Raw genomic sequence first — 144179 nt, 5'->3', positions numbered from 1 at the left:
AGCATAGTGGATAAGTGAATTGACGCTGGATGTATGACTTAAGTCTAAATTATACTTACTAGAAGCTTGTCATGTGTAAATTGTTCAACCTCTCTGTTTCTGCTTCCTTATCTCTAAAATAGGCTTGAAATATCTATTTCATAGGGCTATTGGACAAGTTAACCGAGATAATTCACAAGGAAGCCTGGCATTTGGTTCATATTCCATGAATTTTAGTAGTTATTAACATTAGTATTGTTACTAATGATAGTAACAGGAGTACTTATAGAAGCATGAGCTAGGAAACCAGACAGATCAAATAATAAATAAACAAACCAGACAGAAATCTGCCGTATGTGCCTCCAGCTAGCTGTTATTCCTGTTCACTTTATTTCTGCCCACCAGGTCTTCAAAGGGGAAAAATAGCTTCTGAACACTTTGGCAAGCCATTGGGAGAGAATATTGTGTGGGAATTTAAAAAACCATCTCTGGTTATCTTCTGTCGACCTGGAGATTGGATGTTTCTGTCTAAAGCTGGCTATGTGCCCAGCCATGCACATAATGGAAAGACTATGGGAGATACTTGTACAGATTCTCTGCCTCATGTTCCCAGACAGCCTCTTTGTTGCCATCCCTTGTGGAGCTCAGCTTTGTCTGTTGCCTCAAAGATCCTAAAATGTTAAAGCTTAAAAATCATCTCTCTCACCTTCCTGAATGCGGAGATGAGGACACGCAGACTCAGGCAAGGACATGACTTGACCAAATTCCACACCTACTTATTGCAACAGTCGGATTCTTTAATAATCGCAAAATAATTTTTTTTTTTAGTGGGGATTGGAAAATATTCCTCTCCAGCAACTTCCCTCCTCACTTTGAAGGAAAGAGGACAGTGGCTCCCCTTTATGCTCTGGTGTCCAATTACATCCCAGCAAAGATGCACAATGAGTCAACCAAAGTGAAAATTGTTTCTAGGGCAAACACTCCACCAAATTATTTTCACTTATATTCTCTCAAGTGTAATATTCACAAAATATCTTAACATTAATTATACTGGTTCTGATACATTTCAGAATCTGTGAATATCCAGTACCATAGTGTTTTAATTATTGTAGCTTTGTAATATAACTTAAAATCAGAAAGTATGATGCCTCCAGCTTTGTTCTTTTTTCTCAAGAGTGCTTTGGCTACTCTGGGTCTTTTGTGGTTCCATATGAATTTTAAGATCTTTTTTTCTATTTCCGTAAAAAAAAATAAAAAGCCACTGGAATTTTGATGGGAATAACATTGAATTTGTAGATCACTTTGGGTAGTATGAACACTTTGGGTAGTATGAAAATTAAGTCTTCCAGTCCATGAACATGGGATATCTTTCTACTTCTTTTTCTTATTTAATTTCTACCACCAATGTATTGACATAAAGACAGATATATAGACAAATAGAACCAAATAGAAAGCCCAGAAAAAAAACCCATACATATACAATTAACTCATCTTCAATAAAGGTGCCAAGAATACACAATGTGGAAAGGATAGTCTTTTCAATTAACAGTGTTGGGAGAATTGAATATCCATATGCATAAGAACAAAATTGGTCCCTTATCATAAACTATTCACAAAAAATCAACTCAAAACAGATTAGAGACTTAAAAGCAAGTCATGAAACTGTAAAACTCTTAAGAAAAAACGTAAGAGGAAAGTTTCATGACATTGTTCTTGGCAATGATTCCATGGATATGACACCAAACTCACAGGCAACAAAAACAAAAATAGACAAGTGGAATTATATCAAAATAAAAAGCTTTTACACAGCAAAAGCAACAATCCATAGAGGGAAAGAGCAACCTATGGAATGGGAGAAAAAAATATATAAAGGACTTATATAACTAAATAACAAAAAGAAACAAAAACAAAATACATAACCTAATTAAATAATGGACAAAGGACTTTTGAATAGACATTTCTCCAAAGAAGACATAGAAATGGCCAGCAGTACATGAAAATGTGTTCAACATCATTAATCATCATGGAAATGAAAATCATAAGATATCACCTTATCTCTGTTAGGATGGCTATTACCAAAAAGACAAGAAATAACAAATATTGGTGAGAGTATAGAGAAACAGGAACTCTTGTAAAATAGTATTGGTGGGAATGTTAAATGTTGTAGTCACTATGGAAAACGGTATGGAGGTTTCTTAAAAAATTAAAAATAGAACTCTTGCCCTGGCTGGTGTTTCTGAGTGGTTAGAGCTTCAGCCAAAGGGTGGAAGATTTGAATCCCAGTCAAGGGCATGTACCTGAGTTGCAAGCTTGATCCCTGACCCTGGTCGGGGTGCGTATGGGAGGCAACCAATCCATGTGTCTCTCTCACATTGATGTTTCTCTGTTTCTCTCCCTCTCTCCTTCTCTTTCCCCCTTCCTCCACTCTCTCTAAAATACAATGGAAAAAATATCCTCAGGTGAGGGTTAAGAAAAAAAAAATAGAACATATGGTCCAGCAATCCCATTTCTAAATATCTATCTAAAAGAATTGAAATTGGGATCACAAAGAGATATTTGCATTTATATGTTCATTGCAGCATTATTCTAGTAGGCAATATATGGAAACAACACAAACATTCATTGACAGATGAATGGATTAAAAAAAAATGTGGCATATACACACAATGGAATATTATTCAGTCTTAGAAAAGTAAATCCTATCATTTGGAACAACATGCGTGGATGTGGAGAAAGAAAAAGAAAACCCTACCTTTTGGGGAAACATGGTGAAATAAGTCTGTCAATGAAGGACAAACACTGCATGATTATACTTAAGTGAGGTCTCTAAAACAGGCAAACTTACAGAAGCAGAAAATAAAATGGTAGTTGCCAGGAGATTGAGGGTATGGTATGGGGGAGTTGTTGTTTGATGGGTATAAATGGTATAAATTAGTGTTATACAAAATAAATAAGTTCTAGTGACCTGCAGGATAACACAGGCCTATAGTTAACAATATGGTATCATGAACTTAAACATGTGTTAAGAGGATAGATCTCATGTTAAGTGTTCTTACCATACACACACACACACACACACATGAACAAAAGACACAAGGAAACATCTGGAGTTGACAGGTAGGCTTATTAACTTGATTGTGATGATGGTATCATAGGTGTACTAGTATCCACATGTCCAAACTAAGCATTTCTGAAGAAGCATATATTTGTTGATGCTTTGAATCACTTGGTTAAGCTGTTTTTCACAATGACTTTGTGAATTGGCTTGCTTGGATCTTCATTTACATAAAAGTAATGAAAGGGGCCACCCATTCACTGAAAGTTGCACAGCAGTCATCAGCAGAGAAAAGATTAAAATTAAAGGCTGCTCACGTTAATCACCAAGCTATATTGCTTTTCTTATTATTGTACTGTCAGGTCTTCCTTCATATGTAGAGCTCACCACAGTGGCGTTCAATCATTTCCCAGTCAGTCTAAGGCCTCTATGTGACTTAGAGAGGTACCACAAAAGAAATGGAACCTAAATGATTGGGTAAACCACTCACTACCCAGAGTTAAAATAACAAAATGCCCAAACTAACCAGATTTCCCACAACATTTTATTTTGAAAAATAAGGATGGATGCCAAGAATATTAGGGACATGAATGGGGGAATCCAAAGAGAGCAGAGGAAACTGAAGTCCCATTCTGCAAACAATTACTGTACACTCCTTATGAGTACGGAGGGGGTAGGGACAGGAAGAGAAGTCTATGAAGCTACTATCATTAGCAATTAGGAAAGCATAAACAGTAAAATGAATATAAGAAAACATGAACAATTCTGTGTTTTCAGAGCATAAAGTGCTTAGCAGGGAATGGCTGGAAGTAAAGCCTGAGAAGTAGGCAAAGGCCACTGTCATGGACAGCCGTATATAGTAAGCCATTAAAAATGCAGGATCTTATCCAATGTAAGTGATAAAATTCCAAAGGTGCAAAAAGACAAGCGTGATGAGAATCTAAATAAAAGACAGCTCATAACATCCTATAGAATCATTCAAGTAATAATGGAAGAAATATTGAGAGAGAGCAAGAGCTAGGGAAATAATTCTTAAATAATTAAGAATATCTATAAAACAGAAGTGTTGTAAGAAGGAAATTCCTGCTGTTAGATAAATGAGATTAAATGAGAGCATTTATCTTCATAGTAGAAAAATGTGTGCTTAAGTGCTAATATGATTTACCTCACCAAGAGCCATTTGAAGATTCTTCATAACAAATGCTTTGATAGGATAATATTTAATTATAATACCAAAACTGGCAAGACCCATTTTTATTCACACTTTGTGCTCATTGGAGTTAATTCCCATCTTTTAATAAATTATCATTAGTAAATTAGAATAGCATATAGGTGAACATATAGATTAGAAAGATTTTTTTGCTCTTCTATTTGGCCCCTTACCACAAGCAGATAGTATCCTAACTAATAAAAGAGAAACATGCAAATTGACCGTACCTCTGCTATGCCCACAAGCCACGCCCACCAGCCAATCAGGAGCGAATTAACCCAAGATGGCGGTTAATTTGCATATCCAGGCACAGAGCGAAGACTGAAGACAGCGTAGAAGGAAGCCAAGCACTGCAGAAGGGATCGAAGCTGCAGAGAAGCAAGCAAGCTGGGTGGTGGAGAAGGGAGGGAAGCAGGCGGGGCAGTGGAGAAGGGAGGGAAGCAGGCGGGGTGGCGGAGACTGCTGCAGGAAGCCCTATTGCAGGAATCTTCCTGCAACGGACCTCTAGTTTTATAAATAAAGAAAAGAACAAATCCTGTAATATAAATCCCTGAGATAGTTATTCATAAGTGTAACTGATACTGAATTTTTAGACTGGAACCCGGATTCTTTGTCTGCCAGAATTGAAGAATGAATCCACGGACAGAAAGTGGTAGAGCATAGATGGAGATTTATTGAAGAACAAGTACAGACTCCCACATGGGGGTGGGGGGGGCAAAAGAGTCCCACAGAACTGACTCACAGGTAGGGAGGGGGAAGAGTCCCACTGGGTTCCCTTTCCCTATGGCTCATACAGGCTGTAGATCCCTTGATATTCCCTCTGATTGGTCACTATTCCCTTGGACTGGTTACTATAGTAACTCCTAGGCTCAAAGGTCGAACCTCACATGGGACATGTAAGATCCTCCCCTCTCCTTCCTTATTGTTTTCCTATTCCCTTTGGGCTTTCTTCTCTTTATTTTGTAAATATAGACCTTTCTTGGCTGCTTCCAGTTGCCTTGTCTTATGGAAATATACCTGTTGCTGCCTCCTTGACTTATGGAGATGTAACTGCACCTGGCTTCCTTGTGTTATGGAAATGTACCTCTCCCAGTCTGTGGCCCTGTGTTTTTTCCATGGACCCCAATTCTAAAAAATCCCTAAGCCTACCTATGTTCCCCCAAAATTCCTGCTTCATAACTAAGAAAAAAAAAAAAAACTTTGAAAATAAATACTCATGAAATCCCAAGTATGTAAACTGGATCTTACTCATATCTTGTATAATTAGTCCATTGTTTGCCTAAATTTATCAGGCCAAATTAACAACACAAATTCTGTTTGTTTTTCATAAAATTCATGATGAGGCACATGGAGAGGCAGGAAGAATACACTTTAAAGTGAATTAGATCCTTTGGCAGCTACTGTCCTCTCTTCCAACATTCCCAATTGAAATGCAAAATATAAAAACACTTTGAGGTCAACTTGTTTGAAATGTGTTCTTAGTGGGAGCTATGAAGGAATTCCTACCACTGCAGAAAACAGCCTTCCTGGGGCAGGCAATTATATTTTTAGATATATTTACTTTATATTGTTTATGTTTTAAAAATAGAAAAAAAATAAAGGAGGGTATGTTTATTAACCACACATATTCTTTCTATTTTAAAAGCTCATCTTTCTTTCCCAGCCTAAGATCCTAATTTTAAGAGTCCTACAATGAGAAACACTGATATATATACAAGACCCTTTATCCCATGAAAGGTGAAATAAATTGGAGTCACTTGTGTGAAAGGTTTTAAAATGAAGCCAGAAGGCTACTAAGGTAATGGACCTTATACAGGTCCTCACTGCTGAACCTTGAACTTTTAAACTGGGCTAAACTACAAACATTCAAGGACTCTGCAACTTGCTGCAGTAACAGATATTTGCTTAGTGATAGCCTTAGCAACCACTCATGTGTAACCAAGACTAACTTTCTGCTGCCAACACCAATTAAAACTCTTTATAAACAACTTATGCAAACATTCCTTTTATTTTTATTTTTACAAAGTCTGATTTTGCTTCCTAGTGGGGTACCAATTGGGTTGCTGCTCAATTCTGCGTATTCCAAATTGCAATTCTTTGATCCTAAATAAACACTTTTGCTTAATTGTTGCCTCCTGACAATGTTAGGTTGACAATCCCAACTTCCCAATATATTCAAGGCAACTGAGTGCAGAAAAGGAAGCAAGAGCCAAAGTCTCCACCAGCTAAAGATGCTTCCTCTCTCACATAGCAGAGGGAACTGTGTCCTCTGCTTTTCCTTTCTTCTCTAGACTGGAGAACTGGGCAGATGCTTTCCTAAAACTAAATTGAGTCACCTGACTTTCTGTTTCCTGGACATACACTCACAAATACTGCCATCTTTGTTACCCAGCAGAAAGAGTTTGTCTACCCAACAGAAAGTTTGTCTACCAGCTTAGCAGAGGCAAACACTAAACACCCAGAATTGTAGTGGAGAAAGACTGGCTATTTTAGTATGAATGGAGACACCGAGGAGAACAGTAAGCTCATGTAGGGTTGGGGGAGGTTCTTAATGGGTGTAGGGGGAACAGGTTTGTGGAAGCACTGGTGGGCAAGTTTTAATTGGAGCTTGGCTATTTATATTAAGGGGCATCATCAACACTGGATCTTCTTAGAAAATCGACCCTTTGCTTCTGAAAGGGTTCCAGGGTTCAAGTTCCATTATGTCTTGGTCCTTTGGTTGTGTGGGGAGTGGGGGTGGGGAGTGGAAGGAGACTTTGGTTCTGGGTGCAGCTGGAGGTCAAAGTTCTCTTCTCTGTACATGCTTCAGCTGCATGACTTGCAGTTTGGTCTTTGTCTCTAAAAAGCTCGTTAAACAGCAGGATAGCCATTATGAGTTGGTTCTATGGGTACATTTTGCCCAAGTTTCTGAATTTAAGTCTACTTGTCCACTTTGAAAATGAGTTCATGTCAGTTAAATAAATGGGACAAGATGGAGTTTTCTTTTATTCCCTACTAGAGGCCCAATGCACAAAATTCATGCACGGGTAGGATCCCTAGGCCTGGCCAGCCATCGGGGCCAATCAGATTCCCCGCCTCCTTTCCTCCTCCTTCCCTTGTTCCCTCAGTGCCCTGCCGCCGCCCCCTGGGGGTCAGCACACATCATAGCAAGTGACTGAACTCCAGGTCAAACTCCCAAGGGGACACTTTGCATATTAGCCTTTAATATATATATAGATTGTACTCTTAGTCTATTTCTATGAGTGCATCTTTGGCATGAGGGAGTAAGGTGGCATGACAGCCAGGCAGACGTACTGTCAGGTTATCTTCAAAGAGCCTGTTGAAAGAAGCATAGTTGACTGATTGCCCAGAGCTGCTCCCTGTGAAGCCCGAACCATGCAGCTGCCTGGCTGCCTGCAGGCAGAGGCTGAGTGTTACAGGGAAACTAGCTCTGTCCCATTCCTGCTGGATGTAGGACTGCTCCTGACAGCAACTTTGACCCCAGCCATGGATGATTTGATTGCCTGCCAGTTGGTTGACTAAGTTTTTATTGGTAATCCACCCCATTCCCATTCCATTCCCTTACCAGTTCAGTTAAGTGTTTGAAAGATGGCGGCATAGTTAAACACCTAAACTGCAGCCTCGCACAACAATTTTAAAAATACAACTAAAAGACAAAACGGACACCATCCAGTACCACAGGAAAGCTGGCTGACTGGAAATCCTACAACTAGAAGGAAAGAGAAAACCACAAGGAAAATCAGAGGAGCTATAAAAGCCTGAGGTATGGAGACACGGGCATGCGTGCGGAGAGGATGGAGCCAGAGAGGACAGGGCGGCTGAGTGCCTGGCTGGCGTTCTCTACTGGGAAGGAGATAAAAGCTCCAGACTGTGCTGAACCCCAGCTCCGACTGCACTGAACCCCAGTTCTAGGCGAGACCCTGGGGACCCAGGCTCATACTGGGGGAATCTGGGCTGTAAGGCGGAAACTCAGGGGAGCGGCGAAAGACAGAGCTCTGGAGGCGCGCACGTGAATGCGCGCAGAGGACAGACTGTTGACTGTGCCGCTGAATTCCCCTAGCGGGAAGGAGACAAAAGCTCCGGACTGCGCTGAACCCCAGTTCCGACTGCCCTGAACCCCAGTTCCAGGCGAGAATCTGGGAATCCAGATTCATTGGAGGAGAGACTAGACTGTTTGGCAGCAGGTGAAACTCCAGGGCTCCTTTCTCTCAGAGGTGCTTGCAGCTAGTACTGAGGGACACTGAGGGACACTGAGACCCAGGAACCTCATAGGGTGGGGCTGACGGGAATCCAAGGCTATAGGCTCCACCCTGAAACTCCATCCCATCCAAGCTGAGCACAGAGGCTTTTACAATTTTGCAAGTCTAGTCGAATAAGGCTGTCTCCAGGCGTAGACACAGCTGATCCTCACAGCCAATTGGCCTGGAGGTCAACTCCTCCCACTGATACCAACAATAAAGACCTAACTACAACAAGACTGTGCACACAGTCCACAAAGGGGTGCACCAAGAGTGTCCACCTCAGGTAACTGGGGAGGCCATGCCACTGGCCCATATAGGACAACTAGCACACAAAGCTACCCTACCAACTCAGGGAAGCAGCAAAAATGAGGAGACAAAGAAACAGATCAAAAACCAAAGAAATGGAGGAAAACAAACAACTGGAGATAGAGTTCAAAACCATGGTTATAAGGTTTTTCAAGAATTTCCTAGAAAAGGCCGATAAATTTAGTGAGACCCTCAAGGATATGCGAGAGACCCTCAAGGATATGGAAAAGGACCAACTAGAAATTAAACATACACTGACTGAAATAAAAAATACTATACAGACACCCAACAGCAAACTAGAGGAACACAAGAATCAAGTCAAAGATTTGAAATACAAAGAAGCAAAAATCACTCAACTGGAAAAGCTAAAAGAAAAAAGAATCCAAAAATTTGAAGGTAGTGTAAGAAGCCTCTGGGACAACTTCAAGGGTACCAACATCAGAATTATGGGGGTGCCAGAAGAAGAGAGAGAGCAAGATACTGAAAACCTATTTGAAGAAATAATGACTGAAAACTGCCCCCACCTGGTGAAAGAAATAGACTTAGTCCAGGAAGCGCACAGAACCCCAAACAAAAGGAATCCAAAGAGAACCACACCAAGACACATCATAATTAAAATGCCAAGAGCAAAAGAAAAAGAGATAATATTAAAAGCAGCAAGAGAAAAACAGTTAATTACCTACAAGGGAGCACCCATACGATTGTCAGCTGATTTCTCAACAGAAACTATGCAGGCCAGATGGGAGTGGCAAGAAATAGTCAAAGTGATGAATAGCAAGAACCTACAACCAAGGGTATGCTACCCAGCCAAGCTGACCTTCAGAATTGAAGGTCAGCTAAAGAGCTTCACAGATAAGAAAAAGCTAAAGGAGTTCATCAACGCCAAACCAGTATTATATGAAATGCTGAAAGGTATTCTCTAAGAAGAGGAAGAAGAAGAAAAAGATGGGAAGCGTGTTCTCTATGCTACAAAAAGACAGTGCATTACGATGTATCCTCAAGAACTGGGATAATGAACAACATAAACTGAGGAACAAAAACAGATCCAGAGACAGAGAAACATCAATCAGAATGTCCAACCTCAGAGGGAAGGCAGAGGAGGGTGGGGGTAAGGAGGAGAGATCAACCAAAGGACTTATATGCATGCATATAAGCCTAATCAATGGACACAGACAACAGGGGGGGTAAGGGCATGAATGGGGGGGGGTCGTTGGGAGGTAATGGGGGAATAAGGACACATATGTAATACCTTAATCAATAAAGAAATTTTTTAAAAATAAATAAATAAATAAATTACAAAAAAAAAAGTGTTTGAAAACTCTTAGTAGAATGCATTACTTCATTATCTCTGTCTCCACTTGAGAGCTGTGTTAAGGATTAAGGAAAGAAATCTCTGGAAGGCAGACAGTGAGGAAAAGTGGGAAAAACCAAAGAGACTATATTTAGAGGGGCCAATGGCACTTTTTATATCACACTGCTAATTCCAACACCTCATTAATTTTATCTCCAGATTAATTTCCAAGAGTAGAAAGTGGGAAAGCGTTTGAATTTACAATTTCAGTTGGCCAATGTAGAAACCTCCTCTAAGAATTATTTTCACATTACCTTAGTTCTTAGTCCTTTAGAAATTCTAAATTCTATTCCGTAAAGAACATCTCTGAGAGCTTGACTCCTCCCTCTAAGAAAATTATCGCATTTTCTTCTGTGGAAACACTATATGCCTAATGTTCTCCAACAGTGTTGTGTGTTTTTTTCATACAGCAAAACTCACAGTGTGCTTTTCCACTCAACTGTGAACAGAACAATAGCAGAAACATGAATAAAGCCCATTTCTGAAATGATATCTGAACAGATTGGTTGGTTCCTAGCAAGAGGCCTTATACAGCAAAAAATAAAATAAAAAATAAATGCTGGCTTTTAGTTTCCTACATGTTCTTTCTATATCTTGTACTCTAAACCCTGTTGAGTCTAAAATTACTAGACTTGAACATTTGTCCTTGAGAGGACATTGTAAAAGGAAACCTATCTGAGCGTATGCTAAGAAGCAAAGATAAAGAGATAGAAACAATTGTTCAACTCATTCTGTTTTATAATTGCCATTTCTTCTACTCATTTTCTCTTCCCTTCTTCATTTTCCCAACCCTTGAAAAGTATTACTTGGTATTTTCTCTGTCACTATTTCTAAATTAGCTTTTAAAATTGCTTTTGCCATGAATTAGGGCTGAACATATTAACATAGAAAAATTCTCATAGTAATGTGAAGGGAACAGACATGAGAACATTATAGTATGAGTTCAATTTTTGTTTACAGATATAATAAATTATAATAAGTATACATTTATTTTAATCATTTAAATATATTAATTTTAATCATTGTAATCTATTAAATATGTTAATATAGAGAGAGAATAGATTAAAATGCTAGAAAAATACCTACCAAAATTTAAATCAGGGGGTATGTGGATACATGTGAAGCAGAATTTTTGGTCTGGAACATGTGGTGTTCCCCTGGGAAGGATGTCCCGGATTCTTTGTCCGCTGGAGTCAAAGAATGAATCCAAGGACAGAAGGTGGTATAGCAAAAATGGAGATTTATTAAAGAACAAGTACAGACTTCCATTGGGGGAGGGGGAAGAGTCCCACAGAGTTCCTTTCCCCTTTGGCTTATAAAGGCTACAGATCCTGGTGCCCTGATATCCCCTCTGATTGGTCACTATTCCCTTGGACTGGTTACTATAGTAACTCCTGGGCTCAAAGGTTGAACCTCACATGGGACATGTGAGGTTCTACCCCCTCCTTCCTCATTGTTTTCCTATTCCCTTTGGGCTTTCTTCTTCTCCTTCTGGATGAAGGGCTTCCTTCCCTTTATTTTGTAAATATAGACCTTTTGCTGTTCCCAGCTCCCCCATTCTATGGAAATGTACCTTCTGCTGCTCTGCAGCCCTGTGCTTCCTCCATGGTCCCCTTAATTTCTAAAATTTCCTAAACCTGTCCTATTTTACCCCTAAAATTCTTATTTCACATGGAAATTGGAAAATGCAACATTTTCTTGATAGATATGAATTTTATTGGTTTTTAAAAAATAAATGTCTATTACTTTTACAAAGAAATAAAAGTTACTACTTTCAAATTGCTCTGTTGTACAATATCCAGTTATTCCCAAAGCTGTCCAATCTTTATTTTATTACTATACACTGCAGGATTTTGACAAGTACCAAGTTTGTGGTGAGTGCTCCTCCTTTAATTACCTTAAAATGTAATTACCTAAAAAAAAAAAAAATGCTACCTAAACAGCAGACCTAAATGCATGCACCTTCCCTGTAAGGTGCAAGAAACAGGAGCCAGAAACCAAGATATATTAAAAGAGAGGTTTATTCCGTAGTAACGAGTGAGATTCACTACGGAGGAGGTAGAAATCAGGATTAGAGTAGGAGGAAGAGGAGAAGGGACCCAACTGGGCTGCCTCCGCAGATGGAGAAATGGAGGAATGGAAAGGAAAGAAAAGGGACAGAAAGAGAGATGGAGAGCAGCGACACGTGGAAGTGTGGAGAGTCCTTTAAGGGAAGAAACAGGAAGGGGTTGGGCCCAGGGCGGAACTGGAGGGGTGGGCCCCAGGGCACTCAGCAGGCCCTGATTGGTGGTTCAATGTCTTGGGGATGTTTTGGCAGCAGATGCCTGTAACATCATAACTCCGCCCACCAGTTGGGGGGAGGGAGGATCTCACATTCCAGGTTTTTTGTGATATTATATTAAAAAATTGAGAGTCCAGGCAAGGTCAGGGGCTGGAGGTCCATCTTCCATAGCTACTTCCAGCTGAGAGGGGGCGTCATTAGGGGCATCTACCCAGAGTCTCAAGGATTCTGATGCTAGGTTCTCTCCCACCTTCTGGTTGGTGAAATCCTGCATTCTGTTCTGCAAAAGACTAGTAACACAGCACATGAGAAAGGGGGTAAAGAGCAAAATTAAAGGAATAGACACCAGTTGGCCTAATGATGGGAGGCTGGACGAGGAGTGCAGCAGCATAATTTGCTCAAGGGACTGGTTGGTGAAGTCTCGAGAGCGATCCTGTTGAGTCACTTGGGAGGTAAAGGCTGGTGCTAAGGCTGCCACAGCGTCAATTGTCTGGTTTTGCTGCTTTTCTGGGCCTGGAGCTGAAATACAACCTGGAGGGTAAGGTTTTTGAGGAGGAAATGAGGGGGGTAGCCCGGATTCTGGTCAGGACCATGGGCAGAAGGTCCGGCCAGGAGCTGCGAATTTCTAGAGAGAGTTTAGTTAGATGGTCTTTAAGGGAGCCATTGCTCCTCTGGATCTTACCCAATGAATGTAGGTGGTGGGTATGTGCAGTTTCCAGGAGATGCCAAGAGATTATGTGTGTTATCAAGGTCTCAGCCACAACCTCAGCAGTTTCCTTGCAGGTAGGGAAGGCCTCTGCCCACCCTGTCAGGGTGTCTAGCATGGTAAGCAGATATTTGGTCTTGTGGGGAGGCATATGGGTAAAGTCTACCAGCCAGTCCTACCCTGGGAGGTGTCCCCTCATTTGATGGGTAGGAATGTTGGGGCACATTTCTCCCTGGGGTGAGACACCTGCACACGTGGAGCAGGAGGAGCAGGCACTCGTGACTGCCTCTCGCAATGTGGGCGAGGTGAAGAGGGGTTGGAGGAACCTCCAAAGTGCCAGCGGTCCAATGTAGAATGACCAGTAGACATGTTGGACAATGGCCCCTACCTGAGCCTTGGGAAGGATGATCTTGTTATTTATGAAGGCCACTTCCAGGGTCCGCTCGAGTGTTACTACTGCATAGGAGGCTTTCCGACATCCCCGGGGGTCTAGGCATGAGCTTCCATCCACAAACAGAGTTAAGTCAGGATTAGAGAGAGAAAGATCTGAGAGTCCTGCCAGAGGTTGAGTGAGGGCTTCTGACTACCTCGGGGCAGGAGTGCTTTGCTGCAGGTTGGGTGGAGGCAGCGGGAAGGAGAGTGGCTGGGTTCAGGGCTGGGGACTGAGTTAGGGAGATGTCAGGATTCTCGAGGAACAGGAGATGGAGTTCCTGCATGCGAGAGGGGGCAAAGAGAAATAAGGATCGGTGGGACAGAAGATCCTATAGTCTATGGGTGGAGAAGACCTGTAAGGGTTGATGTAGGCAAATCTTCTGGGCCTCCTTGATAAGAACAGAAGCTGCAGCCAGAGCCCAGAGGCAGGGCTGCCATCCCTAAACTGTGGGATCAAGCTGTCTGGACAGGTAGGCTACAGGGGTGAAGGCTGGCCCTAGGGGCTGGGTGAGGACCCCCATAGTTATTCCCTGTCTTTCATCAGTAAATAGTTGGAAAGGCTTAGAGATGTCTGGGGAAGAGAGAGAGGGGGGGAGAGAGAGAGAGAGAAAGAGAGACCAGAAGGGTATCCTGGAGTTAGAAAAAGCTTGGCAAACGAGGGAGGGTGAGGAGACCTGGCATAAGGGCTTAGCTAGGAGAGCAAAATTTGGGACCCAATGGTGGAAGAATCCTACCAGCTGAGGCCAGCTGTATGCCTCTGAGACGTGTCCAGGGAGGGGCTGCAGAGAAGGAGATCATCTACATACTGGAGAAGAGTGCTGGGTTCTAACGAGCATTGTTGGAGATCTCTGGGTAAGGCCTGTCCAAACAGTTGAGGACTGTCTCTAAACCCCTGGGGCAGGACCATCCAGGTGAGTGGGTCCTTTTAAAATTATTGTCAACAGTTAACTTTACAGTTAACTTTAGAACTTCTTTCTTTCTTCTTTTCTTCCATTATTGTATGCTATTAAAAATATTTAGAAAAGGCAGGGGGAGGAGGGAACAGGCCTCTAACTGCTTGAGTTCAAAACTGAGTTTCTGATAAGCCTGTGCCAACAAGAAAGTTGTTCTCTAGGGAGGGTGGAGACAGGGAGAGGGCAGGGTGAGAAGGCGCTGAGGCCAGAGCATTTTTGCCATCAATACCCATGACCGAGATCGTGGAAGGGACAATGGCCCGGAAAAGGAGGGCAGGACAGAGAAGGTAGCCCCCATATCGATCAGGAAGGTCTGCTTACCCACTACCTAGAGCATTACCCTGGGCTCGTCGAGGGTGATGGGGGTCATCGAGTCCCAGCATCTTCAGTCTTCAGCCAGTTCCAGCATGGCCAGCGGCGGGTCATGACCTGGAAGGACGGTCCCTCTACGCTGAGAGGCAGAGGGCCTGTCACTTTTCCAGGGGCAGTTTTGACCACACGTTGAGCAGGGCTTGGTTGGAGCCCGGGGTTGAGGGCACTGTGGCCTTCATTTCCACACTTGAAGCATTCTCCAGGTGGTGTTCATCCTCTCATTGCACCCCGACCATGCACAGTCCCTTGGACCATGCATGGCTGCCATTGGCCTCAAGGCTGCTACCAAGGCTTGAGTTTGCAGACTCATCTCCTGTCGAAGGCGGGCTTACTCTGCCTGCTCCTCACGGGCATTAAAACCTTAAATGCCGTGTACAGATCTCGGACCTGGGTCTGAGAAGGCGTCAGGGGAGGGGGCTGGCGGAGCAGGAGGCGGGCCATGGGCTGGAGGAGGAGGAGGGGGATGGCGGTGGCGTGTGGCCACACCAGGCCAGGCCTGTGGAGGTGGGACTTACCATGTGGCCAGAGAGGGGTGGGGCTTGCCACGCCAAGATGGCAGCAGCCCGATGGGAACCGGAGAACATGTGGTCAGAGAGGGGCAGGACTTGCCATGCCAAGATGGCGGTGGCCCCACATGGCCAGCATGGCAGCAGGCTGCTCACAATACACAAGGGAAGAGCAACCCAAAACAGAAATCTCACTTAGCTGTTTGGAGTGGCTGGCGGGATGGCAGGCGGGTGGCTCTCACGCTGTGTGGCGGCCTGAGGCGGCAAGCCAGGAAAGCAGCCACAGCGGGGAAGAAAGGGAGCAGAAAGTGGGTGGCAGGAGCGAGAGGGGTGGAAATGAGAGAGCGGCTGGGTCCAAAGAGAGAGAACAGAAGGAGCAGAGGGAGGGGCAGGAGCCTGGCCATATGGAACCCCAGGCCACTTCCAGGCTTTCCCGCAGAAATTACTGAGATCAATGAGGATGTTTAAGTCCCGTTTTTAGGTCATCAGGACCCACTGAGGCCATGCCACGTTACAGAAGTAGCCAGATTGGTGAGGAGACACCCTATAGGTGTCTTAGGATCAGATTTTGATTTTGATTGCCCATTCCAATTCCTGGGGTCGGGTAGTGAAAGGTCAAAGACCAGAGTCCCAATCCTTGATCCAATGCTACAACGGGTGACCCGAGGGACAGTAGGGGACGTCTCCCCCACTCCCTGGGGTCCGGAGTGAGGCCAAAAGGCCGGGGAACCGAGGTGGGGCAGGAACGTCTTCGCTGCCACCCCAGGTTCAGAACCTCCCTGTAGAGGTCCGGAGGGCTATGCCCGGAAGGCAATCTCTGACGCGGGCTGCGGTTTAAGGACAGAGAGGCCGGAAAAAAACCTCCAGGAATCAGCAAGGGTTGGCACTCACTGCAGATGTTGCTGAGCTGGGGAGGAGCCTGAGTTTCCCAAGCCACAAAGAAAGAAGAATGGGGGGTACCCCAGACCGTGAAAGGTCAAACAGGGCACTCACACCCACCCAGGTTTCAAGGCACCAGATGTAAGGTTTGAGGCACAGGAAACAGGAGCCGGAAACCAAGATATATTAAAAGAGAGGTTTATTCCACAGTAACGAGCAAGATTCACTACGGAGGAGGTAGAAATCAGGATTAGAGTAGGAGGAAGAGGAGAAGGGACCCAACTGGGCTGCCTCCGCAGATGGAGAAATGGAGGAACAGAAAAGGACAGAAAGGGACAGAAAGAGAGATGGAGAGCAGCGACACGTGGAAGTGTGGAGAGTCCTTTAAGGGAAGAAACAGGAAGGGGTTGGGCCCAGGGCGGAACTGGAGGGGTGGGCCCCAGGGCACTCGGCAGGCACTGATTGGTGGTTCAATGTCTTAGGGATGTTTTGGCAGCAGATGCCTGTAATATCATAACTCTGCCCACCAGTTGGGGGGAGGGAGGATCTCACATTCCCCTCAGAATTCTTCCTGTCCGTACTTCCATGGCAGCTTTCTCCATGGACTCTCCTCCCGGGTTCCAGCTGCTCCCATCAGGGCACAGCTGCTGCTGTGAGCATTGCACCTGCCTGCCCCTGGCAGGGTTATGAAGTTGGCTAGTAAGTCCTTCCCCTGGGAAAGCTAGTGGGCCATTTAAAAATTAATAATAAAAGAAATCAGATTCATAGATTCAGAGAACAGACTGACAGCTGTCAGAGGGGAGGGAGTTTGGGAGACTGGGTGAAAAGATTAAGCAAAAAGACAAAAGAAAAGAATAAAAGGAATCACTGCACAAATGGGAGACAAAAAATAGTTTCAATAATAGTAATAACTAAAATCATAAAACCTGGTACTTGGAGAGTACTTTATACTTCTCACTGTGCTATTTTGCCCATTCTCTCTTTCTATTTGCACAATAATTCCATGAGCTAAGAGAAGCAAGTACAGAGAGTTCCTGCTTTCTGCCACTCTGCATTTCACTGTTCTGCTCACACAACTTCTAACTTTGCTAAAATCCTTACATTTCATTTTGTTCCTGATTAATTTGCTTAATCATCAATTCACCTGCAATCCACCAAAAAGCTCAGTGCTTTTATATCTAGGGAACATAGCTGAAATAAGCATTTTTTTTTTTTCTCTCCTGGAGAAAAAAACAGCACCACAGTATAGAAAGAGCAGTTGGAGTCAGAAAGACTTCTGATTTAATCTTATTTCTGCTACTTACTGGCTCATGCAGCCTTGGACAAATTACTGAGCCCTCTAAGCCTCAATTTCCCATCTGTAAAGTAGGGATTATAATTCCTACATAACAGGGCTGTTGTAAGGATTGTGTGAAAACCTGGGGTAAAGCAGCTGGTTTAAGGAAACCACACAAAGCATTTGGAATCTGACAAAAATCCTTTCCCTGGCCCCATCTGCTGGCAATAAAGCGTAAAAGCCATGTTTAAAATTAAGCAGACTATAGAGCTTTCAATATGGAGCTGTCCCATGGCCTCACATCATTTACAGAAATTCGTAATGTTGAGCACCAGGAATTGACTGTATCAATTCTCTGTGTTAAGGTGAGAGAAAGCAAGGGACCTAACTCAGAGTCATGCAGCTAACTCCTAACAGAACTTCAGACTTGAAAGCCACAAAACCAAGACAGAAGATGTGCAGACGGAATGGGTAGTGTAGATGGAAGTAATAGAGGCCAAGAGTCCGTGGTTGTCAACTGGGTGTGAGTTGTTAAGGGGTGTGGCTGTGGGAAGAGAGAGATTCTATGATCCTATTAAAAGGATATAACCCAAATGTCAGCTGAAGTCACCTTGTTCTTTCAGGTTTGCACAAAGTTGGTTTAAGCTCTCAATATGAAGGTAATCCAACCAGTCCCTATGACACCCTCAACACCCCAATCAGGGCAGGGCCAGCCGGCCAATTTATGGCTGGCATAAATTTGGGGTCTGGGGTCCTTGGAGTTGCTCGGTCTCAGTCTTGGACAGCTGCATGGGCAAAGCTCTCCTTTGGCGGAAGTGGACCCGTGATCAGGGCTCTGGAGTCGGGGATGGGGTTGGGAGGCTTTCCTGGTGGCCACAGCAGTCCCTGCGGGCCGCGCCCAGGAACAGCAGCAGGAATAGGGACCATGGGGTGCAGGGGGCAGCGGCACACAGGAGCCAGGAGGTGCAAAGCCCGAAATGGGCTCTTACCCCACCCGCTGGGCCCAGCAGCACCAGCAGGTGGGCCATGATGTGCAGTGAGGTGCTGGGCCGCAGACGGGAGGGGAAGTGAGCCAGGAGGGCAAGGCCCCTCGCCAGACAAAGCCCTGAGCGGCGTGGGCGGGGCTGGAGCTGGAAACCCTGGTGGGATGGGCAGGGCTGCAGCCCTGGACCTTTTTGGCATTGGCCTTGGAATTCAGAGGTCAGCCCCACTTCAAGAGAGAGGACGTGGCGGAAAGTGGCAAGGCCACAGGAGGGATGGGAAATGTTGTGGCCATCTTCAGGAAACACAGCTGCCACGGTCTTCAGTAACTATGAACAGATAATCTTTGGTCTCGGTTCTACAGAAGAGGAAGCTGAGACTCAAAGAAGGGAGCCTTCCGCAACACCTCACCCGCTTCTCAGACCTGACCCTGTGCAGCATTGTTTTCGTTGAAAGTAGAGGATCCAAAATGTTTTTAGATCTTTGCTATTTTAGGCAGGAAAGAATTTAGCACAGGGAATTGGTGCTTGGGAAATCATCGGAAAGCTGGAGGAGTGGATATTAGGCTGGGCCCCCAGGAAAGACTCCCTGCCTAGTGGGAGGAGCTGCCCCCTCAGCCACAACTGACTTCTAGGACACTCTGGCACAGCTGTGACCCGGGGATCAGGAAACTGCTGCCCTTGCAAGTGCCCTCCAGCTCCCACAAAACAGGTCACTGGGCACTACCCCTGCCACAACTGCTTGTGCACAGCCTGGATTCCGCTGCAGGAAACCTCCACATCTCTGCAAACATGATCACCAGCAGCAAACAGCCCAAACTGCGGGACGATGCCTCTGCCCCACTTCTGCCTTCAAAATATTGTGCAAGTGCATCCAATCCGCAGAAACTAATTCCTACCCAGAAACCTAGTTGCAAAGGAGTTTGGGCAATTTCAGACTTTCATCTTGGAAAGAGATATTGCCAATTTTCCTCATATGTCTGAGAAAATGGGGCCCAGCTGGTCAGGCTCAGTGGTTGAGCATCGATCAATCTATGAACCAGGAGGTCACGATATGATTCCTGGTCAAATTTTGGACTTGATCCTCAGTAGGGGCATGCAAGAGGCAGCTGATCAATGATTCTCATCATTGATGTTTCTATCTATCTCTCCTTCTCCCTTTCTCTGAAATCAATAAATACCTTTTTAAAATGAGATCATGCTGTATATATGTGTTATAATGAATTTTTCACTTCATAGATCACTAATGTCTTTCCTGTTAAAACCATACTTAGAGAACTTTGTTTATTTATCATTAATTTTAATTGATCTCAGAGGGAAGAAGGGAGAGAGAGAAACATTGTTCCTTTGTTTCCTACACTCACTGGACTGGGAATTAAATCTGCAACATGGGCATGTGCCCTGAATGGCAATCAATCCACCACTTTCTGGTGTCTGGGACGATGCTATGCTGGTACCCTGACCCCAAATTCCAGCCTCCAGAATTGTGAAAAAAATACATTTCTATTGTTAAAGCCACACAAATTTATGATATTTTGTTATGGCTGTCTGATCTGACTAATCCTATCTAATAAAAGAGTGATATGCAAATTGACTATCACTCCAACACACAAGATGGCCACCCCCATGTGGTCAAAGATGGCTACCCCCATGTGGACATAAGACGGACACCACAAGATGGCCAGCAGGGAAGGGCAGTTGTGGGTGACCAGGCCAGCAGGGGAAGACAGTTAGGGGCGACCAGGCCAGCGGGGGAGGGCAGTTAGGGGTGACTGGGCTGGCAGGGGAGGGCAGTTTGGAGTGACCATGCCAGCAGGGGAGGGCATTTGGGGGCTACCAGGCCTGCAGGGGAGGGCAGTTAGGGGCAATCAGGCTGGCAGGGGAGCAGTTAGGCATCGATCATGCTGGCAGGGGAGTGGTTAGGGGTGATCAGGCTGGCAGGTAGAAGCAGTTAGAGGCAATCAGGCTGGCAAGCAGGCAAGCGGTTGAGAGCCAACAGTCCTGGATTGTGAGTGGGATGTCCGACTGCCTGTTTAGGACCAATCCCACCAGGGGACACACACCCCGGTGCACAAATTTCGTGCACCGGGCCTCTAGTCTATACTAATAAAAGGGTAATATGCTAATTAGACCAGGCCGAACCGACATCTTTTGGTCATCTTTCCAGACAAAGCCACGGTGGCAGGGGCTGAGACAGAGGCAGTTAGGGGCTATCAGGCAGGCAGGCAGAGTGGTTAGGGGCAATCAGGCAGGCAGGCAGGTGCGCAGTTAGGAGCCAGTGGTCCCAGATTGAGAGAGGGATGTCCGCTGAGGGGTCCTGGATTGGAGAGGGTGCAAGCCGGGCTGAGGGACTGTCCCCCCCCCCCCATGCACAAATTTTGTGCACTGGGCCTTTAGTCTATAATAATAAAAGTGTAATATGCAAATCAACAAAATGGCCGAATAGCAGAACGACTGTCGGGACGACCACGCTATGACACGCACTAGCACCAGGCCAGCCAAGTCGGGTGCAATGTGATTGGGGGGGGCCGTGCCACCGCCCCACAATCACCCCACAGAGAGAGGCCCAGGCTTCAAGATGGCAGGGTGATCAATCAAGGGGGACGGGGGGGGAGGGGAGTGGCAGCAGATGCAGGCAGCGCCAGGCCAAGGTGGGTGCAGGTGAGGGGCGGGGCCGGATGCTGGCAGCCATGGGAAGCCTGGGTGCCAGCAGCCAGAGGGAAGTCCGGGTCCCGGGTGCCAGGGGAAGGAAGGCCTACCCTTGCATGTATTTCATGCATCAGGCTTCTAGTTTATTTATAAGTTCCATTAAAATCACATGGATTACATGTGGTTTTAACAGAACTTATCAGGTCACATCCAATTTGGGTCTTCCCCTTCTGTAACATAGCTAAACTACCAGGTGTTCCTCTCTCCATGTCCCAAAGTCTCTGTAATAAAAGGGCACAGTATAGATATCTATGTCCCCCCTGAAATAAATAGTGACAACTCTCCCTATAGTTCCTCTCCAAACTCACACATAAGTTTAAAAGACAGAAGCAGCTACAGTTAATTTTTTTACTTTAAGTAGTATACTTTTCATCCCACTTCTCAAGGAAACAATCAAGACTGGTTACTTATGACTATCAAAGAAGAAAGAGACGTCAAAAATAAAATATCACAAAACTCAGGAAATTGGAAGGGGTTGGAAGGCATGATAAACTGTTCAGTTTTGAATACTTTGGGCGTGAAATCCCTTGTGTTGAACACACAGGCATTTCCAGCAGTGAGCCGGGCAGTCAGGCTCCGAGCAGAAGGAAGAAGTGGTCAGAACTGGAGGAAAGGAAGGAAGGAAGGAAGGAAGGAAGGAAGGAAGGAAGGAAGGAAGGAAGGAAGGAAGGAAGGAAGGAAGGAAGGAAAAGAAGGAGGGAAGATGGAGCCTTAGGTTATGCCTAGTGTTAGCACTTGGCAAGCAAAAGAGAAAAAACGATGACACAGAAGAAGCCTCAGTATTGTAGAGATTAGAAGAGAATCAAAACAGCCTGCCGTCACAAAAGGTTCAGCAACAGAAAACTGCCCGTGAGAGTGGCCTGCAATCTCAGAGACCCCAGGTGGGTCAAAGATAATTGCCGCCACAGGTCTGCGAAAGGCATGAGTTCCTCACTGCTTTAGTTTTGCAGTGTGTGGGCATAAAATCCAGGTTGCAAGCTGGTAGCAGCGGCAGCACTGGGTAGCATTTATTGAGCACTTCAGCATATGTCTAGGGTTGCCTGGATGCTCACTTAAATTTGAATTTCAGGTAAATTATAAGTAATTTTTAGTGTATGCTCCATTTCAAATAAATCATGAATATTATTTGGTATAAGTATGTTCAGTTTCAGAGAAAGAATCTGAAATTCAAATTTAACTGGGCATCCTGTATTTTTATTCATTCAATCTAGCAACCCTTCAAATATGAGGCACTATGCTAAGCATTTTACACACATAACTCATGTAATCCTAATAACATCCAGCTTTTTCAGGGAGTTTTGTTGCATTTTGTTTCTCTTTTTCTCAAGAAAGCCTTATAGGCTCTGTACTGACAATGAGGAATAACTCTAATTTTACATATTTGCATTGGCTAATAAAGCTATTTATTAAGGCACACTGGTGCTGGGACTACAATGGGAAACAAAGCAGACACTATTCCTTCCCTTATGGAGCTAATGATGTAGTATTTCTTAGGCCCTCCTTAAAGGGAGCCAGTCTAATCACTGAATCTGTGTGTGTGTGTGTGTGTGTGTGTGTGTGTGTGTGTGTGTGTGTGTGTTGATGAAATGGTTGCTCATTCTCTGAAGAGCTTCAGAGGCCACTCACTCCAATCTAGAGTAAAATGCTGTGTCTAGTACCATAGCATATACACGGTCAGCATTGACAAGGGTGGCAGGAACATTCAAATCATCTTTTATTTCATGAGTAACTACTTAGGATAAAAGTTTAAATAGAGGTTTTATAAAACAGGTGTTTTTAGTATATATATCTTAATAATATAAGGCAGATATGATGGGTTTGGGAACTGCTGAACACATTAGAACATCTAACTCAACATCTCTTTTTTTAATTTATCTTTATTGATTTCAGAGAGGAAGGAAGAGGGAAAGAGAGATAGAGACATCAATGATGAGAGAGAATCATTGATTGGCTGCCTCCTGCACACCCCCTACTGGGGATGGAGCCCACAACCCAGGTATGTGCCCTTGATCTAAATCGAACCCAGGACCCTTCAGTACGCAGGCCGATGCTCTATCCACTGAGCCAAACCAGCTAATGCTAACTCAATATCTTAATAAGCTACATTCTTAACAGAGATCTCACAACTTATGAACCATTTAAGCAGTGGACTTGTATATACATTTTTATAAAAATTTTATTAAGGAATCAACTCTTGATTATAAAAGTGCTTAGGGACATAGTAAAAAGGGCTTGGAACTAAGTATATATAACACAACCCAAGATATTTTTTCTACAACATCATTTAATAATATTTTACTTTGGATAACTCATTCTTTCTCTTTGAGCCTAAGTTTTTTATTTGTAAGAATCCCTGCAGCCCTAATTGGTTTGGCTCAGTGGATAGAGCATCGACCTGTGGAGTGAAGGGTCCCAGGTTCGATTCCGGTCAGGGGCATGTACCTGGTTGCGGGCACAACCCCAGTGTGGGGGTGTGCAGGAGGCAGCTGATTGATGTTTCTCTCTCATCGATGTTTCTAATTCTTTCTCCCTCTCCCTTCCTCTCTGTAAAAAATCAATAAAATATATATATTTTAAAAAGAATCCCTGCATATTGCAAATGGTCATTGTGTGAGCTAATGTACATGAAAGTCCTCCATAAATTTTAAATTCTATGAAAATGTAAGGAAACCTCATAATTATTAATTATCTGCAAGAATATAAGGAAATGTGGCTCAGGCAATACAAATTGGAATTTATATGCTTTTGGAATTCAATTGATACAAACTAATTTTGCATTTAACAGTGTGATATTTTAAAGGCATTATCATACAGTGCAAAGCATTCTTTTCTCAATTTAGTTACTGATTATCTGTGTTAGAAGTTCCCTCATCTGAAAAATGAGTCTTATACTCAAAGGCCCTTCCAGTGTCTGCCTCATCTTTATGGTACCTACATGCACAGTGACCGTGAAGGAAGCTGCTACTTGAGCATGCTGGATGATGATGTAAAGTTAACCCAAACTTAAATTTTTGTTCCGAGGATTCACAAGATGAGTAATTCACACATGAATCTTGAAATTGAAACTCTGGTATATCAACACAAGGCAACTGTTTGATTCCTCATGTCTCAGATATAACCTTCTCTAGTAGAATTCTGCCTGATAATGTGTTTGTACTACAAAAATTTATGAAGCCAAGTCAGTACTGGGTGTTGGTATGTTCCAGAGAACCGGAAAAAATCAAGCAATGCTCGGAGAGTTTGGAGTCACACTTTATTCACTGGGTGGGCTTAGAGAAAATGAATTCAAATTCTAAGCAAGGCTACAAGCAGAACTTCCCTTTTTATTAAAGAGCCAGCCCTGCCGAAACCGGTTTGGCTCAGTGGATAGAGCGTCGGCCTGCAGACTGAAGGGTCCCAGGTTCGATTCCGGTCAAGGGCATGTACCTTGGTTGCGGGCACATCCCCAGTGGGGGGTGTGCAAGAGGCAGCTGATCGATGTTTCTCTATCATCAATGTTTCTAAACTCTCTATCCCTCTCTCTTCCTCTCTGTAATAAAATCAATAAAATATATTTTTAAAAAAATAAAGAGCCAGCCCTATGTGAGCTTAGTGGTTATCTCGCTGTTGGCCTTGAAAACAACACAGTTCTATCCAATTAAAAAATACACCTGGCATGGCATTGGGAGTATGGGTGTATCTAGTCTCTGGCCTACAAGGTCAGACAGCTAAGTTTATCTTCCTCATTATTCAAGCAGGCAAAAGCAGGCTAGAAAGCAAAGTTAATTTTTTAGAATAAGAGGCCATCTAAAAAATAGCAGAGAATTCCAAACAGTGGTTTCACAAAATAGGGGTTAGCCTTCTCAGGCAGACAAAAGTCCTTGAGATTCAGGAATTTGTAGCCAAGAAGAGAGACAGCCAGAAATCTCCCAGTTCTAGTACATTAGTAGGAATGTTACCATGAGGGTGAAGCAAGCATAGAGAGATGCTTCCACTTCAGAGAAGAGCCGGAAACCAAGCTTTAGTAGCTCAAGGAAGGGGTCCCAGAAAAGGTGACATTTAAGATGACCGGTAGAGGATAGGGAGTGAGTATATGGGTTAACCACATGTGAGTGGGATGGAATAATATTTGGAAATAAATATTTGGAGGAAGGTGCTCAAAGCAGAGGACATAAAAGAAATAAAAGAAATGCATTTGATAAAATACAGTAGAATTTAGGAAACAATGAGGGAGAGACAAATGGTAAGATTTTAGATTGAAGAGCTAAAGAGAAAAGAGAAAGAAACTTTACAAGGTAATCTAGGGGACTTAGACTTATTCTAAGGGAAAAGTTCACCTTTTTACATTTTAACCAGAATCAATATTACAATCACTAATGTGGAGAATAGTGAATGAGTTAGACTCTAAATGTTAGAAGAAATTACTATTGGATTGCGTAGGACTAGAAGTACAGAGGAACTATAAGAAATGAGTCCAGTGAAATAAGCAGGTTTCAAACAGCCTCAAAGTGTCAATTTCTTATAGGAACAACAATTTATCCCTCGCTTACCTGACAGGTGATTGGCTACAGGTCAGCTGCAGCTCTGTCTCACAAGTTTTCTCACTCCAGGACCCAACCTGAGGAAGGAGACCCTATCTGAGACATGCTGCTCTTGGGGCAGAGAAAAAGAACAAGGTAGGTGCAGGAAATGAGCTTTGGCACAAGTCACATTGACTCATCCATCATTGGCCAAAGCAAGTCATATGGCCAGGCCCGAGGTCTTGAAAGAAGACAACAGGTATTTTCTTTGTCTAAACAATTCAGTCTAGCACAATCCACTCCTCTGGTTGCAAATAGTTGGTTATCTCTTTCATTCACACAAAATAAACGAAGCTCTAAATGTTTTATCCAACTACACACCAGGCTGGAAATTCAGGATCTTCTTATAGTCTCTACATCAGATTTAAGCCCTCCTGAATCAGACACCTATGAACAATAGCAAAAAAAAAAAAAAGTTATATTCCTAACATACAATGGGACAGATGGGATAGGGACAGGATAATGATGATAAACATTCCCATTTACAAAGAGAATAGATGGGAGGCACAGCTGTTGTTGGTTAATAGTAATGCAGCAACCTCATTAGGCAAATGTTTCGATAGACTTCTGTCTTCGGTTTAGGAATATTCCTTGTTTGGGGCCGGGATCTGCTATTTGGGATTAGCTCCACAATTCATGATTCCTCATAGCCCTTGGTTCCAATACCCTCCTTGGCCCTAAACCAGGCCATGGAGAACATGCCGTCCTTTGGGGCTGGGCAGATTTCTCAGTCTATGCACTGCCAGCCAAAGCTTTATGGAGTCACAATCACTTTCTTGTTGTTGTTGTTAGTCCTCACCCAAGGATATTAGTTTCACTGCTTTTTTAGAGAGAGTAGAAGGGAGGGAGGAGGGAGAGAGGTGTTGGGAGAGAAAGAGAGAGAGAAAGAAACATCAATGAGAGAGACACATTGATTGGTTGCCTCCTACACGTGCCCCGATAGGTCCGAGTATGTGCCCTTAACCTAGAATTGAACCTACAGGCCAACCACTGAGCACACTGGCCAGGACAAATCACAACTACTTTTAATCCAGGCTGGCAACTCTTTTTTTTCTTCTTTTTTAAATTCTTTATTATTGAAACTATTACATATGTCCCCTTTTCCCCCGTTGTCCTCTCCCAGCCTACCTCCAACCCCCAGCCCCGGCCTTCACCCCTCCCTCATTGTCTGTGTCCATTGGTTATGCCTACATACACACAAGTTCCTTGGCTGATCTCTACCCCCGCTCACCCTACCCTGCCTTCCCTCTGAGGTTTGAGGGTCTGTTCGATGCTTCTATGTCTCTGGATCTGTTTTTGTTCATCACTTTACGTTGTTCATTATATTCCACAAATGAGCAAGATCATGTGATATTTATCTTCCTCTGACTGGCTTATTTTGCTTAGCTATGGGCTTAATCACAAGGAACAACAACAGCCTGTAATTATTGGAATTGAGAGTCTAGGTCAGTGGTCCGCAAACTCATTAGTCAACAGAGCGGCAAAGGGCGGCTCGCGAGCCGTATGTGGCTCGTGAGCCGCAGTTTGCCGACCACTAGCTTAGCATAATGCCCTCCAGGTACATCCATGCTGTTGCAAATGTTAAGAGTTCTTTCTTTTTTGCAGCAGTGTAGTATTCCATTGTGTAGATGTACCACAGATTTTTAATCCACTCATCTGCTGATGGGCACTTAGGCTGTTTCCAAATCTTAGCTATGGTAAATTGTGCTGCTATGAATATAGGGGTGCATATATCCTTTCTGATTGGTGTTTCTGATTTCTTGGGATATATTCCTAGGAGTGGGATCACTGGGTCAAATAGGAATTCCATTTTTAATTTTTTCCACAGAAGCTGCACCATTCTGCATTCCTACCAGCAGTGTATGAGGGTTCCCTTTTCTCCACATCCTCGCAGGTGGCAACTCTAGACAGCAAGTCTCTAAAAAACTTATTTACTGAAATATAATCAGCTACATTGACAACATGTACTTTTTAGCATTTTCAGATTCCGCAAGACCAATCCCTCAATCTTTTGTTCCTGAACTGATTTTATAAAACATAAAGAATCTACTCCCCTCCCCACCCCAGTTAATCCACATAAAGGTTTTAACATATGGTTTTGTCAGGCTGAATTCTAGTCAGCTTTTATTGCTTAAAGCATTTCTCAGTTTTTCCTCATTTTTTAACCAGTTGGAGTAAAACAGTTGCACCTTTCAACCATTCAAGTCCTAAGCTTTCTGGATTCCTTCTGTTTCCTCCCATCCCTATTTGCAAATTTGCTGGTTTGTTTCTAAGCCCCTTCCTTTCTAATGAAACCTTGGCCAAATGAAGCTAATAAGAACCAACTCACATAAGTAACATTGTTTCCTACCGTCTTCACTTAAAATGGCAAGTGCACAGGCACTGTATCTGCTTCTGTTATCACAAGCAACAGTTTTATATAGAAACTAGAGGCCCAGTGCACAAAATTCGTGCACGGGGGGGGTGTGTGTGTGTGTGTCCCTCAGCCCAGCCTGCACCCTCTCCAATCTAGGACATCCCTCTCACAATCCAGGGTTGCTGGCTCCCAACCACTCGCCTGCCTTCCTGCCAGCCTGATTGCCCCTAACCACTTCTGCCTACCAGCCTGATCACCCCCTAACCACTCCCCTGCCAGCCTGATCAACGCCTAACTGCTCTCCTGCCGGCCCGATTGCCCCTAACTGCCCTCCCCTGCTGGCCTGGTCACCCCTTAACTGCCCTCCCCTGCTGGCCTGGTTGCCCCTAACTGTCCTACCCTGCAGGCCTGGTTGCCCCCAACTGCCCTCCCCTGCTGGCCCAGTCACCCCTAACTTCCCTCCCTTGCCAGCCTGATTGCCCCTAACTGTCCTCCCCTGCAGGCCTGGTCACCCTTAACTGCCCTCCCCTGCAGGCCTGGTCACCCTTAATTGCCCTCCCCTGCAGGCCTGGTTGCCCCCAACTGCCCTCCCCTGCTGGTCTGATTGCCCCCAACTGCCCTCCCCTGCTGGCCCAGTCACCCCTAACTTCCCACCCTTGCCAGCCTGATTGCCCCCTAACTGTCCTCCCCTGAAGGCCTGGTCACTCCCAAATGCCCTTCCCTGCAGGCCTGGTTGCCCCCAACTGTCCTCCCCTGCAGGCCTGGTCACCCCCAATTGCCCTCCCCTGGAGGCCTGGTCCCCCCCAACTGCCCTCCCCTGTTGGTCTGATTGCCCACAACTGACCTCCCCTGCTGGCCATCTTTTGGTGGCCATCTTTTACCACATGGAGGCAGCCATCTTGTATGTTGGAGTGATGGTCAATTTGCATATCACCTCTTTATTTTATAGGATTTTCCAAGGAACCATATGGGATGTGGTCTTCCAAGCCATCAATTGGTTTCCTTGCTGCTCACCGCCTGATCTCAAATCAATTCACATATTTTAATTGTTATAGCTGCACCCCACTTTGAGGCATGAATTTGGTGTTTGCATTTCCCTGGCTTGAAGTTGAGCATCTTTTTCTTTGTGTACTTACCATCCATATATCCTCTGTGGAGAAGTGTCTTTTCAAGTCTTTTGCCCATTTTCTTTAACTATATGTTTATTTTCTCAAGTTTTAAGTATTCTTTTTATATTCTAGGTATAAGTTCCATGTCATATATGTAATTCATAAATATTTTTCCTATTTTGTAGCTTGTTTTATCTTTTTAACAGTGTCTTTCCCAGAACAAGTTTTCAATCTTGATGAAATTGACTTTAACAATTTTTTTTCTCTTGTGGATCATGCTTTGGCCACATGTCTAAGAATTCTTTGCCCAATCCAAGTTCACAATGATGCTCTCCTACATTTGTTTCTAAAACCACTAAAGTTTTACATTTTATGTTTAGATCTGTGACCTGTTTTAACTTAATTTTTGTATAATAACTGAGGTTTGGTCAAAGATCCTCTTTTTTTAAATATATTTTTATTGATTTCAGAGAGGAAGGGAGAGGGAGAGAGAGATAGAAACATCAATGATGAGAGAGAATCATTGATTGGCTGCCTCCTGCAAGCTCCCTACAGGGGATCAAGCCCACAACCCGGGTATGTGCCCTTGACTGGAATCAAACCCAGAACCCTTCAGTCCGCAGGCCGACGCTCTATCCACGGAGCCAAACCGGGTAGAGCAAAGGTCCTTTTTTTTATAATCTGGAATAATACTTCAGTCTCTCCTTGTTTTTCATGGCACTGTATTTTTTGAAGAGTACAATCCTGTTGTTTTCAGATTGTTATTTAATTTGATTTGTCCAGTCATTTCCTCAATACTAAATTCAGATTATGCACTTTTGTCAGGAAAACTATGAAGTGATCTCCCAGTACATACATCAGAAGGCATCTGATAAACTGACTCATCACTTTGCAATATATATTTGGATTCCTTTCATATCTTGAAATTATTAATGGCCTCAGATTCAGATCATATCAGACCTTTTTTCCTGATAAAATCTCTTATTTTTAGCCTTTTTCTGAAATCTGCTTATCTCTATTTATACAATACAGAAAATATATTTTTGAATGTTTTCTAGACAAATACATATTAAATAGATGAAATAGATATTTATATACTTCTATGTAGAACATTATCCTGAAAATATTATTTTACATAGCATGATAAATAGCATTGGGTTAACATTTATTTAATTAAATAGTGATCTTTTTCCCTTTATATTTTTCCTGGATAAAACAAAAAATATGGCTTTTAATTTTTATTTGATCCAAATTTCTTTCCCTGTCTGTGGTTCTTAGCCCTTGATAGATAAGAGGTTCTCAATAGTAGGTCTATGTGCTGCCTCATTTACCATGGCAGTTTTCATTACAAATTATAAATGAGCATATAAAGTCTCTTAAAAGCATCATTGAATAGTGGTATCAGATAAATTGCTAAGAGATTAGCCACTATGCTTTTTACACTGGAAAGCAGAAAATTGTTTAGCATTGCTCTTAGCACAGCATTTGCCTTAACTAAGCATTGGCTCTTTTAGTCACCCTCTCCTCTCTCTACGGGCGAGAAGGTATCATAATGCCCCAACAGCAAAACCCCAAATGTCTGATTTTGATACTTGTGTTCTTGTCTTCCAACACTAATCCTGCCTGTGGCCAAGTTAATACAAAAATGGCCCGACATGGTTTGTTTTACCAATCCTAATATTGATTCCAAAGGCAAGCTCTAATCTACAGTGATGTGCTGGACACTTCATGACACACTGAGCACTGGATGCATGAGGTAGCTAGCTACCCCAGCTCTGCACATGAAGCATCTGTAACTAGAAAGGATCTCCATGTAAATCATTTGACATGAATGAACATCCGCATGGCACTTCAGGATAGGCTTTTTAATTAACAAGGTCTAATAATTTTAAAGACTTAGTGAGAAATTACACTAAAACCAATGAGAGTACTAAGATGATTCGTCACAATGTATTGTTTATTTTCTCAGATGTGATTTCTAATTATAGCATAGGCAGGATCATGATTGAGGTTCTACCTTTATCAATATACTGTTTTCATTACAAAATGAATCTATCTACTGCCTAATGTTATGCATTCTAACTGGTGGGAAGGAAAAAGTAGAGAACTGACATATATTAAAAATTATTAATACAAGAGCTTTCCTATATATTAACTCATCTAATATATATGTATATCTACTCTAATAATAGACAAATATGCAAATTGACCATACCTCCGACACACCCACAAGCCACGCCCACAAGCCACGCCCACCATCCAATCAGAGCGAGCATGCAAATTAACCCAAACCAAGATGGCTACAGCCACAGAGAGCAAGGTTTCCTAGGTAACAGAGGAAGCCAAGCTTTCTGCCAGCCGTTGCAGGCCTAAGCCTCCACTCAAGCTACAAAGTTTCAATTATAGAAGGTAAACAAATTCAAACAAATGGCAGCAGAATGGAGCTTGAGAGAGCAGGCCAGGGTTGCCGCCGGCAACAGGGGAAGCAAAGCTTTCCACACACCCTGGCCAGGCCCACCTGCTTAAGGCAACAAAGTTTCAATTATAACCCCAACACAAATGACTTCGGGCCTCGGAGGGAGCCCCAGGCTTGGCTCTGCTCCAGGCTACAAAGTTTCAATTGTAGAAGGAAAATAAATTCCAGATACCAGGGCCTCCGCTTGCATTGCCAGGGGGCGTGGCCGGCCTGCAAACCCCCACAGGCCCCTCGCTCAGGCCAACCCACGCCCCAAATGAACCCCACCCTGATCTGGGACGCCCTTCAGGGCAAACCAGCTGGCCCCCACCCCTGTACCAGGCCTCTATCCTATCTAATAAAAGAGTACTATGCAGATTGATCATCACTGCAACACACAATATAACTTCCCCCATGTGGTCAAAGATCCTGCCCCCATGTGGGCACAAGATGGCCACCACAAGATGGCCAGCAGGAGAGGGCAGTTGGGAGGCACCTGGCCTGCAAGGGAGGGCAGTTGAGAGGGACCAAGCCTGCAAGGGAGGGCAGTTGGAGGTGATCAACCCTGCAGGAGAGGGCAGTTAGGGGTGACCAGGCCGGCAGAGGAAGGAAGTTGGGGGCAAACAGGCTGGCAGCAGAGTGGTTAGGGGTGATCAGGCTGGCAGGCAGAAGCGGTTAGGAGCAATCAGGAAGGCAGGCAGGCAAGCAGTTGGGAGCCAGCAGTCCTGGATTGTGAGAGGGATGTCCGACTGTCCGACTTCCCTAAACGGGCAGTTGGACATCCCTTGAGGGGTCCCAGATTGGAGAGGGTACAGGCTGGGCTGAGGGACAACTCCCCTCCGTGCACGAATTTCGTGCACCGGGCCTCTAGTAGCACTATATTCTTGTGTGTGTTATTGTATCCATATTTTTAAACTGAAACTTATCCAAAGATAACAGAGATAACAAGAGAAAGAATTTGGGTTAGACCCAGATTAACAGACTTTAAATCTAGTAACCTTTCCACTGTATCACATTATCTCTCTTTTATAACAATTGTAGCTATATAATGTTACCAATTTAGTGCCCAAAACTAGTATTTTCACTTCTATTTGAGGTTATTTTATCTGTTTCCCATGAAAGATACTGTCTTTATTTAATAAGTCATATAATGCATTTCAGTATCCAGCTAATTTATAAATGGAAAACATTTGTTAATAGCTATCCATCTTCTTGTTATACCCGTGTCAGTCTTCATTGTCTGCACAACTTCTGGGTGTTGCCTATACAAATGGGGGAAAGGTGGTTTTCCTGAGTCTGATAACAACCATCAGTGTCTTGTGATCCCCTAAAATCTATGCGCTAATTTCTTTCCTCTCATCCACTATTGAGCCAGTTCATTAGCTAACCAGATAGGCAACTAAGTTTTGTCAATTCAAAAAATTTCTAAACACAATGAAAAAATATAGACATATACCTAATGATTAATATTAATGCCATTTATTCTTGGAACTCAAGAGCAGAAATGAGTAGCAATTCTTAGCTGAGACTAGCCAACGTCTTTCGAGGCAGGGTTGGGGTTGGGGGGGGGAATGTTTCCTCAACTATCTCTTGTCTATTTTGTTCACAGTGACATTAGTTGAATGAATTGAATGTGTGGTCTGAGGGTCCTCGTTTCTTCTTTCCTTTCCACCTGGAAAGCTTGTATTCCAAAAACAAACTGCCAGAAGTCCCTGAACACTTAATTGCTGAGAGTAATGACTTATCAGAATCAATATTTTAGAATCTGTCCCTATGATTTGTCTTCCTACCTATTGTCATCTGAGTAATAACCAAGTAAATGAAATTTTCATTATTTATTCTGTCCTTCAGGGGAACTTATGTGATGTCAGTAAAATCAGATCTGAGCCTGCAAGGCAATACAGAAATAACTGGGCAATAAGCATGCACTTCCAAATGAATTCACTTCCCCAAAGCCAAGCAGAAATGTATCAGGTGGGGAAATCTAATCTCACCAGAGGACTAAGGTCGCCGAATGTTGTGGGCTCTATGAAAGGCCTAACATTTTATTGTAAATTGACTCATTGCCCCCATCAAGTTAAAACTCAACAGCTCATACACGAGTGCAATTTAGCTTAGGTTCCTATTAAGTAGACTCAGAACATTTTAAAATGAAAACAATCATTCCGAAAGAAATTAGAAATGTGCTCTGGAAATAAAAGTGGTAAAATAAAAACACTGAATCTAATATTTCCAAGTCTCAGAGTCAATCCAAAAGGAAAGCTGCCAAAGGCTCAAGGAAAAATAAACATTTACCACAGCTCCCCAAACAATGGGGACTAATTAAAAATATTCCATATTTCTGCTAAATGAACACATGTTATTATTGGAGGGCAGATAGCTAAGCCCTCTTCACCCAGATCCACATCAATAAGAGGAAACAATTCCTTTACTCTTTAAAAATGTGTTAAGATTTTTTGTTAGCCAAGCTACACAAAAAAATCTTAAGAACAGGGATTATCAGAAAGGAAAATGAGATCTTAGACCCTGTGTCCACAACAAGAAAGATACAGGAGACCTGTGCATCCTGCCTCTCACCTGACCTCAGCCGCTTTTATTTTCATTGTTTAAGGAATTTTTATTAAAACAAGATTTTTGTCATCCAAGTTATGGTTCCTTGCTCAGTTATCAATTCTGTTATTTAAAACAGAAGTGACATTATGAACTATTCTATAGTAAAGAATTACAAAATTAAAGAAAGAAATGCTTTCAATTTTTGTACTTTGCTGAAAATTCTTTTTCCTGGCATCTATAAAACATTAATTTGCTTTTATATTTTACTATTTGTTGTGGGTTTTAAAAAAAAATCAATAAGTAATCTAGGACTAGCATTATGTTTGCTAGACCTGGCATTTGCTCGGTACATAAGGTTCAAAGTTTCCTGTCCTTTTAAAATTTATTTTCTATTTTGCAATGTTTTTTCCAATTATATTTAAGTTTTCTGATGTTTAGATACTTTCCTTCGGTGAAGCAGGCGTTTCTTTCCATGGTTCCTGATCAGTTTCAAACAGTTGGAGCCCCAGGGCCACTGGTAACTGCTTTCTGGGCGGCCTCTTTAGCTTGGTGGGCTTGCAGTACAACCGCAGGTTCACAGCATAGATGCGCTTGGGAGTTCCCAATCCTCAACAGCATCTTAACACACAGCCACACATCATCATGCAGCAGCCTGTGGTCAAGGACAAGGTCAGGAGCCTTGACTGCATCCATGTTGGCATCTGCCCCTCCTCAAGAGAAAAAGCAAATGTTGGGAGGAGGGCTGTTTCCTCTCACTCAAGCTGTGCACTCTACTCTTGCTGATAAAAGTCCCTGGCATGCCACTGGAGATCAATAACTCAGAACTTCTTCATATGCTTAAGTCTCCAGAGTCTTGCCCTTCTACACTTGACCTCACTCTTTACCGCCTTCTCTTTAGTTTATTGGTATGTGTTAGTTAAGAGACGAGCGCTAGACCAGATACTACAACAATATAAAAGGAGACAAGACGTGGTCCTAATCTGCTTTTATGAATTTCCTAGTTTGCAGATGGAGGAAGAGAGAGAAGAAAAGGAAACTGACATTTATCTCTAGCAAGAAGCATTATTATAGAGTAGTCAAGAATATGGGATCCAGATACTAGACAGTCAACCAAAATAGTGACTACTTTTTATTTGAGTGAATAGGAAAGACATTAAAGGTGTTGAAGTAAAGAATTAGCATAATTTTTCTTACATTTTGAAAGGATTCCTTTTGTAGCTATATTGAGAATAGATTGTATGGGATTAAAGGCGACAATGAAAGCAGAAATAAAACCTTTTATATCAGCAGAAGAAACTTAATATGTTTAATAGAAAACAAAAGAGAAGAAAAAGAAAATAAGATATAGCAAATGTAAAATATGAAATTAGGTAGCGGAAATAAGTCCTAGTATATAGTAATAACAATAAATGTAAATGGGAATAATTTACCTATTCACAGACAGAGGTCTCAAATTGGCAAAAAGAAGTCAGTAATACATTGTGTTCAAGAAGTTCTCTTGAAACAAAGCAACTTAGAAACAATTTAAAGGTTGAATGTGAAGAGATTTTTAAATCATTAGGCAAATGAAACAGAAGAAAGCAATACCACTTGCTGACAAAATATAAGGAAGGCAAAAAGTAGCATAAGGGAAAATTAGATATTGGTAAAAGGATCAATAGAAGCAGATGATATACCCCTATTAACATCATTGCACCTAAGAATAATATTTGAAAATATTTCAAGCAGCAACAGACAAAAATACAGAAAGAAAAATGTAAACGATAGTACCAATTTCAGATTTTAACACGGTCATCTCACAAATAGGTAGATGAAAGACAAAAAATAAATAAACACCAAGAATTTGAACAATATTATGACTATACTGGTGCTAACATACATATAGACATGCACACACACACACACCAAAATAAGGCACTGTAGAACTTTTACAAAAAATGAACCATATGTTAAGAAAAAAGGAATCACCAATAAAAGCCAAAGTGTTAATCATATATTGACTATGTATGTTGGCCATAATGCAATGAAATTAGAAAATAAAAAACAAATAGAGCTTAAAATTATATATCTGAAAAAAACTAGATATAATATTTATTTTAAAAAGGAAATCACATGAGAAATTTACTAATTTGATGTTAGTGATTAAAAAACAAAATATATTAAAATTGGGAAGATATAGCTAAAAAGAGTAAGAATTTTTTTTAATTCTCAAAGAGCCAATTTTCACTTTTTTGAAGGTGATATCACCCCTGTTGAGAATGCATGCCCTAGATATCTCTACCAATTTACAGGAACTGAAGGGCACAGAGGGACATATTAAACAACACCACGGGGATGCAATCAGCAACAGCCAGAGAGTGCCTTTTTTTTTTTTTAATGGAAGGATAAACAAGAACATTTAAAAATTTTTTAACAAGCCCAGGTGGTGTTGCTCAGTGGTTGAGCATAGACTACAAACCAGGAGGGTGGGTTCAATTCCCCATCAGGGCACATGCCTGCGTTTCGGGCTTAATCCCCAGTAGTGGTCATGCAGGAGACAATGATTCTTTTTCATCATTGATGTTTCTGTCTCTCTCCTTCTCCCTTCCTCTCTGAAATCAATAAAAATAAATTTAAAAAAAAATTTTAAACTAAAAAAATATTTAACTATAAGGAGGGAAAATTAATAAGGTGGAGAAAATAGGGATAAAAGTTGAAATTACCTTAATGTATCTTGTTTTATAGAATTGACTTTACAACTATTAATCTTCATAATTAAAAGCAAATTTAAATTAAAAACACTAATCTCCAAAATTTAAAAGCAAAACAAACAAGTTAACACAGGAACTACTGGAAATAGTTCCCAGTAAATAAACTACAGAATTACTCCTCAATTTCTTCTGTGAATTATAGCAAGAATATAATTGAGGGGAAATATATAGATCAAAAGCAACTTAAAAGTTACCTCAGAAATTGCAATGTAGGAAACATTTTTAAACACTGATTCAAATAATTAAACTGTAAAGAAATCTTGAGACAGTTGGGAAATTTTTAATATTAAGACATCATTCATTTTGATGCCACAGAAATAAAAAGGATCATGAGAGAGGACCATGACCAATTATATATCAGCAAATTAGATAGCCTAGGTTAAATGAATAAATTTTTAGGGACAAATAACCTACCAAGACTGAATTATATTGAAACAGAAAATCTAAAAAAAACCTGTAATTAGAAAGGACATTGAATCAGTCATCAAATATCTCCCACCAGAGAAAAGCCCGAGAACAGATGGCTACATTGATGAATTCTACAAAATATTGAAAGAAGAATTACCAAAAATCCTTCTCAAACTCTTTTCAAAAAATTGAAGAGCAGAGAATACTTCCAAATTCATTGTATGAGGTCAACACTATCCTGTTACCAAAGCCAGAAAAAGACTACAAGGAAAGAAAACTATAGGTCAATATGTTTGATGAATATAGATGCAAAAATCTTCAACAAAACAGTAGCAAACCAAATTCAGCAGCATTTTTTAAAAAATCATACACCTGACCAAGTAGTGATTTTTCTCCTGGCTGCAAGGAATATGGAATTCAACCAATGTGATATGCCATATTAACCGAATGAAAACTAAAAATCACATGATCATCCTAATAGATGCAGAAAAAGCATTCAACAAGTTGCAACATCCTTTCATGGTAAAAACTCTCAACAAACTAGAAATTAAAGGAAATTATATCATTATAAAAGACATATATAAAAGCCTACAGCAAACTTCATAATGGTAAAACACATAAAGCTTTTCTTCCTAGATCAGGAACAACTACTCATTATAGTACTACAAGTCCTACTCACAGCAATTAGGCAAGAAAATAAATAAATAAATAAATAAATAAATAAATAAATAAATAAATAAATAAGTGCATCCAAATAGGAAAAAAAGAAGCAAAGCTATCTTTGCTTACAGATGACATGATCTTATGTGGAGAAAGATTCCATCAAAAAACTGTTAGAACTAGTAAATGGTTCAGTAAAGTTGCAGAATACAAAATCTACACACACAAAAACTAATCCGTTACATTTCTATATACTAACAATGAACTACCCAAAAGGAAATTAAGAAAATAATATCATGTGTAACAGCATCAAAAAGAATAAAATACTTAGGAATAAACTTAACTAACAAAGTAAACAACTTGTACACTGAAAATTAAAACGACAAATAAATGGAAAGCTATCCAGTCTCCCTAAATTGAAATACACAATGTTAAAATGTCCATACTGCCCAAAGCAATCGGAGATGCAATATATTACCTATCAAAATTTTAATGGCATTTTTTACAGAAATAGAAAAAGCAATCCTAAAATTTATATGGAATCACAAAGGACCCTGAATAGTCAAAAGAATATTGAGAAGAACAAGCAGAAGACTTTATGTTTGCTGATTTCAAACTATATTACAAAGCATAGTAATTAAAACAATATTGTACTGTTACTAATATGGGCATATAGAACAATTAAACACAATAGAAAACCTGGGAATAAATCCATAAATATTCAACAAGGGTACCAAGAATACAAAATGAGGAAAGGGTAGTATCTTCAACAAATGGTGCTGGGAAAAGTGGATATCCACATGCAATAAAAATATAAATAGATCCTTATCTAACATTATGCACAAAATCAACTCAAAATTCTTTAAAAACTTCAATGCAACACCTGACACTGTAAAACTCCTAAAAGAAAACTTCATGACATTGGCCTTGACAATGATTTCATGGACATGATGCCAAAAGCATAGACAACAAAAGCAAAATAAACAAGTGAGATTACATCAAACTAAAAAGTTTCTCACAGCAAAGGCAAAAATCATCAGAGGAAAATGACAACCTATAAAATGGGAGAAAATATTGGCAAACTATATACAAGGATGTGATAAAGGGTTAATTTCCAAAATAAATAGGAAACTCCTAAAACTCTATAGCAAGAAACAAATAACCCAATTAAAAATGGGCAAAGGCCCTAACCCATTTGGCTCAGTGGACAGAGTGTTGGCCTGCGGACTGAAGGGTCCCAGGTTCAATTTCAGTCAAGGGCATGTTCTACATCTGTGAAACATGCTCTTGGTATTTTAATAGGGATTACATTGAATCTGTAGATTGCCTTGGGTAGTATGGACATTTTCATGATGTTGATTCTACAAATCCATGAACATGGTATATTCTTCCACTTGTTTATATCTTCTGTCTTTTTTCAACATCCTGTAGTTTTCTGAGTACAGGTCTTTTGCCTCCTTGGTTAAGTTTATTCCTAAGTATCTTAACTTTTTTGTTGCAATGGTTAATCGGTTTGTTTAGTTTCTCTTTCTGAGAATTCTTTTTTATTGGTGTATAAAAAAACATATCAATTTTTGGGTATTGATTTTGAACCCTGCTACATTGTCAAATTAATTTATTAAATATAGTAGTTTTTTGGTGGAGTTGTTAGGGTTTTCTATGTACAATATCATGTAATCTGTGAATAATGAGAGTTTTACTTTCTCCTTTCCATTTGGGATGCCTTTTATTTCTTCTTCTTCTTGTCTGATCACTGTGGCTAAGGCTTCCAGTACTATGTTGAGTAAGACTGGTGAAAGCTTACATCCTTGTCTTGTTCCTCTTCTTAGGGGAAATGCTTTTAGTTTTTGCCCATTGAGTATAATATTGGCTATAGGTTTGTCATACATGGCCTTTATCATGTTGAGATATGCTTCCTCTATTCCCACTTTGCTGAGAGTTTTTATCAAAACTGAGTGTTGGATTTGGTTGAATGCTTTTTCTGCATCTATTGATCTGATCATGTGATTTTTGTCTTTCAATCTGTTTACGTGATGCATCATGTTTATTGATTTGAAAATATTGTACTAGCATGCATCCCTGGAAGAAATCCCACTTGGCCATGGTGTTTGATCTTTTTAATATATTGCTGGACCCGATTTGCTAATATTTTATTGAGGATTTTAGCATCTGTGTTCATCAGGGATATTGGCCTGTAATTCTGTTTCTTTGTGGTGTCTTCATATTGTTTTGGAATTAGGATAATGCTGGCCTCATAAAGAGAGCTTGGAAGTGTTCCTTCCTCTTGGATTTTTTGGAATAGTTTGAGGAGCATAGGTGTTAGTTCTTCTTTGAATAATTGGTAATACTCCCCTGTGAAGCTGTCCAGACCTGGGCTTTCTTTTTTTTTTTTGCTGGGCATTTTTTTTTTATTACTGCTTCTATTTCATCAGTTGTTATTGGCCTATTAAGGTTTTCTATTTGTTTGTTTGTGTGTTGTTGTTTTTTTTTTCCCTGTTTCTTCTTGATTCAGTTTTGGGATGTTGTATTTTTTCTAGGAATTTGTCTATTTTATCCACATTGTCCAGCTTGTTGGCATATAGTTGTTCATATTATTTGCTTAAATTCCCTTGTATTTCTGTGATGTCAGTGGTTACTTCTCTGCTTTAGTTTCTGATTTTACCATATTTTCCGGCATATAAGACGACTGGGTGTATAGAAGATTTTCCTGGGTTAAAAAGTCATCTTATACGCCGGAAAATACGGTAGTTATTTGGGTCCTTTCTCTTTGTTTCTTGATGAGTCTGGCTAATGGTTCAAAAATCTTGTTTATCCTTTCAAAGAACCAGCTCTTGGTTTCATTGATTTTTTTGTATTGTGTTTTTAGTCTCTATGCTATTTATTTCTGCTCTAATCTTTATTATTTCCTTCCTTCTACTTACTCTGGGCTTTTCTTGTTGTTCTCTTTCTAGTTCTTTAAGTTGTAGGGTTAAATCGTTTATTGTTAATTTTTCTTGTTTTTTGAGGTAGAGCTGTAGTGCTATGAATTTCCCTCTCAGGACTGATTTTGCTGCATCCCCAAGATTTGGTGTTGTTGTGTGTTCATTTTCATTTGTTTCCAGGAAGGTTTTGATTTCTTTCTTGATCTCATTGGTAACCCAGTCATTGTTTAATAGCATGCTATTTAGCCTCCATGAGTTTAAATGTTTTATTGTAGTTGATTTCTAATTTCATTCCACTGTGATCTGAGAAGATACTTGATGTAATTTCAATATTCTTGAACTTGTAGAGACTTGTTTTGTGTCCTAACATGTGGTCTATCTTTGTGAATGATCCATGTGCACTTGAGAAGAATGTATATTCTGCTGCTTTGGTATGAAATGTTCTATAAATGTCAATTAAATCTATCTGATCCAGTGTGTCCTGTAGAGTTACTGCTTCCTTGCTAAGTTTTTGTCTGGAAGATCTATCCAGTGAAGTCTGCAGGTGTTAAAGTCCCCTACTATGATTGCATTGTTGTGGATCTCTCCCTTAAAGTCCTCTAGTAGTTTTTTTCCATATATTTAGGTGCTCCTATATTGGATGTATATATGTTTCCCTCTTGTTGGATCAATCCCTTTAGGATTATGTAATGACCTTTGTTGTTTCTTGTGATGTCCTTCATTTTGAAGTCTATTTTGTCAGATATGAGTATTGCTACTACAGCTTTTTTTTTTTTTCCTTTTCCATTTGAATGGATAATTTTTTCCCCATACCTTCACTCTAATCCTGTGTGTTTCTTTTGTTTTGAGGTGGGTCTCTTGTAGACAGCATATAGTTGGGCCATGTTTTTGTATTCATTCAGCTACACTCCACCTTTTGATTGGAGTCTTTAATCCATTGCATTTAAGGTTATTATTGATAGTTACTTTTTAATTGCCATTTTAATTCTGTACGCCTAGGTTTCACTCTCTATTTCTTCTTCTCATTACAGCAGTCTTTTTAGCATTTTTTGTAAATCTGGATTGGTGGTGATGTATTCCTTTAGCCTTTTATTATCCAGGAAGCTCTTTTGAATGATAGCCATCTATTTTGAATGATAGCCTTGCTAGATATAGTAATGTTAGTTTCAGATCTTTACTTTCTATTATCTTGAGTATTTCATGTCATTCCATTCTGGCTTGTAGAGTTACTGATGAGGAATCAGGTGTCAGCCTTATGGGAGCTCCTTTGTAGGTAACAGTTTGCTGCCTTTAAGATCCTCTCTTTGTCTTTAATTTTTTAATTATGAAGTGTCTGGTTGTGGCCTGTTTAGGCCTTCTTGCTTGGGGTTCTCTGTGCTTCCTGAACTTATGTGACATTTTCCTTTACCAGGTTAGGGAAGTTTTCTGCCATTATTTCTTCAAACATGTTCTCTATCCCTTTCTGCCTCTTCTGGCCCACCTGCTATTTGAATATTGTTATGTTTCCCATTGTCTCACAGCTCTCTTAAGCTGTTCTCCTGTTTTATAATTGTTTTATTCTTTTTGATTCTCTGATTTTTTGCAACCCTGTCTTTTAATTCACTGATTTGATCCTCACTTTCCCCTAGTCTGCTGTGTATTCCTTCCAATGTGTTCTTTATTTGTGCTATGTCATTCTTTATTTCTGTTTTCATAGTTACTATATATTTTTTTCATGATGTTGAGCATCTTTGCCATCATTTTGCTGAGCTTTATATCTGATAAATTTATCTCCATTTCATTTATCTCTTCTTCTGGAGAATTCTCTTGTTCTTTCATTTGGGGGTTGTTTCTTTGTCTCATCATTTTGGCTGCCAGTTTGGGTTTGTGACTATGTATTAGGCAGATCTGCTATGCCTCTCAATCTCTAGTGCAGGACAGTGTCAAATGCTATTTCTGACCAATTAGATCAGGCAAAGACTCAAAGCCTCCAGAGACTGGCTCTGCCTATAGACTGATAGGATTATGCCTTGAATTGCCCTCAGGCAATTGTCCTCGGGTGTGAGGAAAGGTTTTTTTCTATAGGGTGGGGCGATTGCTTCTGCCTAGAGGCTAATTGTTATTCTCAGTCTCTTAATGGGCCTCAGGAACACCTCAAAGTGGGGGTAGGTATTATCCAATAGGGTGGGTCAACTGTTTTCCCTCCAGGCAAAGCCGCCTAGTTAGCAAATGTTTAGGTGAGAAAGATGACCTCTGCAGCATGAGGGAATGACTCAACACAACAAATCGGAGTGTCTGCCTTCTGAGTTCTAACACTACAGCCCCTGATCCTGGCTTCTGCTCACACATCTCCAGTCCACTCTGCCCTCCCTCTGCTGGAGCATAAGGTGTGTGGCTCCACAGGGAATTTTGTGCATTAGCCCTTTAAGAGGGTGCCTGAATTTCCAGCTGTCTCTCCCCGGCAGATAGTAACCCTGATGCTTTTCACAGCCAGATGTTATGTGGGTACCCTTCTCAGTTCTGGTGCTCCCTTGAGGGGCCCAGCTTGGGGATTAGACCCCTGAGTTCTCAGTGGCAACCCTCCACAGCTGAGATAACTCTCCGGAACTTAAGTTGCTGTCTGTGGGCTCTCAGCCAGCCCTTTTGCGCCTCCGCCCCTCCTACCAGTCTCTATTGGTCTCCACTTTCCATCCTCGGTTATCAGGGTTCTCTTCAGTGAGTCTTCCATTGATTATTCAGGAAGTTTTTCTGTTTTAGTTGTAATTCCAGTTTGGTCCTGGGAGCATCCACTTACTCTGCCACCATTTTTAATCTCAATAGAAAAGTTAATCTTTTGTATGTGGTTACTATATCAGACACTATGCAATTGGCTCTATAAATCCCATTAAAGCCTTACAGAAATACTATAGATACTTAGAAGTACACTTACAGAGAATAACTTATTTGCCTAATATTATATAGCTAAAACATGGCAAAGGATAGATACAGAACCAGGGTTGTCCAATAAGAAAGCCAAACAGTGTTTTCATACCCCATACTGATTCCTGTACAAGAACCAAGACAACTTTATTGGTTTCCATCAAGACCTGTGGCTACTCTGTAGTGAAATCATTTGCCCTAAGTATAGTTGGTGCCTATGATATCCTCAATCTTTGTGCCTATATTTTGTATTGGGAAAATTACAAATAGCCCCAAGATACAAACAATTCTCATCCAAAGAAGAATTTAAAAGGCAATAGAGAATCTGATCCTAGTGGGCCTGAGTGTGGTAAAGTAGATACAAAGACGCACATGGTGTGGTCAAGAGCATGCTGAGATGCAGCACACTGATTTCAGATAGAGGAAGAGGAAGATAAACATACTGCTTGTAAACAGCCATAAAATCAATGCAACTTCCAGAACATCAACTGTATGCTGATCACTGGTTAACAATTATTATGAACTTAAACCTCTGCCTAGAGCAGAAGAGCCAGGGAAATGATTTTCCTGACTGATGTTAAATGGGAGCAGATGGCAGCCACAGTGGAAACATCAGAATAAAAAAAAAAAGAAATCTATAGAAAAGTGCAATGGCCCTGACCGGTTTGGCTCAGTGGATAGATCGTCAGCCTGCGGACTGAAGGATCCCAGGTTTGATTCCAGTCAAGGGCATGTACCTTGGTTGCGGGCATATCCCCAGTAGGGGGTGTGCAGGAGGCAGCTGATCGATGTTTCTAACTCTCTATCCCTCTCCCTTCCTCTCTGTAAAAAATCAATAAAATATATTTAAAGGGAAAGAAAAGTGCAAGGAACTCTTGTTGTTTTTAATTTTCCCAGCTCAGCTTGTTAAAACTGGCAGAAGTGGTCTTGGGTGCCAGAGAAAAGAAACGTTGGGAACAGGGACACCTGGAAAATTGGTCCTGGGAAACTGAACTTTGATTTTCCCTCTGAGTAAGCACTCAGGGACATGCTGGGGCTGTTGATTGTTGCATCTTGCTGGCAAGCAAGGAAGTAGCTTGGAATCTATAGGTAATCAAAAAAGGCATGACTCTAAAAATAGAAAGCTGAGAGAAAGGCAGAAGGTACTCCTCAAGGGACCAGACAAGATTCCTCTCCAAAATGATGGTATCATTGGCAAAGCTTTGGTGGGGGACCTGAAGACCAGTGACAGTGGTTCTTCTGGTTCTACTCACTGCTGTCTCTCCTGCTTTAAGTAGTGTCTGCATGTTCTTAGTTATATCCTTTGTCTACATTAAAGGAACTTGGTTTATTTACCAGTATTTATCAACAGATTTTATGAATCATAATCACAATCCCATTATGACACATAGGAAGGGAAGGCTGAAAGATCTCAAGTCACACAACTTTATTAGGTTTTAGCAAACAGTTTTCACTAATATTTTGTTTCTAGTACTCCAGATCTATCTATAATGCTACCAATTTATTTTTTTAACATTTTAAATTTTATTTTATTGTTTAAAGTATTACAAATAGTAGTACATATGTCTCCTTTTTTTCCCCCAATATAATACTACAATTTAAAATATTAAATGTATACAAAAAAGAAGGAATTTTAGATAACTTATTGACCACCATCTGTTAATCCAGATATTATTTCTAACTCTTAAAGCAAAGCATTCTATAAAGAACAAAATCTTTACCATGCATGTTATTGAAAGATTACATTTTCAGTTCTAGGTATGGCCATGAGACTATGTTCTAACTAATGGTATATACACCAAAATGTTGTATAAACTTCTGGAAATTCCTTTTAAAACAGCAATTTTCAACCTCTTCCATCTCATGGCACACATAAATTAATTATTAAAATTCTGCAGCACACCAAAAAATATATATTTTTGCCAATCTGACAATTAATAGATATAATTTTGATTCATTCACACTGGACTGTTATTTGTTGTGTTGGCTGTTGTCACTTTTTTAAAAATATGTTTTTATTGATCACAGAGAGGAAGGAGAGGGAGAGAGAGATAGAAACATCAATGATGAGAGAGAATCATTGATTGGCTGCCTCCTGCACTGGGGATTGAGCCCACGGCTGTTGTCACTTTTTAATGTGACAATCTAAAGGAAAAGAGGTCAGCTCCCCTGACTAAATAGTCAGGTTCTGCATGTTTTGAAAATTCTTGAGGCACAGCAGTTGAAAATTGCTGCCTTAAAAGGTTGGAGTCATGCTGTTCTTTGCTTCCTCCGTTCTATTGATGAATGTGGGGGCTGAAACTTCAGCAGCCATTTGGGTTAATGGAGACAAGGATCATACTTAGAATAGAGGATCCCAGAGTTGGTCCCTATCCACATCACAAGGATTCAATATTTCAATCCTGAATTTTAATCTTCCCTCAAATAGATATTGTCCTTAATCAAACTACTTTTCACAGTAATTAGTCTGATCATCCACTATAACCAGTAAGAAGAGCTCAGTGGTCTGTCACTCATTCTAATCCAAGATATAATAAGGGTCAGGGACTAAATGTAGACCTCAGAGACACACGGTGGGAACAAAACTAGCATCACATGGGGTCAGAGAGGGGTGAGGAAGACAGGGACCATGGTGCTCCAAACTTCCGAAGAAATTAACTGTTTATTGGTAAGTATGTCACCATTCTTATACTTACGTAACAGGAAAAAAATAGATCAAAACAAAACAAAAAGAGGACACTCTAGTTTAATTCAGTGATGATGACACTGTAGTTTACATGTGTAGTGGTTTGAAGCACAGGCTCTGGAGTCAGATCCTGGCTCCAACATTTACAACCTGTATTACTTGTCCAAATTACTGGACAGATCTCTGCCTTATTCTTCATTAGAAGAATTGGTTCATTAATTATATCTTCCTTGAGGGTTTTGTAAAGATTAAATGAGTTAATACATGCAAGCCCCTTGAAACAGTGCCAACACAAGGCAGGCACCCAATAAATGTTCATCATCAACATCCTCATCATCATCCTCATCCTCATCATCTTCATCTTGGTGGTAACGCATGTCATCTACGCACACAAATTTTTTGTTATGTTGCCTTTGCATCACTTGGTATACACATTTTTTTTACTATCATTTAGTTATTCAACATCAGTGTCTTAGTTAACTGTCTTTCCTTCTTGATAATTCATACTAATTTTAAATAATATACAAATGAAACTATCCCTTAACCCTGAAAATCCCTCAGTAACTATACTTCTGAAGCAGCCTCTTTCCATCAGCTGCTGCCCCTCTCTCCTTCTACCGCCTGTCTTCACACTTGGTTCAGAATTAATGGGACAGATTAGGCAGAAATCATCAAAATCCATGGGTCCCTGAAAGAGGCGTGTCCTATTGCACACTGATCACAAACGCACTGCGAGAACTCGGGCCGGCACACACCCTCTCTCCAGATATGTTCATTAAGCCCAGGTCTGTGTCACCATCATGGGGATGGGGTTGGGGGGAAGTGATACCATTATAATAATCTGGCTATTACTTAACAGAAAAGGAATAAAGGGGAGACTAGGCAATACAGGCATGTCATTTGTACAGCTTTGCCAGAAAGCTATGATTTAACACTGTTCCCCACAGACGGATGGAGGAAGGACTCAACAAAGGTAGTTTAGATGCAAGCCCAATAAGATCTGAATGATGTGGGAAGGTGCTCACTTGGGACTAAATTAGTGAATAGGCATAGCCACTGCACGGGTGCAAAACCTGAATATTTAAACTTCTGAACAAAAGAGCACAATCTCTTGGTTGTTACTCTCTTGGCTCTTGGCTGTGTTCCTGTGACTCCTGTTGCAGGGGGCACGCTCCCCCTGGCCTTCGCCCATGTGGCTCACGGCCATGAGGACTCCACACAATGGACTAATGGACTTCAATTAACCTGATGCTCTGCCAAACCCGGCTGCAACATGGAACGGAGGCGCTGGACACTGGCCCTCCTTTTGGCTTTGCTGAATCCACAGCTGCCGCTCTTTCAGGACTAGTTTAAGGAACATGGGACGTTGCAACCTGAGGAATGTAATTCCACACCAATAAAAACCATTCATTCTCCCGTGCGAATCTTAGAAAATTCATTTTCTGACGATATCGCAAGAATCACCCCATGCCCACGGGTGCCAGGGAAATCTGGCCCACCAAGTTATCGGTAACAGGAGAAAGGAAGGTTAGGGTCATCATCTATACACTTGCTTCCATCTAAAGTTATTGCTGTGCAAAAAGGACCAAGCAGGACCAGAGAGGTACCCATAGGTAAGGCCTGAATACTTACATGATTAAGAAGCAAGAGAAGTACATTATGCTCACAAGTTGTCCAGAAATCTCCATTTCAGCCTGGAAATCCACTTAGTGGTATAGGAAGAGAACTCTCACCCTCGTCCAGTAGTAATCCAGAGCTCACACATCCTCACTTCTAGACCACCTTCCAGGTGTGAGGGAGCTGGACGCTGGCCCTCCTTTTGGCTTTGCTGAATCCACAGTGCAAGTGGCCAGAAACTGCTTCCAGGGTCTGCTCAGCTCTCTTCATAGATCTGGGACAACTGTTTATGCACCATGGACAGAGCTTGGATATGTGAGCCACAGTGTCCACCTGTCTGAATGCAATGCCCCTTGTGGTACATGACAGAGCCAGTGTATGGAAAGAATGGAGCAGGCTGGAGGCCTTGGCCAGGATCTAGGGCAGTGGTTCTCAACCTTTCTAATGCTGTGACCCTTTAATACAGTTCCTCATGTTGTGATGACCCCCAACCATAAAATTATTTTCAATTCATAACAGTAGCAAAATTACAGCTATGAAGTAGCAACGAAAATAATTTTATGGTTGGGGGTCACCACAACATGAGGAATTGCATTAAAGGGTCGCGGCATTAGAAAGGTTGAGAACCACTGATCTAGGGGCTTGATGCCCCATGCTGCCACATTCCATCATAGAACTCTGAGGAACCCAAGAATTCTCAATCCAAACTTGGCCTTCCAGCCATTGTGAAGATAGGAACAGGGTAGAAGGATAAACTTACTTTTTTAACACTTTGTTAGTTTGGCTGATGGTGTAATGTTTTAAACATTCACACATATGGGCCCCTTGTGTACTCGTGTGACATCATGCATATGGTGGCACAAGCATTTCCCTGGGGCATCACCTACCTCTGTTCCTTAAGAACCAAGCGGTGGCCTAAAAGCAACTGGGCCCTGGACCAGGGCAGGTGTACCCCAACAAACAGCACTGAGACCAGCAGGGATGGGCACTTTTAAATGCCTAAATGATTCCAATACCTTTGCAGCCTAGCACCAGCACAGTGACTGACAACTATTTGTTAAATGAAGGATGAAGGAATGAATGCATTTGAACTTTCCCAGCGGCTCAGACAATTTGAGAAACTTGACTATAGTCCTTATTTTGGTAGCAGCATTACTGCTAATATGTGCAGGTGCCTTGAGCATGAGGAGCAATGAAGCTGATGAACAATAGCAATAGCTATGAAATTTGCATAAAATGCATATAGAAAGGACTATTTTCTGCTTTTTAACAACACATTGAGGTACTCACATGTGTAAACTAGGGATGCTACACTTGAAAATAAGTACCACTTATGTTCAGTTCCTTGATTACATATTCAAATAAATGTACACAGTTTTACTTGAATGTGTAATCCTATGTAAATGGGAACATTCAAACAAACTCATTTGGTCCATTTATTTAGATCTCTGATGGCTCATTCTGGTAAAATTCATGCACTTTCCTTATTTTTTTTTTTTCTAAACCATTAACTAGAAGAAACATAATTTAAAACATTTTGTTAAGATAGCATTAAGAGTGGTGGGTTGTTTTTTCTTTCTTTTTGGTGTTGTTACATTGAACCACGTTGCACAGAAATATATATATATATACATAAATCTCCACAAAAAATGAATTACATTATGTACGACCTCAATACTATTGTACTGAGTAAAATGTCCTCGTGTATAGCAATGAATTTTTTATTTATAAAAAAATACAGGGTAAAGCAAAAGTAGGTTTACAGATGTCCAGATGGAAAATAATACAGCATTTAGTAAATAATAATACAAGAATGGACTGTGTTTTGCGTACTTTTACCATTGCCTCACCCCCCTGTATATTCTATTCGAACTAAAGGGAAAAGAGATGGTTCCTTGCCTCCCCTCCTGCTTTGACTATCATGCAGGACCGGATTGGGGTAGATGGAAAGTAGGCGTTCATTGCAATGTAAAAGTCTAGCAGGTCATGGGGGTGGGAACCAGGAAATTAGAAAAAAGGCCTTTTCGTTGAGTGTATGGGCTTTTCTAATACTTACAATGGTGCTCCAGAGCCACTGATACGGGGACTGACATGGAGCTTAAGTTTCCAGAAGGTTAAGCTGAGAGCAGTGTGAAGGGAGCCACTGGGAGGGAGGGCATCTGGCCTGCAATAGTCCCAACGAGAGTAACAAGGGCATGGATGGGGCCATGGCAAAAGCAAAGCGAGGTGGGTAGTGGTCAGCAGGTACTGACTATGGAAGAAGCATTGGCAATCAAATGGTGTTATTGCTGACCTCTCTCCTGAACCAAAGACCCTCACTTCAACACTCCCATGGACTTATCAATGCCCATGTGCGTCTTTTGAAATCCTCCTGGTCCATTCTGAACTCACCATCTTTCCTACTTGGTTCTTCCACACAGTTTATAGCCATGTTAAAAATCTCTCCCTCACAATAAACATTGATAAACATAAACCCCTTCTCTGGTGAAACTTGGGGTCTCTTTGTTTATTTGGTCTTTCTGTTTTGGGTCAAGGACAAAATAACAAAATGAATTTTGATGGGAAGAGTAAAGAAATTATAAACATCTCCCTGCCTGCCTTGAGGGCGTCTCTCTTTCTTTTGGGTCCTTTTCGGGTGGTAAAACGATTCCTTGGGAGGAACATTTACTCCTGGGGTTTGAGAGGAGCCAGGATGGGCCCAGGGGACCAAGTTCAAGACCCACTCAGCTCATCAGAGTAAAAGAGAAAACAGGAATTCAAAAGCCAAGCCCTCCTCAAACACTAGGTGTGCATTTTGTTGGGGCTGCACTTTGTCTTCTCTCTAAGTTAAAAAAAAAAACCCAACAGTCTGGCAAAGTCTAGGCCATTCTTAACATCTGGCACAGCTGGAAGGAGACAACCCAACAGCTGCTAATCTCATGTACTAGTATTCATGCCTCTACCTACTGAAATCCAGCTTCCATTTCCATTACTTTATCGAAACTATTCTACAAACACGGCCTTCTCATCTGCAGTTCCTTGGACTCTCTCCCCTCTGCCGCTGGCTCTCTGCAGGGGCTCTGAGCGGACTCTGGCTTCTTTGCCCTCTGGGTGGTGTCTGGCTTGCTCCATTCTCTCTGGCTGCCCCTGTTCAACCCACACCACACTCTCTCTCCTCCTCAGTCCTGCCTTTACCCCTCTTCTCTTCTGGATATTTTCTCCAGTGAAAATAAGAATTCATCATATGACCTCAATATTTACATCCACCCAGAAGACTAAGTCTCTACTTCTAATTCTGAAGTCCCACCTAAGCTCCAGCCTTATATTTTCAAACTTCTGTTAGGAAATCACCTGATATTTTTCTGGCTTCTCCAAATGAATGCACCCAAAACGAAACTCACCAGTCTCCCTCCCAAACGTGCTCATTCTCCTAAATTTTCCTACAAAACAATGTTCCCAGACACTCAAACTGAATGGCTAATTGTTATTCATTCATTCACTTTCTTCATTGAGAAGAAAAACAAATACTAACTGAACATCTGCTATATGCCAGGCACTGGGGACTGTGACAACTGCTGGATACACATTCTTGCCACAGTCACCTTTAATTCCTTTTTTCTTTATTATCCAACTAGAGGCCCAGTGCACGACATTCGTGCACTGGAGTGGGGGTCTCCTCAGCCGGACCTGTGCCCTCTCCCATAGATCTGGGACAACTGTTTATGCACCATGGACAGAGCTTGGATATGTGAGCCACAGTGTCCACCTGTCTGAATGCAATGCTCTTTGTGGTACATGACAGAGCCAAGGGCATGCCAAGAATGGAGCAGGTTGAAAACTGCTAGCAGGGTCAAATACTAACAGGGTCCCCAGTCCGGGACCCCTCAAGGGATGTCCGCCTGCCGTGGAGGTAGGAGAGGCTCCCACCACCACTGCTGCACTTGCCAGCCACAGCCCAGCTTCTGGCTGAGCAGCGCTCTCCCTGTGGGAGCGCACTGATCACCAGGGGCAGCTCCTGCACTGAGCATCTGCCCCTTGGTGGTCAGTGCACGTCATAGCGACCGGTTGTTCTGCCGATCTGTTGATTTGTATATTAGGGTTTTATTATATAGGATTAATTGCTAAGTTCTAACAACTTTATATCTTTCAGATCCATCTTATCCTAGGATGCCAGTTTCCACTATTCAAACTCAGACCTTCATAATTTCTTTGATGGATCATTGTTATGGACTCTGAATGGGCTGTTTTTCTCCCTCCTTTCGAACTCATTTTACAATCCTTCATCAGGTTAACTTTCTCTCTCTCTTTTTTTTTTTTAAATATATTTTATTGATTTTTTACAGAGAGGAAGGGAGAGGGAGAGAGAGTTAGAAACATCGATGAGAGAGAAACATCAATCAGCTGCCTCCTGCACACCCCCTACTGGGGATATGCCTGCAACCACCGTACATGCCCTTGACCGGAATCGAACCTGGGACCCTTCAGTCCACAGGCCGACGCTCTATCCACTGAGCCAAACCAGTTACGGCTAACTTTCTCTCTTGAAGTACAGTTGTCACTGGTCACAAGGCAACATAGTGAGGTAGAAAGTTAACTAGCTTTCACCATCTTAACTAGCTGTGTGAAACCTTGGCAAATAACTTACTATTCCTTCTCTTGTAAAATGATACCTTCCTCACCCGGGATGATGTCAGGATTAATGAAATGATAACATTGTTCCAACCACTTAATGCATATTCCTTCAATAAATCCTTGCAACAACATCATGAAGTAAGTATTATTCTTATCTTCCTTTTGTAAGTAAAAAAAACCCGAAGCACAAAGAGAAAGTAACTTGCCCAAAGTCATAATACTAGGCAGTAGCAAAGCCGGGATTGACACCTAGGCCGTATTGCCTGAGCATAGTAGGCACACAAAAATTTTAGCACCTGCCCTAACCGGTTTGGCTCAGTGGATAGAGTGTTGGCTTGTGGACTCAAGGGTCTCAGGTTCGATTCCGGTCAATGGCATGTACCTTGGTTGCAGGCACATCCCCAGTAGGAGGTGTGCAGGGGGCAGATGATTGATGTTTCTCTCTCATTGATGTTTCTAACTCACTCTCCCTCTCCCTTCCTCTCTGTAAAAATTCAATAAAATATATATTTTTAAAAATTTTAGCACCTGTCATCTTCCCAAATATATGCGCTAATTTTTCCCTCCTTGCCTAAACTAGGTAGAATTTGGTTTCTGACCCGTGCAATGAAAGAGTCTTGATTAACAACTCTGCACACTTTGAGTTCACCTTCGATGAATATTAGGAGGCACAAGAGAGTCTCTGCACACCAACAAATCAACCTTTTTATGGAAAAAAAAAAGTCACTTTAAAGCTTAGGAAGCTTAAGAAAAGCATATTTCTCAAGTACATGCTCTAAACAAACACTCCGATGTTAACTCAAAAACATAACCTTTCTAATGATCAGCTTTACAGCCTGCAGTGTGCAGTTTTGAGTTTGAGGTTCCTCTCCAGCCTGCTATTGCTAATATGTCATCTGAAATGTCAACTGTCATTAAGCGAATAAACTTAAACTTTACAGGAATTTAATCTATACTTGCTCACCCACTCACCAGCCAGAGAGATGCTGATCATGCCCATGGCATCTTGTATCATCAAATATATACTTTATTCAGCAAGAGCTTTGTCTATTAGTCTTCTAAAAACAGAATTGTACTTTTACTTCTCAATTTTCCTTCCCCCGCCATAGAAGGGACTGAAGGCTCAGCCCCAGGAGCCCTCTCAGCACGGGTCTTCACACAGGACCTTGGGAGCCATCATTTGGACTGCTCAGGCATATCTTTATCTTTCCATCCTCAGGCTTTGCACTGCGCAGACAGAATTTCCTTTTGAAGCATACATTTTGTTAAGTAGTTTCAGCTCTACTTGGCGTTGTATGCAGAGAATCCAGCATAGGGGAAATGCCTTTTGAATTGTTTTGCATAGAGTTTCTGCATATATAAAGATAATAAGTGCTAGCTAGCTTCGCAAAAAATATTGTATAAAAATAAACCACCAAAATGAGCATAATACAAGTCAGATGAAACAAAAACACACTCGGCTGTATCTAATTTTACAGGGTACTGGGTTTTCAATGCTCAAGACAAAATAAATAAAAATAAATAAAAAGACCTGAAGTTTGAACACTGAATCAATGTCTTTCCATAGCCACTGCTGCTATGAGTAGAGAATGCATAAAGCTGAGCTGGGTGCACTGTCTGAATTAGAATTAGTCTTTGGGCTGGCAGATGGCTTTTTATTTTCACGAGTTTTATCTGGATTTTTCTCATCTCTGAAGTCGCTTCGTTAGGATGTGTGAGCTCTGTAAATACCTCTACAGATTTTACTGCACCACAGAGGTGGCCTGTGGAACAGACACCCCCGCTTTGGACAAACAGATGAACAGGTAACTTAGTCACTTCCACGTAACCTGACAATAACAGAGTTGCGCTATCAATGAATAAGCTCATTTTTTTTGGGGGGGGGGGGCAGCAGCTGTTCATTAGTTTACCTATCTGTGGATGACAAAACTACATCATAAGGATGAAGTATCTCATTTAACAGTTCTCTTAAACCTCCCTTTTTGATTCATAGGAGATTCAGGCAAAGCTTAAGGGAAGACTTTTAAGGAATAATACTAATCTTTATTAACCATCAAAGGAAGTGACTGCTTAAAATCCTTCCACTGGCTTTCAATAATCTAAAGCATAAAATTCAATCCCTTAGCCTAATAAATTATTGATGACCCACCATCCTCCTTACCACTCACCTCTCATGGCAGCCAACTTATGAATTTTAAAAGCTAATTATTCTTCCAACTAATCCACCCACACCCAACAGAGAGAGCAATGTTCCCAGCTGTTTCCTTTCTGTGCCTTTGCTGCTGCTTCATTCACAATGCCTTCTCCCTCCTGTTAGCCCAGCAAATAACAAACACTTTCAGGAATTAGGACAGCTGGACAACGTAGAAAAAAACAAATACATTCCTAGAACAGCTACCAGTCATGAAAAAGTAAAAATTCTAACAGACCAATAACAAATAAGGAGATTGAAGCAATAATTAAAACAAAACAAAATAAAAAACTAACCACAGAGAAAAGTCCAGGACCAAATGGCTTCACTGATGAATTCTACCAAACATTTAAAGAAGAATTAATACCAATTCTTCTCAAACTCTTAAAAAAAAAACTAAAGAGGAAAGAACACTCTCAAACTCATTTTACAAAGCCAGCACACCCAGGCTAAACAAGGCAACCATCAGGAAAAAAAATTAGAGGTCAATACCCCTGATGAACATAGATGCAGAAATTCTAAATAAAATACTAGCAAACTTAATTCAACTACACTTTTTTTTAAATATATTTTATTGATTTTTTACAGAGAGGAAGAGAGAGGGACAGAGAGTTAGAAACATCGATGAGAGAGAAACATCCATCAGCTGCCTCTTGCACACCCCCCACTGGGGATGTGCCCGCAACCAAGGTACATGCCCTTGACCGGAATCGAACCTGGGACCCTTGAGTCCGCAGGCCGACGCTCTATCCACTGAGCCAAACCGGTTTCAGCTCAACTACACATTTAAAGGATCATAAATTATGATAAAATAAGAATTTATCCTTGGGTTGAAAGAAAGATTCAATATACACAAATCAATAAATGTGATACATCACATTTATAACAGAATGAAGGAAAAAAACACACGATCATCTCAATAGATGCAAAAAAATAACAAAAGTCAGCATCCTTTCGTGATTAAAAAACCCTTAAAAACTGAGTATAGAAGGAATGTACTTCAACATAATAAACACCACATGTGACAAGCACACAACTAACATCATACTCAATGGTAAAAATGGAAAGCTTTTGCTGTATGATCAGGAACAAGACTAGCATGCCCATTCTCACCACATCTATTCACCATAGTACTGGAAGTTCCACCAGAGCAATCAGGCAAGAAAAAAATAAATGGCATCCAAATCAGAAAGGAAGAAGTAAAATTGTTTGCAGATGACATGATCTTACATACAGAAAACCCAAAAGACCCCCACCAAAATAACTATTAGAACTAATCAGTGAATTCAGTAAGTTTCAGGATACAAAATCAGCATACAAAAAAGAAGTCGTGTTTCTATACACTAATAATGAGCTAACTACCTGAAAAAGAAAGAATCCCATTCACAATAGCATCAAACACAATAAAATACTTAGGAGTAAATTTTGATCGTTTGTAAGCTGACCCCTGAATTCAGAGGGCCAGGAGAGATCAAGAAGCAGATCATTTCAGATTGGTAGGTGGCAGGTTTAATAAGCAAGGGAACTTACTTACAAAGCTTATCTTCAGTGGCTGCAAGATAAGTAGACCTCTGCAGACATCTACCAGAATCTTAAGTTTATGTAGCAGCCTTAACTGGGTTCAGTCACCTATTCGGTCTAGATGGTCTAAACAACACATTGGTCTCTCAAGGCTGCTCTTTCTTTCTTTCTTCCTTCCTTTCTTTCTTTCTCTTTTTCTTTCTTTCTTTCTTTCTTTCTTTTTCTTTCTTTCTTTCTTTCTTTCTTCTTTCTTTCTTTCTTTCTTTCTTTCTTTCTTTCTTTCTTTCTTTCTTTCTTCTTTCTTTCTTTCTTTCTTTCTCTCTCTCTCTCTCTCTCTCTCTCTCTCTCTCTCTCTCTCTCTCTCTTTCTTTCTTTCTTTCTTTCTTTCTTTCTTTCTTTCTTTCTTTCTTCCTTCCTTCCTTCCTTCCTTCCTTCCTTCCTTCCTTCCTTCCTTCCTTCCTTCTTTCTCTCTTTCTTTTTTTTAAAATATATTTTTATTTATTTCAGAAAGGAAGGGAGAGGGAGAGAGATAGAGATAGAAACATCAATGATGAGAGAGGCCCTAACCGGTTTGGCTCAATGGATAGAGTGTCGGCCTGTGAACCAAAGGTCTGAGTTCGATTCCAGTCAAGGGCATGTTGCAGGCACCTCCCCAGCCCGGACCCTTGGTTGCAGGCACCTCCCCAGCCTGCACCCTGGTCAGGGCACATGCAGGAGGCAACCAATCGATGTGGTTCTCTCACATGGATGTTTCTCTCTGTCTTTCCCTCTCTCTCCCACTCTCTCTAAAACAACAACAACAAAAAATGATCAGAGAGAATCAGTGATTGGCTGCCACCTGCATGCCCCACATTGGAGATCGAGCCCACAGCCTGGGCATATGCCCTGACCAGGAATCAAACAGTGACTTCCTAGTTCATAGGTCGACACCACACTGGCGAGCAAGGTTGCATTCATAAAATGTTTTTGGCTGTGGGAATGGTGGACAGAATGTATGTACCAAGGGCAGGGAGTAGGTGAGGGTCCTTTGATTGCTGGCTTTAGCTCAGGGGTCAACCAGCAGTCACATGCTCTCTATAACTTCCTTCAGCATTCCACCCCTATGAGCAGGTCTTACACTCTTACATGACCCCTCTTCCTCAGTGTGGCCCGAGTGTGACCAAGGGGTTTCACTAGCAGAGAGGTGGCTGTTTGGCAGCTATCTGGCTACACTGGAGGCAGATATACAGCAATACAGGCACATGTAATTCCTCCTAGGAATATACCCCCAAAAGTCAGGAACACCAATGAGAAAGAACATATGCATCCCTATGTTCATAGCAGCACAATTCACAATAGCTAAGATTTGGAAACAGCCTAAGTGCCCATCAATAGATGAGTGGATTAAAAACTGTGGTACATCTACACAATGGAATACTATGCTGCTATAAAAAAGAAGGAACTCCTACCTTTGCAACAGCATGGATGGACCTGGAGAGCATTAGGCTAAGTAAAATAAGCCAGTCAGATAAAGATAAATATCACATAATCTCACTCATTTGTGGATTATAATGAACATAAACTGATGAACAAAAATGGAGCCAGAGGAAAAAAATATTTTAGCATGTAATAGAAGTAATGCTGTTATTTGCAGATTTTTAATATTTCCTACAACTTTTGTGATATTATACTATGTTAGTATAGTTTTGGTAGTATTATTATATTTAAAATCTTTTTTTCTTGAAATATTAGTGTTTATTGCATGTAAATGGCTAATTATTTGTATCTACAATCTGGAAATAGATTATTTTGCATATTGTAAATAAAATAAAGAGTAAAAAAATAAATAAGAAAAGTAGGACTACATTAAACTAAAAAGTTTTTTTATAGCAAAGGAAACCATCAACCTACAGAATGGGAGAAATATTTGCAAATCATATATCTGGTAAGGGGTTAATATCCAAAATATATAAAGAACTCATACAACTCAGTAGCAACTAAAAAAACCAAACTTACCCAATTTAAAATTGGGCAAAGGATGTGGTTAGACATTTTTCCAAAGAAGACATACACATGGCCTACAGGTCCATGAAACAGTGCTCAACATCACTAATAATCAAGGAAATGCAAATAAAAAAATTATAATGAGATACTGCCTCACATCTGTTAGGATGCCTATTATAAAAAATGACAAGAGATAATAAGTGTGGTAAGAATGTGGAGAAAAGGAAACCCTTGATAGAAATGTGAATTAGTAAAGCTGTTATGGAAAACAGTATGAAGGTTCCACAAAATATTAAAAGTAGAATTCTCATATAATCTAGCAATTCCACGGTGGGTATATATCCAAAGGAAACAAAATCATTATCTCAAAGCTATATCTATCCATAGCCCCAGTTCACTTCTGCATTATTCCCAATAGCCAAAATATGGAAACAACCTGAATGTTCATTGACCGATAAAAGATTAAAAAGATGTGAGTGCACTCTCCCTCCCAGAGCATGCCCCTGCCTTTCCCTCTGCCTCTTCTTCCCACAGGCATGCATCTCCTAAACTTGAATGGCCCCCACCAGACTTGCAACCAGGGGAGCAATGGGAAGTGGCAGCTCGTCCTGGGCTAACCCCCTGAATCTCCAAGGTCCCCTTTTCTCTTCCCATTCAACTAAAGCTCACTTCTTTCCTATAACATTTTTAAAGAAGTAAAGCAGCCTAACCTAGGCTCTCCTGTTGCTTTTTCTATGCTAATCCCTTCCTTGTTTCACTGTCCCCTGCTTTAATAAATGTACCCTTAAAGTTTTTTTAAAAAGTGATATACACTATGAAATATTATTCAGACATAAAAAGAAGGAAATCCTGCCAATTATGACAATATTGATGAAACTTGAGGACATTATGCTACGTGAAATAAGTCTAACAGAGAAAGATAGCTGCAGCAATCTTGAGAAAGATGAACAAAGTAGGAGGGATCACAATACTGGATATCAAACTATACTACAAAGTCATTGTAACCAAAACAGCCTGGTACTGGCACAAGAACAGGCATATAGACCATTGGGTCAGAACAGAGATCCCAGAAACTGACCCAAACCAATTCGGTCAATTCATATTTGACAAAGGAGTCAAGGGCATACAATGGAGTAAAGATAGTCTCTTTAACAAATGGTGCTGGGAAAACTGGACAGATACATGCAAAAAGATGAAACCAGACCACCAATAAACCATACACAAGAATAATCTCAAGGTGGATCAAAGACTTAGATGTAAGGCATGAAACCATAAAAATCTTCGAGGAGATCATAGGCAGTAAAATCTCAGACATCTCACGTAGCAATATGTTTATGGATCGGGCAAAGGAAACTAAGGAGAAAATAAACAAATTGGACTACATCAAAATAAAAAGCTTCTGCACAGCAAAAGAAACCACCATCAAAATGAAAATGTCCTTATTCCCCCCATTATAACCTAATGGGGGGAATAAGGACATATATGTAATACCTTAAAAAAATAAAAAATTTAAAAAATGAAAAGGGAACCCACTGAATGAGAGAACATATTTGCCAATGATACATCTGATAAAGGATTAATATCCAAAATATATAAAATACTCATACAACTCAACAAAAAGAAAATGAACAATCCAATTAAAAAATGGGCAGACGGCTTGAATAGACATTTTTCCAAAGAGGACACACAAATGGCCAAGAGACACATGAAAAAAATGCTCAAAGTCACTAATCATCAGAGAGATGCAAATTTAAACCACAATGAGATATCACCTCACACCTGTCAGAATGGCTGTCATCTAAAAATCAATAAACAACAAGTGCTGGCGAAGATGTGGGGAAAAGGGAACCCTAGTTCACTGCTGGTGGGAGTGCAGCCACTATGGAAAACAATATGGAGTTTCCTCAAAAATTAAAAATGTAACTTCTATTTGATCCAGAGATCCAACTTCTGGGAATATATCCTAAGAACCCCCCAAAAAACAATTAGAAAGAATATGTGAACCCCTATGTTCATAGCAGCGTTATTTACAATAGCTAAGATTTGGAAACAGCCCAAGTGCCCATCAGTAGATGAGTGGATAAAAAAGCTGTGGGACATTTACACTATGGAATACTATGCAACTCTAAATTCTTTGGGACAGCATGGGTGGACCTGGAAAATATTATGCTAAGTGAAACAAGCCAAACTGAGAAAGACAAATATCACATGATCTCACTTATTTGTGGAATCTAATGAACAAAATGAATTGATCAACAAAATAAGACTCGAAGCAGAGAGGCATGAAACAGACTGACATACCTTGATGTGGGGCTGAGGGGACAAAAATAAATAAACCAAAGAACTCATATACTTATATGCATAGCCCATGGACATGGGCTATAGGGTAGTGAAGAGTGGGGAGGGAGGGTTAGGTAGGGGCTGGGAGGAGCGGGGGAAGAAGGAGGAAATGCTAGATATCTATAAAACTATCAACAAAATATAGTATATTTAAAAATGTATAACAAGTAGCAATAACATTATAATCTAAAAGAGAAAGTATTCTTTGTCCATTCATATATTCATTCCTCATTCAATTATCAAGCATGTACTGAGAGTCATGTTGTGTCAGGCACAGAAGTTTAAGGATATGCAGATGAACAAGAAATGGTTCATACTCGAGAGAGGAGAAAAAGCCCGATTTGAGTGGGTTCTAGATGTAAAGAATGAGAGAAACTGTAGATAATGAATGCATCATTAGTAGAAAACAGAAACAGAAACATGGGATAGTATCCAAGGGTGAGGGATGGGATCAAGAGAGGATCTTTTTTTAAAAAATGGAAACAGAAAAAACATGTTTCTATGTTTGGAGGTATTGTGCAATTAAGATGGGGAAATTGACATGCCAAAGAGGTGAGAGTAACATCCTTAGTAAGGGAGAAGAAATTGAATTTAATGTACAGATGGAAGGGATGGTCTTAGACAGGAGCATGGACAATTCCTCTCTGGTAGCAGAGTGAAGGGAAACAGATACAGTGGGGAGGGCGGATGTGGTGGATGGAGGTAGGCTAGGGAAGGTCTCTTCCAAGTGACTGCTTTTTCAGTGGAATGGAGAACAAAGTAATCAGCTGAGTAAAGATGAGGATGCTGTATTAGAGGTTGGAGGAGAGGGGAAGGTATGGAGTATCTTCAGGGTGAGCAGACCAAAAAATGTAGCACGACTGCAGGGCCACACTACAACCCATTTAATATTAGTGGTCATGAATTTAAATGAGGCAGGCAGCTGGAAAAGGCAGAGATAATGAGGAGCCGGTGTAGCTACAGAATAGTGTAGTGCCATACAGCAGAGGAATGAAGATCTGGAGGGGTTTGTGAGTGATGTGTTGTAAGCCATATTAAGGATTTTATATTTGAATCTACAAGATAAAAAGAACTAATCCTGCTTTTCAAGCGAGGCAATGATATAATTTAGTTTGGCTTGCCAGGGAGACAATTCTGGTAGGTATGAACCTGATGGGCTGACCGTGTATTAGTGAATATATGAACTTGGTGGTACTTAAAACTTCTTCTTATAACCAGAAAATATAGTTCACTCTATAAAATGAAACTAGTAAGTAGAAGATATCCTAATAGAATGTCGTGGAAAATTCTGAGCCCATCATGAGCCCCCATTTAGTTTTTCTTCTAAGTGGCTTTCTTAATTTCCCTAGATACCTTACATATGGGCCATGTTTTCTAAAGCAAGTCTCCTCTTGCCTCGCATCGAGGTTAATAGAAAGAAATATTCTCCTATGACTCAGCTTGTTAAAAAGAAAGAAAATAGGAAAGGAAATCTACTTGAAATAAATCAACTATTTCTAAGGATGGAAAATCCCCAGGATTACTTTGGACATAATGTATTACATTTGTTTCTGACTCTAGATTAGTTAAGGTTTTAAATCATCAAACACTGCACATTTTCACACACACACACACACACACACACACACACAATAGTATTAAACACAAGTAACTGGGATATAACATAAATGAACTAAAAACCTAAAAGATTCATTTTCCTGTAAAATGTGAAATAACTGCTTTGGGAACACTTTTCTGTTTGTTTTTAATCTTTTTTTTAATGTTTTTTAAAAATATATTTTTATTGATTTTTTACAGAGAGGAAGGGAGAGGGATAGAGAGTTAGAAACATCGATGAGAGAGAAACATCGATCAGCTGCCTCCTGCACACCTCCTACTGAGGATGTGCCCACAACCAAGGTACGTGCCCCCTACCAGAATCGAACCCGGGACCCTTCAGTCTGCAGGCCAACGCTCTATCCACTGAGCCAAACCGGTTTTGGCTGTTTTTAATCTTTATTGTTGAAAGTGGGAACACTTTTCTATTTGATAACTTCACAAACACATTTATCCTATCTTACAATCTGTCAACTACTTTGATTAATACTGGTTTTAATGACAATTCTAAATACAAATGTGATTAAGGTCCAGGGAGAGGTAAACATTTCTTAAAATGAGTTAATCATGCCAAAGTTGAAAGGATGTCAGTTTTGCAAACAGGCAATTCCAACAGACAATCCTACCTATTAAAAGGGAAGTATGCAAATAACCATCACTCCGATACGCCCACGATTGGGCCGGCGGGAGGCTGAGGGCGGGACTCGGGGTGGCCAATTGGGGTGGCGGGAGGAACGGGGGGCGGGGACTCATTCCCACCGGCCCCAACAGCCAGCGCTGCGGGAGGACCAATGGGGCTGGCGGAAGGCGCTGGTGGCGGAACTCGGGGTGGCCGATTGCGTGGCTGCCAGCACCAGTTTTCCGCCAGCACCAGTTTTCCTCTGGCCACCTGTCGATCGGAGCGCCTCCCGCCAGCGCGATCGGCCATCCCAAGTTCCTTGGCACTGGAGGAACTAGGGGTGGCCGATCGCGCTGGCGGGAGACGCGCCGATTGCGCTGGCGGGAGACGCTCTGATCGGCGGAAAACTGGTGCCGGCAGCCAGGTGAAGGAAGGTCTATTGCATGAAACTTCGTGCAACGGGCTTCTAGTGTATTTGATAATTGAACTATAATTTCTGTGAAAGAAGATTCGTAAGGCTGTATCCTTCAACCCAAATCACATATTTTGGAACCCAGAAACGCTCTTCTACTTGATGACTATTATCCAAAAATTGTACTTTTTAAAAAATTAATTCTAGAGAGAGAGAGAGAGAGAGAGAGGAGAGAGAGAGAGAGAGAGAGAGAGAGAGAGAGAAGAAACATCATTCAGTTGCCTCCCCAAACGAGGATCGAACCTACAACCTGAGTATGTGCCCTGCCTGGGAATCAAACCCATCACCTCTCGGTGTATGGGACAAAGCTCCAACCAACTGAGCCATACCTGCCAGGGTTGTTCAAATTACCTTTATCAAGACTCCAGGATGTGGCTTTTCTAGTCTACATAAGCTCTAAAATGGATTTAATTAATTTGTTTCAAGGTTATTTAGCTTAATCCTGAATATCCAAATATAAGAGATAGACCTCAAATTAATTATTTGATTATTAAAGAAAATACGCATTTAGTAATGATACAAACCAAATTCTACTAAACAGTATGCTTATCTCTTCAAGTTACTAAAACATTAATGCTTTCATTAAACTTAATGGTCAGCTGCACTCATTTATATATCGGGAATTCCTAGGAAAACAACAGGAATTTATGCTTGAAAACTTAGGCTATTTCTTTGTTTTAGTTTCCATTAATATTAATAATTTAAATGTCTATGGACGTATTGTAGACCTATTTTCAATCCCCAAGATATTATCAGATTTCAAGTGTATTGATAATTATCTAAGTCTTTAGTTCATTTACAATGTATATTTGCTTTGAACAAAATTAAATTTATTTGAGTAAAATGATCTCGTCTTTCATTTTTAGGAGCTACACCTACACAGAAAGAGAAAACTAATATACAGCTTCCTCAAACACAGCTTAAGACTCATCTCCGCACCCCAGATGCCAATTTAAAAATGATCATTAAAGGCCCACTTGATCAACATCAATACATTCAGAGCAGTGGTTTGGGAATGCCAAATGAAAACTAGAGTTCAACAGCTATTAGTCACACTGTGATTTATATTATTTCTGTCTACAGATCAAAAGAAAATATATTGACAGCTATTTTCCTGTCAATCAAATTATTACTCAATTCATACTCAATGAAATTAAATTTTTCAATGCAAACATGAAATACAGTTTATAGCAATGCTCATTCTAAAGTATAAAATCTATGGAGAAAAATTATAATTTTTATTTTAAACAAACACCTACATCCAGAGAATGATTTTCTCCAAACGATAAATAATTGTTTCAAAGCCTGCCATGGTTTTTCACATAGAGCTCTGGCTTGTCTTCAAGAACATATGTTAAAGCTCTTATAACAAAAGCAATGACCTTTCCCTCTGTACCTTAGAATAAAATAACAGCATTGCCTTGACATTAAACATTCATTGTATAATTCTGACACTTTAATAAGGAAATAAAATCTCTTAATACCCTTAGTTGCTAAATTTTACAAAGGGAAGAATAATTTTAGATGATCATCAAAGACAACAGAATTGCAGCATTAAAATAACATAAATATGAGATTCAAATTCAACCTGTGGGTGTAATTATTCAGATTCTGTACTTAGTCCCCTTTTCTGAACTGTTAAGACCTACTTCAAAGTTAAGTCTCACTCACAATACGTAAGGCAGAAGTATAGCTTTTGCCCATTCATCTTGATGGCAGTGTGGTATAGAAAAGAGGTGCCCTAGCCAGTTTGGCTCAGTGGATAGAGCGTCGGCCTGCGGACGGAAGGTTCCCAGGTTTGATTCTGGCCAAGGGCACATGCTCGAGTTGCAGGCTTGATCCCCAGTAGGGGGCATGCAGGAGGCAGCTGATCAATGATTCTCTCTCATCATTGATGTTTTTATCTCTCTCTCCCTCTTCCTTCCTCTCTGAAATCAATAAAGAAATATATATTTAAAATAAAAATTTAAAAAAGAGGTGTTTGCCCTGACCAGTTTGGCTCAGTGGATAGAGCGTCGGCCTTCGGACTGAAGGGTCCCAGGTTCGATTCCAGTCAAGGGCATGTACCTTGGTTGCGGGCATATCCCCAGTGGGGGGTGTGCAGGAAGCAGCTGATGGATGTTTCTCTCTCATCGATGTTTCTAACTCTCTATCCTCCCCCTTCCTCTCTGTAAAATATCAATAAAATATATTTTTTTAAAAAGAGGTGTTTGAGTGAATTGAATTAAAATCACAATGACACCATCTACTAGTACTGTGATCTCAGAAACATTACCTAATCTCTTTTGAGCCTCAGTTTGTATACTCTTAAAATGAGAGTAATCATACAGACCTTGAAGGGAGGTTATGGTGTTCAAGTTAAGAATATAATTGAAGTTTTTTTTGTTTGTTTTTTTAGTTAATCCTCATCCGAGGATATTTTTTCATTGATTTTTAGAGAGAGAGGAAGGGAGAGACAGAGACAGAGAGAAACATCAATGTGAGAGAGAATCATTGATCAGCTGCCTCCTGCATGCCCCCTACTGGGGATCAAGCCTGCAACTCGAGCATGTGCCCTTGGCCAGAATCAAACCTGGGAACCTTCCGTCCGCAGGCCGACTCTCTATCCACTGAGCCAAACTGGCTAGGGCACCTCTTTTCTATACCACACTGCCAGACTGAAGGCTCTGGCTGGAACGCACACTGAAGGCTCTGGCTGGAGCGAAGACAGAAAGCGGCGGCCAGAGTGAAGGCCTGGGTCCCGGGTGCCTGAGGAAAACCGGTGCCAGCAGCTAGGGGAAGGAAGGCCTATTGCACGAATCTTTGTGCAACGGGCCTCTAGTATAGATATATAGTTACAAACTGGGATAAGGACAAAGAAGGAAAGACATCAACATCAAGTGAGCAAATAATGAGCGGGGAGAGGGGACAGAAATAACCCATCTGAGGAAGTGATTAAAAGGTAATAGAGGGGCAGACTGGATAAAAGAAGGTGAAGGGAATAGCCAAAAAGCATATATGCATAGCTAATGGACACAGACAACAAGTGTGGTGAGGGCCAGAGGGAGGGGAGGGCGGGGTCTGGGTGGAGGTGGGCAAAGGGGGAAGGAGGATGTGGAACATTTGTAATAGTGTCAATAATATAACAAATTAATTAAATAAATAAAATATATTAAATATGCATAAAATATGCAATATAGAAACATGTTATGGAATGAACTGTATATCCCCAAATTCATATGTTGAAGTCCCTAAACTCCTCATGTGACGGTATTTAGATACTGGGTCTTTAAAGATGTAATTAGGGTTAAATGAGGTCATTAGGATGGGCCCTAATCCATTATAACTGGTATCCTTTTATGGATAGACTAGGACACCAACACACACAGAGGAAGGACCATGTGAAGACACAGTGAGAAGGTGGTCGTCTACAAACCAGGAGAAAGGCCTCAGAAGGAACCAACCCTGCTGATACCCTGACCTTGACTTCCAGCTTCCAGGACTGGAATTTCTGCTGTTTAAGTCCCCCAGACTGAGGTACTTTATTAAGGCAGTCCTAATAAACTAATAGAAAATCCCAACATTCATTCAACAAATAGTTTCTGACCTTTTAGATGATTTAGAAACTGTTATAGTTCCCTGAGGAACCCCAGCAATAAACAAAACTAATTTAAATTCTTGTCCCCCATGGAGCTTACAGTTTTGCAAGGACTGGAGCAGGGCACAGATAGTAAACAAGAAAGGAAAATAAATAAGCGCCATGAAGAAAAATAAAGTAGGGAAGGGACATTAGAAGTGCTGAGGTGGGAGAAGGGGAACTTTTCAATTCTAGTCAGAGTAGCTAGGAAAGGCCCCACAGAGGAGGTGACAGATTAAAGAGCTGAGGGAAATGAGGGAGGAAGTCTCTTGGATATGTGGGAGAAGAACACTCCAGACAGCGGCAAAGCAAATGCAAAGACCTGAAGCAGGAATGTGCCTGACATTTAAGAAATGGGAGGAGGCTAGTGTGCCTGCAGCAGAGTAAGCATCCTCCTTCCTATATAATAAAAGGCTAATATGCAAATTGACCGAATGGCAGAACGACCGGTCACTATGACATGCACTGACCACCAGGGGGCAGGCACTCGATGCAGGAGCTGTCCCCTGGTGGTCAGTTCACTCCCACAGGGGGAGCTCCGCTCAGCCAGAAGCCCTGAGCCAGGCTCACGGCTGGCGAGCGGAACAGTGATGGTAGGAGCCTCTCCCACCTCTGCTGTAGTGCTAAGTCATCAGTCACACATCCCCCAAGGGCTCCCGGACTGCGAGAGGGCACAGGCCGGACTGAGGGACCCTCTGAGTGCACGAATTTCATGCACTGGGCCTCTAGTGGGGAGAATAATTGGAGATGACATCAGAGAGGTAGCAGAGGCCAGTGGATGTGAAGTAGACATGTTTAGTAGGCAGATGGAATTATGAGTTTGAAGACAGGTAAGAGGTCTGGATAGGTCTGGGCAGAATACAAAGATTTGGGAGGCACAGGCATGTCAGTAGATTTGAAGCCTGAGGTTGTATGGGTAGAAAAGAGCTGTGGTACAAGGACCAAGATTCTGGCTGCTCTACATTTTAGGAAGAGGAGGAGGAACCCACATTGACCCTGGTAAACAATGACAGGAGGGGTGGGAAGAGGAAACAAGTAACATACCACGTTCTTGAAGACTGGTGGGGGGGAAAGTATTTAAAGAAAGTAATTTAACTGTGTCTATAAAATGGTGTCAATTAGAATGTGAAAGTCACTCACAAATTAGGTAAGAACCGTTTCTATGGACAAGTGGGAGTGAAAACCTACTCAGAATTAGATTTAAGTGAGAATGAGAGAAGAGTTTGCAGTCACTGAGTATATACAATACCATAAGGTAAAAAGAGAAATAGGGTGGTAGCAGGTGGAGGTTAATTATTAACTTTAACAGGGAGAAACAACTGTAAGCTGGTATGATGATGTGAATGATCCAGTTCAGAAGAAACAAGTGGTGACACAGGAGAGAGAGGGAAGAGCTGCCAGAGCCACATTGCTGGTTAACGAGAGGCGATGGGAAGTGGTCCACAGGTGCCTCAGTTAGGAGCATGGCGCATCCACAGTAACAGAAGAGACACCAGAGTTGTGGGCACAGAGGCAGGAAGGTGGGCTGATGAGATATTGCTGAGAGTTTATGGAAGTTCTCTTTTGATAGCTTCAAATTCTGTTCAGTGAAATAAGCAATGCCATCCGCTGAGAGCAATCCAGTGCAATGTCAGGGGTTTGAGAGAGGGAGGAGAGGTATGAAACAGAAATTTAGAAGAAGAGTAGACTGAATGAATTATAGTAGGATGACTCACGGGGTGGCCGGCTTGTGGTCAATTATCATGAATTTAAACCGAGATCATGGAACCTAGTTTTCTCCAGCCTGGTTCAGTTATGTGAGTGCAGGTACAGAATAAACAGAGAGTGGGTTTAACCAGGTTTGTGGCTTACCCAAATGTTTAACAAAGAAAGGGGAAGGAAATTAAGAAACTATGCAAGGAATGTTTGATCATAGAATTTAAAATGATCAAGAAAGCAATTAAGGACATGAAGGGAATAAGAGATAGTAAAACTGTAACAGGATCAATGCATTGAAGAATCAGGGAGATTAAGATTACTAGAGTCCAGTTAGCAGAGGATTCTAGTTAAAGAGAGAAGGTGGTTGGAAAGCAGGATGTCTGAAAATGAGGTGATAGAGAGGTGAGTTACTAAGGTCCAGGAATTGCTCATGGAAGAAAGTAGCTGAGGTAAGATGAAGAATGTTGGACAAGAGGTCAAGGATCTGACACGCTAGAATATTGGGCTGATCATCGACATGTACATTAGCGTCACCAAGAGTTTACTAGTAATGTAATGGAAAGCGCGCCAAGGAAGTGCCTCAAGTCCACAGACAACGGCAGTAAGAGGAGACACATGTATGTGGAACAGATGATGACATAAGGGACAGGAGAAAGGAGGGGCTAGTTCATTAAGGAACAGGAAGAGAAGCTGTGCCACCTCCAGGTCCAGTGGTCTTAGAACAGTGGGAATGCCAACAGCCACATTTGAGAGGTCTGGAGGGGAAATGGTGCCCTCAGAGGAGAGCCACGTCTCAGAGCAGGAGAGTGGAGGGACTGTTAGAGGAAAGGTTGAGGATAAAGAGGAGTTAGCTAATGGCTGATCTTGCATTCCTGAGGGCACTAGAAAAGGGTTTCAGTAGATGGTGAGGGGTGACAGATGGAAACATATGGGGACAGCCGCCAACCTTCTCAGGGATGAACCTAGAATCATGAGCTCCCAGTGACTGACATGGGCAAACACTGGCGGGAGATTATGAATTTGAGATGGGGGTTATGTCAGTCTGGGTTCAGTCAGGAAAACAGAAACCCCTCACTATTTCAAGAATAAAGGAGGTTTCTAATTCAGCTCTTTGACATAATTGTAAATTCACACACAGCTATAAAATACTAGAGATATTCTACCCTTTGCATGCAAAACTGTGGAACAGTATCGACAATCAGGATTTTGATCAATCAAGATACATGACATTAGCATCTCCACAAAGATCTCTGTCCCACAGCCAGACCCGCCTTCTTTTTGCCCCCATCTCCCTCCTTAATTCCTAGCAATCACGAATCTGCTCTCCATTCCTCTAATTTTATCATCTTAAGGATGCTATATAAATAGAAGCATACAGTACGTAACCTTTTAGGATTGACCTTTTCTCACTCAGCATAATTCTCTAGAGACCCACCCAGGTTGTAGATCCAGTTGCTGAGTTAGTGCCCCAGGGTATGGATGTACCAGTTTGTTTAACCACTGACCTGTTGGACATAATGTAGTAGCCTAATTAATGGCACCCCAAGATATCAAGTCCTAATCCCTGGAATCTGTGAACTTAATTTTATGGGAAAAGAGAGCAAAGATATGATTTAGGTAAAGATCTGAGTGGGCCCTAAATGTACTCACAAACATCTCAGAGGGAGATTAGACACAAGCCAAAAGGAGTCAAGGTGTCCACGAAGACAAAGATTGGAGTGATGTGAACAAAAGCCAGGGGATGAAGGCAGCCACCAGAAGAGGCAAAGAACAGAGTGCTAGATCCTAGAGCCTCCCGAGGGAGTACAGCCCTGCCCACACCATCTCAGCCCAGTGACATGAATTTGCTTCTGGCCTTCAGACCTGTGAGAGAACACATTTCTGTTTTTGTAAGCCACTGAGCTTGGTTTCCACACAACAGACCCACATTCCCGTCTCCCTAGGACTTTGCCCTTTATAGCATGCCAGGAAAGTTCTGACATTTCAAACCAGTTGACTGTAGGCAGCCATTGAGTCATTGTTATCTCCACACCCAGGTTCCCAAGCCAACACATGGAATCGTGTTTCCTGTGAGTACACCCATATCAATGTGTCTGGCCTCTCTTATATCATCGTTTTTGGTTTAATACCCTTAGAATTCATTCCTACAGATATTCCCCAAACTCCTACCAATGCAAAGTGATAATATCCTGCAACCCTTCTGCGTCAATGCCTTCCCTTTGATCTGATCTTGTACTTCTGTTTGGGATACACTGGCATCTAATTTATTATCATCATCATTTTATTTTTTAAATCCTCATCTGAGGATATGTTTTCATTGATTTTTAGAGATTAAGGAAGAGGAACATCGATGTGAGAAACCCCAACCTGGGATCAAACCCCTAACATAGGTATGTGCCCTGAGCAGGAATCAAATCCACAACTTTTTGGTGTACAGAAAGATGTTCCAACCAACTGAGCCACCTGGCCAGGGCTAACTTATTCTTTTCTAGTAAGTAAAGATGGATGGAAAATATGGATCTGAGAACTGATATTCCCTTATGAGAGAACTGTCTTAAGTGCAGTCATTGATACTTTGTTTCTTGAGAGTGTAAGGTAAGATGGGTTCCCTCAGAGAGGAGGAGTGCTTCTGTCAGCTACAAAAGATAAGATCCTCCCCTGTAAGTTTTGTGAAGTTTCACCCTTGTTTTCAATTTACTTTTTTTTCTGTGTATACCCTGGCAGTCCAAAACAACCGCTTCAAAGAAATTGCTTCTTCTACCTCTGTGATTTACCAAATAAATTTTCTCTTACAAAACAAACAAACACCTCAAAACAATGTTATCCCCACCAAGGCCATAGTGACTAACTGCTAAATGTTTGAGAAGTTTGAGTTTAAATGAGCTCATTATTGACACCATTGCCACTTTTAAGTGACAAAGATTCCCATTTTGGTGTTTCAATCCTAATAGGAAAATATAGGACATAACACTACCCACTGACGATGGATGCATACACATTATATCCATACAACTACAAGAGATAGGTTACTCCTTGAAAGAGGAGAGGTTACTGGGGGTGGGAGGTCTTTTAACTGCATCTGAGGGGGGTAATTTTTCAAACAAGTATGGCAAAATAGCATTATGTGTTAAAGCTAGGTGTTGGTTACAAGTGTGGCAGTACTCTATGAAGTCAGCAAAAGCCATAAATAAAGGCTCCCAGACCTTGTCATCCCTGCTCCAGGATGCTCCTTGTTAAATTTGCCAGCCAACCACTGAATTGAGTATGTTAGCGCCCTGGATTGAGGCTGTATGGTTTGAGAATCGAGTCCCCTATTCAATGACGTATGATATATAGGAAGTTGCTTAATATCTCAAGACCTTATTTTCCCCACCTGCCAAATAGGGAAAATAGAACCTGCTCTATAAGCTTATGAGGACTGAATAGCTTCATGCATGTGAAGCACTTACGAAGGAAGACAGCTGTTCGGGGGGGGAGGTGCAGGGGGCTGGGCAGCGGCACAGGCGCCCGAGAGCCTACAGGCAGGAGGCCCAGTGGCCACCGCCCCGCGACCCCCCTCCCACCCCTCCGGGCCGCCTGCTCCCATGTCACCAGGGAACGAGGCAGAGGTGCCAAGTCCCAGACTCCTCAGACGGACTGGCCAGCGGTGTCCACGATGGGTGGGGTCTTCCCTGCGCCTGGGACGGGACTCCGATGGCAGCCTCCACGGCCCCGCGGCTCCTGATAAGACAGGCCGGCCTCCCCTGCTCCCGCTGCAAAGTCCCCCACGACTTATCTCGGCGTGGTCAGGGCACATGCCTGGGCTGAGGGCTTGATCCCTACACGTGGGCATGCAGGAGGCAGATGATCAGATTCTCTCTCATCATTGATGTTTCTCTCTCTCTCTCTCCCCCTCTTCTTTCCTTTCTGAAATCAATAAAAATATTTAAAATAAAAAAGGGGAGAATCAAGAATGATCCTAATTTTTAGAAAATTTATGCAAATCTATTTAACTCCTGAATTTCAAAAGCAAAAAAGGTATGTATGTGCACATGCACACATACACAGACCCATTCTGTTTATATGTTTTTATTGATTTTTTTCTTTTTTAGAAAGAGGGAGAGGGATAGAGATAGAAACACCAGTGAGAAAGAAACATCATTGACCAGCTGCCTCCTCCATGCCCCCTTCTAGAGATTGAGACCACAACCTGGGCATGTGCCCTGACGGGGAATCAAACCTCCATCTCTTGGTTCCTGGGTCGATGCTCAACAACTGAGCCACATGGGCCAGGCCACAGATCTATTTTTAAAATCAGTTCATCAGAGTTCCTATGCAGGAAACTATAATAGACACCAATACTTATTCTCTGGGTAATGTACAATACAAGGAATAGTTTTGGACACATCAAAACGATGCTGTATTATGGTCTCAAAATGTATCTCCCATGTCCTCTTTGTGCTCAGGAAGTTACTCAAGGATATGATACACTGCTGGAAGCTATCCATTGTCAACACTACCATGAAAGTGCAACAGGGAACTTGGAAGGCTGATGGTCCTTGAGCTTTAGCAAGGGCTAAAGCTATGCACCGATTGTTCTGTCAAGATAATGGTAGCTCAAGCAATTTCCTGACCTAATAGTCTCAAAGTAAATTTTTACTAATATTTACTGACCTTTAAGATAGTCTGTCTGCTACCGGATTGCCTGCCTAACTAAGGGCAAGATGTGTATTCTAAAATTGAATAAAAGCTAACAGGGCCAGGGAAGATTTTCGCCTGGCCCCCCCGCCTTCTAAATTCCTATTTCTTGTTTAGTGTATTTGTTTGTGCACGGCCCCTTTTCCAGATCCTGAACCCTAGCCACAAATGGATGTGGCACTCACATCACACACAGATGAAGGAGTAAATCTCAGACAGACATGAGATACAGGAAGTGAGAAGTCAGGGAATCCCACATAGGGGAGAGGCAAGCAATCCTGGGATGATGGTGAAAAGAAATTATAAGATGACAGCTGTGTACCAGCCACAGGAGGCAAGAAGTCGACGGAACAAAACAGGAACAATTTCTTCAAGAAGATAGATGAAAATGAAGAACTGATACGTCTGAACATATGAAAAAGATATTCATACATCTAGTAGATGTTTGGGGTTAATTAGCAGTAAGTACATGGAAACATATGCAAACAAAGTCAATTATTAACTCAAGGAAATAAATATGCAGTATAAGGGGGCTGGTGAAAAAGGTGAAGGGATTAAGCAAAAAACAAACAGAAAAAAACAACTAGACACAGACAACAGTATTGTGATTACCAGAGGGAAAGGGGTGTAGGGAGAGGTAGAAGGGGTAAACGAGGAGGGTAAATGGTGATGGAAGGAGGGAGACTTCACTTTGGGTGGTGAACACACAAAACAGTATACAGATGATGTATTATAGAACTGTACACCTGAAACCTATGTAATTTTATTAACCAATGTCACCCCAATGAAAATTTAAAAATAAATAAAATGGATTTACCTACATTTCAAAGGGACAGAGAAAAAAGTAAAATTAAAAAATGCAGTATAGGGGGTGAAAATAATACATTCAGCTGTTCAGAGCATTAGATAATCTTAATAACAAACATTCTTAATTCAGTTGTTAATGTAAACAATGAATTACAATAATTATGCTGGGGAAAAGGAGCAAGGAAGGAAATATGTGATGGTTGGGAAGAAGAATAGCAACACTTTGTATTAGGAATTACAGAACTGCCAAAAATTGAAAAACCAAGCAAAAGCAATATATGAATGTTATTTGGAGATATGGTTATAAATAACAACAAAAATCAGCTAAAAGAGTTGAAAGAGCTTGCTCTGGAGACAGGAAATGGAAAGAGGTCAAGGTAGTGGTGTTTTTCATTTAGGAAAAAAAAATTATAGATCTATTTGACTCTTTAAAGTATGTGTAATGTGCCACTTTGATTCAGAAAGACTAGAAAAACAAAAACAAAATCTAGCACAATATCTGGCTCATAAAAATTTAATGTTAATCATTTTATTATTATAATGACAAGACAGATGACAGTTTTTCTTATTACCATTACATTCATGCTAAGGATAACGATGCCTTTTCTCCTATTATAAATGCCATCTGATCCATTTAAAACACCTTATTTACTATTCTTGGACTATTTGGGCATGCTTAATAAAATATTATAAAACATTCCAAATTTTTTTTACTAAGCAAAGCATCTAATTTCACACAACTTTCAATTATAGTAATGGAAACAATGAACTTATTTCACTTTTTGATATTAAGCAATAACAAGACTAACTCCCCAAGACATGCACTACAACCATATCATAGATCTGTCATCAATATGATGGTCTTGGCATTTTATATATTATGTTCCCACTTGAAATTCAGTCCTATTTACTAAAATGAAAACAGGCAAAGACAATGAACAGGCAGTTCATTAAAGAAGGAATACAAACAGCCAATTACAACACTGACATACCAATCTTATTTGTAATGGAAGAAATAGCAATTTAAAAAATAAGGTACCATTTTCCACTTATATTGGCAAAGATTAAATTAAAAAAAAAAATCTAGAGTTTACCAGGGAGTATGCAGGTGGAGGGTGAAAGGGTGGGTCACACATTTAAAACTAACTTGAAGTGCAAGTTGCACCACCGTTTGAGAGCAATTTGGCAATTTTTATCAAAGCTCTACAAAAGTGTAATCCCTTTGAGCCAAATCATTCCAATTCCAGAAACTTTCTCAAGGACATAAGCACATATCTCAAATTGTGTTTACAAGGATATTCACTGCACCACTGCTTACAGTAAATCAAATGTCTAACAGAGGAAAAAATGAGTCAATTGTGGTATACCCCTACCACAGGCAGTAATTTTCCCTGGATGCCATTCTCCCCACCTCGCTTCAGCATCTTCTTTACCCAGTCTGCTTCCCAGAGTCCACATTGGCTTTCTCAGTGATCTGACCTGAGTCCAGGGAAACTGAGGGGAAATCTTCTGGGGACTCATGGGAAATGTCCTCCTCACTGACAAAACTGAGAGGTGAGAAGAGTAACAGCCTTCCAATTTTATGCAATTTTATGACATGAAATGGAAGTTATAGCACAGCAGCTCTCATAAGCATGAGCCAAGTCTAAGGCAAAACAAACTGAGGCTGAGGCAAAAGAAGTCTCTCTAATGACCCCTCTTAACTGTGTATTGTATGAGATAATAAATGTATGAGAACATTTATTATCTCAATTATATTTAGACACTGTTACCTCTGGTCAAAGCATCCTAACTGATATTAGCCATTCAATAGAATACTTTAGAGCCAGGAAAAGTTTTGCCACAGAAGTATTTATGAACAGTAGATGTGCAGTTAAAAAAAAAAAAAAAAAGTATGTTCCCATTTTTTATTAAAAACAAATACATTAATATGGACTCATTTGCCAATAAAATGATTTAGAAATAGTTACCTCTGATATAGTTATGTCTGAAAGACAGGAATTTAAATGTTTCCTTACTGTATTTTCTGTTTTTCTACAATAAACATGTACAGGCATGCTTCAGATATTGCAGATTCAGTCCCAGATTACCATAATAATCGCTTTGCTGGTGGAGGGTCTTGCTAACCATTTGTAAAAACCCAACACCTGTGAAGCACAATAAAGCAAAGTGCAGTGAACCAAGGGGTGCCTGTGTCACCTAAAGTTCTGCCTCCCTTTTCTATTTCTTCTGTCAATCCATGAGATTCTGGGGAGGGAGGAAAGGTAAACATGTATTCTACTAAGCCATTTTGAACTGGGAGTAAGCTTTATAATAGGAAAAGTTGTTTTTCTTTTTCAAAGTGTTTTGTGAAATAAAATTTAATAGTATAATAGTATCAGGCCTTTATTTTTTAGTGAATACAGAATATTACAAACAGCTTTCACTTCCCTTTGTTATTTATCATATCATGACGTTGTACCATTTCGTATCAGAATTTCTTCTGTGAAGCAAAAACAGTCCCAAAATGAAGGATCTTCAGGCGTCATAGGAACAGCAGATGAGATTAAGTCATTATAGGTAAGAACAGTAAACTGCCTCTGGGATGGTTTAGAATCATCTTGCGATGAAGCCTAAAAGGGAAAAATTGATTATCTGACAGTTATACTGCATGTTAACCTTATGATCAACTTTATAATTAGGAAAATAACAAATAAGACCAAATTACATTTCAGTAATATTAAAGTACAACATAGTAGGATTTCTAATTGTTTTTTACCCTTTATATGTTGCCAATATATCAAATTCAGAAAAGTATGAAATAACCCGATTCTCACACTTATTGTACATAGCAATAACCTGTGTTATTTGTTTACAATGTCGACTTACTGAGTCACACATCCAAAAATTCTAATTCAGGAGATGAGTTAAAAGGGATCCCAAAATATATAACAAGAAGGTGGGTTATTCTGGTAGAGGGTTGGGGCCACCAGGCAAACTTTGGAGAAATACTCTAGACCCATAACCACAGAGATGCAAAACTTCTTTAGGAAATGATTCATCAACACTAAAACTATATCTTATTCTGTAAGATATGGCCCTTTTTCTTATTCTGTGAAATACGCCCCTTGTTTCCAACTGAACCCCAGAGACCTCTTTTAACATTCTAATAAAGATAATACTTGGATTTTACAAGGTGTTTTAATTAACAAGGTCAGTACCTATTTGCTGATATGGTTGTTATCTCAATTTTATAGATGGAGAAGTGAGGCTTGGGAAGATCAACAACTTTGCACAAGCTCACCACACAGGTTTAACTGGTCAGCCTGGGCCTGGAACCCAGGTCTTCTGAATAGTATTCTCGTCCTTTCCCACTATGTCAATGTTGCTGCCTAAATAGACTCTCTCCAGTGAAATAAAAAGTACCACGTGTGCAAATGTTACAAAAAATATAAAGCTCTATGGAAATATATGCTATTCAGAAAGAGTGCAGAGCTGAGGTAAAATAGGGTAGGTAATAAGGACAGGTAAACTTGGTGAGAACATTTTCAGATAACAGGGGTCAATTTTAATATGCCACCCCCTTTTAAGGAAGACAACCTATGAGGAATTTTAATCCTTTGTTAATCTATCTAAGGCATGGTCTGTGGACTGAACTACTTTTCTGGAGATAATGATGTGTGTGTGTGTGTGTGTGTGTGTGTGTGTACTGGTCATGCCACATTCTCTCACATGGATTCCTTAAAAATGATATGCATGTAGTTTCAATTATTATAATATTATCAATAGTCCTTACATAAATACTACTGCAGAATCACAACTATATATAGGTTAAGTGTCTTTGGCCCTAAGTGTTTTTGTGTGTATGGTGTTTTTTTTAAACTTTCTCTACTTATCAATTAATAGAAGTTTACAGATTGTAATAGGAAGAATTGAGACCATGTTATGCCACAATATGATACAAGAATTCTCACATGTTTTATAGTATAACTTGGGAATAATTGAGGATAGTACTACAAAAAGGGGAAAGGGTTCAATTTGCCAAATAATTCCATTACCCACCACCTGTCAACTGGGTACCCTTATCTTCAAGATATTCACCGGGAAATAAACTACTGTTATGATGACTAAGGTTGTGAAAAGGATGAGAACACTATTCAGAATACCGGGGTTCTAGGCCCAGGCTGACCATTTAACCACCTTCTTAAAATGTTGTGTAAAATCTCAGACGGTCTTAAGAATTTGATAAAAAAAAAACACTTCCAAATCTACAATCTAAAAGTAAACAACAACAAAAATCCCTCTAAAGATGATGTAAACCAAATGATTATTTCTACTAATAAAGAAAAAACTCAAAATTGATTCATGCTTTTAAAATAGAAATCAGAGAAATCTTAAAAATCTTACATCCTGATGTCTAGATCCATCGGGTTTCCTAAGAGCTACTGCAACAAAATGGTGTTCATCTATTTTGCTTTCCTAAAAAAAAAAAGAAAAGGTAAGTAAAAAATACAGATTACTAAATACATAAACTTAGATATACTTTTGTTTATATCTTTAAAATCTCAACCTCTCTTTCTCTCTCTACACACACACACATTTTCCCTCACTTCCCCCAAATATTTAAGAAGTCAAATACATTTTGACCCTTTAGTCTGAAATATTTCAATATGTATTTCCTAATAGGAATATTCTCTCACATAACTGTAGTAGTTAATACCTTTGGTTAATATAACATAGAAGTAGTACTTGAATCTACCATCTGTATTCCAAATTTTTGAACTAATCCAATAATGTCTTTTATAGCATTCCCCCACTCAAGTACAGGAGGTAGTCTAGGGTTAATTTTGCATTCAGTTGCTGTCTTGCTAAACTCTCTTTTGACAATATTTTAAATAGTTTACTGATAGAACACTGTTCACTTGGCGTTTGCTATTTCTTAATGATTTAAATAATACATTCTAAACCAGAGTACTACATAGATGAAGTGTCCTATCTAGGTACAGCTAGAGCCCTCTGATCTAATTGGTGATGCTAATTTTGTATGTGCTTAAAATTAACATTAAAAAAAATCAGATTGCAACACTTGAGCCCGTATAAACATGTAGTTAACTACATACAATAGCCTATGAAAAATCATAGTGGAATTTCATAGACAAAGAATATGCAACTTTTGTCCAGCTGGTGTGGCTCAATGGTTGAGCATCAACCTATGAACCAGGAGGTGACAGGTTTGATTATCGGTAGAGGACATGCCCAGGCTGCAAGCTCCATCCCCTGTAGGGGGCATGCAGGAGGCAGCCAATCAATTCTCTCTCACATTAATGTTTCTCTCCCCCTCTCCCTTCCTCTGTCTCTAAAAATCAATAAAATTTAAAAAAATAAAAGTAAATAAAAATATTAAACAAAATTTTCACTAAAAAACCACTTTACTAAAGCAAACTACAATTAGAAACTGAATTACTTAGGGACTTTATATCCCCTTACCCTATTTTTCTTATCTTCATATTTTAAGATATCCAAATTAATAAAACCTAAAATAAGAATTTAGGAAAATACATTTAAAGAGGAAAAAAATATAACAGTTAAGTATTAGAAAAGATTTAATATTTTAAAGTTATTTTCCCTTTAGCTGAAAACAAGCTCACAATATTTATTATAAACCAAACTATACTTTTTAACACATGGTTGTCCTCCTACTCTTTATACTTATTAATAATTTGAACATTATAACATACAGAGGTATTTTGGCTACAAAATTACTTTTGGAAAACCACTTAGATCAGCAGTTCTACAGTGTCTGCATCTTAGGTGCATATCAGAGTTAATCCTGGGCAATAACCAGTTCTCATTCAGTCTGTCCACTAAGTCCACTGAAATGCTAAGCCTATTCTCCCCTTAAGGCTCCCATCTTCCATTTCAGATGCGCTCTTTTTTTGAATGTTACTAAAGTCACTAAGTAGATATTTTTAAGAATCTCTTTCTTCACGTAATTTTCACTGATAGTGTTCTTTTGAATCTTCAAGGAAATAAATGCCCCTTTTCTCTCAGCATGTAGCGTTTTACATATATCCTATGAGGCACTGTCCTTTAGTTCTGCTTGGATGAGGCTAGTATCCTTTGCCTTCTGCATCATTTACTTGGGTGTCAGCAGATACCTTCCAAATGTACACCTGAAGTTAAGGTTGCTACATATATGCAGCTTTGACCCCTGCAGGGGTCATTCTTTTAAGGCTGCCTGCAGAAATAGGACCTTTCCCCCCTCAGCTTAGCTAAATCAGTTCTCACACTACGAAGAGAACGTATAAGTCTACCGCAGTTCAGATATTCACTGCTTTATGCATTAATGAAAACCATAGTCTCTGACATGTACTGCTTTTACCAGGGATCTGTCCTGTGTCCAACCCAGGCGACAGTACTTCCTCAAATGGCCTGTGTATTTAAATTTAGTCACCAAATACATCTGGGAAAAACCTGGGCGTGGGGTTAATGGTGTTTGGTCATAACTCTGGTGTTTCAGGAAGTAGTATCTACATAGTAGGGGAAGAGGAAAGCAGACTGCGGCCAAGCTGATCAGTGCAGATCTTTCATTTAGAGTTACATGTAAAAAGTGGGAAGGGCTTCACACCTTGTTCTCCATTTACTAAAGGAGCTAGACAACATAGTGCAGGAATAGAAGGCAACTTGTTCTCTGTCACATTTCCCTTTAAACAAGTTCTGACAATTCACTTCTCTTTCCTTGGATGAAATTTTGAACAGGTCTCATTTTTAGTCACCCCCATGTATTAAACTTTCTCTCAATCAAGACGCTATGCCGTTTGATCCAAATTCAGTTTATTCTCACCTCATAAAGACCTTCCTCCTCCCAATAACCCAGCGTAAATCTAATTCAGGTTTGGGAGCCTCCAACGGGGAAGGGGATTGATTTGGATTTCATCTCTCTTCTAACTGCAGACCCCCAGCCCCAATTCACTACGCTGTCTCTAGTTCTTCCAGCTTGGGTGAATTTAGCGTGTGAGCGCACATGCAAAGGGGTGAAGGGGAGGAAAGGGCCGTGAACATCACTCATGCCAGGGCTGTCGTAGTCCTTCCTCAGCTGCATGCCCCAAAGGCTGGCTCTTTACCTTGTGGGTGCTCTGGAGATGCCGTGGCAGGCACCTCCCACCTTCGTTCCTCAACTCCACGTATGCCTTCCTTGCTCTATACTCATCCCCTTTCTTCAACCCCAGTTCTGGGTGTCCACACCACCAAACTCATTCTGTTCAATTCACTCCCTCTTCCTGGGCCTGCTTATAGTGTAATCAACAACCCACGCCTAAATATATGCATCTGATACACATGGCTTCCTTACTGTGGTAACTGGTACACTGAACTGACAAAACACTCAGGGACATTTGGTGAAGAACTCCATTACTCTTCCATGGCTGCCTTCCAAAGTGCCCTGATGCATCTCCATTCCCAGCTCCTGGACAAGCTCTTTAGTCACTTTCAGCTTAAAAAAAAACACACCCATTTCACTCCTAGAACAAATGCACAATCTTCCCCCTTGGCCTCACCTTGCTCTTGCATTCTTCCTTTCCCTCTGGTTTCCTTAAGGTGGGGGACACAAAGGAAGGGGACTGCAGGAAAGGGGCAGAGTAACGGCCAATGCTGTTTAAGGCCGTGCTTAGAGCCCCGAGTCATATGAACTGTGGAATGCTAGCTTATCTCACCGGGTGGGCACCTGTGGTACTTTCAGTTCTTTAGCGCTCTCTGTACCACTGCCTAAGCTAGCAGTGTATTCAAGACAATTCCTGCCCTCAGCAACTAGCAGACTGCCCACTGCCTCTTCCTTTTGGAGTTCCTTTTGAGTGCGGTCCTTTCTAGACACTTCAGGCCCAGTGGCCACCACTTTCCACAGCATCTATTTGGTCCTAAGGAACTCAGACATCTTTACCACCCAAAAAGGTAAAGCTCATCTGGCCCAGTCACTGACTCTTCCCTCCTCACCTTGCTACTAGGCCTACTCTCTCTCTCCCCATGAGTGAAACGGCTAAGGTTTAACCTTGTAAGTACTAAAGGTTTTTACATAATTTTGGTTACAATTTTTAAAACTGTACTCTTAAAATATCCTAAATATACTGTTTAATTGATAAAATCCCTACCTTACCCGATATGTTAGCAATTTTAACCCAGCTCTCTCTCTCAAAATACTTTCTACCCGCCTTGGATCCCCTAACACTACTCTCTTGTTTTATTTCTAACTGTTTTCGTCATTCTTTTCGTCTCCTCCACTCCACCTTTAATTATTCGTTTTCTCAGGATGCTGTCCTAGGGCCTTCCTCTCTTCAAATTTAGGTAACCTCACAGCGGCAACTTAACCCCCCTGGCTTCAACTACCATGCACATGTCAACGACCATGATTTTTACCCCTATCCCAGCCCTTCATTCTATTCACCGACACCTTCACTTGGTTGTCTCTACGGCATCTCAAATTTTATCAACTTGCTCCCTAGTATTCATTTTTTCAATAGAGGGTCCCATAGAAGTCACAGAATTGATCATAACATCTTTGACATCTCACTTCCTTAACCTCCACGTAGACAGAACTTGGGCTTAAAATACAAATCTGACCTTATCACTCTCTGTTAGTAAATACTTGTTAAATTCTTTTTGAGAAAACTGGTGAACACTTCTCATTTTATCTACTCATCACTAATTCTTTATTCTGGGCACCCACCTACTCTGAACACAATTCAGATGATTACTGCAGCAATGACTGCATTAGTATTCACCCATTTGCTGGGCTCTGAACACCTGATCCAAGCTGGACCAATTATAGCAGACCACTTCCTTGGCTACAGTGACTAGTCAGAAGATAAGCATCAGATCCAAGCTAGGTCTGGGAGTCCTTCCTCCAGGACTCTTAGGACTTGGAACAGAAAGAGAGCTCACTAATCTCTGTGGGGTTTTAACCTATAAACTGTTATAGGTAAGAGTGGTAGGCAGTCATTCCTGCTACACAAACCAGAAGCTAAGAAAGCCGATGTACAAAATGAGAAACAATGGTGGGAGAAAACTGAAGCCTGGATATATAGAAAGGCAAAAGTAAAATAGAAAAGAGTTCTGAGTTTTCGAGCCCTTAATTCTAGTGAATCCCATGGGCCAGTTACATGAAGCACTCTAGTGGCCTATATAGTATCTTTCTGGATGAAATGAGTTTATGTTGCGTTTCTCTCCTAGCAACTAAGAATCAATTACAGAAAGAAAACATCTTTAACCTGATCCATACTGCCCTGTATGATGTTACCAATCTAACATGGAAGCCCCTCAGCATGGCTTCTTTGGCTGTGTATACACAGAGCTCTTTCCATTCAGGGCCTCTCTCCCTTCTCATTTTTCTTAACTCACTCTGACTAATCTTTCCAGTATCAGCTTGAATATTGCAGATTCTCAGTTTCCCTGACTTCCTCTTCAGAGCACCAGGATTCAATTCCAGCTGTGTTTCATTCCAATGACTAGCCTCCCCAAATTAACCTCACACAAATGCACAAAATAGCAAGTCCTTACAGTTATAGCAATCTGGTCAATTTCTTACCTCAAATGCCCATTCCTTTTCTTCTTTTCCATCCAGAAACAAACGTGTTTCTTTATAAACCTGCCCTAAATCCAGGTTTAATGGGGACATATCGAATTCAAGCCGTTGCAATTCAAATCCGAGTCCAACACCTATGGCTTTTATGTAGCTTTCTTTCAGAGCCTAAGATACAGAAAAACATTTTCTCTTAGAGCTTTTAGTAGATAAAATTTTTCATAAACTCTACAGGCCCCAAAAAGCTGGATCTTTTACTGGATGCAATAAAGTAGGCCTGGAGACAAACCAGCTGTATAATCTTAAGGCAAATCATTTAAGTTCACTGTACCTCCACTTTCTCACGTGTAACATGCAACAATAACAGTACTTTCCTCATAGGTCTTTCATAATAATTAAATTAGCTAACTTATAAAACACTTAATGTCTTTCAGCATATACTAAATTTTATATACGTGTTTGTTAAATAAAGCCTCATCTGTATGAGTTCCTTTAGGACAGAAAACAATTCTAAAAAGTGATAAACAAAATGCCTTGTTTTAACTCCAAAAGTAAACCTTCTAATTGAGCATTAAATATTTTCTTAAATGTCATTATAATGCAATAATGCATACATAAGAATAAGTTCCCAAGTAATAACCCAAAATTTTCTGCTCCTACTTTTTGCAAAGATAATGAAATAATTTCAGTCGTTTACTCTGAAAATTAGAAAGAGATTATACCCAATTCCTATAAAACATATCCAGCTGAGTCCATTCATTCTTAAAGCTTCTGATTGTTTCCCATTCTTTATTCGTAAACTTTCTCTTCATAATGTGGAAGAACTCTGAAATTGAACCACGACCTGTCAATTGAGGAAATAGTGAATTAAAAATAGCGATTCTATTACCAAAACTGTTAAAGATAGCACATAAAACTATAGCCCAACCTTACTTTTGAATAATCACAATAATCTTAAGCAAAATTAAGTTGGGAATTAAAAGAATTAACACACAGTGACAAGCTGGGTTTAGCCCCCCCAAAAAGATAGGCTAATAGCAATAATGAAAGTCTGTGAATTACTCAATATTTAAGGAGAGAAACCAGGTGGTTATATCAATACATGCCCCTAAAATTTTGAAAAAAATTTAGCAGCCAAACATGTTATATGTTTTAGTCAGGAGAAAATTCCTATATATAATAGAATATCATAAAATCCATAAGAACTCTTAAAATAGAGCAAGTCTACCCTGGGGTTTAAATTTTATTTTGCTATATAACAGGAAAAAGGAGGAATGATTTCTTTATTATAATTTATTGGAAATGGGTTGAATGCTGAAAGTTGTTCTTTTATAACTTATTACCATGACTGGAAAATGTACTTATTTCATCCAAAGTAACTGTTTTAACGTTTTGTAATATTACTTCTCCAAATAAAACAGATTTTAATTTCAATTCTTTTGGGGATACTATGAATCAGGCTCATTTAAAAAATATTTGTATTATATCCCTAACTCACCTACTTCCACAGACAACAAAATATTAGATAGCATTCTAAAAATACATGACAAAAAGGACAGAACTCAAAGAATCTGATTCCTAGAGTAAAGGGCTATGACACAAATTAAAATATACAGTATGGCTTTCATATTGTATTTTTCAAAATATTATAATTATGTGTCTGACTCTTTTTACTATTATTAGGCAGGAACTTTCTATTATCATCCATTTATTCTACAGGTATGTAAAATATGTGAAAATATTACACAAATATGTACAGAACTAATGGTTAAAACAAGTCAGTCACGGTTCTTGCCCTCACACACTTACAGTTTAAGAGGCCTATCAGAAAACTGGGCCCAAGACGAGGTAGGTAAACACAAATGTTTACTATATGAATAAATGAATGTTAACCATTATTTGGTAAGTTATTTCCTAAATGTGCCCCATTATTTTCCAGAAAACCTCTTGAATGTAGTCCCTCTGGTGATTCTGTCAAAGTAGCTTATCTACTCTGCCTCCCATTTCTAAAATATCCAACTCCAAAATCTGACATTCTTAACTGATAGACTACAAGTCTTAAAAAATGACATCTGCCAACACAGCATGTCTGGAAAAAAGATGTCAAATCCCCTTACTTAATGCTTTACTGGCATGTAATAACTATCTCCCCCATGACACTTCAACAATTAGCACTCTTATGATTATTCACACTCAAGTGCCCAAGTGCTAGACGCTGGGACTATCATGATGAGGAAAACAGATGTGATCCTTACTTCATAGGGAGCTTAAAATTTCTCCTAGAGCAGCAATTCTCAACCATTTTCATCTCATGGCACACATAAACTATTTACTAAAGTTCTGCAGCACACCCCAAAATATGTATTTTTGCTGATTTGACATATAAAAACTACAGGTATAATTTTGATTCATTCACACTGCAAGGCTATTGTTGTATTGGCTGTTGTCATCTTTAAATTTAACAGTCTAAGGGGAAAAAGGTTAGTACCCCTGACTAAATAGTTAGGTATTGCATGCTTTAAGAATTCTTGTAGAACACTGGTTGAAAATCACTGTCCTACAGTAAAGAAGTACCTTTCCCATAGTTATTTTCTACTAAGAGCAGTTCTCCTCAAAATTAAGATTCCCCCATCATCCCCACTTCAAGACAGCCAAAAGTCTCCTCTTGTTTAGCCAGGAGATATTTCCAACAACCCTACAATAATAAACGGTCCTTTAATTCAAGACAAAGATCCTCTTTTATTTTCAAGTTCATTAAACTCACTTAATTCATCTATGTATTCCTAGCCCTCTCATTTTCTCAAGAATAACATTACAATTCATTTTATGAATTCAACTGATGTCTAATGTTTGTTAATTTAAAATATTATTTCCTAAAAGTAGCCCAGCAAAGCTATAAGTCATTTCATGTAATAGCATTGTTGATCTTAGGAGCCCCAGGGCTATGAATCCCTGTGATAGTCATGCTTATTTCTTAAGGCCCTTAATAAGAACTATCTTGTTAAAATGCAAGCATCACTACTACATACTGGCTTGATAAATTACACACTAAAGAAAGTAAAGCGAGCAAGCTTGCCAAAGTGATGAAAGTACATCTGAAGATTTTAACTAAAGGGAGCACAATAGCTACATAAATCATGAACTGTTTCCTCCTGAATAGATTCTGGCACAAACAGGGTAAATAATAACAATGGGAAGCTAGCTACCTTGGATTTGGAAGACAGCATTATATAACTGGAGCGGAACTGTAGTTTAACAATACTATATAAAAGCCTAAAATTTTAAAAGATATACTTGTTGTCATATATAGAGTAATTTTTATTGGTTTCTTCAAGTTACAATTTCATAATCTTCAAGCCCTCTGATTTTTAACTAAATATGATGGGGCAATCAAGAAAAAAATATTTAAATATGCATGCCAATAAAGCTAACACAAAAAGCAACCTAGCACAATCACTGGAAAGCAATAATATAGCTGATTATGTACAACTAAAAGTATCTGATATAAGTGCATTTTCATATACTTTTGAGAGCATCTTATTTATTCCACAAAATAAGAGATTTGACGGCAAAAGAAAAAGATGATTTTGTAAAAATTCAGCCAAAGCACAACAGTGCCACCCTGTGGCATTGTGGTAGAAATACAAAGTGGATGAGTACTAAAGGACTTTATTTAGAAAATTTGAACAAAACAAAAAATCAGCCCAGCCTGTATGGCTCAGTGGTTGAGCATCGACCATGAACCACCTAATCACAGTTCGATACCCGGTCAGGGTCAGGGCACATGCCCAGGTTGCGGGCTTGAGCTTGCTCGGGGGGCATGCAGGAGGCAGCTGATCAATGGTTCTCTCTTATCATTGATGTTTCTATCTCTCCGTCTCCCTTCCTCTCTGAAATAAATTTTATATATATATAAATGAAGAAAACAGCTAGAGAAACTGGACAAAATATTTAATAAAAATATCAGTAGGAAATACCACAATAGTAATTTGTCCTTCAAACTATCTGAAGACAGCACAATTATTGGAAATACCAACTGGCAAACCTGCCTAATAATACCATCACATATTCATGTTTATTACAATCTTCATTTTTATCATTCTACTACTGCACATGTAGAAACAAATATACACATAAGATAAAATTACTTAAAATTTATATAGATTAACCAAGTTTTAAAAAAAAACAGAATCCCCATCTTCTAGTTTAATCTTGAAGGAAAGCAGTATTAGATATTAACTAAATGTTCACAATAATAAACTAATCAAGGTCATAAGCAACTCGGAAGCTTATTAAACACATAGTATTAATCTACAACAAGATAATTTATAGTCAATTCCCTAGGCTACTATTGCAAACCTACGGAAAAAAGAATCCTACTAATACCAGAACCTCAAGACCAACCAACATCAATCTCTCCTCACAATAAAATCAGCATCTCTGTTAAAAGTTTGCCCCCCTATTTTAGGAAGAATTGAGCAATGTCCACATGTGTGCTTCACAGTAATGAAATTTAGCTTTAGATAATAAATTATATCAGAAATTCTAGTAGTTTCATTTTCTAAGTACTGAATTACATGTAATCTTGCTTCCATGGGAGGTGACAGTCTTCTAAAATTTGAATTAATATCTATAATAATAAAAGAGTTATATGCTAATTAGACCGGATGTCCTTCATGACAAAGCTGGGGTTGGAGGGAAGCCAGCCCGGGTCCCAGGTGCTGGAGGGAAGCTGGTGCCGGCAGCCCAGGTCCCGGGTGCCAGAGGGAAGCCGGTGCCAGCAGCTGGGGGAAGGAAGGCCTACTCTTGCACGAATTTTCGTGCATTGGGCCTCTAGTGTATAATGCTTGACTTACCAGCTCACTTGTCTGGGAATTTATCCAGATACAAACTCAGAATAAAACAAAAATGTCTAAGCTGCTAATATAGGTTTCATAAACTACCAGAAAGCCTGTAGCATGCTATTGACAAAGGAGCTCTTAAGCCCTCCATACAAGTGGCTCAGCATAGAACACTAGATCAAAATACGATGACACAGGCTTGAAACTCTCCACCACTTAGGCAGGCTCAAACTGCAGTTGCTTAGTGTTTTTATCCCAACGTGCATTTATCAACACCTACATGTATCAGTACACACAGGCAAGAAAAGGGCCTGCAGTTTGGGCTACTTGGCTGCAAAGGTGTTATCCTTCAAGTAAAGGGAAGGACTCCAGAAGCAGGGTCGAAGGGCAAAGGGTGGGGCCACCCTGAGGAGCCAAAGGACAGAGCAGGGAGCCACCAAGTATTAAACTTAGGCCTTGACACCTGATGCAATTTGCTCCCCTGGATTTTGAGCTTGGTTGAGACCCATGCATGACCCCTTTTTCCTTCCAACTTCTCCCTTTTAAAATGGAAATGTCTACCATGTGCCTGCCCCACCAATGTTTTAGAAGCAGATGATTTCTTCGCCCATTTTACAGATTCACTGATGAGAGAGGAATTTTGTCCCACATTGCATCATACAGAGTCTCACCCAGGCCTAATTTAGATGATTCAGATAACGAGATTTAGAACTTTTTGAGTTGATATTTAGATAAGACGTAGGTTTTAAAGTTAATGTTGGAATAGTTTAAGACTTAAGGATGCTGGGATGGGATGAATTTACTTTCTTAAAGCTATAAATTAGTGACAAAAAGTTGGGCATATCTATCTATCTATATAAGAGCCTAAGCAACCGTCCAACTGGTAGCTATGACGCGCACTGACCACCAGGGGGAAGACACTCAACACACAGGCATGGAAACATGGAACAGACTGATGAATCTCAGAGGGAAGGGGGAGGGTGGGAAAAGATTAACCAAAGATCTTATATGCATACTAGAGGCCCAGTGCACGGATTCATGCACTGGTGGGGTCCCTCGGCCTGGCCTGCGGGGATCAGGTGAAACCAACTCAGTGCATAGATTTGTGCACCGGTGGGGTCCCTCAGTTTGGCCTGCGGGGATCAGGCCAAAACCAGCTCTTCGACATCCCGAGGGGTCCTGGATTGTGAGAGGGTGCAGGCCAGGCCAAGGGACCCCACTGGTGCATGAACCCATGCACCGGGCCTCTAGTTAAGAAATAAAGATGTAAAGTGCCCAGAACTATGAAGTACTTAATAAATCGTAGATCTAAAGTTGTTGGGATAGTTATATATATTTCCTCTTTTGTGAATTGTTTTCTCGGGTTCTTTGTCCATTCATCAAGTAAGTCTTAAGTGATTTTCCTATCAATACTCAAGCATTTTTTTAAGATATAGTTTATTGATTTCAGAGAGGAAGGAAGAAGAAAAGAGAGATAGAAACATCCATGATGAGAGAGAATCATGGATCGGCTGCCTCCTGCAAGTCCCCACTGGGGATCAAGCCCACAACCCGGGCATGTGCCCTTGACCAGAATTGAACCTGGGACCCTTCAGTTCGCAGGCTGACGCTCTATTCACTGAGCCAAACCGACTAGGGCCTCACAAGCATTTAATATATTAACAACATTAACCTTTGTCAGATTTTGCCACAAATATATTCCCTGGTTTGTGAGAAAAAAGATATAATATGAAATTAATCACATCAGCTGACTTTGTAGTTTCTTGGCTATCTAAGCTTAAAAGACATCCTTTAAGAAGTCAGACCAAATATACAATTCTATTGTGTTCTATTTATTATTAAAACCTAACTCTAACCATATTGTTGTACAGTGTGAAACAAAGATCTAAAGGACTTTATAATTATTTAAATGTTGGTTATAATCATTTTCTTTGCTGACTCTGTAAATTACACCTAATATGTTGTCCAAGCATTAATATGTCTAACCTGGGAAATTATCTATAATAATAAAAGCATAATATGCTAATTAGACTGGACAGCCAAATGACCTTACAGACGTCGTTCCAGATATCCTTCTGGACGAAGCCGCAGCAGCGGGGGCCTAGGCAGAAGCAGTTAGGGGTGATGAGGCAGGCAGACAAAGGCAGTTAGGGGCGATGAGGCAGGCAGGCAGAGTGGTTAGGGGCAATCAGGCAGGCAGGCAAGCGGTTTGGGGCGATCAGGCAGGCAGGCAGGTGAGCAGTTAGGGGCAATAAGGCAGGTAGGCTAGCAGTTAGGGACATCAGGCAGGCAGGCAGGAGAGCAGTTAGGAGCCAGCGGTCCTGGATTGCGAGAGGGCGCAAGCTGGGCTGAGGGATTCCCTCCCCCCCCCCCCCAGTGCACGAGTTTGGTGCACTGGGCCTCTAGTTTATATATAGAATCCTTAGGTGCATCTCAGAAATTCTGGTTCAGTAAGCTAGGTAGTTTCAAAAAATTTGAATTTTTAATAAACATCCACACTGATTTTAATATTCTTACCATCATTCTAGAAACAACATTATATACATACTAGAGGCCCACGCATGAAATTCGTGCACTCGGGGGGGGTGGGGGTTCCTCTCAGCCCGGCCTGCGTCCTCTTGCAGTCTGGGACCCCCTCGGGGGATGTCCGCCTGCCGAGGGGATCCAGGCCTAAGCTGGCAGTCAGACATCCCTCTCACAGTCCGGGGCTCTCACAGTCCAGGACCCATGGCTCCTTACCGCCCACCTGCAGCAGAGGTGGGAGAGGCTCGAGCCACTGTCGCTGCGCTCGCCAGCCATGAGCCCAGCTTCTGGCTGAGTGGCGTTCCCCCTATAGGAGCACACTGGCCACCAGGGGGCAGCTTCTGTGTTGAACATCTGTCCCCTGGTGGTCAGTGCACATCATAGCAACCAGTTGTTCCACGGTTCTGGTTGATTTGCATATTAGGGTTTTATTATATAGGACTAGAGGCCCAGTGCACAAAATTCGTGCATGGGGGGGGGGTGGCCCTCAGCCCGAGCTGCACCCTCTTCAATCCAGAAGCCCTCGGGGGATGTCCAACTGCCAGTTTAGGCCCGATCCCGTGGCAGTTGGACATCCCTCTCACAATCCAGGACCTCTGGCTCCTAATCGCTCACCTGCCTGCCTGCCTGATCCCTCTAACTGCCCTCCCCTGCCGACCTGGTCGCCCCTATTAACTTTTTATTTTTCTTTTCAATATATTTTATTGATTTTTTTACAGAGAGGAAAAGAGAAGGATAGAGAGTTAGACACATCATTGAGAGAGAAACACCAATCAGCTGCCTCCTGCACACCTCCTACTGGGGATGTGCCTGCAAACAAGGTACATGCCCTTGACAGGAATCGAACCTGGGACCTTTCAGTCCGCAGGCCGACGCTCTATCCACTGAGCCAAACCTGTCAGGGCTTAACTTTTTTTTTTTTAAATCTTATTCCCTTAACACACAATTGTATTTGATTTCCTTACTGGCTTCACCCTCTCACACAATTTTTCTCTCTCCTTTATGTAATACTTTTTCCTGAATCATCATTTATTAACCTTTTGCACTCGGATGTAGAGTGTGACTCGACATGGTTAGCATCGGTAGCAGCTCGAAAAAAAAGCGAGTGCAAAGGGTTAACTTTTCTTTTCTCCTTATTTCCTCCTCCTGTTCCATCATCCTTCTTCCCATCTTTCTCCTACCCTCCTTCCCTCCTCACATTCCTTCTTTCCTTTATCTTTACTCCTGCCCTCCCTCCCCCCTTCCTTCCTTCCCACCTTAAGTTTTTTCTTCACTTCCTCCCTCGGACCTGCTTTGCTCCCTCCCCCATTTCTTCCTTTTTCCCATTCTCCTTTTAAGCTCTACCAGCTCCCCTTTAAAACTTTTCTTCCCTCCCTCTTTCTCTCTCATCCTACCCTTCCCATACATTCTTCTCTACTTACTTACACTGTTTTAATATCTATCTATCTACCTGCCTAATTATTCACTACCATTTATCTTTTTTCTTTTCTGACTCCTACTTTTAAAATCTGTCCCCAGTATACAACTATACTTGATTTTCATTATAGCTCCTACAGTTCACATGCATACATCCTCTTTCCTTCTTTAACTCTGCTCTCTACTGACTCCTTTATAAAGTTCTTCCCTCCCTCCCTTCTAAGCTTCTGTTCGGGGGGGGGGGGGGGGGGCGGAGGGCATTAACCCCCAGCCCAGGGCTCAGCCCGGCCAGGTGTTCGCCGCCCCTCCTTCCCCGGCCTCCCCGCTGCAGTCCTGCACCCATTCCTGGCCCAGGGCGCCCGGCCCAGCAAGGGTGGCCGAGGCCCGCACAGCCTGGGAGCTGCTGCCACCGCTGCTGCAAAGCAGGAGCACCTCGGCCCAGAAGGCCTCGGACCGTCCACCACTCAGTCCTGGACCCATGGGTGCCTCCCTGCCCACAGCCTGCGACGGGGGCCACCGCCCTCCTCCTACCAGGTGCAACTACTTCCCCCCACCCCGCGGTCGCCACCCCCTCCTGTGTGCAGTCCCGCGTTTCCTTTCCTTTTCCATTCCTGCATCTATTTCTTGTTCCCTTTCTGTATTTCTGTTTCTCCTCTAGGCCTGTCTGCATGCAGGCCTGCCTTCCTCTCCCTCTCCTTTCTTATTCCCTCCTATCATATCCTATCCTACCCCAGGCCTTGCAGCTGCCTGAGCAGAGGGTGGGGATCCAGCCTGCTGATCTGGTTGTGACGTGACGCTGTAACAGATAATTAGCATATTTCTCTATTATTAGTATAGAGAACAGTAACAGCTACCACAACAATCTTAGAGCTAACTTTATCAAGTACTTAAGAATACCATTCACTTTACATGTTTTTTCCTATCTACCCAACTCTGATGCTGGAAGAACTGTTTAGCCATCAGGATCTAAAATATACTATGTACATATACACACAAATTCTACAGGAATACAGTTAAATATAAAAAATAAATTTTAGACTAAAATCTAGGAGACTCTATAACCTACGATTGGGAGTAAATCTTTTACCATTTTTTTTTCCAAATAAGACAGAATTCAGAATTTATCAAGGAAAAGACAAGTATATTTAATCAAGTAAAATTCATATGGCAAAAAATAAAACCCAATTCAAAAGATAATATATAAATACTGGGCTCTAATTCTTCTCTCTCCAAGTTGTCTATTCTTTTGCTAACACCACACTCATGTTTATAATGCCTCTTTTAAAAATGGTAAGGCAAGTCTTCTTAGATATCAGTTCCTCTATAAAAACTTTAAATTTAACCTAGCTCCAGAGATTGTAAATCCTTAAACATTATCAATAAAGCCTGGTATTGAGAGGCCTAGTGCCGTGCCGAAATACACAGGTTTTGTAGTATGGGTTCAAATCCACGATCTTCTCCTGTTTAAGTTACCTTGAGCAAGTGTCTTAATCTATTCTATAAAATAACAACATTGCTGGCCCTTGAACAATGGGGGTTTCAACTGCAAAAGTCCACTTACATGTGGATTTTTTCCAATAAACATAGTCAATCCACCATATCCCAGAGTTTCACACCTGTGGATTCAACCAACCACAGACCAAATATATATATTTTTTTGGTTAATCCTCACCCAAAAATATTTTCCATTGATCTTTTAGAGAGTGGAGGGGAGGGGGAGAGACACAAAGAGAAACACAGATGTAAGAGAGACATATTGACTGGCTGCCCCCCCAATGTGCCCAACTGGGACTGGGGATCAAGCCTGCAACCAAGATATGTGCCCTTGACTGGAATCAAACCAGGCACCCTACAGTCCGAGGGTCATTGCTCTATCCACCGTCAAACCAGCCAGGACTTGCAGACAGCCTTTTTTATTTTTATTTTACCGCCACCCCAGGCTTTCAGCACCCCATTGGTTATGCATATATGCATACAAGGTCTTTGGTTGATTACCTCCCACCCACCCACCCTCCCCCATCTTCACTCTGAGATTCCGCACTCTGTTCCATGCTTCCAGTCTCTGGATCCACTCTGTTCATCAGTTTATTTTGTTACTTCGATTCCACATGAGTAAGATCACGTGATACTTGTCTTTCTCTGACTGACTTACTTCACTTAGCATGATACTCTCCAGGTCCCTCCATGTTGTGTCAAAGGATAAGATTCTTTTTTAATGCTGTGTAGTATTCCATGGTACCACAGTTTTTTAATCCACTCATCTACTTGGGTCTATTTCCAGATCTTAGCTATTGTAAACTGTGCTGCTATGAACATACGGGTACATACATTCTTTCTAATTGGTACTTCAGGTTTCTTAGGATATATTCCTAGAAGTGGGATCACTGGGTCAAATGGAGATCCATATTTAATTTCTTGAGGAAACTCCATACTGTTTTCCATAATGGTTGCACCAGTCTGCATTCCCACCAGCAGTGCACTAGGGTTCCCTTTTCTCCGCATCCTCACCAGCACTTGTTGTTTGATTTTTTGATGACAGCCATTCTGACAGGTGTGAGATGTGATATCTCACTGTGTTTTAAATTTACATTTCTCTGATGATTAGTGACTTTGAGAATATATAAGGAACTCATACAACTTAACAAAAGGAAGACAGACAGTATTTTTGATGCAAGGTTGGAAATCCACAGATGCAGAGAGCTGACTGTATGCATTTTTCTATGCCATTTTATGTAAGGGACTTGAGCACCTGCAGATTCTGGTATCCGCAAGGGTTCCTAGTACCAGTGCCCTGCAGACACCGAGGGATGACTGTAGTTAAGTCTTTGGGGAGTCCAAAGTTAGACATAGATTTTCAATTGCATGGGAGTTCAGTGCTCCTGAGCCCGGAGTTTGTTCAAGGGTCAACTGAACTTACATCCTAGGCTTAAGTGGATGAAACAAGATGATGCATACAAGACATTTAACACAATGTCACACACATACGAGTTACTCAATAAATACCAGTTATACGTTATGACGCCACTCAAATACTCTGTACACTGGGATAGATTCATTCAATAACAGAAGGAGAAATACTCATGCCAGTGAAGACCTGGTTTTTCAGTAAGTGCAACTTATTTAAGCTACTTATAGGCTCTAAATATCCAAGCTTAAAAAAAAAGTGCTTTAATTAAGCATATCCTGCAAAAAACAAATCTAGAAGAATGTAGATGAACCTAGATAGAAATGACAGTGGAATAGACTGCAGCAGGAACAAAGCTGAAAACTGAATCTAAGCAGGATGGAAATGCAGCAGAAAAAAGCTAGGGAGATAAATGGAGAGTGAGGAAGACTCAAAGGAGGAACTATTTTTAATCATAAGTCACTGATGAGAACAGTTCACATTCTAACTAGCATCAGATATGAATACCAATTTTCATTATGGTTGTGTAACTATTACTATTTTTTTTCATTTCTCAACAAATTTAGTATTTTCAGCAAAAGTGAGAACTCATATCACTTGTATAGTCAATACATAATGAGCACCTGCTCTGTGCTGGACACTTTTAAGTACTAGGTATACTGTGGCAAAAAGGAAACAAGCATGGTTCCTGAACTTATCTAATGAGGGACAACAGATAATAATCAAATAACTAAGTCATAGTTACAGATGAAAGGGCATGAAGGAGAAGAAGACCAAGTAGTCAGGAAAAGCCCTGCTGAGGAGGCACTGGCTACTTCTCATCCTTCCAAGGTACCCAAGGAAAGCGTAGGTGGAAGAACAACAGAGGGACCAGGTTTTTTGCCACCTTAAACAAGACAAAGTATGCTACATTCAAGGTAATAAAAGAGTAAAGACAGAAAATAATGAGCAGAGAGAGCAGTAAGAAATGCAAATGGTGGTAAATGAGAATAAGATGATAGGGTCATGTTAAAGGGATTGGATTTTATTAAGAGCCAACTTACATCCCACTGGCTCAGCGGTTGAGTGTCAACCTATGAACCAAGAGGTCATGGTTAGATTCCTGGTCAGGGCACGTGCCTGAGATGGGGGCTTGATCCCCAGTAGGGGGTAAGCAGGAGGCAGCTGATCAATGACTGTCTCATTGTTATTGATGTCTCTCTCTCTCTCTCCCTTCCTCTCTGAAAGCAATAAAAATATATATTTTTAAAAAAGAACCAACCTAAGAATTTTAAGAAAACTGCTGTAGGTTTGTTTAAAGACCACGCCAACACTGTATTAACGGGGTGAGTACAAAAGCAAATGGGAAATCAATTAAGAAGCCATTAAAATAGTATAGGAGATGCTACATTAGAAGGAGACAAGAAACAGGTCCTACCAGTCCTAGCCATCATATATACCACAACTTGCTTTATACTTAATTTATGTAACAGTTGTTCTAGAAAACAGTCCTATGATAGTCATTTCAAAGCTATTAAATTAGTATTAAATCTCAAAACATTGAGTAATTTTGTGCTAATTAATATCCAGAAAAGTTTATAATAAAAATGTAAAGCAGAAAATGTAAAAACTTTGGGGGAAAAGTATCATAGTTGTGGGGAAGCATGAGACTTGGTTGGAAACTGTAAGGAGGACATTCCGAAAAAAGGGAAGGGTGTGGAAGGTCCCCACCCTGTTTATCGATTTCTGACAGGGGAGTGTCGAAGGCGGTGCCCCTAATTATTCCTTGACCTTTCCAAACAAGTCTGTGCACGTGCAGACCCCCGGGTGTCTACTGGAATCCTTATGCTTAATTTCTGGGTGTCCATTCTTAAAGGACACTACAAACACATGTGTCCTCCCAATATTACTTATCCTACTGATTATATCTAAAAGATAAACTTTATCTCAAACTGCTGCTGCAATAAAAGCCTAACGAGGCAGGCAATTGAGGCTGTCTGGTTCCTTTAGCCAAGCAGTCCCTTAGCCCTCTTTCATAGCAAACATTGTGTTGGAATAATCCATTCATCCGTCGCTCAGGGTCTGCTGGTCAGCCCCAGCAACACTCTTTTCCCAAATTTAAATCATAGTTTTTATACTATATCTATCTTGCCTTATTTTGTAAATATGGGAACAAAACTGAACAATTCACAAAGGAAGCTTTTTATTAAGGTATTACATATGTGACCATTTTCCCCCATTGCCCCCTCCACCCCACCAATCATGCCCTCACACTCACCCCATTGTCTGCGTCCATTGGTTATGCTTATAAACCAGTGATGGGCAACCTCTTGAGCTTGGTGTGTCAAACTTCGCCAAAAAACTGAGCATAACTCGGGTAGTGTGTCACTTCGAGGAAAAAACATTATTTCACAAATGTTTCATCCTCAGGAGCAGCAAATGTTTCATCCTGTGTCATCAGAAATGGCTACGCGTGTCAGTGCTGACACGCGTGTCATAGGTTCGCCATCACTGTTACAAACTATGCTTTCTTTTACACTTATGATACATAAATTAGGATGACTTACAAAACACTTCCCCCCCAAGGGTTAGGAAAGTACTGCACTGATAATTTATTTTACCAAGGTCCCCAATATCTTATAATTACTTTTCTCTAGACATTCATTAAACAAATATTTACTGAGTACTAACTATGCACCAGCTACTTTTTTATCAGGGTCCTTTCTCCATTAAGCAAATAAAGTAGTGCAATAATCTCAATTGTAGGCATCTGGCTAGAAGGAAGAAACCCATTACTAAATCCATTACTATATTTTCTCCTGCCCTGCCATAGAAGCAATGGGAGAACTGGGAGGAGGTGGAGGGAAATGATATGCATCTAGTAGAAATGGCTAATGTGACAAGGAAAGACTCCACAAGTTCCTACATGTTTCCCTGCAGACAAAGGAGTAATGAAAATGAGTCTTTCAAATACAAATGATGCCCACAAAGATTGACTCCATCTCCAGAGTTGACAATCAAATAAAATATCCAGTACAAACTACAATGCACTTGAGGCTGTCCTAAATTTTACCCTCCATCATTTAGTAACTTTTGGGAATGTCCCTTAGCACAATTTCTTTACTTATTCTGATAAGCAGTGTGATTCAAATGATTCTCCAGTGAAATAAACCACTCTCTACTACCCACCCTCAATGAGAAATAATGTCCATCACTGTTATCACTAGTAGAAATTACTGACATGATAACAATACTAGTGCCGACTGGAAAGTATTGTGTGGCTTATGATTTTTTTAATATATCATAGCTTTTTGGCAATGAACCAAAGAATAGGAAAAGGCATGGCTACTATGCTTAGTCAAATAAAATAACAAAAGTTGGGGGTAAAAAAAGTCTTAATAAAATTATCAGGAAACTAGATCTTCAATTAATGCTCAATTATCATCCTATCATTTATTAAAAGTTTCAATTAGTAATTACCTACTTATTTAGTGTTGATCAAAGCAAACAGTATCCATCAAGGCAACTGGTAATAAAATATGTCTTACAGTAAAGCATAATTTCCAGGCAGGTATCAACCTGATGAGCCAACCTTTCAATATAATAAGCTGACTGCACTCTGAGGAGCAATGGCCTCTCTGGTAATTTCTGACTTCAGGAAAAGTTCATATAGGGACAACAGAAAATTATGAAAGCTTAAGGGTCCATTCCAAATCCTCTACAGTGATGGTTCTTTCAGAATAAGCCTTTTATGACACTGCTGAAAAACAGATCCTCTCCTGAGAAAAATTCACTCAAAATATAGCAAATAATTTCAGTAGGTTAAAATAAATGACTTGATGCTTATCCAGGGTCTCAGGTCAAGAATCCCTGTCATTACTAGCAGAGCCTCTTGCTGAGCAAAGTTAACAATAGAGTTGTAATAGGAAGGTTTTCTGAGCAAGTCAAGAGAACAAGTAGCTGGTGGGAAAATCCAAGGTAAAGACAATTACAGCAAAAGTGAGAGGTGAGGTTCACAGCCATACTCTGAATGAAACCTTACTATAGCAGCCCATTTGACAAATATTTATTGGGCATTATTATAACCTAGGAGGGTGCTAAGAGATGTGATAGTGAACAAACTCAGATGTAGCTTAACTTAGTTCCTGCTCTAATGTGGCTTATAAGAACCAGGGGAATGGCAATCAATCATCCTGATAAATAATTATAAACAGATATATTACCAGAATGCAGGAAATACATTTTACAAGAGAGCCTACAAGGAGAAAACCTAGCTTAGATTAAAAGTTCACAAAGGCTTCCCTAAAGTAAGACTGAGGTGAAAGATAACCACTCAATAAATTATCTACACAGAAATTGGGGTGGGGGATAAAAGTAATACAAATCTTCCAGACCCAGGAAAACATAAGATCCTGAGGTAGTGTGGAGATGAAGAAGTTGCACTATGAAATAAGGAAGATGTTGTCTCTATTAATAGCTTTCTGCTTTGCTACTTATCTTTTGATAAAAACAACAGTATATCCATTTTAGGGTGGTTGGGACAATTAAATAGGAGAATATATGCAGAGCACTTAGTAAAATGCCTTGGCACACAGTAAGTGCTCACTAAATGTTAATGATGATAAAAATTATAGTTAAGAGAACCCGTGTTCTATAAAATTCCCTGGGCATATTCAACCCACAATAAATGTTAGCAGTTCCTACATCCACCAATTACAAATTTCTAAGGCAAAATATAAGCAACTTAAATATTTCAATAATTGCTTGCTCTTCATTTTTACTTATATAAATGTGCTACTAAGAGTTGTAGATATAACATCTTTTCCTAAGAACTGCAATAAACTTTATCATTGAGATTACCTTTTAAATAAACCAATTTATTGATTAATTTTGAGACATGCTTAAGTGAAACAAACTTCTTATAATTAGTATTATGTTTTTTAATAGAACACCTCTGAAAATTAACTCAAGCCCAGTTCGATTTAACATCATTTAAATAAGATAATAAGAGCTATTGAAAAACTTTTCTTACACATGTAAGTCTTCTAAAATAGTTTCAAATTTAGTCTTTCTTAAAAAGCTGAGGTATAATTAAAAAATCTTTACATTTCACTTTGCCTCTGACAAAACATTACATGGAGAATCTATTCTTTAAGATGTATTTTTATTGATTTCAGAGGAAGAGGGAGAGGGAGAAAGATAAAAAACATCAATGATGAGAGAGAATCATCTATCTGTTGCCTCCTGCAACCCCTGCATATGCCCTGACCCGGAATGGAACCATGACCTCCTAGTTCATAGGTCGATGCCCAAACATGGAGCCACACAGGCCAGGAGAGAATCTATTCTTTATGTAGAAGTCCATTAATATTCAAAGAAATATACCCTTTAGATATATACATATACGCTCTCTCAGATAAACTACCTTTGAGTATTGAGCATATTTTTCCTAAATTTAAGTATAATACATCTCCTGGCTGATTACTCATAAATAGGTATGAATGAAGACAAGGAGATACAAACTCTTGTACTACAAAAATGCAACATTACCTGGAAAACTAGTTTTCATTATATCAATTCCAACTTGTAACTCAGGTTCAGCAGCAAGTACAGCATAGTCCCCTTGATGAGAGATGTTAAAGTTGAAATTGGGGTAAGGATTCAAGGAGTCTTTTGCAAGAACTGGTTTTCCTTTTGCAGTTCTTTGCAAACGAATATTATTCCAAGGGATATTCAATTTCTCTGTAATTAATTTCCTTATCATCAGACGACCAGCCTGTTAAATAAAACATAAACATTTGATATGTGTAAGTACACTGCCTGTAGCATACAAAGTAAAGTATATTTTGGTGGTTTCTAAAACATTTTTTAGGTTTTTAAAAAATACATTGCATTAAGATTTAAGCAATGCTTAAGAAGATCGGAGAAAAAGTCTCTCCTTAGCAATTCTCTCCCCTCAACAGATAACCAATATTAACAAGTAGGCATCCTTCCAGTCTTTTTTTTTTTTAATACCTAAATATAAGTTCATATGCATATGATTTGCTATCTATCTGTCTACACATATGTGATCCTACTCTATGTAGTATTCTACCATGTATAATCTTTTTAACTTGTGCTGGGGATTATTCCATATCTGTCCATAACCATCTGTTCTGTACACTTTTAACTATAGCATAGTGTTTCACAGTATCAAGGAAGTATAAATAGACTGACTTACTCCATTATTGGACATTTTAGGCTGCCTCTAGTTTTGCTATTATAAAAAATTCCCCAGTGAGTAACGAACCCTGTTGTACATACATCTCTGTGCATATGTACAAGCATTTCTAGATCCTACACACCAGCGATTTCCAAATGGTGTGATCAAGAATTTTTAAAATATGCAATATCAGACTAGTCAGGGGCACTGACCTCTTTGCCCTTAGATTGTCAAATTATAAAATGACAACAGCCAACACAACAACAGCCATAGGAGTGAACAAATCAAAACTATGCCTATTTTTTGGTCAGATGGTCAAAAAATTATACTTTTTGGTGTGCCGCAGAATTTCAGAAGTTTATGTGTGCCATGATATGAAAAAGGTTGAAATTTGCTGCTATATACCCACCACTTTCAACAATTAGCTACCCATGATCTATCTTCACATACACTCCCTCCTACTCTCCCCCACCTCCACCGAATACTTAAGAAATTACTATAATCACACAAAAATACTCAGGGGTATAACAAAGTATACAATATTTTGTAAGATACCTTTCGTTGTTGTTTTTTTTGCTTCAATCTAACAATGAGTTTTAGATACTGCAATACTTTGAACTTCACAATTTCTTACAATTGAAAAAAAAAAGAGTACAAAAATATTCACCAATATGCCTTCAAGAGATTAATGAATTAGCCCAAATTTCAAGTGAAAAGGTGTTTCAATATAGGAACAATTTCAAGAAATGACTGTTTTTGAAGGGATGGCAATTGCAGGCTGTTTCAAACGGCGCTACACAGAAATAATTTTGAAATCCAACTTTCCATTTGTTGCTTAAAAAATACGTAACTAAAATAAGTAATCCTATTTAAAATGCTGTTTTCCACGCTATGTGGTCAGGAAGGTACACATGGGCCGCATCCTCCGTGGGCTTCCGTTTCCCTGGTAAAGGAGGCGGGTCTAGGCCTCCTCCAGCTCCGGGGTGTGCAAAGGTAAAGGCAGTCACACCCCCAGTATTTTGGGGGGCCTATCACGTGCAGGGTGCCCTCAGACAGTGGAGGGATATTTAATAGGCAGACGCCCAAGCATGCGCCCAGGCAAAAAATAAAAATAAAAAAGATAACAAATAGAAACATAAAAGCATTCATTACGAGGAAAGAAATCCAAGGACTCCGTAGGCCTTCCCTCCACCTTTTCCCCGTTTCGCAGGGTCTCCATTTCCATGACAACGTGGGAGGGGCTCATTTTTGCCGCGAGCGAGGCCTCGGAAGCGACGACAAAGGCCGTGGAGACCAGGCCGAGGCTCCGACTCGCAGCGCCCACCCTCCTCGCCCGGACCCGCCCCGAGTGTCGCCGGCCCGTCTCCCCCAACAGCTGCTCCCTCGGCTCAAAACACCCCAGACCCGTGAGTACCATGGCTGCCTTGGCGTCCCGGGCGAAGACGAACTGGCCAATGCGCTCCTTCTCCTCGGGCTGGATCGATCGCACCGCCAGCAGCCACTCGGCGCGGCTCGGCAGCCACGTGCCGCAGGGAAAGGCCCAGCGCACGCCCTCCATCGCGGGCACCGAGCAGAACCGCCGGGCGAGCGGAACCGGGGACCATCCACTGGAGAGGAACCTCGCCGCCACCTCGGGCCTGGGGGCACGGACGCTAACCGGGCCCCACCCCCTCTTCCCGGCGTCCCGGCGGAAGAGGCGGGGCGTCGCACCAGCTCACGCGCACGTTCCCACCTGGACCCCTCCCCTCCCCGCCCCCCAGCGCCGCGGCTGGGCGGAGACGGAGACCCGCCTCTGCGCTCTGCGGCAGCGTGTGACGTCACGGGGCGGTGCTTCGGCGCGAGCGGAAGGCGGGACCGAGGCCAAGAGCCGGCGAGTTATGCCACTCACACGCGGAGAAGAGCTAACGGGACAGCGGTGCCAGCCAATCGCAGTCAGCCCTCTGGAGGCCGAGAGGCTGGGGTGGAGACTTCGGATACCGCCGTGGCAGGTGGGTGATCTCTGGGGTCGGTCCCGAGTGGGGTGATAGCATCTTATTCCAGGAGACCCCCGTGACCCACAGAAGAGAGGATCCCCTTGGCCTCGGCTGCCTCTGCCGCTCCTTCGTGTTCGGGACCGGGAGAGGTTTCCGCGTCCGGGAAGGGACTGCCTGGTGCCCGTTGCCTTCCTCCCCGAGCCCCTTGGGTTGGACCCCTCCGCTCCCCTAGGACACTTCCTGCCCCCACGAGCCCAGTGGGGCCGAGGCTGCCCGCGAGCCGCTGGGCTCCTGTTGACCCTTTGTTCTCACCATCAAGTGACTCATGCTGTTTTGCGATTGCCCAGCCTGGACCAAATCCCGGGGGAGAAAGCGGAGGATTCTCTTGTGGAGGCACCGGGGGGTCCACCGTCTCACGGGGGGGTCCTTGCTCTGAAAGCAGCAGAGCCAAGTTAAATAACTTCAGCAGCCCTTCGGAGCCACTCTGTCTTTGCTCCGTTATTTTTACCGATGTCTCTGCTTCCACAGTTGTTGTTCCAGGTAGACTGTCGGTGACTTTTGTGACAGCCCTGGTGGTCACAGCCCCTTCCGGGTTTTGGTCCGGGGAAAAGTTGACCTCTGCAGGTGAATGTAAATGCCCAACTTTGTGGTTGGTGAAATGCTGCCCACACTGTGGGATTCGGATCCTCTTCTTCCTTTGGCTGCCAAGGAATGTCAATAAAAGGCCAGCAATAGTAATGAGCACAGTCATCCTCTTTACCGTGGGTTGTATTCCGTTTTCATCTGTGCTTGTTTCTAGTAGCTTTTCGTGATATCATGAGCCCCCTTCATTACTTTGCAGATGAATGGGGTTTTGAAACACACACACATACACAAGTCTGCAAAAAAGCTGTAAAATGAAATACTCGCTTGATGTATGAGTTTAGCGAATACTATTAAAAGCCCGTGTCAATGTGTTATAGTTAAGGTCTGCTTACACCTTGCAGAGTTTACAATCGGGCAGAGCAGATAAAGCATGTACAAAAATGCTACAATAAGAGAAAATGTAAAGATAATGTAAAGTATAAGGCATTCTACTTACTAATACTTGTTTTAGTGGGGTGAAAGGGAGGGCCCTGATTATAGTGGTTTCTGCTAACTGGAGGTGAAGTACTACAGGCTGTTTTTTGTTTTTAAATATATTTTTATTGATTTCAGAGAGGAAGGGAGAGAGGTAGAAACATCAACGACTAGAGAGAATCATTGATGAGCTGCCTCCTGCATGCCCCCTACTGGGGACAGAGCCCGCAACCCCGGACATGTGCCCTTGACCGGAATCGAACCCAGGACCTTTCAATCCGTAGGCTGATGCTCTATCCATTGAGCCAAACCAGCTAAGGCACTATAGACTGTTCTTTAAAGAAGTTTTTCTCAATTAGGGAGTAGCAAATGGGATGATAGCTAGAGGGGAATAAAAGGTCAAAGGATATAGTTTTGTTTGATGTTTATTTAAAGATGGGAGGTACTAAAATTTGTACACTGATGGAAAATGTCCAGTAGAGTGGAAGAAATTGTTGATGTAGCGGAAAGAGAGGGGTGTGTGTGTGTGTGTGTGTGTGTGTGTGTGTGTGTACCACTCAAGTTTATTCCAGAGTGCAGGACTTTGTATTGTTTTTGCTGTATTTGCAGTACCTTGGAAAGAGCTTGCCACAATATTAGCTACTCCGTAAACTTTTTAAAATGTGTTCAATAAATAAGTAACTTGGACTCGATTTCTCTTACCTTCTTAAAATTCATTCTTCAAACATCAGCCAGAATGATACTTAAAAATATAAATCAGATCCTATCACTGTTCAGTTCAAAATCTTCTGTGATTCCAATTGCACTTAGAATAAAATTTCAGGTTCTTGTGGCTTATGGGATCCTGCATGAGGTAGCACTGGCCTTCTGGAGTCCTATCTCACCTACCTCCTAGCTCTCAGCTATATTTCAGTGCTGAAAGTGATAGGGGTGACTTATAATCTAATAGATAGGCCACCTGCATTAATCTGAGAAATAATCATTTTAAATCTTAGGACATCTACTTACATGAATAGGGGGTTAAGTTTTTTATATGTGAACTAGAGGTCCGGTGAAGATATTTGTGCACTGGGGGAGGGGGAGACCCTCTGGGGAGATCCCTGCGCCCTTTCGCAGTCCAGGAGCCCTCGGGGGATGTCAGCCCAGCTTCTGGCTGAGCAGCGCTCCCCCTGTGGGAGCGCACTGACCACCAGGGGACAGCTCCTGCATTGAGCATCTGCCCCCTGGTGGCCAGTGCCTCATAGCGACTGGTAGTTGAGCCAGTGGGTCTATTTGCATATTACCCTTTTATTATATGGGATAGGAGGGTAAGTTTTTCCTTTTCAAGGGCTGTGTGAAGTGATTAGGGAGGTTACTCAGCTGTGAATCCAGCAAGCAGAACTGATAAGCAGGGTCAGACCGACCCACCAGGAGTCAAAACATCATCTCATCAACATCACCTCACCCCCTTGATGACTAATTACAAAAGCTGACGTCTGCAGACCCCCAGGCCTCACCTCAGCCCCTTCCCCTTTATAATCCTGTCCCCTACACCTTGCTGTAAGACAGGATTTGATGCTTGTAAGTGCCCTGTCTTCTTGGGACCCTTTCCCACTTGAGGGCTTTATACACAATTTTGTTCAGCAGCCCTTTACTTTCTCATCGTTCAGGTGTCAACTTAAATGACACTTTTCTCAGAAAGGCTCTCTCTCCCTAATGTGGTGGATGAAAACAAGGACCTGGGATTAGACTGTGAGTTTACATGCCAGCACCCTATTTATTTGCTACATCATCCTGGGCAATTAAGTTAAATTCGCAAAGCTTCCTTTTCCCTGTGTATAAAATGGGGACAACAGTGGTTTAGAAGATTAAAGAGTATATAAAGTATGGAATACAGAGTCTGACACATAGTAACACTATGTAAGTGTTCACTGTTACCATTTTTATCTGAAATTGAATACTTCCCCTCACAGTGTTCATTTTTATTTCATTTTCTCAGGTGTTTCTTCACAGTATTTATAATTCTATCTAATAAAAGAGTAATATGCAAATTGACTATCACTCCAACACACAAAATGGCTGCTCCCATGTGGTCAAAGATGGCTGCCCCCATGTGGACACAAGATGGCCAGCAGGGGAGGGCAGTTGGAAGGGACCAGGCTTGCAAGGGAGGGCAGTTGTGGGCGATCAGGCCAGCAGGGGAGGGCAGTTGGGAGGGACCAGTCCTGCAGGGGAGAGCAGTTGCGGGGGATCAGACCTGCAGGGGAGGGCAGTTAGGGGTGACCAGGCCTGCAGGGAAGGGCAGTTTGGGGTGACCAGGCCTGCAGGGGAGGGCAGTTAGGGGCAAACAGGCTGGCAGGGGAGCAGTTTTAGGCATCAGTCAGGCTGTCAGGGGAATGGTTAGGGGGTGATCAGGCTGGCAGGCAGAAGTGGTTAGGGGCAATCAGGAAGGCAGGCAGGCGAGCAGTTGGGAGCCGGCAGTCCTGGGTTGTGAGAGGGATGTCCGACTGCCCGTTTAGGCCCGATCCTACCGGGATCGGGCCTAAACGGGCAGTCGGACATCCCTTGAGGGGTCCCAGATTGGAGAGGGTGCAGGCTGGGCTGAGGGACACACACCCCTGTGCACAAATTTCGTGCACCGGGCCTCTAGTAATTTATAATTTGTCAGTCTTTCCCACTAGATACTAAATACCAAGAAACCAGGGACCAAGTCTGACTTTATTCTCCATGCCATCTCTAGTGCCTAATTCAGTACCTGGCAATGTAGTTAGCACTCTATAATAAATATGGAATAAAATAGGCCAGAAATCATGCTCTTCATTACAACATCAGTGACCAAACTAATATCACTGGGGGGAACCAATGAAATCAAAGCCTTGATTGAGTGACTTTTTTTTTGTCATTATATCAAAGGCTTGGTCCTTAGGCTTGATCCTTGAACTTTTATTGATTCAATTATTTAAATAAAATGTTAATGGAAGACACCAAAAGAGAACAAGAACATAGTAGTTTTGAAAATTGATTCAATGTTTTGAGTAGGAAGGTGAGATGAAGCTGAGATGCAGTTCTATAACATATACCATTGTTTTATGTGCTACTAAGAAAGAAAAATGCCATTTTAACTATGGCAACTTTTTATCACTTGGAATTTTTCATACTATGGAAAGTCCTTTTCTAAAAAAAAATTATATATCCCCCCAGTACATATATAAATGTATATATAAGCAAAATTAGTTGAGATGCTCTTAAAACTTCTTCACATTCAGAATCTTTTTAACTCTTCCAATTCACTTTCAACTCAGAGTCTTGATGTCCATATTTTACCACGTACCGTTCTCTGTTATGAACATTAGTGATGTATCATTTCTTAAATGAGTTTCCATTGTTATCTATCTCCAGGGTTTTCTTTAAGATGCTGATACCCATTCTTCACACTCTGAGGCGTGTACACATAGTTACAAATATGGCATGACTGCTCCCTGACCAAAAGTGATTTTAAGATACCTATCAATTTTAGATATGTTAAATGTGGAAAAAAGTGTCAAAATTAATAAAATATGATATTGAATTTGCAGAATGTTTGGAGGGGAAAAATGCCTTACAGATATTTTGCCAAGAATTAAAATAATGTTACTGGCTAAGTACATGTCATTATTGATTTTAACCATTAATATTTGCATACCACTTGACAATATTTAATATTAATGATATCAATTAAGCATTACAATAGTACAGTGTAGTTGGTGTGTCCATTTGGCAGATGGGCAAGCCAAACCCTCAGAGAGCCACAATAGAAGTCACTAGTGATTGATGAGCCATTCAGGACCCTTACTCAAACCAAATTTAAGAAATAAAAATTTCAGCTTTATAGATTTGTCATTAGGATATACATGAAAGGCTTTAACTTTTAGCAACTTTATACAAGTGAATAGCTACATATGAGATTTTATTTACTTATTTTTTTAGAGAGGAAGGGAGAGAGAAGCATCGATATGAGAGAGAAGCATTTATAGGCTCCTCCCCTACACGCCCTGACAGGGATCAAACCAGCAACTTAGGTATGTGCCCTGACTGGGCATTGAACTCACAACCTTTTGGCACATGGGGTGATGCTCCAACCAACCGAGCCACACAGGCCAGGGCCGTGTGGGCTTTTTAAAATTAATATTCTCAAGATTTGTGCCACTGTGCAGAAATACAGTTTTTATCCTTTTGAAAGTTTCATGTTTGGGTACCTTTTAGGTGTTTTGTCTTACATTCAACTTGTTTTTAAAAACTGAGGAACCACAAATGGATACCGAAAAAATAACAACAATGTTTTCTTTGCATTTTCTTTGTGTTTTAAATTAGAACAAAACTGGGATATCAAAATAGTTTCTGAACTGAATTTATATTTTATTGTATTTTTCTTTTAATTTTTATTTTGAAACATTGCAGATACAGGAATTTATAAAGATGATATAGAGTGATCACATGTATCCTTCACTCAGTTTCTTCAGTGGTTATAACTTATATAAATTATTGACCAAAATCAAAACCAGGAATTTGTTATTGGTACATATAGTTCTGTTGTTTTATCACATATATAGATAGATTCCTGTAACTACCACCACAATCAAGATACAGATTATAGATTACTACAAAGGTCTTCTTGTGCCTACCTCACCCCCCCACCTACCTTGTGCGTACCCACCTCCTCATCTTCCTCAATCACAACTGAGGATTGTGAACCATAATCTCCCTGGAAACCACTAATCTGTATTCCATGTCTCTAATTTTGTCATTTCAAGAATATTATAGATATGGAATCATATGGTATGTGATTTCTAGAGATTGACTTTTTTCACTCATGATAATGCCCTTGAAATTCATCTAAGTTGTTATATAAATAATTTATTCCTTTTGAAGGGTGAGTATATTCCATGGTATGGATGTACCATAGTTGTATACTCATTTATCTATTGAGCAACATTTTGGTTGCTTTCAGTTTAAAGCTGAAAAATCATATAAAAAATCATCTATAAATTTTTGCGATTGAGCCTGCACCCTGGCATGTGCCCTAACTGGGCCCCAACCAAGAATCGAACCATGACCCCCTGGTTCATAGGTTGACGCTCAACCACTTAGGCATGCCAGCCCGGCTGCCCATTTTTACTTTTATTTTTTTATTTTTAAAAATATTTTTATTGATTTCAGAGAGGAAGGGAGAGGGAGAGAAAGATAGAAACATCAGTGATGAAAAGAATCATTGATCAGCTGCCTCCTGCATGCTCCCCTCTTGGGGATCGAGCCACAACCTAGGCATGTGCCCCTGACCAGGATCGAACCCGGGACCCTTTAGTCTACAGGCCGACGCTCTATCCACTGAGCCAAATCAGCTAGGGCGACTGCCCATTTTAATTGGATTAGTTGGAATTTTTGTGCTACTGAGTTGTTGTTGTTGTTAATCCTCACCTGAGGATATTTTTTCCATTGCTTTTCAGAGAGAGTGGAAGGGAGGGGAGATGGGGAGAGAAAGAAAGAAATACCAATGTGAACGAGGCACATCAACTGATTGCCTTCTGCATGCACCCCAAACAGGAATGGGGAGGGAACCTGCAACCCAGGTATGTGCCCTTGACCAGGATTCCAATCCAAGACCCTTGGGTCCGTGGGCTGACACTCTAACCACTGAGCAAACCGATGAGGGCTGTATATTATATATTTTGGATAGTAACACCTTAGATATGTGATTGCAGAATATTTCCTTCCATTTTACACGTTGCCTTTTTATTTTGTTGTTTCTTTTACTGTGCAGAAGCTTCTTACTTTGATGTAGTCCCATTGGTTATTTTTGTTTTTATTGTTTGACTTTAGGTGTCAGATCCAAAAAGTCATTGCTATTACTAATGGCAAGGAGCTTATTCTCTATTTTTCTTCTAAGAGTTTTATGGTTTCAGGTGTTACATTTACATCTTTAATTGATTTTGAGTTAATTTTTGTGAGTGGTATGAGATAGAGGTCGAATTTCATTTCTTTTGCGTGTAAATATCCAATTTCCCAGCATTATTTACTAAAGACAGTGTTTTCCCTCCATTGAGTATTTGTGGCTTCCTGTCAAGTATTAGTTGATTCTGTATGTTTACTTCTAGGCTTTTGATTCTTTTCCATTAGTCTGTTGTGTCTGTTTTTATGCCAGTATCATATGGCTTTGATTACTACCCTTGTAATATAGTTTAAAATTAGGAAATGTGATGTGTCTGATGTTGTTTTTTTTCTCAGGATTGTTTTGGCTATTTAGAGTCTTCAGTTCCATATGAATTTTAGGATTGTTTTTTCTTTTTTTGTGTGTGTGAAAAATGCCTTAGAAATCTTTTTTTTAAATTGATTTTAGAGAGAGAGAGAGAGAGAGAGAAACATCTTTTGGTTTCCTCCTACACATGCCCTGGACAGGATCAAACCTGAAACTCTTTTTGGTTTTCAGACATTCCAACCTACTGGGCCGGTGCATGCCTTGGGAATCTTGATACGGATTGCATTGAATCTACTGATGGCTTTGGGTAGTGTGGACATTTTAACAATATTAATTATTCTGATCCATGAACACGGGTTATCTTTCCATTTATTTAACTTCTTTAATCAGTGTCTTTTAGTTTTCAGTATATAAATCTTTCACCTACTTGGTTAAATTTATTCCTGTGTATTTTATTGGTTTTGATGCTATTGTAATTGGAATTGTTTTTATTATTTCATTTTTAGATAATTTGTTGTAGTACTACTAATTTTTATATGTTAATTTTGTATCCTGCCACTTTACTGAATTCATTTATTAGTTCTAACACTTTTTTGGTGGAATCCTTAGGCTTTTCTATATAGAAAATCATGTCATCTGTAAAAAAGACAGTTTGGGAACAACCAAGATGGCGGCATAGGTAAACAACTGTACTTGCTGCCTCTTACAATCACATCAAAACTCCAACTGAAAGACAAAACAAATATCATCCAGAACCACGGGAAAGCTGGTTGAGTAGAAGTTCTACAACTAGAAGGAAAGAAAAAAGCGCATTGAGACTGGTAGGAGGTGCGGAAGTGCAGACGTATGGAGGCTACAACTAGAAGGAAAGAAAAAAGCCCATTGAGACTGGTAGGAGGTGCGGAAGTGCAGACGTATGGAGGCGCGCGTGAAATGGGCTGGCAACTGGGTGTGCTGTTGTTTTTTTCAATCGGGAGTGAGATACAAGCTCCCAATTGCTCTGAACTCCAGTTCTGGGTGAGACTCTGGGGACCCAGACTCATACAGAGAGAAACTGTACTGTCTGGCATTGGGCCGGAACGCGAGGGCGGCTTTCTCTCGGAGGTGCTCGCAGCGATCGTTATTCCTGCACGGGGCTGCAGGACACAGAGACCCAGGGACCTCTCCAGGGCAGGGCTGACTGGCAGACATTGCTGTTTGCTCCGCCCTGGTGACTCCCTGAGACTCCGCCCCACCCAATTACAACCCCACCCAAGCTGTGTGCAGTGCTTTTGCATATGAATGGCCTGGCCTTTTGCAACCTAAAACATAACAAACTGCAGCTGGGTCAGAGAGCTCCAAAGCTTCCAAAAGAAGGCCTAAGGCCCTGCAGCAGCCTGCATTGCTTCACAGCTGGCCTCATCTGGGCACCTCCAAACCCCAAACAAAGAGGAGGAATCTGAAGATCTCTCTGTTGCTCCTGCTGGGTGGCCTCAGGCAGCGGCTGACTTTGCACCTCCTTGGAGATCCAAGAGCCAGTGTACCCAGTGGTCAGTGTGAGACCATACCAGGTTACAACTCTTCACATCCATAAGCGACACACTCAAGGGGCAGACTCAGTGAGCTCCAAAGCCACACTGAAGCAAGTCCTGCCCCATAAGGGTGTCTCCAGCACAGCTGGTCTCCCACTGTAGACACAGCTGGTCCTCACAGCCAATTGTCCTGGAGGTCAATTCCTCCCAGTGATACCAACAGCAATCAAGGCTTAACTACAACAAGACTGTGCACATAGCCCTCAAAGGAGTGCACCAAGAGTGTCCACCTCAGGTAACTGGGGAGGCTGAGCCACTGGGCCCTATAGGACATCTAGCACACAAAGCCACTCTATCAACTCAGGGAAGCAGCCAAAATGCGGAGACAAATATGTCACAAATGAAAGAAATGGAGGAAAGCAAAATACTGGATATAGAGTTCAAAACCACGGTTATAAGGTTACTCAAGAATCTTCTAGAAACCTCCGAGAAATTTAGTGAGACCTTCAAGGATATGAAAAAGGAACAATCAGAAATTAAGCATACACTGACTGAAATAAAGAATAATATACAGAGATCCAACAGCAGACTAGAGCATCCTAAGAATCCAGTCAAAGATTTGAAATACGAAGAAGCGAAAAACACCCAATCGGAAAAGCAAAAAGCAAAAAGAATCCAAAAACATGAGGATAGTGTAAGGAGCCTCTGGGACAACTTCAAGCGTACCAACATCCGAATTATGGGGGTGCCAGAAGAAGAGAGAGAGAGAGATACTGAAAACCTATTTGAAGAAATAATGACAGAAAACTTCCCCTACCTGGTGAAAGAAATAGACTTACAAGTCCAGGAAGTGCAGAGAGCCCCAAACAAGAGGAATCCAAAGAGGACCACACCAAGACACATCATAATTAAAATGCCAAGAGCAAAAGACAAAGAGAGAATCTTAAAAGCAGCAAGAGAAAAACAGTTAGTTACCTACAAGGGAGTACCCATACTACTGTCAGCTGATTTCTCAACAGAACTATGCAGGCCAGAAGGGAGAGGCAAGAAATATTCAAAGTGATGAATAGCAATAACCTGCAACCAATATTACTCTACCCAGTAAAGCTATCATTTAGAATTGGTCAGATAAAGAGCTTCACAGATAAGAAAAAGCTAAAGGAGTTCATCACCGCCAAACCAGTATTATATGAAATGCTGACGGGTATTCTTTAAGAAGAGGAAGAAGAAGAAAAGGGTAAAGATAAAAATTATGAACAACAAAGTGACAACAAATACATATCTATCAACAAGTGAATCTAAAAATCAAGTGAATAAAAAATCTGATGAACAGAATAAACTGGTGAATATAATAGAATCAGGGGCATAGAAAGGGAGTGTACTGACAATTCTCAGGGGGAAGGGTGTGAAGGGTGCGGGAAGAGACTGGACAAAAATCTTACACCTATGGACGAGGACGGAGGGTGGGGAGTAAGGGCATGGGGTGGGGTGGGAACTGGGTGGGAGGGAGCTATGGGGGGAAAAAGAGGAACAACTGTAATAATCTGAACAATAAAGATTTATTTAAAAAAAAAAAGACAGTTTGACTTCCTTTCCACTTCTGATGTCTTTTATTTATTTTTCTTGCCTGATTACTCTGGCTAGAACTTCCAGTACTATGTTGAATAGTGGTGAGAATGGGCACCCTTTTCTTAAACCCAATATTAGAGAAAAAGCCTTCAACTTTCACAATTGAGTATGATGTTAGCTGTGGGCTTGTTATAGTTTGCCTTTATTATTGTGTTGAGATTTTTTTTTTGTCTTTATTATTGAGAGTATTATAGATGTCCCTCCTTTTTCCCCATTGCTCCTCCATCTGGTTCCCGTCCCACTTCAGGCCTTCACAGCACTATTGTCTGTGGCCACGGGCAATGCATATCTATATATATAAAACCCTAATATGCAAATAGACTGGACGGTGGAACAACCAAACAACTGAACAACTGGTCGTTATAACGTGCGCTAACCACCAGGGGGCGCACACGGAACATGGCGGGCATCGGCAGCAGGTGGCAGAATGCGGAACATGGCAGGCATTGGCCACGGCGGAATGGTAGAGAAGGTGAGTGGAAGCATCAGACCAAGGCAGGGCGCCGGTCGCTGTCATCGGGGTGAGCCTCTGGTGGTTACTGAAAATTCTTTGCTCCCGAGGGGTGATTGGGGCAGCAGCTGCCACTCGCACCCACTGCTGGCACCAGCTCCAGTTGCTTTGCGCTGTCAACAGATGCAAGCAGGGCTGGCACCATTAGCACGTGGGAGTGGCGGCGGCCAGAGCAGGGCTGCCAGAAGACAGGACCCAGGGCCGTGGCGGGAGGGGTCGGGCAGGGACATGGTGGGCATTGGCCGCGGTGGGATGGTAGAGGATGGGCCGAGACCCGCCCTTGTGCCCACCACAGCCTCGCAGCCCACAGTTCCTTTTAAGGTGCACGAATTCATGCCCCTAGTGTGCATATAAGTTCTTTGTTTAATCTCTTACTGCCCGCATCTCCCCTTCTCTCCAAGATTCCTTAGTCTGTTGCATGCTTCTATGCCTCTGGATCTATTTAGTTTGTCAGTTTATTTTGTTCCTTAGATTCCACATATAAGTAATATCATGTGATATTTGTCTTTCTCTGACTGGCTTATTTTGCTTAACATAATAACCTCTAGGTCTAGTTTGTTGAGAATTTTTATGAATAGAGACTGAAATTTCAAATACTTTTTTTGCATCTATTGAGTGATCATATGATTTGTATCTTTATAATTAATGTAGTGAATCACATTTACTGTTTTGTGTAAGTTGCATACCAGGGATGAATAATGGAATATAATCTTTTTATAATGTGCTCTTGAATTTGGCTTGCTTATATTTTGTTGAGATTTTTTTGCATCTATATTAGGGATTGGCATCTAGTTTTATGTAGTGGCTTTTTGTGGCTTGGTATTACAGTAATGCTGGCCTTGTAAAATGAGTTTATGTATTCCTTCCTCTTCAGTTGTTTTGGAAATGTTTAAGAAGGATTGGCCTTAATTCTTTTTTTATTAAGTGTTTGGTAAATTTTACTCATTAATCCATCTGCTCCTGGACTTTTCTTTGTTGGAAGGTTTCCGATTATTAATTCAATCTTATAGTAATTGGTCAGATTTTCTATTTCTTCATGAGTCAGAGTTGAGAGGTTGTTTCTAGGAATTTATCCAGTTCATCTAGGTAATCTGGTATGATGATGTATAAATGTTCATAGTAGTTTCTTATGACCCTTTGTATTTCTGTGATATCAGTTATAATGTCTCCTCTTTTATTTATAATTGTATGCATTTGTGATCTCTCCACCTCTCCCTTTCTCTCTGGTTAGTCTAGGTACAGTTTTGTTATCTATTCAAATAACTATGTCTTAGTTTTGTCAATCTTTTTTTTTTTCTATTTCATTTATTTCTGCTCTAAGCTTTATTATTTCCTTACTTTCCCTAGTTTCTTGAGATGTAAAATTAATTTGTTTAGTTGATACCTTTTTCTTGATTTATGCATTTATTGCTATAAATTTTCCTCTTAGAACTGCTTTTGCTTCATTCCATAAGTTTTGGTATGTTGTAATTTCATTTTCATTTGTCTCAAGATACTTTTTATTTCCTGCTTAATTGCTTATTTGATACATTGGTTGTTCAAGAATGTGTTGTTTAATTTCCAAATATTTGCCAATTTTCTCATTTTCCTCCTGTTACTGATTTCTAGTTTCATATGATTATGGCTAGAAAACAGAGTTGATATGGTTTTAGTCTTCTGAAATTTGCTAAGACTTGCTCTGTGGCCTAACATATGTCTATCCTAGAGAATGTTCTGTTTATGCTTGAGAAGAATCATTATTCTGCTTTTGTTGAACAGAATGTTCTGTAAACATCTGTTAGTTCTCTTTGGTCTATAATGCTGTTCAAATCCTCTGTTTCCATATTGATTTTCTGTCTGGATGATCTATGTTGAAAGTGGGGTATTAAAGTCCCTAATTATTACTGTTTTGCTGTTTGTACCTCCTGATAGTTCTGTTAATATTTGCTTTATATATTTTGATGCTCTGATGTTGGGTCTATGAATATTTATAATTTTTATATCTTCTTGATAGATTGACCCCATTGTCATCTTTTGACCATTTTTAGTTTAAAATCTATTTTTTATAAGTACAACTACCCCTTGCTTTCTTTTAATGACCATTTGTTTAAAATATCTTTCTCTACATCTTTACTCTCATTCTGTGTGTGTCTATTGCCAAAGTGAGTTTTATGTTGGCAGCTTATTGTTGGATTTTATGTTTTGTTTTGTTTTTGTTTTTGTTTTTAAATATTTTTATTGATTTCAGAGAGGAAGGGATAGATAGATAGAAACATCAATGATGAGAGAATCATCTATCAATTGCCTCCTGCACACACCCCCACTGGGGATCAAGCCAGCAACCCAGGCATGTGCACTTGGCCGGAATTGAACCTGGGACCCTTCAGTACGCAGGCCGATGCTCTATTCACTGATCCAAACCGGCTAGGGCTGGATTTTGTATTTTACCCATTCAGCCATTCTGTCCTTTGATTGGAGACTTTAATCCATTTACATTTATTAGTAAAGTAATCATTGTTAGGTAAAATCTTGCTGTTGCCACGCTGTTAATTGTGTTCTGACAGTTTTGTATATCCTTTGTTCCTTGCTTTTTATCTTTCTGTCTTCTTTGTGATTTGATGACTTTTTGTAGCAATATTCTTAGACTCCTGTATCACAATATTTTGTGTAATTACCATAGGTTTTTCCTTATTGGTTACCATGAGGCTTACATAAAATATAACACCCTTTAAGCTGATAACTTAATTTTGATAACATATAAACTGGACATTTTTGCCCCCTCCCTCCCCTGGTATATTTTAGGTTATTGATGTTTCAATTTATATCAGTTTCATATTGTGTATTCAGTAACAAATTATTGTATTTATAGTTATTTTTAATATGTTTGTTTTTTAACTTTTAAACTAGAGTTGTCATTCAATTATGTAGCACCATTACAGTATTAGAGAATTTGACTTTGACTGTATATTTACCATTACCAGTTAGTGTTACACTTAACATTCATATATTCTCATGATTTTAGTTAGCATCCTATTTCTGCTTGAGGAACTTACTTTAGTATTTTTTGTAAGGCAGGTGTAGTGGTAGTGAACTCCCTCAGCTTTTGTTTTTTGGGGAAAGTTTTTACTTCTCATTTTTTCTGAGAGGCAGCTTTGCCAGGTATAGTATTCTTAGCTGATAATTTGTTTTCTTTCAATATTTTAAATATATCACCTCATTCTCTACTGGTCTGCAGAGTTTCTGCCCATAGTCTTATTGGGGGTGTGGTGGCGGGGGAGGGGGGTTGTATGTGATGTTTTACTCTTCTGCTTCTTTCAATATCATTCTGTCTTTGACTTTTGACAATGTCATTATGATGTGTCTCTGTGTAGCACTATTTGACATCCTTTGGGCCTCATGACGCTGGATGTCCATTTCTCTCTGCAGGTTGGGGAAGTTTTCAGCCATTATTGCTTTACGAATACTTTCTGTCCTTTCCTCTTTCTCTTCCTTCTGGCATTCTCATAATGCATATATTGTTCTTTTGATGGTATCCTATGAGTCCCATATGCTTTCTTCACTTTTTCATTTTTTTATTTTCCTTTGTGTTCCTCCTTCTAGTAAACTGATTCTTTCTTCTGCTTGACTGAGTCTGATGTTTAAACTCTCCAATGAATTCTTCAGGCCAGTCATATATTTCAACTTTAAAATTGCTGGGTATTTTTTAATAATTTTTAATTCTTTGTTGAAATTCTCATTTCGTTCATGCATTATTTTGCTCATCATACCTAATAATAGACAAACATGTAAATTGACTGTACCTCCGCCATGCCCACAGCCAATCAGAGTGAGTATGCAAATTAACCCAACAAATATGGAGGTTAATTTGCATACGTAGGCACCCAGCAGCCTGGGTCCTGGGAACTTTCTCAGCACACAGGTCACTCTGAGGTAGGTCCCCCATGGGTGTGAGGAACTATTATAAGTAATGGGGGTGATCCAAATCTGGGAAAAAATTTAATGATAGTGTAGAATAATATCATGTAAGGATATTCTTTGTTCTAGTCCATGGCAATACCCTTTCAAACTGGCTGTCTATTTCTTTTTGTATAGACAAGGTCTTAGTTACATTTTCTGCACTTCTACCGCGGGCAAGTAGTGATAGTAGTGACACCCTTTCTATATAAATAATGGCTCTTACATAAAACAAGACTAGTCATATAGTGAGATCCTATATAAGCTATTTATATAATTTATAAATTGTGCTACTTAACACACTTATATATCTTGAACTTTATCCCTTAATTATTAACTTTTTATTCCAGTGAGCACATTTATACAAATTTAAAAGGAATTTATTTTTAAGTGTCATGAAAACATATGTTTAGAACAAGGACTACTATTTTGTCATTGTTCTTAGTGAGCATTTTTTATAATTGATAAGTGGGCAAATTTTCATCTGAAAATTTTATTAGAACTCTACTTCAGTGATTTTTTTTTTTCATTTCAGTTCTAAGTCCAAATAGAAATTGGATATGGATAATTCATATGATTTCAGTCAACGAAGCTCATGTAATGGAATTCCATCTGAGAAAACAAACAACTTACTTGTGTCAGAAGATCATGGACAGAAAATCTTGAGTGTACTACAGAATTTTAGAGAACAAAATGTCTTTTATGATTTCAAAATAATCATGAAAGATGAAATAATCCCATGTCATCGTTGTGTGTTAGCAGCGTGCAGTGACTTTTTCAGGTACTTTACTTTGTGTATGCCTCAGATTTTATGATATGCATAATTAAGTTAGCTTTTTAAACTCTCCTCAATTTTCCACCCACAGGAGCATGCAACAGTAATTTTTATTTCTTGAAAAGAGCTCATTAGAGCCTAGATTAACTAATTATTTTTGAGTATGAAAATTTAGGACTATCTTTTGTGATGTTTTATAGAACATTAGTCCCTTAAAATGTTCATGGGAAAATTGCTTTCATCTACAGTCATTTTATTTAGGGGATCCCTGCACTGGGTCCTTTAGAAAAAGAGGAAAGAACAGATTCATCCAAAATGAAAGCAAAATTCAAAGAAAATGAGGCGTCTGAACCACATTTCAGTCACGTATTGATTGTATCAATGTATTATCAGGAAGAGAGGGACTCCAACCCAGAGGATTTCAAGATTTCTCCTCTCTGGAACCTCTCACTATACTAGTGAGAAGTTCCTCCAGAAGCATTTCTGAAGGGGACCCAGCTTGTTCCAATTTTGGCAACCTTCTGAATATAAGTTGGTTCCCATGTAGATCATCTTACGAGGAGTGTCTTAGTCATGGCACTGTAAGAACCCACTGTTTACATTGGGAATTCTGCAAGGGTTGGGGTCAAACCCATGACCCTGTGAGGCCTCTTGGTGGCATCCTGGACTTCAGCCGTCCTAGTCACTCTGCAGTAACTTAAGTCCTCATTGCAGTTTTTTACATTATGTTCAAGTTTCAAGCAATTTTTATTTGAAGTAAACAGGGTTTAAAACTCTTATAAACAAACAATGAAAGAGTAAGATTTAAGACAAAAAATACAACTTTTATTAGCTGTTTGCCTAACTACACTGCATGTATTCTTCTGTGTGTTTTTTTGTTTTGTTTCAGTTCTTTTCTCAGATAACTTCTTTTTTTAAATTTCTTTATTGATTAAGGTATTACATATGTGTCCTCAGATAACTTGTTATTTTTCTTTATACTTCCCTGGAGCCCTAACTGTTCTTATGCTCTGTCACTCTCAGGTTCCACCAGTTTCTTCCCCTCTATCCTAATCCAGTTTTTCTTCCAAGTAGTTCTTTTCTGCTCCCTTATCCTCATGTCACCTCTTCATCAGAGGAAGCTGTATAGTACAGTTCTGCAGCACTTGGCCTCTTAATACTCATGCCCTAAATCTAAATCCCAGCTCTACCATTTATTAGATAGGTGACTGTAGGTGTGGGACATGGTTGCTGTTTCATTTTTTGAAATCACTTTGCCTTTTTCCTAAAGTGCCGTATGAAATGTGTGTTTATCTTATTTGGTGGATTCCCCTACACAGACAGATGCACTTGCAGCATCTGATAACTCACTGTATTCCATTTTCATAGGTCTCAGTACTGCCAAATCAAAAATTCATTTGAAAGAGACTTTTAAATACTGAGTGCAGAAGCATTATGTACCTTAAATAATTTTAGTTATTACCTGCAGAGTTGGTACTAATTAACCAACCCATAAATAAATAAATTCAGCCATAAGAGAGAGATTTTATGAATAATACATAAGAACATCAAATCAGCGTACCAAATTTGAATCTTTTTATAGCCTTCTTTGGAATAGTTGCTATAGCTTAGTTATAATGAATATTTTGCAATGTGGGAATTATGTAATACATATGTTTTGTAGATAAATAGTATTGTATGTATCTATTCAAGACTTTAAACTATTTTATTAGGATGCTTTGAAATATATGTTATAAATATATTTTAAATCAACTTAAGGGTGAAGGAAATCTTTTCAAGGTAATACTGAAAATTTTTATGGAATAGATTATTTCTGAGTACTTCTTCTATGTTCTTTTTTTTTGCAGGGCTATGTTTGAAGTAAACATGAAAGAAAGAGATGGTGGGAGTGTTACCATTACCAGTTTGTCCTCTGAAGCGGTAAAAGCCTTTCTTGATTACGCCTATACTGGAAAAGCAAAGATCACAGGTGATAACGTGGAAATGTTCTTCCAGGTGTCATCGTTTCTCCAAGTTCCCTTCCTATCCAAAGCCTGCAGTGACTTCTTAATAAAAAGTATTAATATTGTCAATTGTTTACAGTTATTATCTATATCAGATAGCTATGGCTCACCCCGTTTGTTTGATCATGCATTATACTTTGTACAGCATCACTTTTCCTTGTTATTTAAATCCAGTGATTTCTTAGAGATGAATTTTGGAGTAGTGCAGAAATGTCTGGAATCGGATGAGTTAGATGTTCCTGAAGAAGAAACGGTACTGAAAGTTGTCCTTAATTGGACTAAATATAACTTAGAAGCGAGGCAAAAGCATCTGCCTTATTTGATTAAAAAAGTAAGATTACACCAATTACCTGAGGAGACACTTCAAGACTGTCTGCTCAGTGAAGAGTGTTTACTCAAAAACACCAACTGCTTTGACATAGTCATGGATGCAGTTAAGTGTGTGCAAGGTTCTGGTGGACTTTTCCCTGATGCGCGACCATCCACAACTGAAAAATACATATTTGTTCACAAAACTGAGGAAAATGGCGAAAATCAACACACATTTTGCTATAATATTAAAACCGATTCGTGGAAAATACTGCCACAATCACACCTGATTGATTTGCCCGGATCTAGTCTGGCAAGTTACGGAGAAAAAATATTCTTGACCGGTGGTTGCAAGGGGCCGTGTTGTAGAACAGTTCGGCTTCATATTGCAGAGTCATATCATGACGCCACTGATCAAACCTGGTGCTATTGTCCAGTCAAAAATGATTTCTTCCCAGTATCGACTATGAAAACACCAAGAACCATGCATACATCGGTTATGGCTCTTAATAGATTGTTTGTCATAGGTGGAAAGACTACGGGATCTCAGGACATTAAAAGCCTCTTAGATGTTGAATCTTACAACCCTCTTTCCAAAGAATGGATGTCTGTTAGCCCGTTGCCCAGGGGCATCTACTACCCCGAAGCAAGTGCATGCCAAAGTGTAATTTATGTTCTTGGATCAGAGGTAGAGATTACAGATGCCTTTAACCCATCACTTGATTGCTTTTTTAGATACAACGCTACAACTGATCAGTGGTCGGAATTAGTAGCAGAGTTTGGGCAGTTTTTTCATGCCACACTCATCAAAGCTGTCCCGGTAAACTGCACGCTGTATATATGTGACCTTTCCACCTATAAGGTCTATAGTTTTTGTCCAGATACTTGTGTCTGGAAGGGTGAAGGATCTTTTGAATGTGCAGGCTTTAATGCAGGTGCAGTTGGAATTGAAGATAAAATTTACATATTAGGTGGTGATTATGCCCCCGATGAAATCACAGATGAAGTGCAGGTCTACCACAGCAGCAGGTCCGAGTGGGAGGAAGTGTCACCAATGCCAAGGGCCTTAACCGAATTTTACTGCCAGGTGATTCAGTTTAACAAATACCGGGACCCCTGGTTTTCTAATCATTTCTAAAAGTAGTGTGTGCTTAGACATTGTAAAACTATTCTGGTTCTAGAAACCTAGGGGAGGTTTGTTAAATAACAGTTGGTAGAAAAGGTCTTTACATCTTAAATTAAAATTTACCTTATATTAGAGAATTACTATGAATGTACACTATGTAAGAATTAGCAGTTCCCAGAAACTTAAAATATAAAATGCATTTTACCAAAAATTATACTGAATATAATTTAATCTTGGAGAATCCAGAATACTTGTATTTCCTTCTGTAAATAAAACTCATAGGCTTGAATGTTTTAATTTTTAACAATGAAATACAAAAACAAATCAAATAGTAAAAACAAATCAAAGTTCACAGATTTGCACTATGTAAATGGGAGAAATCTCTTTAGGTAGTAAAAATGAATTATGTACACTATATTTTATGAAGTGAAAAATAAAAGGTGAGAATCCTACCCTGTTACTACAGGTTTAAGAGTTATTGAATTCCTATCCTTTCTGATCATAGTTAGCTTCTTTTCAGAACTTTTTTCTTTCACCATTATTTGGTCAGAAATTTTTCTAAAATGCAATGTGTTACCCCAGCATCCTAAACTGTACACTAAACATGAACATTTTTTATAATTCTACTTTTTTTATGACTCAACTCCTCATTAAGAGCATAATGTACCGTATTATACTTTCATAATGCTACCAGCAGTTACTGAAATGTTTTTAAAATTGCTGTTCCTGTTAGTTCTCAGTGTTAGTTGGCTTGGATGTCTAGCAGTATAATAGCTCCCTCATTTTCTGGCTCAAGCTTAGTAAATTAACATTCTTGATTTAATTATTAGTTCTAAGTTACACTGACCTGAGCTTACTTAACATGTAACCCACTTGAGTGAAGTTCTCGGATTCTTGGATGGAAATGCTGAGATACTTTTTCAGTATCATTGCCAGGTTCCAACATAATTGAGGACCTCTGGCTAAGTGAATCATTATCATTATATTCCTTAAACTATTAAATGTCCAACTTTGTGTTACAAATAGGAATTTCAGCATTTAAATTAGTACCATATGAGTTGCCTGTGATGATATCCAAGTGTAAAGCACCATGTTGGTTTATTACTTTAGTAAATGATTCATAGTGAATTATTTTCTAAATTTAGAACAAAATTTAAATTTAGAAAATGTTGGTATTGATAGCAGTGTTCAATCACCTTTAACCCAAACAGTAGAAAAGTATTAATCATCCTTGTTCTCAGCTAGGATGATTCTGGCTTTGCAAAAGGATATGTTTCTTTAATCAGTTTAAAAGATAGAAGCATTTTAGGTTTTAAGACCCCCTGTTTACATCTCAGGCAATGTGTAGATTGGATTTCTCAAATGTAGTTCCCATACTCTGTAGTAAATGTTAATCTGTTGTAAATGTACATATTCTTTATGTTCCAAAGTGGAAATATACCTAAGTGAAGGTTCTTTTATTTTACCATATAAATGTATACAATCATAAGTTCAAATGTATTTTTCAAAATACAATAGGATATTAGAACACATTATCATGCAATTACAAAGTCAGGGACCGGCCCTAATCAGATAGGAAGCATTCTGTACCGCCCCCCCTCCCCCCCCCACTGCTCTCTCTCTCACTCTTTCTCTCTCTCTCTCTCTGGCTTTGAAACTGAATTCAGGCCATAACAGTGGTGGCCTATATGTGTGTGGATTCACTGAACTCTATCACTCTTCTCATTGCCCATTGATTAATGGTAATGTTTCTGGAAATAGCCTTGTAATCCAGGCCTGGGTGGCTCCCTCTGCATTTGGTATAATATATTTTCTAATGCATAAGACTTCCTACCTTAGTTTCTATAATTGCTGCAGGTTACTTAATCATTTTTCCTTATTGCCATCCCTTTACATCTGTACCTGAGTGCTCTTCATCTTTTATATCTGCCAGAAAAGCACTCTCTCTAGTCACAAATCCCCAAACTCTTCCTTTACTGTTCCTTTTCCTTGGCACCATTGTAACCTGTGCTAGGCTTGTCCCTGTTAGTAGTTGATGCTGTTCTAATTTTGTGCCTTCTTATATGATAGCACTTTAATTTGATCTGTCTGCGCTGGTTCTGTGTGTTCAAAAATCCTCAAGAACCCAACCACACAGACACATGGTCAGTGACTGAACTGGTTATATTTTTCTGATCTTGTCAATCACTGTGGCTTCACTGTCCAAGAACCATATATATATAAATTCAGATCTCACTCTCCATTCTGGATCTCTGATGTGCAAGTTTCAATGATCTCTTTTCTATTCAGTACCCCCAGAAGGAACTATTTTTTCTGCCTATAAGATTAGGGAAGAGGGAATAATATTCTTTTATCAGTGACCTCTTTTTAAGTATTTTTTTTTTCCTCCAAGTCTGATTTTCTTTCATTATCATTCTTCAGCCACTGCCGCAGTGTAAGAGACAGAATGATTGTGCTCATTATCCAGATTGCTTTCAATCTTGTGGAAGAACTCTATTTAGCATTTTTAATCCTTTATCAATTTCTCTTGCTCCACTACATTTGGATTATGCACACACAAAAAAATGCTGATATTGTAATATCTTCTAAAATTGAAAGTAGGTATATGGCATTGTTAATATAAAGAAGATTGCATTTAACATTTTTTTGAAGTAAATTCAAAGTTAATGGATATTCCTAGAGTGATCTTCAAACTTGATTTAAAATGTGGAGCACCTTTTGTTCATCGGTTGCCTGGGAGATGGAGCATATGAAGAATATTAGAATAATCAAAATTAACTACATTCCCATAACACTCAACTCTAGTTTGGGGATGGAAAGAGGTCTTTATCACCACGTCCTGCAACATAATTCCATTTTCCCCAGATACCAAGAAGAGCAATTGAGTATATGTTCAGTGTACCCAGTTCAAGTTACACGATTTGGGAATCGGAATCAAGTATTTAGGGAAGCATTTGTTTGCATTTTGAGATATGGAAGCCATAAATATAATGGAATGATTAAATATATTGTTGACTATATAATGTTACTTTTAGATCACCATTCTCATTTTAGTTGGATCCAGTGTTTGGAATATATTTTCTCATATTTAGAATAGAATTTGTAAGACTCAAAAATGGCTCCAATAGACAGCTCTAGAGGGCACCCTAAAAACAAAGGCTAGAATTTGTAGGGAAGCAGATTTCTGTTCAACATAAGAAAAAACTTTACTCCAAATTATAAAGCCATATCTATAACAAGACAAACGATCGAAGACTGAGGCATGTGGCACACGATTAGTCCAATAAATTCCTACACGGGAATGCGCAACCAAAGATTTCTACATTCTATTTACATACACCTTTTTATCTTAATCGTTTTCTGACATGTGACTACTTGCTTTCTCCTCCAATTTATTCAGGAGTTTTGTAACGATTTAAATGGTTCTGCATATTTAAGATTTAAATAGGATTTGAGTCTTAAAACTACATCATTTCAAGAGCATTCCTATGAAAGAAAATTTGTTCTGTGTTCTTTAATTACTCAGGAAAAAGTCTGCAAATGGTGCTGACATTATAGTAAGCTGCTAATAAGGATTTTTCCTTCTGCCTACCATAGGTGCACATTTGTTTTATATAAATAGAAACTGAAAGACCAGTACCTGAATTATTGTTCTTATTTTGCTGCTAATATATCTATATATTTAAATGTAGTGATTCTTATTAAAGATTGTGTGCTTTAAGAGAAATCTTTATATCTTAAAAAGGTAGATGTATTTATAGATAATATTTGATGGCACTATGTTTAATCAAATTTAATATCTAAATAGGGGATATAATCAGAGGATGGTGTTATTACATCAAAAGACAACTATTCTAAACCATATTGAAACTTCAAAATAACCAAAATAACCTTAGCATCTAATACAGCTTTCCACCTGTTATAGAAAGCCCCTCTAAATTTTAAAACATCCTTGAATGATGATTTTTTTAAAATTTCTAAGTCAGTGTTTTCAGTGGTAAAGAGCTCACCACCTCCATTTTTGAGCAGTTCTATTGGAAAGTTCTTCCTAACATTAAAAGCAATTCTGCCTCCTTGTAATAATTTCCAGCCCTTGGTTTTAGGTTGCTGACTCCATAAGTGTCCCACTTCTCTAAGATCAAAGCCTCATTTTCCTTCTTATTTAAATATTTAGCACTTCAAAACCTGCCACAATGGCCAGGATGGCATGCTTCTCCTTGTATAATTGCCTCTATTTGGTGGGTTGCACCTGACCAGCATTGCAGAAACTCTTGATAATTCAGACATCTCTGTAGATCCTATTAATCCAATTTGAGTTGGAGCTTCTCTCTCTCTCTCTCTCTCTCTCTCTCTCTCTCTCTCTCTCTCTCTCTCTCTCTCTCTCTTTCTCTCCCTCCCTCCCTCCCTCCCTCCCTCCCTCCCTTTCTCCCTCCTTCTACTCTTATTAACATAATCACAAACATTTTCTGGGAGAGGAATTCTAAAACCAAATTTTAATGTCTTTAAATCATTTGTCATTGGATATGGTTTTCAGAATTTTAAAAACACATCTAAAACAAGACTCTAAAAAGTGTACAAAAAAAAGAAACCAAAGCAGCCACATCCTGGGTGGTTAATGAGGACAATTGACTTGCAAATTAATCAAGTCCAGCCTTATGGTGATAACAATCTAAGTTAGGAGATTCATCTGTGCTGGTAACCAGTTGGATAGAGTATATTTCCATAAAACAGTGACATTATTATAAAAACTTTATGAGTCACGTAGCTTTATTCATTTCAATATTTTTGACCGCATTCCCAACCATAACTGTCTAGCTCAACAAATTATGAATTTGGTTCCAAGGGTAACAAGGTTGCTGGAGTAATGAGAGTAGTATAGTTCTCTGAGTATCATGATTGTGTAAATATTTCTTTACATGTCTGTCTTCCTCATTAAATTGGAAACTCTTAGGAATAGGGACGTACATTCCTCATTACTGGACCTAGTAATTAGCACACTGTCTGCATATAATAAGGCATCCAATAAACTGATAATATATTGAGCCAATATGTGAACTAAAATATATTTATTAGTTACATTGTTACTGAATGGGTTTGCTATAATTGCATATTTTGCAACTTTTTTCATCTACAAAAGACATTAATTGGATTTACATTAGGATTTTACATTTTAGAATGCTATCTCATTGTACTTGAGTTATTTATGTGTTCTTTTAAAAATATTTAATATCTTTTTCATTTAAAGTCTGAGAAATTGGGTTAGGTAATTCACACAACTTCAGTTTTTGTTAGTATATGGGAAAGTTAATAATGAAGCTTTTTTTATTATTATTATTTGAGAGTGAAATTGCATTATCCAGTGCACTGCCCACCTTTGGAGAACATGTATAGTTGATTATATAACTGTATAGGATATGCATAGTTGGTTCTTGAAAGTGAAATTATAGATTCAAAGTCATTTATCCACCTATTTTTTTAGTGCTTATAGCTTATTTATTCTCAGTGAATTTTATTTATACTAATTCTCTGTTTCCTTTCAAAGGCAATAATAGATAAGACAACGACTACAAATTTTATTATTAGTCAACCGTTTCTACTATAAGAGCATGATAGTTTTAGTGGCCTTTTTCCCATTTCTCAAAGCTAATTATATTGCATACACAAGTAATTTGCTTAATTTCTCTGTCTGTGGAATGTGGGCTTTTCTCATAGGCTGTGAGAAATAAAATCAGCATTTTTGCAGGTTCATGTTAACAAGATTAACGTGTAATAAAACATGTCAATTCTAGAAAACAATTATTTATTAAAATGTATCTCAGAAAAGAATATATTGTTTGTATTTGTTGTCATTAGAAATAAAAGGGGTGGATAAAGGTGGATGTTAAGGCTCTTGTTTTCTTGACTCCCCTTCCCCAGATGCCCTGCAGGGCTCTGAACAGTCAGAATTACCGAGTTTGCAATGGTCAAGGTCGGGGGCTTCTGTAGCTCTGATGACATGTCCTGTAATACAGACTTCAGGGTGGACACCCCGGTCTGAAAGAATGGAATACCTGCTAGAGTTCAGATGAGTCATGGGTGGGAAGAGGCCTCCAGCCCCTGACTGAGCTAAGAACAGACCTGATACTTATGAACCACAAATGACAGCAGCTAAAGCTAGCCGAACGTGCAGGACCAGGTCCTGGCCCACCCTGGACCAGACAGCTGCCAGTATAAGCCTTCCTACCTCATGTGCCCAAACGCTCATGGAGGAGAGCTAGTGACTGGGATCAAAGTCTGAGAGACGGTGGTACCATGAAAATGCTGTTGAAATGTTTACATTGAACAGGCGCTGTCAATTGCAGTTGCTGTAATGTTTCCTCTCTCCGGACAGGCCCATTTTTCTGTCGTGTCCCTGGTTTTCCTAGGTGATGAGCTGTGATTTACTAAATGACCTTGGCTCCCATGACACTCTCTGGAGACTACTGCCCAGGTAGAAACAGAGTTCCTCCTTGGAAACCCCCTTGAAAACCTAGCTCTGTTTTCATCCCACCTGGCTGCCTAAGGCGTTTCCTTCCCTGAATTCCTGAGGCTCTCCGCTGCTCTCTTGTTAATCCTTGGTCCAACTGACCTGCTCCAGACTTTTTCCCTTATCTCCAAATCTCTATGTGCCTCCAGATTTCTCCAGTGCACTTTGCCCTCGAACTGTGACTCATCTCCTTCTCTTTAATCCCCATAGGCAGAAGCCGTTAACAAAGTTTACTAAAAATGTAAGACCTGGCCTGTTTCCATGTCGTTGGGGATGCCCCCCTCAAATCGGGGGTCTCCTCTCTCAGTCAACAGTTTCACTTGCATGCCCCCAGTGAAGCTGTCCTCTTGAGTCACTAATCAGAATGGTTAATCATCGCAGTCTGATGCTTTGGCATTTGAAGTTCTTTCCCTGAATTCCAACCCTGCCCGTACTTCTCCCTTTCCCCCCACTACAGGACAAAAAATGGTAAAAGCCCCTTTTCAAAATTGTATCTCCATACTTACAGAAAATAGATTGCAAGGAGCGTATAAACTAGCGATTTGTCCCTTTCAAATCACTAAGATTTACTTAAATTGTGCTGCAGGCACTTATGCATGCAATATGTTACAAAATATGTTTTGTCAAAAGCTATTTGTAGCAATTAGCATATATATATATATATATATTCCAGAGAATATAATTCTTAAAAAGTAATACTCTTCACTGTGAATATAAAGTTTCAAGATCATATTCATAAAGTGTTTTGAGGTTTTTGAAACTACAAAATATTGAATTTTTCAGCAATGCAGCACTAAATCAATCTACCTAATGAACATTAATTAATTAAAACTACAGACTATAATTTTAAATATTTGTGTAAAATCCAAGTTTCCAGGATAAAGTTTCTTTGTACTTATTGGCTTTTGTAATTTTAAAACTTAAGGTAGCAGCCAAAACGGGTTTGGCTCAGTGGATAGAGCGTCGGCCTGCGGACTGAAAGGTCCCAGGTTCGATTCCGGTCAAGGGCATGTACCTTGGTTGCGGCACATCCCCAGTAGGGGGTGTGCAGGAGGCAGCTGATCGATGTTTCTAACTCTCTATCCCTCTCTCTTCCTCTCTGTAAAAAATCAATAAAATATATTAAAAAAAACAAAACAAAAAAAAACTTAAGGTAGCAAATTAATTATTCATGAAAAAAATCAAGAAATCTGTGGGACCAATCTTAAAATGGGGAATCTAGGCATACATATTAAACAGCTCATCCTAGTATTTACAGAGTTAGATTCCACTGCACCTGATAAATACTTTTGCATTTCTTCCGAGTTCAGGGCTTGTTGAACCTGATATTGCTCTAGTGGTAATTAGTGAATCTTCCATGGGAAGTTAATTACCCTTCCCTAACCCTGAGCAAAATGTATGCTATAAAATGAGTTTAAATTTTTTAATCAAGGAAAACCTTTCCCTGTAGGCTTTTCAGATTTAAGAAATCCAATTAGCCTTAATGTTTTTCTTTTATAGATTAACCACTCTTTTATGTTATGAAACATTAATTGAAATTCAAAACTATTTATAGCTCCTCTTTTAAACACCCTTTTAACAAATCAGTAAAATTTTGTTTCTTTTACAAATGGTATTCACCTTCTGTCTATTACTGGAGGAGTTTATATTGCCACAGTATTCTTCTTTTTAAATGCAGTTCTCTTACAAGCACAAGTTATATGCACTACTAGAGGCCCGATGCACGAAATTCACGCAAGAGTAGGCCTTCGCAGCCCCAGTTGCCTCGGCCCTCGTAGCCCTGGCTTCATCTGCACAGTCGTTCCACTGTTCAGCCATTCGGTCAATTTGCATATTATGCTTTTATTATTATAGATGGTTTCTAAGAATTTTTATGAAGAAAATTATTCAAAGGTTGAAAGCAGCCCTAACCGGTTTGGCTCAGTGGACAGAGCATTGGCCTGCGGACTGAAGGATCCCAGGTTCAATTCTGGTCAAGGGCATGTACCTTGGTTGTGGGCACATCCCCAGTAGGGGGTATGCAGGAGGCAGCTGATCGATGTTTCTCTCTCATTGATGTTTCTAACTCTCCCTCCCTCTCCCTTCCTCTCTGTAAGAAATCGATCAAATAAAATAAAAAGAAACAAAGGTTGAAAGCATCTGAATTTCTTCCATTGATGAGCGAAATGACGTTCTAACCAATACTTTTTGTAATGGTATGTCTACCAGCCACATACAGTGTCAGGCAGTATTCTTCAAACCTGCTTATAAAAACAAGTCATTTGTGGTACCTGTTAAAAATACCAAATCAAGAACCTGATCTAGTTAGTTCTAGATACAGGTGCTGGAACTCATATTTTTAACAAGCACTGCAAATAATTCTTATTGCTGAGCAAGTTAGGAAGCACACTGGGTAAATGCTGAGACCCCTGCTCTGAAGTCAGACAGGCCTGGGTTTGAATCTTAGTCCTAGCATAGAGAGTGGTTTAAAAGCCATATAAACTTGAGCAAGTTACTTACTAGTAAACATTCTGTGCTGCAGTTTCTTTATTGGTAAAATTGGACAATAGTTGTACCTACCACAAAATCTTATTGTGAGAATTAAATCAAATAATATATGTGACGTACTTGGCACAGTACATGGTGATGGAAAATGTTCAGTACATGTCTCTCTCCTCCCTCTCTTTTTTCTTGTTCGAATTCAGCAGAAGCCATCTTCTCCTAACTCTCTAATATGCTACCACAGTCTTATACTCTACAAGTAGAGATAACATTTTAAGTCTGAAAAGTACCTAATTCTACTTTGACAGAGGGACTTGATGGAACAAAGTAAAACTTGGCCTAATCCACAGTTTGGCTTTGACTTGGCCCTAAACATTCCCTCAAGGCTCAACCATGAGTTTCTCATAGATTCATTTAACAACCATTTCCTGAGCTCCTCCTTTGTGCCATCACTATACCAGAATTGAAGGTATAATAGCGAGAAAATCAGATGTGTCCCCTGATCTCCAAGTACCTGACTACTCCTGGCAGTCTCTCCAAATTTGATTTTGCCTGATTTCTGTTGCTAACACTTTCAATTTGGCCCCATTTTTTTTTTTGTTTGTTTGTTTTCCACTCTCAGTTCCTTGGCTTCTACATCTGACCTGCCCAGATGAGAATTCCATTTTGCTTCTCAACCCACAGCTCCCAAGTTCAACCATGACTCCTGTGCCTGATGCCAGATGGAGAATAAAGCTCACATCTCCTGCACACAGAAGTGGAGGGGTCACACAACCGGGGGTCTGACCCCTAGAGTGGTCCTAAAATGGCGGGGAGTTCTTAGCAGTCTACAAGGAATTTCAAATCTATCCAATATTTTATTTCACAAACTGCAATGTAGACAAATCTTTGAACAAAATTTAAAAAAATATTTTTTTCTCAATAATCTCTTACCTTGGTATATCTACAGTATATAATGTGCCATGTTGGCAAACTCTCAGGTATCATGCAGAGTAGTACTTTAATATTTTTTCACCTGGTAAGTTGGTGAAATTACCATTTCTCATCAGTTCCCCAAGCGTACATCCTCATCACAATAGAGCAGACCTAAGAAAATCTGCAAAGGTCAGCTTATTTATATTTAGAAATAAAAATGGTGATGGTCAGTCATGAAAAATTCCTCTTATGTATAATGATCCCTCTCATCAATGATTTAAGAGCCCTCCTGGATCCTGCAACTATAATTAATGCAGCATTGGGGGAGTCAAAGGAAGCAGAGGCAAGCAGTATAAATTCCAAGTGACCGGGAATATTGAGGGGATCTATATAGTGTTGAGTCAGGGCCACAGTGGAAAGGGGAGGGCTGAAGGAGAGAAACCAGTGATTCTATAAGAGGCATTATTTCAACAGCTGCTGTAAACTGCCATTTCTCTACCCTGCTCTGCTCAGCCAACATCTCTGGCCTTAACTTGGCTATAATGCCTTATGGCCAACAGTTATGCCAATCTATATCTTTGGGGGGGGGGGTGGGTGGGAAATGAGTATAGGGTATCTTACAGGGAATAGGAGGGATCTGGATTTATAGATTCTGTTGGGCCAAAGAAGAGACATTCAAATCCAGTGGCTGGGCCCAGACTTCCTTGTTATAAACTTCACTGTATCATAGTCATCTCAGGAGAAGCCTGCACATGAAGACCCTGGTGCTTAACAAATGAAGATAGTTTCCTCCAGCACATTCTGCTTCAAGCATCTTACTTTCTTCAGCTGGTGCCTAGGTGCAGTCAACCTTTCTGTGGAATAACACTGTCATAGTCTGAATGAAAAAGCACCTGGCATTAGGTGTCACTGTCACCTACGAAAAGCCAGAGGGCTACCCTGCACAGGTCCTCATATAATGGCAGGAGCGTGTAGCCACCATGTCTGTGTTAATTATGTATTTCTACATGACAAACTACATCGAATTTGATGGCTTAACACAATCTTCTTGCTCATGATGCTGTAGGTCAGGAATTTGGGCAGTGCTCACCAGGGACAGCTTCTTTTTGTTCCACATGGTGTTGGCTGCAGAGATTCACCTGAGGGCTGGCGGCCTCACGTAGCTGGTGCCTTGGTGCTGGCAGACAGTGGGACACCTCAATTCTCTTCATGTGGCCTCTTTCCTCGAGGGCTGCACTGTCCAATATGGTAAACACTATCCACATGTGGCTATCCTACCTAATAATAGACAAATATGCAAATTGACCATACCATCCAATCAGAGCGAGTATGCAAATTAACCCAAACCAAGATGGCTACAGCCACAGAAAGCAAGGTTTCCTAAGTAACAGAGGAAGCCAAGCTTTCTGCCTTCCCTTGCCAGGCCTAAGCCTCCACTCAAGCTACAAAGTTTCAATTATAGAAAGTAAACAAATTCAAACAAATGGCGGCAGGATGGAGCTTGAGAGAGCAGGCCAGGGTTGCCGCCGGCAACAGGGGAAGCAAAACTTTCCGCACACCCTGGCCGGGCCCAGCCGCTTAAGGCAACAAAGTTTCAATTATAACCCCAACAGAAATGGCTACCGGCCTCGGAGGGAGCCCCAGATTTGGCTCCGCTCCAGGCTACAAAGTTTCAATTGTAGGAGGAAAATAAATTCCAGATACCAGGGCCTCCCTTTGGGTTGCCAGGGGGTGTGGCCGGCCTGCAAACCACCATAGGCCCCTTGCTCAGGCCACCCCACGCCCCAAGGGAACCCCCACCTGATCCGGGACACCCTTCAGGGCAAACCAGCTGGTCCCCACCCCTGTACCAGGCCTCTATCCTATCTAATAAAAGAGTAATATGCAGATTGATCATCACTGCAACACACTATAACTGCCCCCATGTGGACACAAGATGGCTACCACAAGATGGCCAGCAGGGGAGGGCAGTTGGGAGGCACCCGGCCTGCAAGGGAGGGCAGTTGAGAAGGACCAAGCCTGCAAGCGAGGGCAGTTGGAGATGATCAACCCTGCAGGAGAGGGCAGTTAGGGGTGACCAGGCTGGCAGAGGAGGGAAGTTGGGGGCAAACAGGCTGGCAGCAGAATGGTTAGGGGCAATCAGGAAGGCAGGCAGGCAAGCAGTTGGGAGCCAGAAGTCCTGGATTGTGAGAGGGATGTCCGACTGCCCGTTTAGGCCCGACCCCACTGGGATCGGGCCTAAACGGGCAGTCGGACATCCCTCGAGGGGTCCCATATTGGAGAGAGTACAGGCTGGGCTGAGGGACAACCCCCCTCCGTGCACGAATTTCGTGCACCGGGCCTCTAGTCTACCTAATAAGAGAGTAACATGCTAATTGACCATACCTTCACGGTGCCCACCAGCCAATCAGGAGTGGGTATGCAAATTAATCCAACAAAGAGGGCAGGTTAATTTGCATACACAGGCGCTGAGCCGCCCGGGGCATTCCACACCACCCCAGCTGCTCCGGGCTTCTGGGCAGTGTGGGAAGGCTGAAAGGCGGCTCTAGGCCGGAGCAGAAAGGCTGCTCCAGCCAGAGCGAAGGCAGTGCCAGCAGCCAGGGGAAGGAAGGCCCATTCTTGCACGAATCTTCATGTATTGGGCCTCTAGTGTACATAGAAAATTATATTATTCAAAAATTTTAAAAATTAACCATTTAGCTTCTATGTCACATTTCAAGTTCTCAATAGTTATATGTGGCTGGTGGCTGACACATTGGATGATGTATAGCATTTCCATCATAGCAGAAGTTTTTCTAGGAAAGCACTGTTCTCGGGCTCTTCTCCCCACGTGGTCTCTCTCCAGCAGGGTAGCTTGGACTTCTCATGGTGCCTGGCTTCTCTGACAGCAGAGCAATAGGGCCTCAGGACCTGGCCTTGGATGTCCCAGACACCACATCTACATTTTATTGGTCAAAGCAATTCACAAAACAACAACAAGAGGGGGGAAATAGACTTTATAGCAAATAACAAAGATGTATTGTAAAGGATGCAGAAGCATAGAGGTAGGATTCATTGGGTGCCATTTTTAACACAGAATCACCATATCAAATTCAACTGTGAATTCTCCCTGGGGAGTAGGTACTCACATGTCAGAATGTGGCCCCTTTTCAGCCTCGTCTCTCTTCACTTGCTATCTTGCATTACGTGTACTATCTTTGTTTGGCAGCCATATTCCGTCTAACCTCTGCCTCGATATCCTCTCTCTCTCTTACCATTGAAAGGTAAAGTTATGTTGTAAGGTAAATTCCACTGTCAAACTTTATGATCACTCCCATGCTTCCATGCTCAAATTTTTACTCCTCTCTTGCTTTGTCAAAACTGAAGTGATCTGATGAAAACTCTATACATTCCCACACATGTGCTCACCTGCCAGCATCTTTATTCAAATACTCTACCTTCCCCCTTTTCACAATAGATGAACTGTTCTTGTGTCCACTCCCTACTTGTGAAGAGATCATATCCTTTCTCCTTCAGCATCCATTTCCCCATCTTTGTGGGTGATTGCCATCAGCTTCCAAACATGTTGATCCCATATGCCTCCCAGCAACTGCCCCATTTCTCTCTATGCATCCATTTCTTATCTTCTTTCTCTCAGGTTTGTGCCAAGCATTTCACCAAAACTGCTTTTAATACTTCTCTTACCTGACCTACCAGCAGTTTTTTACCTAGTGCATCACTCCCTCCTTCTTGATATTCTTTCCTCATAGGGCTTCTAGAATGACACCCTCTCCTCTCTTTCCTTCTTCCTCACTCCATCTCAGTCCCTATGCTTGTTCCTAGTCTCCTGATGTTAGAGTGCCCCATGGATCAGCTCTTAAGACAATTTCTATTTTCTCCATCTACACTAACTCCCTGAGTGATCTCATCCAAATCAAGGACTTAAATACCATCCATTTGCTGATGACTTCCAAATATATAGTTCTAATCCACACCTCCTTAAATCTGTACCTTAAAATTCTTTTTTAAAAAATATATTTTATTGATTTTTTACAGAGAGGAAGGGAGAGGGATAGAGAGCTAGAAACATCGATGAGAGAGAATCACCGACCAGCTGCCTCCTGCACACCCCCTACCAGGGATGTGCCCGCAGCCAATGTACATGCCCTTGACCCGAATCGAACCTGGGACCTTTCAGTCCACAGACTGACGCTCTATCCATTGAGCCAAACCGGTTTCGGCTATCTGCATAAATTCTTACATATTACTCTTACTTGATATTGAATGGACATCAAAAACTTAAAATTTTCAAAGCTAAACTCTTATTGTACTCTCTTACAACCCAGATACTCAGTAATGGCACTTCTAGCCTTCCATGTCCTCATGACAAAGCCTTTGTAGCAATTTTCAGTTGTTCTTGTTCACCCCTGCATGCCATCTACCAGGAATTCCTGTAGACTTCCCCTTTGGAAAATAACCAGAATCGCCACTTCATCTGCCTCCATCTGGGCTAACATCATTTCTGACATGATTAGTGTAATAAGCTCTTGACTAGTCTCTGCTTCCACTACTACCTGTACAGTCTGTTCTCAACACAGCAGCCAGAGGGATACCATTAAGATATCCATAGATCAGATTATTTCACTCTTCTGCTCAAAACCTTCCAATGGCTGCAAATCTAAGAAAACCCACGCCCATGCAATGGATCCATTCTCTCTTCTCTCTCTCCCCGCTTCCTTATTTGAGTACTTTCCCCTTCACTCTCTCTGCACAGGCAGTTCCTCCTCAGGGCTTTTGCACGGTTGCTTCCTTTGCTTAGAATGCTCTTCCCCAGGCTATCTGCATGGCTAAATCCCTCCCCACCTTCAAAGCTGAACTCAAATGTCACGTGGTCAACTATGCTTACCTAGTACTTTGGGTAAACCTTCAACCTTCCCCTGAAGCCTCCAGACCTCACACTTTACCCTTCCTTTATTTACCCCACAGATCTGCTCATCTTCTCATACACCATATATGTTATGTCTCCCTCTGATAGGCTTTAAGTTCCCTTAAGGCTGGGATCTTTGTCTATTTTGTTTCCCTGATATCTTAAGTACCTAGTACCTGGAACATCATAGGTTGCTAATAAATGTTTGTTGAAAAACTGAATGAGATTTTAGAAACCTGCATATTTACTTGTCCTAATATCAGGAACAATGCTAAAACCAATTTAAGTACATTATAGAGCAGTTTGATACAACATTAACTATTCCAGGTGATGAAATTATCTTCTGAGGGTAAATCATATCTTATTTAAGTCTAGTTCTAGGCCAACTTGTCAAGAAGGGTTAATTACCCTTTTTTTTTTCTCTGCTAACTTATTTTATTTTATTTTTCTATTAAATTTATTTGGTGACATTGGTTAATAAAATACTGTAGGTTTCAAGTGTACAATTCTATGATACTCATCTGTGTATTGCATTGTGTGCCCACCAACCAAAGTCAAATATTATTTTTCTTATCTATATATTATTTCCCCCAAAAAATCTGCTACATAAACTAATTCTTGCTAATTTATTAATCTATAATGGCTTAATGTAGGTACTTCATCAGGAAAATGCCTATAACAAAAATTTTATTTTTAAAACACATAGTTTTCTTAACCTAGTGTTTTTTGTATTATACTTCCAGCTGTTCTTTATTTGTGAATATTTGAGAAACTTAAAAATCAATTTTGCAATGTGAAATTATTTTTATTTGAAAAAGTCATTCCTCTTTTACTCTAATTCCCTTCACTAGAAATGTGGGGTAAGGAGCAAGATAGCTCTATCGCTAAGCTATTTAGCATCTTAGTGGCTCAATTTCTTCTCTGAAAAATGGGAATAATAGAAGTGTCCTCTTCATAGGATCATTATGAGAATTTAGTGTGTGAACAGGTACAGAACTCTTTGAATAGTTCCAGGTCCATAATAGCACCATGTAAGGGTTAGGTTTTATTATTAATCCTCTTTTTAATTTTGAAATTTTAAATTATCAATTTATTTTCAGATATAAAAATAATTAATTTAGGATTCAGATTTAAAGATGAGAATAATATGAAGTAACCTAATTTTTAAATAGTAGCTTTGCACAATGGTCTAAGAAATAATTTTTAGAGCTACTATTAAATAAATATATATATTATATACTATCTAATGTTTACCTGCTTCTTTCCTTATTGTATTCTATATTTTCTGAGGGCAAGAACTACTCTAACCAAAATTACAGTGGTCCCAAAGTACCTATAGAGTACAGTCCATTCTGTGGATGCTCTGTAAATACTTAAGCATTCTCCAAAACAGGGTTTAATATTTTGTTCTGGTATCTTTTGGTAAAGTAAATTGCATTTTTGACCATCATGTCTTTTTAGTAGTAGGATATGCAAATGGTATTTGCCAGGTTAAAAATATTTAAAATCAAGGACTCAGCCTTTCCTCTGAACATTTTGTCCCTTGACGACTAAATGCATCCATTAAAGACAACTCAGATTGGTAGCTTGTCTGTTTAATAGCTTAATGGATTTTTATTTAATTACTGTATTGATTTAAATATTTAAAGATGCTGAAATGTTTTTTTCTTAAGTGGAATAAAATTCAGGCACTGTTCTCTTTCTTTCTCGGTCTGGTTTCTTTTTAACCGTGTTAGAAAGGCAAATCAAAGAAGAAACATGTCTACCTAGGCTGAGTCTTCACAGTCATAGGATACTCTCAAGGCAAGCCTGGCCCCAGATCTGACCTCTGGCTTGATACAGTAGGTGATTTCACAGTAAAGAGTAGCAGGTGCCAAAAGAACTGCCACGTAGAAAATCATCTACAAACTATCAGGAATCTTTAGCTGTGAAGTCCCTAAGGCTTTAGGAGAAGGGTTACACCTACTGGAAAGTCTGACATGCTGAGGGGTAAGTCACTAGGAGTCCTGTTCACATGCACCTACAGACTTAGGACTGTTAAATAAGAGACACTAGAAATAAGAGTCTCGAAGAAGTGTGTTGTATTGGATGAGGTAGAGGGAAGCAGTATTGGCTGCCCCACACTCTGAGAACTCTCCTGGCACTCTGATTGTGCACTGGCATGGGGACAGATTGGAGCAGGATTCAAGCTTCCACTACCAAGCTCAAGGGAAGCTTATCTAGAGAAAAAGTACTATAAGTAATCTATACTAATAAAAAGGTGATATGCTAATTAGACCAGATGTCTTCTGGACGTCCTTCTGGACAAAGCCATGGTGGCGGGGCTGAGGCAGAGGTGGTTAGGGGCGATTAGGCCAGCAGGGGAGAGTAGTTAGGGGCAATCAGGCAGACAGGTGAGTGGTTAGGAGCCAGCGGTCTCGTATTCCAGAGATCGGGCCTAAACTGGCAGTCCAACATCCCTGGAGGGGTCCCGGATTGAAGAGGGTGCAGGCCAGGCTGAGGGAACCCTCCCTTCGTGCATAAATTTCATGCACCAGGCCTCTAGTGTTAAAATATGAGGCTATCCTTTCAGGAACCTCTGGTGACTCAGCAGGAGCAATAACAAGGAGTGGGAATATGGCTGATAACAGTGGTTATAGAAGCGACAAGGCTGATACTCGTGACACAGGTAGCAACATGGCAGTTCTGTCTTCAAGATAGATATACTAGTACACACACTTCAAATAAAGCTCTGAGACATAAAACATAATGGTAGGTACTTTACATACATTTCTTATTAACCATCATAACCCCATTCCTATAGGTATCATAATCTCCATTTTATGAGTTGAGATGAGTAAATTGAGGTTTAGATGGTTGTGCACCTTGCTTGAAAATACACTACTGGTAAGACGATCAGCTCAGGATGAAACCTAGAACTATTTTCTTAAAATCCCACTACAAAAATTTTTATTAACCAGACTATTAAATTGAACAGAACACTTAACTTCAGGAAACTATAGTTGGAAGTAGCACAGTTTTGAAACTATTTGGTCAATGTTTTTCTATTTTATTAACAGAAGAAATGTAGCCTTTGTTCAACATTTTAAGGTCTTATCCATGGGAATTATTATTAAAAAGTGAGCCCTTCCTTCATTAACTAGAATGCCTCAAAGTTTGAGAATAATTGAACTACATTATTGACCAACTCTGAAGATTAAGAGTCTTTTAGCTGACTGTAAATTAAAAATATGCTTGCTCTATGGAAATAAAAACAAATAGCCAATACATTTTTACTGCTTTCTTGATTTCTCCTTTGCTTTTCTATTATTTAGAGAAGTGCAATTGATTTTTATTTCCTCTTTCAAATTACCTTAGTCATGAAACAATAAGCCATAGAATTCCTTTAAGGCTTTGTCATTTGTTCAAATGATTGGAAAATCATTTCAATGACTTAAATTATGTAGGGGTGCTTTCTAATCATATTGGAATGAAATGTAAAATATACTTGCAAGGAAAAATGCTAGTAATTGAAAGATTGTTATTAAAATAACATGATAGGGTAATTCTTATCTATATATATAAAAGGCTAAGTGTCTGACCATCCAACCAGTAGCTATGATGCACACTGACCACCAGGGGCCAGACACTGAATGCAGGAGCTGCCATGACGTGCACTGGCCATTTAAAAAGAAACGGCACCACAAACCTGGCACTGACAAACCAACACTTGGCTTCCCCCAAGTGGGACACAGGCCCCACCACCACCCCAGAGCAACAGCCACCAAATTGCAGCCAATGCTGCCAGGACCCCATGGCGCAAAATGTGGCCCACAGCCCAGCCCAGCCCAGAAACGGTCACTGTGGGCACTGGGTAAAGATGTCATGTAGTAACACCCGGCTTCCTCTCCCTAGCAACTAGCCTCCTTGGAATTTCTTCAGCCCAGGAACCCAACTTGCTTTATAGCCAGGTGCAAACATTTTACAATTTAACCAAATGTTTGTGAAGCATTTTCCCATGCCTCATCTCATTTGATGCTTACATAAGTCCTGGAGTAGGTAGATAGGAGACTCAGTGCAATCCCATTTTCTTTTCATTAGCCAGAAAATGGAGATTTAGAAAGTTTAGAAACTTGACCCAATTGAAAAGAAGTAAGAAATGGTGGAACTTGAAAATGACTTCAGGTTTTCTCACTGCACAGAATATAGTCAAACACTGCTACAGTTAAATATTTTACCTTTGTGTTTCCCTGCGTGATCTACAATAATAATCTACTTCATATTGATATTTACTGCTGTGTTGCTGACAATTACCTGAAAGAGAAGTTGGGGTGCTTCACTGGGCTGGAAAAAGTTTAAATCAGAAAGCAGGTCTAATTAAGCAAGTTTATTCCATACTAGAGGTCCGGTGCATGAAATTTGTGCACGGGGATGTGTCCCTCAGCCCAGCTTGCACCCTCTCCAATCCGGGACTTCTGGCTCTCAACTGCTTGCCTGCCTGCCTTCCTGATTGCCCCTAACTGCTTCTGCCTGCTAGCCTGATCACCCCCTAACCACTCCCCTGCCAGCCTGATTGATGCCTAACTGCTCCCCTGCCAGCCTGTTTGCCCCTAACTACCCTCCCTTGCAGGCCTGGTCACCCCCAACTACCCTCCCCTGCAGGCCTGGTCACCCATAACTGCCCTCCCCTGCAGGCCTGGTCAGCCCTAACTGCCCTCCCCTGCAGGCCCGGTCCCCCCCAACTGCCCTTCCCTGCATGCCCGGTCGACCCCAACTTCCCTCCTCTGCTGACCTGGTCACCCCTAACTGCCCTCCCCTGCAGCCTTGATTGCCCTCAACTGCCCTCCCTTGCAGGCCTGGTCCTCCCCCACCCCCAACTGCCCTCCTCTGCCAGCCTGGTCACCCCTAACTGCCTTCCCCTGCAGGCTTGATCTTCCCCAACTGCCCTCCCCTGCAGGCCTGGTCTCTCCCAACTGCTCTCCCTTGCATGCCTGGGTCTCCCCCAACTGCCCTTCCCTACAGGCCCGGTTGCCCCCAACTTTCCTCTTCTGCCGGCCTGGTCACCCCTAATTATCCTCCCCTGCAAGCTTGATCGCCCCCAACTGCCCTCCCTTGCAGGCCTGGTCCCTCCCAACTGCCCTCCCTTGCAGGCCTGGTCCCTCCCAACTGTCCTCCCCTGCTGGCCATCTTGTGGTAGCCATCTTGTGTCCACATGGAGGCAGCCATCTTTGACCACATGGGGGCAGCCATCTTGTGTGTTGGAGTGATGGTCAATCTGCATATTACTCTTTTATTAGATAGGTTAGAGGCCTGGTGCACTGGTGGGGGCCAGCTGGTTTGCCCTGAAGGGTGTCCCGGATCAGGGTGGGGGTTGCCTTGGGGCATGGGGCGGCCTGGGCGAGGGGCCTGTGGTGGTTTGCAGGCTGACCACACCCCCTGGTGACCCAAGCGGAGGCCCTGGTATCTGGGATTTATTTATCTTCTATAATTGAAACTTTGTAGCCTTGAGCAGAGCCAAGCCTCCTGCTTGCTCCGTGGCTGCAGCCATTTTTGTTGCAACTTATTTATCTTCTATAATTGAAACGTTGTAGCCTTGAGTGGAGGCCTAGGCTGGCCAGGGTGTGTGGAAAGCTTGGCTTCCTCCATTACCGGGGAAACCCACGCCTCCTGCTCGCTCCGTGGCCGCAGCCATCTTGGTTGGGTTAATTTGCATACTCGCTCCTGATTGGCTGGTGGGTGTGGCTTGTGATTGTGGCAGAGTGATGGTTAATTTGCATGTTACTCTTATTAGATAGGATATATATAAGGCTAAGTTGACTCACGCATGTGCAATACATATAAAGCTCTTGCTGGCGCCAATCACAGACGTGTGTTTCGATCTGTCATTGTCGATTGTGAATTTGGTTGATACTTCTATTATAGAGAAAGGTTGAATAGCAATATTAAAATATTTCTTTTAATTAATTTCCTTTCAATGTGCATGAATCTGTGTACTGGGACACTAGTGTTTAATAAAAAGCTACATAAATGGAAAGCTATCACATAAATTGAAAGCCACCACAAAGGCTGCAAAAGAAATATAGTGACCTAATCTCTAGTATCTATGCTTATAATTGGAACAAACAATCATGAAAACATACATACATGTAGACACAGAAATAATTATTACAGACACATAGGCATTTTCAAGGGCCATTAATAATATCTTGTCTCCACAAAACTTACACCCATGTACCTTCTTTGAATGTCACATCAAGTGCACGAGGTAGCCTGACTGGTGTGGCTCAGTGGTTGAGCATCAACCCAGGCACCAAGAGGTCACAATTCTATTCCCAATCAGGGCACATGCCTGGGTTGTGGGCTCAATCCCCAGTAGGGGATGTGCAGGAGACAGACAATCCATGATTCTCTCTCATCATTGATGTTTCTATATCTCTCCCCCTTCTGCTCTCTGATATCAATAAAAACATACTAAAAAAAAAAAAAAAAAAGGTACATGAGGTAAATAGCCAAGGATCAGTGTCCACATATTATAGAGGTGGATGAAGAACTTTATTTACTGGATTACTAAATGACAGAAATTTAACAAGATCCCTAT

General features: G+C 40.6%; 2 protein-coding genes across 6 annotated transcripts; one reads left to right on the top strand and one right to left on the bottom strand.

Moving 5' to 3' along the window:
* Window positions 1-74837: 74837 nt before the first annotated feature.
* On the bottom strand, window positions 74838-103456 carry AASDHPPT (aminoadipate-semialdehyde dehydrogenase-phosphopantetheinyl transferase). The gene is made up of 6 exons (XM_008156083.3): window positions 103170-103456; window positions 101104-101329; window positions 84612-84733; window positions 83896-84057; window positions 78726-78797; window positions 74838-76951 (listed from the first exon to the last, which is right to left on the bottom strand). Exons 1-6 carry the CDS (start codon window positions 103311-103313, stop codon window positions 76787-76789), a joined length of 891 nt encoding a protein of 296 aa, XP_008154305.1. The 5' UTR covers window positions 103314-103456; the 3' UTR covers window positions 74838-76786.
* KBTBD3 (kelch repeat and BTB domain containing 3) lies at window positions 103381-122877 on the top strand. Of its 5 annotated transcripts, none has more exons than XM_054724861.1 (4): window positions 103381-103743; window positions 110250-110372; window positions 119118-119363; window positions 121205-122877. In XM_054724861.1, exons 3-4 carry the CDS (start codon window positions 119143-119145, stop codon window positions 122805-122807), a joined length of 1824 nt encoding a protein of 607 aa, XP_054580836.1. In that variant the 5' UTR covers window positions 103381-103743; window positions 110250-110372; window positions 119118-119142; the 3' UTR covers window positions 122808-122877. The 5 variants fall into 5 exon arrangements, with proteins under 5 accessions (XP_054580836.1, XP_008154306.1, XP_054580839.1 ...); XM_054724862.1 differs by lacking the exon at window positions 103381-103743 and adding an exon at window positions 104333-104352; XM_008156084.3 differs by lacking the exon at window positions 110250-110372.
* The last annotated feature ends 21302 nt before the right edge of the window (window positions 122878-144179 follow it).

This window comes from Eptesicus fuscus, chromosome 13 (genome assembly GCF_027574615.1).
Source record: "Eptesicus fuscus isolate TK198812 chromosome 13, DD_ASM_mEF_20220401, whole genome shotgun sequence".
Lineage (NCBI taxonomy): Eukaryota > Metazoa > Chordata > Mammalia > Chiroptera > Vespertilionidae > Eptesicus > Eptesicus fuscus.
The sequence above is the reverse complement of the archived record's forward strand: the minus strand, read 5'-3'. Positions and strand labels throughout refer to the sequence as shown.

Bases quoted from the DNA above. Each gene is read 5' to 3' on its own strand.
- KBTBD3 (XM_008156084.3), top strand. From the start codon at position 119,143: ATGGATAATTCATATGATTTCAGTCAACGAAGCTCATGTAATGGAATT. The intron at 119,364-121,204 runs GTACTTTACTTT...TTTTTTTTGCAG, and splicing joins GCGTGCAGTGACTTTTTCAG to GGCTATGTTTGAAGTAAACA.
- AASDHPPT (XM_008156083.3), bottom strand. From the start codon at position 103,313: ATGGAGGGCGTGCGCTGGGCCTTTCCCTGCGGCACGTGGCTGCCGAGC. The intron at 84,734-101,103 runs GTAATGTTGCAT...CTCAATTGACAG, and splicing joins AATGAAAACTAGTTTTCCAG to GTCGTGGTTCAATTTCAGAG. The intron at 76,952-78,725 runs GTAAGATTTTTA...TTTCCCTTTTAG, and splicing joins ATGGATCTAGACATCAGGAT to GCTTCATCGCAAGATGATTC.